General features: G+C 39.3%; 1 protein-coding gene across 2 annotated transcripts; it reads left to right on the top strand.

Annotated features, from left to right (window-relative positions):
• Nucleotides 1–25,053: 25,053 nt before the first annotated feature.
• Nucleotides 25,054–104,091, top strand: LOC127423941 (chemokine-like protein TAFA-5). 2 transcript variants are annotated; one of them, XM_051668653.1, is made up of 5 exons: nucleotides 25,054–25,867; nucleotides 46,569–46,718; nucleotides 57,815–57,942; nucleotides 93,474–93,521; nucleotides 102,146–104,090. In XM_051668653.1, the coding sequence occupies exons 1-4, from the start codon at nucleotides 25,771–25,773 to the stop codon at nucleotides 93,495–93,497; spliced, it is 399 nt and encodes a 132-aa protein (XP_051524613.1). In that variant the 5' UTR covers nucleotides 25,054–25,770; the 3' UTR covers nucleotides 93,498–93,521; nucleotides 102,146–104,090. The 2 variants fall into 2 exon arrangements, with proteins under 2 accessions (XP_051524613.1, XP_051524614.1); XM_051668654.1 differs by lacking the exons at nucleotides 25,054–25,867; nucleotides 46,569–46,718; nucleotides 57,815–57,942 and adding an exon at nucleotides 88,289–88,417 and having other exon boundaries at nucleotides 102,146–104,091.
• Nucleotides 104,092–144,179: the final 40,088 nt, after the last annotated feature.

Raw genomic sequence — 144,179 nt, 5'->3', positions numbered from 1 at the left:
TGTATTAAGCTGATCTATCTGTTCTCCGAGCCTGACCAGTGGATAAGTGCCCCTAACCCTTCTAAAACCAGCAAACAGCAGTGGAGGCCTGATCACCAGATACTTGCACAAACCCATCTAAAAGCAGGAGACAAACCAGCCTGACCACGCTTAGAGACCAACTGAGACCAGCAACAAGGCTAGTTTTAAATCTATGTTTGTTTGTTTTTTGGCAAGGAAACACTGAACAGTGCCCAAAATCCACCTAAACCCAGCAAACAGACCAGGTTACAGGACTGGGAGGACTAGGACTAGGCTGGGAGATTAACTAAGACCAGAAAACCAACCAAAGGTTACCGAAATACTCTAGGAGACCAGCTAAGTCCAGCAAACCAGCTTTTTTTTTTTTTTTTTTAAAGTTGTGGAGGCCTGATCACCAGACATGTGCACAAACGCCTCTAAAAGCAGCAAACAGACCAATCTGACCAGGCTGGAAGATCAGCTAAGACCAGCAAACCAGGATGGTCTAACACGTCGGCAGTGTTTTTTTATTTGTTTTTTTTCCATCAGGGAAACACTGAGCAGCTGACATGTGTTAAAAACCTCTCTAAAACCAGCAAACAGACCATGTTGACCAGGCTAGCAGACAAACTAAGACCAGCAAACAAGCCAAAGGATACTTGAGCAGGCTAGGAGACCAGCCAAAACCTGCAAACCAGCCAGAGGTTACTTGAGCAGTCTAGGAGACCAGGAAAGACCAGCAAACCTTTTTTTTTTTTTTTTTTTTTTTTTGCAGTTGAGGCTTGATCACCTGACAAGTGCACAACCCCCTTTAAAAGCAGCAGACAGACCAGTCTGACAAGACTCGGAAACCAGCTAAAACCAAATGCTTTTTCTTTTTTTTCAGGGAAAGGCTTAATAGCTGAAGAGGGCCCAAAGCCCAAAACAAGCAAACAAGACAACTTGATTAGGCTGAGAGATTAGTTAAGCCAAGCAAATCAGCTTAGGCTGGTTTAAGTAGGGTTTTTTTTTTTTTTTTTTTTTTTTTTCAGCAGGGAAAACTTGACCAGAAACCCCTCTAAAACCAACAAAAAGACCAGCATGACCACACTGTGAAATCAGCAACCAGTTTAGGCTGGTTTAAGCCATTGCTTTCAACAGATAAAGCCTTTTACTAAGTGAAACATCGAATGGCAGTCACTAATCACTCAATGCTTGGGTCTGTTACAATCAAGAATGCCGCAATGCCATCACTCACACTTGTGTTGCACAACCCAATATGAATGGAAGAATTTTCCAGAATAAAGGAAGCACAAGCCCAGAGCAGAAATAAAAGAGAAGAGTGTCTCGAACGCAGGCACATTGTAAAGGCAAGAGTGTCTCAAACACTATTATCAAGACTAAATCTTTGCAGGTTACACTGCTCAAAAACAGAAGACACACTCTGCCTCCCCCTGATTAGGCTGTGGTCCTCAGGGATTCACAAATGAGCAGCATGCAAGTTAAATGAGTGAGCGAGGGAAAAAACTTGGAGAACCCACAGATTGGAAGGAGAGAGAGAGCACGACAGAGATGGTTAAATAGTTCTCCAAAGCTATAGCATGGCCACCAGGGAGATAACCTGCTTTATACCATGCTGGAATGTACAATATTTGATGGGGGTTTTGATGTGTGTGGTTTGGGCTTTGGGTTGTGCACACTTGGATTGTAAGTTTGGAGGACCATGTGTGCAGAAGGTTTAGTGTACGTGTGTGCACAGAGCAGGATAGTGCTGAATCTGATGGCATGTGTTAGGGGGTGTTTCCTCAAAGGAATCAAGAGAGGCAGTAGCTGCGTCCACTGGTGTACTGGCAGACTATGTACAGCATTTGATAGAGAATCTAATTCTCACCAGTTAATAAAGTACGTACTTTAGGTATGCAAGTGAGTAGTATGAATGCATTCCCAGACATACTTCATACGGGAACATAGGTCCTGTCCAGTGACCCTAATATACACTACCGTTCAAAAGTTTGGGGTCACTTGCCTGAAATGTTTCTCATGATCTTAAAAACATTTTGATCTGAAGGCATATGCTTAAATGTTTGAAATTAGTTTTGTAGACAAAAATATAATTGTGCCAACATATTAATTTATTTAATTACAAAACTAAAATTGTATTAAAAAAAAATAATAATACTTTTTTGAAATGGATGACTTGGACTGAATAATTAAGAAAAGCAGCCACTAAGTGCCCAGCAAATAGATGTGAATTCCTTCAATACCGTTTAAAAAAGCATCCCAGGGTGATACCTCAAGAAGTTGGTTGAGAAAATGCCAAGAGTACATTTCTGCTAAATCTAGGCAAAGTGTGGCCACTCTGAAGATGCTAAAATATAACATAGTTTTGATTTATTTTTGATTTTTTTTTAGTCACAACATAATTCCCATATTTCCATTTCTATTGTTCCATAGTAGTGATGACTTTACTATTATTCTAAAATGTGAAAAAATAAATAAACAAATAAATAAAGAATGAGTAAGTGACCCTAAACTTTTGAATGGTAGTGTATGATGTAGTAACTAGGAATGTGCACGGTAACCATATTTGGATAACCGTGAGGGTTCATGAACGGTTATTAGATTATTCGTCGATACTCGGGATTAAAGTTTATTGCAATAGATATGTATCAAACACTAATCAAAATAGCAGGGGAATAAAGTCTACAGTTAGCTATGAGCTAAACAGCACAATACATAGATCTTCAAATGGTAAAATCACTCACATTAAAGTCAAATGAAAATGATTAAATTATCTGCAGCATCTTAACCAATGGATAATACTTCATTTAAGTCACAAACCTGATTTGTGCTCGGCCTGGGCAGGTTCACATTTGCATGAGGGACAGAACACTTGTGTTGTCATGTGCATGCAGTAATACTGCTGCGGTTTATTAACCTCTTTGTGATGCTTTGATTTTTAATGGCTTAGCATTTAACTTGTGAAATTATTGTCTGCACACCAGAGCAAAAAGGGGGGAAAAAAACATTGGCTTACTGTTTATCAAGCACTGAAACTTTGCCTGGGGAAAAACAGGATTCATGGAGTCTGGAATCATATGTAACAGTCAAATGAAGTCCTCTTTGCAACCAGAACTTCCTTAGAATGTCTTTGTGACACCTGCGCTAACCCTGTAGTTTGTTGGGTCCTGTAGACCTCTACTGTGCACGTGTAGAATGACCGAATAGTCATTTCTGTATTTGAATACAGGCGCGTCAAACATTCAACTGAATAATAGTCTGTACACATCCCTAGTAGTAACAATGACTGCAGAAATACTTTACTCTGGTTCGGTTAAACAAGTACAATTTAGCCAAATTGTAATTTCTTGGTATAGTACTTACCATTAAAAAGAGCCACCCGACTCACGGTTCTCCAGTATTCGTGTGGGTTTTGAATAAGTCTCCTCTGCTCCTTTAAATTTATGGAATATTAAAGTGTCCACTGGATGCGCCCTTCAGAATCTTAGCAGAGGCAGTAGGTCATCCGATTGTTTCTTACATTAAGTTTTATGAATACTGAGGATTCAGACATACTAATCCATTGACATTCTGCTTTTGGCAAACTACGTAAGTACGTAGTGCATATTCAGATGCAGGGAGGGCCTCTTCAAAACAATTTAGATGAGAAAATAATTGATGGCACAAAAATAAAATGAGAAATATAAAATCAAATGTAAAATCTAATAGTGTGCAAAGTGCTAATTTCTCTTAAGAAAGGGTTTCTAACCTTTTTTGAAAGCCAAATCCCTATGACAGGGCTATTCAACTCTGGTCCTGGAGGGCCAATGTCCTGCAGAGTTTAGATCCAACCCTGATCAAACATGCCTGCCTATAATTTTCAAGTAAATCTAAAGACTTTTACTGTTTCTCAATGTACGTACTTATGCGCTCTTATATTCTTGTGGACTTGTCCGACGTCATCATCCACATTTGGAGAAAAAGAAAATAGATATGAGGTTGTTGAATCAACATATTGTTGACTACTTAGCCACAAACAGACCACTTGTATTAAAATCAGTTGGAGAAATTGAACCACCCATGGCAGATGTTGAAAAGTATGTCTCAAAAGTTTAGAGACGTACGGTTTTTCACCGTACAGGCTCTCAGTCAAAAGAGTATACTGGTACTCTGACAAGCTAGAATACTTGACTGTGCACAAGACTTAATGGTACGTGAAAAATTAAGTATATACTAGCAGGGACTGAGAACATTCCAAAGAACGAAAATTAAAACCAAAAATGATCATTTTTGCAGAATGTATCCAAAAATAGGAACAAAGTCTCTTTCAATAGTTTCGGAGTGAAAACATTAGATATAAATGTTGGTAATTGGGTTATAACCAGTTAATTTCATTCCAATATATATACGTATATATATATATATATATATATATATATATATATATATATATATATATATATATATATATATATATATATATATATATACATATATATATATATATATATATATATATATATATATATATATATATATATATATATATATATACGTATATATATACGTATATATATACGTATATATATATATATATATATATATATATATATATAAACAAAGCATATGCTTTGATTCTAAAGGAAACTGCTGCATCACACATTTCTTTGCCTTAATGTATGTTGTGGATGTAGCCTTCTGTGACATGCTGAAGACCTTTTAGACAACTATACATATGACTATGTATACGTGCATGGTTATCCAGATAAAAGGAGAAATGTCAAGTTAAAAATGACATTTCTCAGTTGTTTCCAAGTCTTCACTGAATTTTTGTTAGAAATGATGCATTAATACAAATTTGATGCTGCCGGGAAGCAGATCTGTAATCTAAACAAATGATTATAGTAGATGAATTAAATAATTATTAAATGTTTAAAATAAAAATAAATCAACTGGCAATAGGTGAAGTTTAGTCTAAACACGCCCAGTGTGTGCATGCATGCAGGAGAGAGAGGTTTTTGCTGTTGATTTTAGATTGACAAATGCATTTTTTATATATTTAAAACATATATAATAATTAATTTTAAGAATACATATAGTGAAAAGACGTTATTTTATATAGGCTAATGCATGCTTTGCTTGTTAGGATTTCTATGTTGATAATTCCCCACATGGAAATAAATGTAATTGCTTATTTTCACTTTTGGGTTTGGCAGGTCCCTTATTTTGAGCATGTTTTCCCAGACCTGGTCCCTTTGTTTCTTGAGAGATCTGGAAACACTGCAACTGGTATATCACCCACCCTAGCACAGAGTACTGTAATTTATTTATTTAAAAAAGAGCATTAATAACAGTTCTTTAAATTCATTCTAACCGGTAATAAATTGGAAGGGAGGCAGCGGAAACCCGGAACCGGAACAATGGAATACTGTAAAATGAAAAATGAAAAACATTTAGTTTTTAGACCCTGTACCCTAACCTTAAGTCATTTTACCTAATAGATTTTAAGAACATGTCTTCACTTGTTTTTATTTGAAAATAGTTAAAACAACTTATTTATCATTTTTGATAAGATCATGTTAATGTGTTTTTATAGTTTTAATTTTATACATTTATGTTTTAAAAATTATATATTTTACACTTACAGAAAAGCAATGGAACCAATAGTGGATTGGCCTTTGGGGTTGGCTGACAAATTGATGTCATGAATTAACATCTCCATTGGAACACATATTTACAAGTACATTTGACTGAAAAAAAAACAAGTCCATTGATGAAGACCACCACACACAACTGTGCTCATGTGCATGTGTGTGTGTCTGTGTAGGATTCATCAGTTACAGAGAGCTGCATGATAGCCATCTCTTATCAGGGTCATTCTAACAGAGCCAAAGCTTTACTTAAAACAGTATCTAAATGACGGCTGTTGGAAAGGAGCAATGTATCACACTACAGGAGCCTCCCAGGAGTGGTTGTTCGTGAGCGGCGAGCTTGCGACATCTCTAACATTCACCATAAGTGTGTCACAGTGTACAGGTCCCAGGCAAACAGCTTGTAGCAACTTTAACCTATGTTTTAAATATGAGACATGTTGCATTTGAATCCTAGACTGTGAAAGTTCTTCTGTGTGCAGATACAGTGTTTGAAAATTGCTTTGAGACCGGACTTTGTGCCTCTGGACTTTTATCATGCTTTTATCTACCCTCAGAACTGCCGTCAATAAAAAAAGAAGAAAAAAAAGAATCAATTTGCACTCAAATAGCATTCTGTTTTCCCAAGCCACTCGCAGAATGCACGATTTCCCAAAGGCGACGTTGGTAGGAGCGTGTTTTTAAATACAGTATTTCGGGCTCACAGGGAAAACCCAATGAAAAATGTGCAAACTGGGCTTCGGATTGGCTGAAAGCCTGGGAATGTTCCTGCTTCTGTCAGGGTGAAGCTGCATTAGTGAAAACAGCAGAGACAGCCGAGCAGATCTTCTCTCATTCGCCCCAACGCCTGACAGTCTGACAATTCTACACAAGCTTTTCATATGGGACAACCTTGTTTTGTGTGTGTGTGTGTGTGTGTGTGTGTGTGTGTTGTTGTCATCGTTGTTGTTGTTGTTGTTTTGCGATGGTACGGATGCACAGACAGGCCACAGTTTGAGAGGGAAGATACTTCAGTTCTAGTGGCACAGCTTGAATGATAATCCATGTAGGAAAGATGGACGTTTGTAAATTCATTTATATCATGCGCTGATACACATTGAGCCATTCAAATTCTCATTTAATGGAGTGTTTAACGTAAACAAAAACAAATATGAATGCATGGGATTATTGGACTGCGTTATGCAAGATGCTTTTTCTATCAGCCTGGTCTCATGAAATTTACGTGAACATGACAACATTTTTGCAATTCCAAATGTACATGCTATATAGCACATTTGGCTGCAGGTTTCCAGTGAAATGTCCAGCTGGGGGCACCAAAAGTGAGTAAAATGGTGTCATATTCAGAACCGGTTTTAAGGTGAATTTTAGAATTTTTTTTAATTTGTTTTTATTTTTTTAAACATACCTCATTAGCCTAAAACTTTTGCCTGAACCTAACCAATAGTGTTTTAAAATATGTATGAGACATTTAAAAAAGACATCCTCACCAAATCAATGCCTAAACCTAACCATTAGTGTTTTAAAATATGAATGAGACATTAAAAAAGACATCCTCACCTAATCAACACCTAAACCTAACCTAAGTGTTTTAAAATGCAGAAGTAAAATGAAAAAGCACATTTTCTGAAACAACCGCATCATTTCATGCCACTTCTATTACTCTCATGTCAGCTTGAGTTCATGGCAGACTTGAACCACAGTCCTCTGACTCTAAGTCGGACACCTTATCAGGTGAGCTACCGCACAATATATTCATGTTTGAATAAGTGTATATATGTACTGTAGGTGGGTCTGTAATACAAGCATTAAAATGTATTGTTTTTCAAAAGAAGCGTTTGAGTAAAAGTGTGTCGATATCATAAAATAGCAGGGTCTGAGTAATAGAGAGAAAAAATATTTATGAAGTCATAATCAGCCATTTACACTCCATACCCCATAATGACAAAGCAAAAACCAGATTTGTTTTAACTTCCAAATTTATTAGAAAGAAAAAAACTGAAATATCACATTGACATAAATATTCAGACCCTTAACTTAGTACTTAGTTGAAGCACCTTTGGCAGCGATAACAGCCTCAAGTCTTTTTGGGTATTATGCGACAAGCTTTGCACACATGGATTTGGGGATTTTCTGCCATTCTTCTCTGCAGATCCCCTCAAGCTCTATCAGGTTGGATGGGGACCATTGGTGGACAGCCATTTTCAGGCCTCTCCAGAGATGTTCCATTAGGTTCAAGTCATCCCTAAGCCACTCTTGCATTGTCTTGGCTGTGTGCTTAGGGTCATTGTCCTGTTGGAAGGTGAACCTTCGGCCCAGTCTGTGGTCCTGAGTGCTCTGGACCAGGTTTTCATTAAGGAAATCTCTGTATTTTGCTGCATTCAGATTTCCTTCAACCCTGACCAGTACCCCAGTCCCTGTCGCTGAAAAACACCCCCACAGCATGATGCTTCCAACACCATGCTTCACTGTTGGGATGGTATTGCGCAGGTGATGAGTGGTGAATGGTTTCCTCCAGACATGATGCTTGGAAATTAGGCCAAACAGTTTAATCTTCATTTCATCAGACCCGAGAGTCTTATTTCTCACAGTCTGAGAGACCTTTAGGTGCTTTTTTGCAAATTCCAAGCAGGCTTTCATGTGTCTTGCACTGAGCAGAGGCATCTGTCTGGCCACTCTGCCATAAAGCCCAGATGGGTGGAGTTTTGCAGTGATGGTTGTCCTTCTGCAAGTTTCTCCCATCTCCACACATGATCTCTGGAGCTCAACCAGAGCGACCATCGGGTTTTTGGCCATCTCTCTTACCAAGGCCCTTCTCCCTTGATCGAAAAAAAAGGGCAGGACTCAAGAATACAGGGAATGGGTTTATTAAAGAGATAAATAAACAAAACAAACAGAATAAAACAAAACAGGAATCCAAACTGGAAACTGACTGGAACATACTAGATAGAGCAAGACAAACAGGAACCGACTGGATAATACAAGATGAACTCGCACAAGACAGCACACGAGGAGACTAAATAGGGAGAGAAATCAACAGGTTAACAAACACGGCAGGTGAAACAAATGAACTAATAATTGGCAGACAAGGCAGCGGGGTATGATGCAAGACTGAGAGACGTGTCAAAACGGAAACAAAACAAAGCCACAGCAAATACCATGTGATGCACCCAACAGGCGACAAAACGAGACGGTACATCTGTGCAAGAGTTCAGCCTCAAATAAACAGGCACCTAAGACAGAAGCGGCTGAACCCCAGCACAACATGAAGACAGATCACGACCCGGACACGCAGCGCAAAGCACGCCCGAGGTTGCAATAGACAGACACACGCAATTGAGTGCATGCCGCCAAGATGACATAAGATCAATGCACTCACGTCAGAGTTCAGCCATGAAGACAGTAAAAACACAACCAACAGAAGTGGCTGAACGCTGACATCCATCAACACCCATGTTATATTTTTAAACTCAGTGAACCCATTTTTATTCAAGAGTACAGCATTTTCATTCATTTTTAATTAACTCTTAAGACTAGTGCTTTTGCGATGAATCAGAATCAGCTTTATTGCCAAGTATGCTTACACATACAAAGAATTTGTCTTGGTGACAGGAGCTTCCAGTGTACAACAATACAAAATCAATACAAAAACAGCAGCAAGGCATAGATAATAATAATAAAATAAAAATAAAACTAATTATACACATACGTACAAACACACACATACATACATACACACACATACATATGGGTAGTGCAAATCTAATAAAATCTGTTATCTACAGTGCAAATACAAATCTGTTATGTACAGTGCAAATGTTGTTGTTTTTTTTTTTTGTTTTTTGTTTTTTAGGGGAATGAAATGGCAGAAGCGGTTGGATAAATATAAAAAAGACTAAACTGTGTATTGCACATAGTTATTGCTCAATGGGGCAATTTAACTGTTCATGAGATGGATAGCCTGAGGGAAAAAACTGTTCCTGTGCCTGACAGTTCTGGTGCTCAGAGCTCTGAAGCGGCGGTCAGAAGGCAACAGTTCAAAAAGGTAGTGGGCAGGGTGAGTGGGGTCCAGAGTGATTTTTCCAGCCTTTTTTCTTACTCTGGAAGTGTATAGTTCTTGATGGGGGGGCAGGGGGCAACCAATAATCCTCTCAGCAGTCCGAATTGTCCTTTGTAGTTTTCTGATGTCTGATTTCGTAGCTGAACCAAACCAGACAGTTATTGAAGTGCAGAGGACAGACTCAATGACTGCTGAGTAATACTGTATCAGCAGCGCCTGTGGCAGGTTGAATTTCCTCAGCTGGCGAAGGAAGTACAACCTCTGCTGGGCCTTTTGGGTCCTTGGCGATGCATTCATTGGTGTAGAGGGAGAAGAGTAGTGGGGAGAGCACACATCCCTGGGGGGCACCAGTGCTGATTGCACAGGTGCTAGAAGTGAGTTTCCCCTGTCTCACAAGCTGCCTGTCTGTCAGAAAGCTGGTAATCCACTGACAGATAGACATGGGAACAGAGAGTTGGTGTAGTTTATTCTGGATTATAGCTGGGATGATGGTGTTGAAAGCTGAACTGAAGTCCACAAAAAGGATCCTTGCATATGTCCCTGGTCTGTCCAGATGTTGCAGGATATGATGCAATCCTATGTTGACTGCATCATCCACAGACCTGTTAGCTTGACAAGCAAATTGAAGGGGATCTAGAAAGGGTCCAGTGATGTTCTTCAGGTGGGCCAACACCAGTCTCTCAAATGATTTCATGACCACAGACGTCAGGGCGACAGGTCTGTAGTCATTAAGTCCTGTGATTTTTGGTTTCTTTGGGACAGGAATAATGACTGAGCTTTTGAAGCAGCATGGGACTAATCCAACACAACAATCAAACTCTTAACTAAGTTACTGAATATACTTGGCCATCGCTCGTGGACAGATTAAAATGGGTTTTAACTTTCAACTTTCTGTGAACCCAACTTAACAGACGGTGGATGCTGGCAAATGAAAGACGGAATAAAAAATAAGGGGAAGCTAAAAAGCTAAACTGCTGTAGAGAAACTCCAAGGCAATTCCTGCTCAAAGATACTCAATGCAACAATGGCTAATGATTAATAACTTTTAAAATAATACAGCAGCACAAACTGACAACCAAGCTCACTTACAGCCTAGTTAACTACCTTCATTTTATTACATCTTTACATATTTCCAAAAACGTAAGGATACTCGTCTTTGCAAGCGTACTGTTTAAATTATTATGGGGAGGGGAGATTGTGTCGTGATAAAAGGTAAACCATGTCAAATCAAGGTTTATTGTGTCAGAACTCCTATAGAAAATGAAAAGAAAATGCTGTTCAAATTAAACATGACAAACAGATGAAACTGATTTTAAATATGTGGTGAGCAGCTGAAACAGGAATAGAGAAAATGCAATTTGAGTTACTTTGAGCATCATAACATCTCACGTGTGGTTTTAGTACTGATCCCACAAGACACAAACATTCTGTTTTTCTCTCTCTTAAGCATGCACACACATACGCACTTGTTCCACACAACCTGGTCTCTGTGGATTCCCCCAAAGTAAACGGTTTGGTCTCAGTCTCTAACACGCACAGACAGCCTTAAAATTGTTTAGTGCTGCTCACAGAAACAGTTCAAGCGTGCACTTATGTGCAGAGGAAAGCACATATACTGTCCTCAGTTCACCTGCAGATCAGGATGCATGATGCTGACAGTGAGGAACAGAGGAGCTCTGTAGAGGTTTTGCTTTCAAATTCCCATGTAACAATGTAATAAGAGAGACAAATCTCAAAACCTCATAAATTATGAAAGACATTTAGCTAACCATGTATATCAACATCTGAATCAGTGAGCATTGCTTGTGTTAGAAACACTATAGATGTTACAGCAGGGTTGCGCTTGGTCAGGTTACGGACAGGGCACTACATGTTAAATGATTTCATTCAATAAGTTCCACTTCTTAAGGAGCAACATGAATACACATGGTCAGGGATTTACTACCAAAAAAAAAAAAAAAAAAAAATTTTCTTAAGGCACGTACATTTCTCTTAGTGTAAATAAATACCAATAGCATCTTCTTTGCACTAAGTGCAAATAATGTTAGATGCTATTTGCACTCTGGTGCAAATAGTGGCAGATACTATTTGCATCTCTATTTAAATACTAACATACAGTAACAGATTGTTAGCAGCATTAGCATTTCAGGTCTACATTGCATATTTTCAGCTGCATACAGTATGTTCTTCTTTCAAGGTGAAATATGGAGATGAAATGTGGGTTTTGATCTTCATCTAGAGGAAGTAAGCTCTTGTTCCACTGCAAAGACCCTGTATGCTATTTTAGTGGACATATTGGAATATAAATACCACATAGAATCACACAAAACATTTGAGAACGTCTGATGTTGCATGCCCCATGTTGTGCAGGAGTATGAATCTGGAACAGCTTGTTTTGTTATGTCAAAAATATAAAGATGTAAGGAAATAGAGACCGGTATAGGGGAAATTCTTTTACAGAAGAGACATTAGCATAAATGTGTATGCTTTTATTGTTTTTAATAAGGGGGCACCAATCGCAATCCCGTTTCAGTTCTTTCCCTAGGTGAGTTAAGACATGGCAAAAGAAACAAGATGCTCTTTAACAACTTAGTATTTCATTATGAGTGAGAGATGTTAGTTTATGTCATTAGATATGGTGCAGTGTTTGTTTAGTATGTAATGGGGCCGGGGTTTATATCGCTAACTAATATAAAATATAGTTGTTGTTTCCATGGTGATAAATGACTGCCATGTTCAAATGCTATACGTATATATATATATATATATATATATATATATATATATATATATATATATATATATATATATATAGACCCAACCAGGGCCATTGATAACAATGATTCAATTTAAAACCTGGTTTAGTTCTCGAGGTGGCTGTGAAATCGGCAGATGTATTTACCAGACACACACTGTGAATTATTGGCTGCTGAGAGCATGAAATTCAAGTTATTAATTTAGCAAATGGCTTGGGATATGCAGTTCATGGAAATATTAATACATATTATAGTTTGATTTGATTTGAAATTATTCTACTTTTGTATGCTTGATGATTTTGGTTGTGTTGGCTCGCCACTTGATACTGAAGAAACACAATATGATCCTATTTGTAGCTATTCATAATGTATGGTTCTAGCACATGTACATTTGCTTAACTTATTGTAGCATCTAAAATGTACATTTCACATATGAACATCTTTAGAAATTGCTTGCAAATCCTTATTGAATTCATAAATACTGAAGTAAAACCTTAAATGTACTGAAAAAAATAAATAAAAATAAAATAACAAACAAAACGAGAACTAAACCAAATTGGAGTTAATTTTTTTTTAAATGAAATAGAAATAAAAACAAAAACATTTTTTTTAAAATGATATAACTTTGTGGAGTGGTGGTGGCGTTGTGGGCTAAAGCACATAAATGGTAATCAGAAGGTTGCTGGTTCAATTCCCACAGCCATCACCATTGTGTCCTTGAGCAAGGCACTTAACTCCAAGTTGCTCCAGGGGGATTTTCCCTGTAATAAGTGCACTGTAAGTCACTTTGGATAAAAGCGCCTGCCAAATGCATAAAAATGTAAAATGTAAACTTTGTTTAAGAGTTATAAGTCATATTTGAAAATGTAAGGAATATTTTAAAAGTACATTATTTCTCAAATTTCAAAACAATGTTGGTTTCTGCCATGTGTTCACTACCAAATTATTTTACTAATGTTTTGCTTAAAATGTACAGTATATTGTATGTTAAATATCTTCTCAAAATTAATTTTACTTAGAACTATTTCAATTATAGACATTTCTCACACTTTCTTTTTTTAGTCAACATGACCTCAAGAGTAGTTGTAGGTATTATTACGTAAAGTGTAGTTCTAGTACACGTAAATTTACTTACATACGAATGGCTATGAACAATAATGAGATCCGGCTGAATAAATTTATAATGTAAAGCTTTCGTAAATATTTTTACGTTTCTAAAGCTGTAAATGCGCAACAACATTTACATCTTAGATGCTGTCAATATGTTTCAGCATCTGTCCAAACATACAAAAATGTATGTGTAAATGTTATGAACAAATACCTACAAATAATAACGAGATCAGGTTGTTTTAGTAAAAGTACTGGATAGTCTCTGAGTCTCTACACTGACCCCTAGTTTTCAGTCTAAATTACATTTTTTACACAGCCCTGAGCTCTCCTTTTGTATTAGACTGTATACAGTATTTCTCCATGTATGGACACATTATTCATACAATATCTGCTCTTTGGAACTTGACGATAGCGTGAAATAAATATGAGCCCTGTTCGCTGAAGTGTGACACAAATAATGGCCCTCTGATCATTTCATTACCAACACAGAAACAAGATTTTTTTCAGTGGTCACCTATAGACACGATTAAACTGCATTTTGACTCCGAAAGCACCAGTGCGACCTTGAAAGCAGATTATGCTGTTCTTTTATCACCTGTGATTTTGAAAAACTATTGGAGTGAGATTTGTCCATGTATTAGTTATAACCGAAGACTGAATCATTACATTTAATGAGCAAATCTCTCAGTTCAGAGCACATTTAGGAACGTCTGATGAGTATATTGTTGAGTGTTTCTTTTCGTCTGCGAAGAACTATTTACAACTATTAATTCAGCTGTAATTATTCACACCTAGATTATTCACTTCCAATACATTTCCACAATAACAAGCATGAGAAGATTAATGATTGGATGGCCATTGTCCACAAAGTATGTACACTAATCATTGAACGTGTGAGAAAAAGCTATTAAACAATGCAAATCAAACCACATTCCTCAAACAAGCTCGGTTCCACTGTTGAGGCTGATAGAGAATTTGCAGATAACTACATTAGGGGGAAGAATTGAAAATACGATAAAGCAGAGAGGCTGATGTATGATGCTTCCTCTGGCTGCAGGTTCCGATAAAGAGCTCATTTCCAATGAAAGAAGCACTTGACAGAGGCAATTTAGCTGTTTTAACGAACACTGTCGTTAACAGGCGCGAGATAAGAAGCAGAAGTGATTACCCATAATGCCGTCCTCAAAACATGTGCTATTACACTCTGTCATTAACTAATAATTTGTTATGCTCCTGCTATGCTACATTACGTTTGGTTTTTAGAATGGATGCTAGCAATCTTTTTTTATTGTTTGTTTGTTTATTCTGTATTTATGTCGCTTTATTTCTTCATTTTTTTGTAAGTTTCACTAAAAGATAGATTTCTGTTTGTATTTGTATTCTCTTAGCAATATTTGTGGTGAAGACAGGGGGCATTCTGAAAAGCTATGTGTGCAAACTTACTACAGTACAGTATGTACAAAGTTTGTGTTAAGTCATCAATAATACTGCTAATAACTATTTTATACCACAGTAAAATGACTAATTACAGTTGTTTGCAGAAAACTGCATAATGACTTACTGTATATTTATACTGTACTGTAAATTAGTAGTTGTTTTGATCTTGTGTATTACATTACAGTATTTGTACAGTACTGTTGAACTAACACCAGTAAACATTTTTACAGTATAACTAAATACTGTACAATTTGACACAGGTTACAATTTGTATATTGAGGCATTTATCTATTGGAATTCATTCAATATTACTGCATTTACTAAAATGGTAAAATACTGATTACTGTAATGTTTTTCACTCTATAATATTTTTCAAGTGTAGCCGGTGAGTTGAAAAGAAACAATACAGGATACAAAAAATATCTTTGGGGTTTTTTATTCTGATGCCTTTTTATAAAAAAATAAAAATAAGAAACAGTGGTCGATGGGGCCGTATTGTATATAAAAAGAAAAATAAAGAAAATTCTGAAACTGAAATACGGAAATGAAATATGGTACAATGAAATACATTAGGCTAATGTAAAATGAAAAAACAAACAGGGCATTAGCCTACCCACATGCCTCAACACATACATGCATATATCACTCACAGCATCTTATGCATTTAAATACTTACTCAAACCACTCAAAGCATCTTATGCATTTAACACATGCTTAAATCACTCACAGTATTTTACTTATTTTTAAACAGGCTTTAAGGACATGTATTGCAGTTTAAAACAATAGAATTATCATTACACATGTTCACTTAATTGGAAAAAAATAATTTGGGCAATAAATCATTAAATAAGATATGATTAATACTTAATTTACACACATGAAATCCATATGCATCCTTCAAAAATGATCCATAACAAACACTCAATTTTAACATACGACTCTTCTGAACACATATAATGCAATTTATAAGCGTTTGTGTGAAATTTTATATTTACCCAAGTAATTCTCAAACGATGAACAAAACCGGGAGCTCTCTTGCACAACGTATCCTCTCATGTTTCTAACACGAGAAAGCAGGTGTCGCAAAACTCTGGTGTAGCAAAACTCCAAAAATTTTAAAATTTATTACTAGCGTTAACATTAAATCTCTCCACTTGACTAGACAAAGAACACAACTGGCAGCAACAACCATTGAAAATACAGCAAAAACCATCAAAATCCTTTACAGTGTAATAAATGAGAAAATAACTGTGGTTAAACCTGTGTGTTGACAAATAGGTTGGTGTTACTTAATAAAAGATATCATTGATGACTTTATTATAGCATCCCATCATTTGAGCTATATTTTACCATATTGATTTGACCTTGGAAGCTTTATTCTGTGGTTTGTCAGCGCTGACAGTCAGGATGCTTTCTAATTACAGATGGGATGCTGTTGCCATGTTATTATCCCCCTAATGAAAGTCATAATTCTCTTCAAGTCACAGACCTTTCATATAAAGCAATATAAATGCATTATAAAGTCCAAATGTTCATTCTTATAATTGCTAACACAGATGGCCAATGTAGAACCCTCTTAATCACAACCAAATTACATCTAATGCTTTATTGTGTGCTATTGTAGGGCTTTATTAGGTGTTTTGATCAGTGATACTATCAGAAATAATTGATAATTATTTCTTTAGTTATTAATTAATATTTAAATTAATTAATTGAATCTAACTCATTAAAACCTCATATGGGGCTCCAGTAAATGTAGTGCGCTACGTTTAGGAGCGGGTTTGGTTATTAGCAATAATTAATAATTATCAAAGATATTAATTAAAATCAATAGAACGTTGATGAGAATCAATGTTAGCTTTTTTAATCCTTTAAATCAACAATTATCAAAGATAATCACTAATCATTAACATCGATGAAACATTAATTAAAATTAACACTAGCTTATTGATCATTCAAATTCAGTCATCAAAGATAAATATCAATTGTCAAAAATCAATAGAACATTAACAAGGATATTCTAATAACCAGATAGTATAGTCTCAATATTAGATTGTTTTCTTAGGAAAATCGACATCCGAAGAATATCGATTTTCAGAGACAAAAAAACAATGAATGAAGGCTTGAATCCGAGCACTGACATCCCGTCAGCATGACACAGGCGTATGCAAAACAAACCAAAACACTTCTCTTTGAAGTATAACAAAGTTTATTTATGCAGTAATATCAATTAATAATTAATACAATGCAGTCAATAAACTTCCGACTTACAACTACAAACTAAACAGTGATATGATTAGATATGGAAATAAAATAATCCTATAACACATGAGGGTGTGTGTGTATGAGAGTGTGTGTGTGTAAGGAGGGACGCGCACAAAATGGCGGACGTGACTCTCGTAGAGAGTATGTCACACGAGACTTCCGGCCAGAGAATATGGCCGCGAATGTGGGCGGAGAGAAACCAGTCAATGGTAGCTTAGAGACAAAGCTGAGCTTTATCATGAAGCTATGTACTAGCCAAAAATGTGTGCGAGAATGTTTATGAGGGGTCGTGCGCGCGCGTGCGCGTGTGTGTGTGTGTGTTAGTACGAGAGAGAGAGAATTAAGTGACGGCCCCAAAGCCGATTTCGCGATCGTGGGAGAGAAAGCAGCTGTTAGTTTATCACTCAGAGACGCGGTGGACGGCTCGTAAACCGTCCCGCGGTCTTTGATTCTTTAATGGATAAACTCAGTGTGCCGGTCTCACCCGCGATGGCGGAAATGCACAACAGTCCAATGTGGTTGGACTACAATACAACAAATATCATTCATGATAATTAATACCCTGAGCGTTAATCGCAATGTGCGGACTCGGTGGCCGTAAACTGTACAAGCAATATCCTTGAAACACAAGAATAACACACTATAATATTCTATCTCTGCCCAGACGTAAACCTCTTACTTGAATCGCATGAGGATGCAGAATGTGTGTTCATCCGTCCTTTAACTCCGACTCGGATCCTCGAGGCTCGGGTGATGACGGGAGGCCGTTTCCTCGCTCTGTCAGCGGGTGGTACGGCTGCTGATTCTTGGCGGGCTGGCGGAGAAATCAGCAACGTCGACTTGATTGAAGATGGAAGAGAAATCTTTTCTCTCTTCACTTCTGCAGGCAAACGGATGAAGATGCGGATTGCTCAGCGGTCTCCTTCAGATCCGTTAGAGTGTTCGGTGGAACACAGAGTAATCTCAACTCGTCCAGCGAGATGAAGATTGTATGGCCACAGTTTCACGTCAGATGTTACTTCCTTGTGCCACGAGGCTACACCTGAGAGCAGCGATGAGCTGCGTCTACACACGGCGAGCAAAGTTGCTGGAAGCAAATCCCGGAAGCATTTCAGAGGTATTTCTACTCCTGATGATGTCATGGTTGATGTGTGTTCTGTCGTGTGCCTCATCCAATAGGAGTTGAGAGTTTGATCCTTTAGTGAGCAAGGCTTCATGTGATTTGTAGTCTGTTTTGGACTCCCTTTGTTTGATTTTGGAGTGGTTTTTATCAGTAAGATTTATGACTTGTTATGTGGGGGCCTGAGTTAGGTTTTACGACTGTGTTAGGCCTTTGTCTTCTATCTGAATACATGAGGCCCAACACTATGTTGATGACGCGAGTTTCATGCATATTTGACCTTAGTTTGTTTCTCATATCTAAATGGGATGTACGTTTAACATAAACAAAATGTGTAAACCATTTTCAGAAATGTTCTATTTTTAAGGGGCAATTAATTTTGGCCCTTTTGGTAATTTTTTTGTTTTGTTTTTTGTTTTTTGCCTTGAACCCTGGTTAATTTCTGATCCTCATTCTACATTCACTTTAATTTCATCTTTTTGCCATATAATGGAAATGAATGGGGACTGAGGCTGTCTGAATCCTTCTCCTTTTGTGTTCCTCAGTAGAAAGAAATTTGGGTTTGGAAATAATGACAGAAATTTCACTTGGGTAAAATAACACTTTAATAATCCTGTAACTGATAGCAACATGTTCTATATTCATAAAGACACAGTAGAAAAGACTAATGGCTTCCATTATGTGTTTCTGTATAATTGTTTATATAGTAATAGGAGTGTATTTATTTCCAGTTGGTACAAATTGGCAGAAAATATCAGCCTACAGATTATGTGTTGTGGAAGCACAGCAAGACGAAGAAAAATGGAAGAAAAACAATGCCATAACTCTTATGTGGAACAATACGGATAAAGAGTGACAAAATAGATGCAAAGGCACGACCAAAGATATAAATATTGATTGCTCTACAGCAAGGTCTGTTGTTATTGCACAATTGCAAGAATAATGATGTTCCGTAGAAGACCATATTCTGATATTTCTCTCAAAACGCAAGGCAGAGGAGGCTAATAAGCAGAAGCAAAGTAAACCACACGAACGCCAAACATATGCTTCCTCTGCATGGTTGAAATCCTGTGATTCAAAGCAGGCTGGGTCTCCAGACATCTGCTGAAGAGACACTGAATCCGTTCAACTCTCTCCGAGCGACAGGCCAGTGACAGAGCTAAAGAATGCACTTCAGCTCTTGAACCATTAAAATGAAGGATGAACAGCCCAGAGGGCAATGACTGGCTTTTTTTTAATAGACTTTGGAGGCAAAGGTCTTCCACTACTGTCATGCTCTCTCACCCTGAAGTATAACCTGTGTCACCTTTCTCAAATCACTGGTAAAACTTGTTTAGTGATCATCAGCATCAGATAATTACGTTTATGCTCACCAGTATCCCTTTCCGTGGGACCCTGATGGCCTGAGACTACAGAGAGCATCCCTCCCACTGCAAATTAAGGTGGATGGTTCTAGGGTCTGGCTCTGAATTATTGATATGGTTCTGTATGAGTGGGAAGTTTTTATCGATGGTCATTTAGAAGATGGAGAGGCATCAGCAGGGTGCTAAATCAGACAGCATGCTCCACAAACAGTGACTTTATTGGTCGCACAGATGGCCCATGTGTACTGACTTAAGAGCTTCAGTTCATCACACATATACATACACACACAGGTTTGAGATCAGCGGATCAGACCACCAGGCTTTGAAGCAATACAGTATATGAAGATGTAGGCTAGATTTAATTAGGATTTATTTGCAAAATATGCCTTCTGCAAAGTTTGAAAAGACCATCAAAGAGTTTTTTATCTGAGTTGCCTTCTCTGAGACAAAGCTGTTTGGTTCTGAGATGATTGCATTCTTAAGGCTGCAACTCACGTTCCAAGACTCAGATGCTCTCTGAAGTATAGCTTGCATGTCATCTGTTGTTTACTGTTCTGGAGCCGGAAGTTTGAACTAAAAGCAGATTGTAATGAAGATGGCAAAACGATGTAGAAAATTTGTCAACATGGTATTTAAAAAAGGCTTAATGTTTTTGAGGGTCTCTTGAATAAGGTCAGATTGCCCCGCACAGGTCTCAATATTCTGTATTCCATGATAGAACATCGAAAATGCCTGATGAGTAACACTTTTGGATTAATAGATCACCCAAAAATGTAAATTCTTTCATCACTTATGCCATTCTAAACCTGTATGACTTTCTTTTTCCATGGAACACAAATGTAAAAGTTAAGCAGAATGTCTGAGCTGCACTTTTGCATGAAAAAAAAAAATTAAGGTGCAATGGCCCTCTGGAACTGGGGTGGTTCCCTTGTTTTGGGTCTATGTTCGTACCCTTAAAGGAATATTACAGGTTCTATATAAGTTAAGCTCAATCGACAGCATTTGTGGCATAATGTTGATTACCACAAAACTTAATTTTCTACTTGTCCCGCCTTTTCTTAAAAAACAAAACAAATGTGAGGCACTTACAATGGAAGCGAATGGGGCCAATCAGTAAACATTAAAATACTCTCTGTTTCAAAAGTATATCGACAAGACATTAACAGTATTCATTTTAACATGATTTTAGTGTGATAAAATTGCTTAACTTTTCTGTGTGAATTTATATCCAATTTTACAATTTTGTTGCCATGACGTCGTAAAACCCTAAAATGACTGTAAATACAATGATTTAAACAAATTTACAGCACAAATAATACAAACATTTTTACAGAAGAATTCATATACATGCTTTTATAAAAATTAAAATAGCTTCACATTTCTGCTTTTATGCCCTCCAAAAATTGGCTCCATTCACTTCCATTGTGCCTTACTGTAACCTCAATATTTGCTGCTTCTTTTTTTAAAAAAAAGGATGGATGAGTTGAAATAATTTTTTTGTGGAAATCATCATAATGCCATAAATGCTGCTGATTAAACTTCACTTGTACTGAACCCCAAATATTCCTTTAAAGAGACTAAAAATATTGTTGTTGTTGTTGTTGTTGTTGTTGCTGTTGTTCCCAGAAGAACAAAACATATAAATGTACCTATAAAGGTATTCAATATGTCCTTAAGGTACACATATAAGCTGTTTATTATTATTATTATTATTTATTTATTTTTTTTGTATTTTTTATTTTTTTATTTTTTAAGTGAATGTGAATGAAAGCTAGGCACCCTATATGGCTCTCAAATCTCATTCATGCATGTGTGTTTTTAAACTTGCCGCATGAAGATACAGTTGTGCTCAAATGTTTGCATTCCCTTGGAGAATTGGTAATATATGTACCATTTTTAAAGAAAACATGAGTGTGCAGGCAAAACATATTTCTTTTATTTCTTATGGGATTCATATTCAACTGTAGGTTATAACAGAATGGCACAATAATAAAACAAAACATGGCAACAAAGAAAAAAATGAAATGACCCCTGTTCAAAAGTCTGCATACCCTTAGTTCTTAATACTGTGTATTGCCCCCTTTAGCATCAGTGACAGCATGCAGTCTTTTGTAATAGTTGTCTATGAGGCCCTAAATTCTTGCAGGTGGTTTAGCTGCCCATTCGTCTTGGCAAAATGCCTCCAGGTCATGCAGAGTCTTTGGTCATCTTGCATGAACCGCTCCTTTGAGATCTCCCCAGAGTGGCTCCATGATATTAAGGTCAGGAGACTGTGATGGCCACTCCAGAACATTCACCTTTTTCTGCTGTAACCACTGGAGGGTCAACTTGACCTTGTGCTTAGGGTCATTGTCGTACTGGAAAGTCCAAGGGCGTCCCATGTGCAGCTTTCGTGCAGAAGAATGCAAATTGTCTGCCAGTATTTTTTGATAACATGCTGCATTCATCTTGTCATCAATTTTCACAAGATTCCCTGTGCCTTTAGAGCTCACACACCCCCAAAACATCAGTGAGCCACCACCATGCTTCACAGTGGGGATGGTATTCTTTTCACTATAGGCCTTGTTGACCCCTCTCCAAACAAAGCTCTATTTTGGTCTCATCACTCCAAATTACAGTGTGCCAGAAGTTGTGAGGCATGTCAAGGTGTTGTTGGGCATATTGTAACCAGGCTTTTTTGTGGCATTGGCGCAGTAAAGGCTTCTTTCTGGCAACTCGACCATGCAGCTTATTTTTGTTCAAGTATCGTCATATTGTGCTCCTTGAAACAACCACACTGTCTTTTTCCAGAGCAGCCTGTATTTTTCCTGAGGTTACCTGTGGGTTTTTCTTTGTATCCCGAACAATTCTTCTGGCAGTTGTGGCTGAAGTCTTTCTTGGTCTACCTGACCTTGGTTTGGTATCAAGAGATCCCTGAATTTTCCACTTCTTAATAAGTGATTGAACAGTACTGACTGGCATTTTCAAGGCTTTGGATATCTTTTTATATCCTTTTCCATCTTTATAGAGTTCCATTACCTTGTTACGCAGGTCTTTTGACAGTTATTTTCTGCTCCCCATGGCTCAGTATCTAGCCTGCTCAGTGCATCCATGTGAGAGCTAACAAACTCATTGATTATTCATACACAGACACTAATTGCAATTTAAAAAGCCACAGGTGTGGGAAATTAACCTTTAATTGCCATTAAAACCTGTGTGTGTCACCTTGTGTGTCTGTAACAAGGCCAAACATTCAAGGGTATGTAAACTTTTGATCAGGGCCATTTGGGTGATTTCTGTTATCGTTATGATTTAAAAAGGAGCCAAACAAGTATGTGATAATAAATGGCTTCATATGATCACTATCCTTAAATAAAAGTCCGTTTTTTTGCATGATCAGTCATATTTTCAAAATCAATGCCAAAATTTCACACTTTCTGCCAGGGTATGCAAACTTTTGAGCACAACTGTATATCATTCCAACCAATTTCAAAGATCAGTTTGAATGAGATTTGAAAACTATGGCAGAGAACAACTTAAATATCAGCATGTTCCTCACACAAAGCTATTGTCTGTCTTCAGAAGATTTGGAAAGCAGTACACAAGTTGTATGGACTACTTTCATAAAACTTTTCTGATGCCTTTTTGGAACTTCACAGTCCGTCGTATCTACATTTATTCTCTGAATAGAAATGAGCAGAGTGAACATTGTTCAAGGTACCTCCTTATGTATTTTGAAACAACATGATGGTCAGTAAAAGATGATAAAATTATGGGAATGATCTATTCCTTTTATTTTGTATGGTGGAAAAAAGTGTTAGTTCATTCAATAGATAAAACATCAGATTTTTCATTCGGACATTGCTGACTAAGGGTACATTTTGGAAACATTTTGTTACCATTAGCAGAAAGGAGAGAAATACAATGTATATCTTATGGTGGTGGTGTGCCATGAATGTTGAAAGATGCTAATGGATTGATCATCAGCGCAGTGCAGCGCAGAATACCAAAATATGGAGAGGGAGAACTGTATCCTACCTGGTGTTATCCTCCAGAGAATGACGTGTACATTTTCGGGGGAGAGAGAGGCGCCTACCATATCGATAGAGCACAGAAGAATGTGCGAAGGTTAATGTTATGGAAAGAACTTGACTGCATTTGACATTTTTCAAGCACTTGAACATGTAGAACGCGCCGCGCATCACCTAACGTATGTGTCTGTTCATTTCCCTTTATGACGTATGCGTTTCTACTTGTAACACTTAATTATGACATCTAATGGAATGTAACATCTTCTTTCAGCCCTTATTGCGCATTCGTTATTCGGATACAATGTTCCTGTTGCGTTCTGTTAAGTTTGAAAGATCGCATCCCTGTTTAATTTTGTCTCTGTAAAGCGGATTTCCCTGGTTAAATGTGCATTTTTGGTCAACGTGAACTAAATAAAAGAAATACGACGCTGCCTAGACACTGTAACATTTTGTATAATCGATTTTGGATCTTGCAGCAGGCAACTTGGCAGGTGCTCTGGATTTAAAGCCCACACACACACAATGTGGAACATGTAGTCTGTCTCTCCAGTGCAATATGTTGTCCTTTTAATGCACAGTGGATGATGCTTTTGGCTAATATTTGATTCTTATTCACTTATTATCAAAGAATTCGTAATAATAAAAAATAATAATGAAAAAAAATAGGACCTCATTTTAATTAGGTCTACTCATATTTGTGACTCTCCTTATATTTGTAAATAAAAACAAAAACAAATATCAGCCTTTTGACACTTAGGTTACTAAGTTATGAGCGTGACTGATGATATTTTGACAGCTGTCAATCATGTAGCCTATTCATGTTAGACTAATTTAACTGCAATAACAGTCACAACCCTATAATTTATGTTGCATTTCAAATTATGCAATGCTTACCACATTTACGCATTATAATAAAATATAGATTTTGATCTTAATTATCTCTCTTAATAAATTGGTAATTGCTCTCTTGTTTCCTATTTCTTTGCATCTCTATTTGTGTGTGTGTGTGTGTGTGTGTGTGTGGGCGGGTTTGTGTGGTTTACGAGGACATTTTTTTTTTTTAGGTTATAACTGGTAATTACAAGGGCATTATGCTATAAATGTGGTTTATGAGGACATTTCTAGTGTCCCCATGATTCAAATCGCTAAAAAAAAAATCATACTAAACGATGTTTTTTATTTTTATTTTTATTTATTTATTTATTTTTTTTGAAAATGTAAAAATGCAGAAAGTTTTTTGTGAGGGTTAGGTTTAGGGGTAGGGTTAGGAATCTATAGTTCGTACAGTATAAAAATCATTATGTCTATAGAGAGTCCTCATAAGGATAGCCGCACCAGTGTGTGTGTGTGTGTGTGTGTGTGTGTGTGTTCTGGAGGAGAGAGCGCGCGCTGAATGCAGCCACGCATCACGGTGAATGTTCGTGAAATGCTTCTCTCACTTTTCTGTGTAACTCCATAGGGCAGTTTCTATACGAAATGATGCCGGTGGCTTTAGAAACGTCGGAGTGACATTGAAGAACACGCATGTCTGGAGATCCCTAACCGAACCTTCCTCTCCAGCCAGTACTAGCTCATCTACAGTCAACATCCGTACATTGAGGACCTGTTACCATTGGACTGGCACCAGTGACCATTTCACCCCGGTGTGGATACTTGTACTGACCGCAGTGGATTTGCGTGATTTCCAATCGACCCACATCGTTTTACTTTACTTGGATGAGTTTTCGATGTATTTTGTTTTTCTTTGCTTTTTAATCATAGTAACGCAGTGTCATTAGCACTTAAATTCAGCAAAAACGGATAAATAATGACTATTTAATGTCAATCCGTACTTAAAAAAATAATATATTTTTATTGTGTTTATGAGATGCGTAAAAAGGAAAAACACTGCACGTCCTAAAATTCACGTAGGATTGTCGAGTCCCGGTCACATTCCCGTAAACATCTATGGAGTAATGCAGCTTGCTTTGAACTTGCGTTGAGGAGGGTGCCTGGATTATTATCTGAGGGACGGAGTGAGGATGCAGTCGGGGATGCGGGCGCTCTGTGCCGGCGGAGTCGCGTCTCTCTGCTGCCTGCTGATGCTGTGGATGATCTACACCCACCTCCTTAAAGAAGGCAAGTGTTCAGCAGCACTTCATGAATTTCACTATTGTAACAAAGTACAAATGAACACCATCCGTGTTATGCTTACTGTAGGGCTTACCTCAGATTTTGTTCTTATTATAAAGTTTTTCAAAATACAGCTGTCAGATTTGCCTTGAATTTCTTGTCTTGACTGCCAGGGGACAAAACCTATAGTGTGTAGACTCGATAGAACGCCTTTGAGAGACCCTGCATGGCGTGCTTGTGATATATTATTATGGAAATTCAGATCATAAAAAGGAGGGCAGGCTTCACAATAGCTTTAAGGAGTCCATTGTGCCATGTCCGATTGGTTGTAGTGTGTAACTCAGCAGTCCCCAAAGTTTTTGGTTTTTGGTAATCCTAATTTTGTGAATAATGGGTTTAGGGACCAGATCTTATATGCATGTGTGTATTTGTATATCAATGCCTACTAAAATGTATTACACACTAGGTTTTTTCATTTGTGCAAGTGTGCACATGTGTATTAATATCATAATTCATGTTTATTAGCCAATTTGCACCTATGAAAAATTTGACTTGTTTGTTTTCTCCAAAGGACACAGTAAACATGCCATATAAAATATTCAGTATTCATACACTCTATAATAAATATGCAATATAAATACACGATTTACTTACAGTACAATACAATACATTTTCATGTACAGAATCCACACAGTGTAATAATTGTTGTACAATATACCTGTAGAAGTGTGGTATGGTGAAACTGTATAGTGAAACCACTGTGTAGTGAGTGGAATAAATTTAGTTATCTAGCAGTATGTGCATGTATTTGAAATTTCTGTGTGTTCTAGAGGTAATGAAGAGAATGGTGATGCTTTGAGTCGGGAGGGGTTAAAATCTGACTCATATTTGATCAGCTAAATGCCCTAAAAAGGCACTGGGAGGCATGTCAGCCATGGCACAGCATTTGTGTGCTGATGTGGAAGTTTTGCAGATGGCTGTCAGTGGGGGGTGAGGGGTGGGATGGGGTTTTGGGAGGGGAAGGCAGTTAAAAGAGAGTACAATTAGAGATATTTTGCATATTAACACTTAATCTCGCTGTGGTTTCTTAGCACGGTAATATTGCAGATTTATGGGCATCCTGCTGCTCAAATCCCCCACGATAACAGAGACATTCAGCACACTAAATGTTAGTAGGCGTGAACTGGTGTCTTGTAGTTATAGGGATCAAACAGCCTTTCTAGACCATCTCGGTGGATAGCATAGCTTTACGTTGTCAATTTTTAGAGTTTGTGGCCTAGAGCTCAGATTAAGAAGGGAAACCTACTAAGATACACTGTTTCTTCAAATCACAATAATAGAATGAATTGTCAGAATGTAGTATATGAAAAATTCAATGCAAACGCTGATAAATCAGTGGCCAAATATCACAGAATTATCGAAAGTATGGTTAGTTGATATATACAGTAACATATCCATTTTTTTGATCAACATCAAGATTTTTAGTTAAGATCTATCACGGTTTCTTTTAAGTTTTTCATGATTTTTAATCACTGCTTTTTGCCTTTACTTGTTTATGTTAAAGGTGCACTCAGTATTTGTAATTCAATACACTTTTTGTCAAATCTCCTCACAGTCTGCTAGCTGTCTGTTCTGTGGGTGGGCTGAAAACCATCTAGTATTTGTACACAGCCCTGGGTCTGTAAATGGGACAAAAACAAAGTGGATCAGACCGATCCACACAACAGTACTCCAGCCAATCAGCAACAGGGGGTGGTTCTTGCATGTGCACAGGATGGGGGGTGGGGGCAGAGCGAGAGGGAAATTCATTAGAAAAGCGATGGCAAATCTGGCTGATGCGAACTTTCTAAACTCCAAGGAGGACAAATGGCTGAGAAACAGACCAAGAGAAAAAGGTCAGATGAATATAAACTAAAAAAAGAAGGATTATAATAAATCGAGGGCTAGGAGCCGCGTCAACATCGGCGAGGCTTTTCAGCGGTGGAGAGACCACTGAGAGGTAAAAGGAGTGAATTTGCATGTATGAATTTGGGGGGCGGAGCTTCCAAAAGAGCACTGAAGTGAGGGGTGTGTTTGTTTTGGCAGTTGAGTTTGAATATCAACAGTGTTTCTCAGGAATCGCTGAGTGCACCTTTAAGTGATCCTGCAGTGACAAATGCATTTTTAAAGTACAAATATTCCTTGTAGTTTCTCAGTTATTATGAGGTCATGAAAAGCTGCATGCATAATAATTATTAAAACATTTGCAAAATGCTGTTTACAATAGTTTAAGATGGAGTGTAGCATTTCACACTGCTTTCCAAAAGTATTTGATGTCAGCTACCATTTTATGTTGTCTTTTCTTGGCAAGCTTGGGTTATTAGCTCCATGTCTTTGTAATGTTGTTTGGGAATCTTTAGTGGTTGTTTGCCTGGAATATGCTTCTGTTTGAGATAATTGTTTACTAAAATGTGCTTTACGGAATAGGTTTGTGGAACTTGCTTGGTCTTCCTCTGTACGATAGAAACTTGATTTTAGTCTTTAGTCGGATGAAGTGGCAGCCTCTGATTGCTGTGATGTTATAGCATGGTGGCCTTTCATTTCGATAATGATATCCATGATCCTACCATTGAAGATGTGGATGAGCAATTGATTGATCAATGTGTGTGACCTTCAGTCTTTGTGGCTATTCAGCTCAGAGTCATTTACAGATGAAAGCATGTGGATTCAAACAAGGCCTTGACTCTTGAAGCACCACTTGCATGTGATGAAAAACACTCATCACTCTTTTCTTTTTTAATAGCCTTTTAAAAGATCCAGCGTACACATCTTGTACAAATGCTCATCGTGATACTTTGTTAATTGAGGGAAGATGTAAGTGATATGGAAGTGTGTTTGTGTGTGTGTGTGTCTTCGTAAGCCAACAGTGTGTGTTTTAGTTGTGATTCAATTATGCTATCCTCCCAGGCCAGGGCTGTCATCCAGAATCACAACAGAGCCATTGTGATGTCATCAGCAATAATCAATGGAATGTTTTCATCACTGATGTCCGGTGTAACGAGAGGGACAGCGACAAGATGAGAGATTTACAATATTAAAATCAATTGTCTAGAGTCCAATTAAAAAAAAAAATCCCTTTCCTTCCATAGTTGAATTTCCCGAAAAGCTTAGAGCAAAGATTAATCATTTGTTAAATATTGTAAAAAGATTTCCATTTTGCTGCCTCACACTCACATGTTGGCTGCCTGAGCAAATTTGATTCAGCCGCTTCACGATATGAGATGCAAACAAGCTTCTTTGCATGTGCAAATCTGCAGCCTGTTAGATCAATGGGCCGTTTCATTGACCAATGTTTGTCTTTATCCATTAAATGGTGCAAACGACCGCCAAATGCTGCACTGTACATCAAAGATTCTGCTTTGTTTGGTTAAAGGCAACCTAGTCTCATAGAATGCATGTTACTATAACTACAATTTTGCAAACTGACTTTTACATGCCACGTTCTACATTTCGCCACATTTTCCTAGTTGAATAAACAGTAGAGGCGCTACAACAACTGTGCGTTTTATTCACTTTCATACAAATCATGGGTACAACGGCTGATTTTGTCTTTATAAACACTTATTTTTGGCACTGTAACTCACCCACGGCGCTGTTATTTATATCAAAACACTTTTACTATAATGCGTCATTTAAATAACGGCAGACTTTAACGCTTGTTTTACAAACCCACCTACATACAGAACATAAAGTATCAAAGGACTCTTTTAAAAAAAAAAAACAATAGCCTTTAGTTTCACAACCATGAACCATGTTTTCCTACTTGCTATTGCTAGTCAGTGGCAGGTGGTATTGGAGGCGGATCATTCTCATTCTAGAGAGCATTTCATTGGACAAAACATTTTTATACACCTCTCACGCAAGATGAGTCATCAGTATTTTTGGTCTGTTTTACCAGAAGAGAGAGACTGTAAATTTTGTATCTATTTATATCCCTCAGAGACCCAAGAGCTGCCACAACAACCCCCCAAAAAGGCCTCCTTAAAAGGGATTTTAGGTAGCTACTGGTTATAAAAAAAAATGGTGTAACAAAAATAAAGTTCTCAATTCACACACAATTGAAATCACAAAAAGTATATGAAAATATTTTATTACAAGCAGTAAAGGTAAATTCATGAAAATAATAAAGACTATTGATATTGATGATATATTTGCTGGTAGAAGAAAACACTGAAAACAGCTCATTTGGAATAGTGTATCTATGATTTACTGAAAAGGCTTCATTGTGTGAATATAAAAAAAAGTTTGACCACTAATGGCCATATTTTCATTGCATTTTTGCTATGCTCAGAAACATTGTCTCAAATTTATAAAAGTTAACATTTTCATGGAATGTAAACATCAGAACACCAGTAAACATATTGGGATTTAAGAATAAAAATATGACAGGTCAAATATTTGAAAAATGTCTACATTTCTTCCAAAATGTAAGCAATTTGTGTGACTTTAGCAAGTTCTGACAGTTAATATGTGAATTCCTTCCTGCTTTTGTGATATAGTTCAGAGTGTCAGCTATTGTTGTGTGTAGTTTTTACCCATATTTAGATTTATTTTATATTGTTTAATTGCTTTATGCAAACACTGCGATTCTGCTGTGCTGGGTCTCTAAAGAATATACTTAAAGTTAATTTAAAACAATCAGACATGGACTAAATGACACAAAACTCCCGTTGTAATTCTGTTTTTTTCTGGAAGTTCACTCAAGGAGGGTAATTTATCTGTTGTTTCAAGACAGAACTTTCTCTCCGTTTTTTCCCTTTTGACAACCACCAACACTGATTTAAGACGGTTTGATTTGTAGTAGATCTACAAACTACTATAAACTACTGTTCTCTGAATGTTATCCAAAAACCCCTCTATGGGAAGGAATAATTTATATCAGTAAACTTGTCTATAGTGAAGAGACAGATGGAGTGTGTTTGGCTCAGGGATGTGGATTTACCGTATTGATGTGTGTGTCTAAGAGAGTAGTGTAATAAAACAGCCACTGTGTGTTGTGTTTTTTTTTTTTTTTTAAATAGGCCCATTACCTACAACATATGCTTTGGTCTGGCAGGGCCTTTTGGGGGTTCGCTAACAAAGAAATGTGTGGGTCACTCTGAGTGGCTTTGAATTCTGCCCTGACAGCTCCCCCCATAAAGCGCCGCCATTCGTCATGGCAACGACAGGAAATCAAAGTGCGCTTGGCTGTGGGTGTGCACTCTAGGCCACAAAACAGACAGATGGATGAACTGTCACCACCATCAGTGCTGCCACTTTATTTAACAATACATTTGGAAATGTCAGAGTTCCCTCTATGGAGTTTTCGGCATGCCACCTCCAACACCTTTTCACAGCATTTTAATAAGAAGTTCCCAATGCTAATGAGTTCTCTAATATCTAAATAATTTCTCCTAGACAGCAATGAGATTAAGTGAAGAGCAAATGGAGACGTTTGCTAAAGGAATAATTCTCTATTAAAAATTTAATTTCTGAAATGTTTACTTCCCGTCATGTTAAACGTAAAAGGAAGAAATTTAAAGAATGTACTAGTCTTTAACAACACCGCTGCCTCTCTACCGGATGAGCTAAATACTTTTTATGCTCGTTTCGAGGGAAATAACACCGCCCTCGCAGAGAGAGCTCTCGCGGCTGAAGCTACAGAGGTTAGTTCACTCTCCGTCTCTGTAGCGGATGTAACCTGATCCTTCCGACGGGTGAATATCTGCAAAGCCGCGGGCCCAGACGGCATTCCGGGCCGCGTCATCAGAGCGTGCGCGAACCAGCTGGCTGGTGTTTTTACGGACATTTTCAACCTTTCCCTCTCTTTGTCTGTAGTCCCCACATGCTTTAAAACATCCACCATTGTGCCTGTTCCAAAACAATCAAAAATAACTTGTTTAAATGACTGGCGTCCTGTTGCTCTGACCCCCATCATCAGCAAATTGAGCTTTGAGAGACTAATCAGAGATTACATCTGCTCTGTATTGCCACTCTCTCTTGACCCGCTGCAGTTTGCTTACCGCAACAACCGCTCCACTGATGATGCCATTGCATCTACAATACACACTGCTCTCTCCCACCTGGAAAAAAAGAACACTTATGTGAGAATGCTGTTTGTAGACTACAGCTCAGCATTCAACACCATAGTGCCCTCCAAGCTAGATGAGAAATTCCGGGCTCTGGGCTTAAACAGCTCGCTGTGCAGCTGGATCCTGGAATTCCTGTCAAGCAGACGCCAGGTGGTTAGAATAGGCAGCAACATCTCCTCATCACTAACCCTCAACACTGGAGCCCCACAGGGCTGTGTTCTCAGCCCACTACTGTATTCCTTGTACACACATGACTGTGTGGCAACACATAGCTCCAATGCCATCATTAAGTTTGCTGATGACACGATGGTGGTAGGTCTGATCACTGACAATGATGAAACAGCCTACAGAGAGGAGGTACACACTCTGACACACTGGTGTCAGGAGCACAACCTCTCCCTCAACGTCAGTAAGACAAAGGAGCTTGTGGTGGACTTCAGAAGAAAAGACAGAGAACACAGTCCCATCACCATCAATGGAGCACCAGTGGAGAGAGTCAGCAGCTTCAAGTTCCTGGGTGGCCACATCATTGAGGAACTCACATGGTCCATCCACACTGAAGTCGTTGTGAAGAAGGCTCATCAGCGCCTCTTCTTCCTGAGACGGCTGAGGAAGTTTGGAATGAACCGCCACATCCTCACACGGTTCTACACCTGCACTGTGGAGAGCATCCTGACTGGCTGTATCTCCGCCTGGTACGGCAATAGCACCACCCACAACCGCAAAGCACTGCAAAGGGTGGTGCGAACTGCCAGACACATCATCGGAGGTGAGCTTCCCTCCCTCCAGGAAATATATACAAGGCGGTGTGTGAAAAAAGCTCGGAGGATCATCAGAGACTCCAGCCACCCGAGCCATGATAGCTTCTTCCCCCAAGCAATCAGACTTTTGAACTCTTGATCTCCCACGATCAAAATACATCAGCACTGCACTTTATTACCCTTACTCTTATATCTCACACCGGACTGTCATAAATTATATTATTATTATTATATTATGTTCTCTCTTAACAACTGACTATCAACCGACAGCCTGAATGTCAATACAGTACAATACTGTACATTCTATATATACTATATATACTTTTTTATATATTTTTATTTTTTATTTTTATTGAATAATGTGTATCTATATTGTGCGTATTGTATACTGTACAGTGTATGTTATTATTTGTATATTGTTGTGTGTAATTATGTGTATATCAGATGTTTAAATTGTGTTGTGTTAATTTGATGTTATTGTAAATTGGTATATGTCTCATCACTGTCACGACTGCTATGTTGATCGGAACTGCACCCAAGAATTTCACACACCATTGCACTTGTGTATATGGCTGTGTGACAATAAAGTGATTTGATTTTGATTTTGATTTTGATTAACAGTTTTTAAGCTTTATAAGGGTTGCAGAAGCACCATGAAAGTATCACTAAAGGGGGTCATATGGGTCATGGGCAAATAAGGTTTACTGAGATGAAAAAAGAAGAGAAATATTTTGAAAAAACTAGTTTAAAACATATAAACTTATGAAAAATGTTTGTATCATAAAAAAAAGAAGAAAAAAAAAGATTTAATGACTTAAAAAATGTCAAGTGGTGGTATAAAGTACATAAAGTACAGGGTATTCAAATGTTTTCATTGCACCTTGAAACTTAATCATTCATTTAAAAGTTTTTTTTTTTTTTCTGAACAAAATGTGCATTTTCTTAAAAATTGTCAATGAAAAAAGTGGGGTATTTTTATTTATTTTTTAAATTGTTTAAATTTTTTTGCTTACCTGCATGTTGGTTGCACCACATTAATTTGGTGGACAAATATATATATATTTTTTCTTCAAATAAATAATGAAAAATGGTAATTTCAAACTACTTGTACCAACCTTTATTTTTTCAACAATTTCAGTGTTTTATGAGACTTATTTATTTATTTATTTATTTTTATATCTGGACTGTTACACCACTTTTTTCACTTTAACCCTCCCAAAAAATATATCAAAGTGACTTTGAAATTGAAAACATGTTCATCAAAGTAGATGTGGAGGTGTTTTCAAGTAATTGTCTGATTTTTTTCTTTTTCTTTTTTTTTCTTACCAATTTTAATGTATTTTTGATAGATCCGGCTTTAAAAAAAAATGTCACGTCATGTCATTGACTGATATTCTAGGTCATGCAATAACTTTGAGCAAGAAACAGATGGCAGTTGAAGTCGTTATTGCATATTATTGTAATTGCATAGATAAGAGCAACCAGTATCCTTTGAAATTTCTCCTTTAGTGTTCCACGAAAGAAAGAAAGTCATACAAGTTTGACATGAGGGTGAGCAAATGATGACAGAATTATCATTTTTGGTTGGACTATCCCTTTACAGCACACCTCCTCAAGACCTCTATAATCTCATATGCAGCTCCACTAGAGTTTCAGAAGAGATCTCAACAATGTCTCAGAATGTGGTCAGATTTGGCAAGACTCCAAAGTCTACAAACAAAAGTCATATTTTAATTAGAACTCAAGCATTTTTCATCAAATTATATACAGCAAATTAAATATTACTACTGCTATATATTATACATGCAGTAAGATTAAATTACTGAATGTCAACAATCGACTTATTTTTATTCCTCTTATTTGAGATAAAGTTGACACTTAAATGAAACATAGCATAGAACTCCATTAAATCCCCAGAGCTATGATGATCAACCTCTAAGCAATAAATGTATCCACTGGGATTACTTGACTAAAGCACAAGGTATGAATCCATGGTTATTTTTGCACTCTTCTTAAATGCCATTGTCATAATGTTGTGTAGGTGGGCAGGACAGATGTCATTTCCAGAAGCACAATTTGCAAAATGCAATTTCTTCCTCAACAAAGAGCACTAGCTTCCAGCATGGCAGATGTTAATGATTGCCCGTGTCATAAATTTAGTGGCGAGAAACCACTTGTGATTCTGTAGGTAATGAAGTCGCAGAAGTGAACGAATGTTTATGGAAAACTGAACAGCTTTTTAAGGTGAAATCAATTGTGCCGCACCAAAAACCCATTTTTCTTTTCTTTTTTTTTTCACTGCTTGGCGAATATGAATTTAATTCATGTCAAACTGCAGCCTGCTTTAGCTCAGATTGCGTTGTTCTGTTCGTTGCGTTCCTCTGTTAGCTCTCTCTCTTAGCTGAGAGAAATTCTGGAGTGCCTGATATAAGAAGATGAATGGTGTGGTATTCCGTAGTATTTTAGCTCCAGTGTTTTCTCTCCAGCAAGAAATGCTCTCTCAGATAACTATTGTCAGATTTCATGTGAAGAGTGCACACTTTGTTCGCAGACTTATTGCTAACTTGTGTTGGTTTTTGTTACAGTTGTCGTCATTCCACTTGAGGTTGGCACTTAATGAGAGAAATATTTAAAAAGAGTTCTTAGAGGGTTAGCGTGAGTTAATTAACTCCTCAGTACACAATGCAAAAAGTTGCGACTGTCTCTATTGCTGAACATAACTGATAAAAGCTAAGACAGAGCATAGAAAGCCGGTTCCTCATCTGTGCACTACAAGCCTACACTCTTTTCAGACTTATTTTTTACAATGCGAAAGGATGCAGCATGATCTGAAGTATTAGCTGTACTGTCTATTGACCAAATGGATATAATTGGGTGAATCTCACAAAACCTGTCTAGAAATTGTCTGGGTCATATTACCAGGGGTGTAGGAATGATCTGAAAACTGGGGGTGGGGGGGGGCACACATTCTAACACCCTGTCTACACCGGACGCGAGCGTCGCGTCAAAAGTAATAGAACTCATTATAATCAACGATGCTGTCAAAACCGGAAGAGTCTGTTGAGGCGTGTTGCCTGGTGCCTACTGTAAATGGGTGTCCCGTTCCATTTTTGCACTGCATGCACTGGCGCTACTACTGCCAACAACACAAATAAATGGTTTAGAATGTTCGTGTCGACTGACATGTTCTTGATAAGTTCGTCAGAAGACCTGAATATTTTGTATCTTTCTACTTCTGCGTGATGCACCAAGTTGACACCAATGTAGAGCGTTCCAAATTAATGACTTATGAGGTTACATTTACAGTTGGTCAGGATGCTGCCTTGGACAGCCGTTGCCTATGTAGGCAGTAGTCAGCAAGGGAGCTCACAAGGTTTTTGAACAGAACCCTAAACCTAACCACATTAAAGTACCGAAGATAGGAGCTGTACTTGTATGCATATGGACCCTTTTCACAAACTATAGTGGGGTACACCTCTTAAGCTGTGAATACCAAAACAAAAATAATTTTTGCATTCCAATTTGCTCCAACAGCAATGAAATCCATTATTACATTTCCACGACTTTCCAAAAGTAGGAAAAAAAATAAAGAGATGGATATGACGCTGTTGCTTCCTCAGCTGCTGCATTTGAAACCCTGTTGCAGAAGTTTTTTTGTTTTTTTTTTTGTATTAAGTATGATGTTATAAATTTACATTTAATAATAAAATAATCTAAATAAAAAAAAGTTTGCTAGATTTTCGATGTTAAATTAAGGTGGAAATGTGTCATCACAGTCAGGAAAACAGCTGCCTGGGGGCCTTACCAAGATAGCCGCCAAGTGGATTAAATGTGTATTGCCTTAACCCTTTCAGCTGAGTTTAGTGACTGGATGTGATCTAGCAGCATGTATCTGTGCATGCTGGGTGCTGCTCTTTGCCCAGGTATATGTAGATCCCTATCATTTGATTTTGTCTCCCTGTCTGGAATAAACAGGCAGAAAAATCTCCTGTCATATCAATTAACTTAACCTGTGATGGAATGGCTGTCAAGCTGTTGGCACATCAAACTGTCTGTCGCTATCTCTTTCTCCCTCTCATTCTATCCTGTTTTCCAAGGCTTATCTCAGGCCATCCCCATTCATCCCCTGGCTGTTGAAACAAGTGAAAAAACTGATAGGGGAGACCAGGGTAAATTGTAATTTTTTAAAAACATTTTCCATACCTTACTGGCAAATAGAGACATACAGTACCTGTAATCTTTTGGTCTAAGAAACATTAATATGTGCAAAAAAAAAAAAAAAAAAAAAAAACTCTACTATTAATAGATATGTAATAAGAAAGACTATGAGCATATGATCAAATTTAATACAAGACTAGGGGGGTGTTGCAACACTTGAAAATAAATAATATTTACACACTTGTGGTCGAGCGTTAGTGTGTGAATGGAGAGCGAGATTGGGAGATGAGAATGGTAAGGATTGTCACCTGTTTATAATGAGTCTAGCACCTGTTTCTTGTTCTAGTGAGGGTGTGGGAGAGTTTAAAAGGAAGCCAGACTCCAGAGAAGGGAGAGACTGACACACCTGTCCTTTACACGTGCGTGCGTGTGTGTGTGTGTGTGTGTGTGTGTGTGTGTGTGTGTCGGTGCATCTGAGCGTTACGCTAAAATCAAGTTAGGGTGCGTGTGGCAGAAAGCACGATTTAAGTTGCCACTGGAAGGCTGTTTTTCTGTCTGAGAGTGTAAATAAACACGATACGTGGACTGATCACCCACCCCTGCATTCTCCTTTTATGAACATTGTTACAACACTCCATTCCAAATAATATAAATATTACTGAATTTTTTTCACCTATATGCTACTTTAAAGCAAAAGTCTAAGTAGGACCTACATAATAATTGTCTAAAGTCTAGTCTTCAACTATGTACATTGTAGATTACATTTTTCAATTCAGATTCACAATTTTAATGTCATAGTTAGTGCTACAACAGAGCACAAAAGTCTGGTTCCAGAAGTAAAAATCACATTCTTTTTTTCCAAAGGGAAACTGATTATTAAAGGTGCACTCAGTAAGTTTTTGTTCATGTTGTCTTGGACTTACACTGACACCTATTGGCCTGTATGCAGCATCATTCAAACACAATTGTTTTGTAGTTACCGAGGCCATTGCAAAATTAACTATTCACAGTACAATAACTAATATTCAATAACAAGGCGGTTACTGAGATTAAGCAAGTAGTATTTGGCTGGTCATGTGATCCCAACAGGGCAGCCCCCATGAGAATTGCGGCAAAAGAGCCCAGCAGTGAACGCCCACTCCTGTGACACACTGACTAACGCAATCGAATCAGACTCCCTTTACACTCTCAAAACCACTTAAAAATTATATATATTCATATATATATATATATATATATATATATATATATATATATATATATATATATATATATATATATGAATATTTTACAATATACTTTAAATATATCGATTCTATACTTATAACCAATTTTAAACTAATAGTTTTACATTTTTCCATCATTTTTAATTTGATTACATCATTCACAATGCTTCATTAGATTATAGTTCATTATCTCATTGAAAATGTTAAGTACATAGTCTTGTGCCTTTGTTTTTTGTCTGATTTTCAAATCAAAGTTTATAATGTTGAGATTCACCTTGGAGCTGGTTGGTTTGGTTCATGACTTAGAACTTTTTAATGAAGTACTTTATGACAAATCAATGGAAAAATGAATGGAAAAAAATACTTCTGGAACAAGACAGCTCAAAAAGTGGGCTGGCACTGTTGCACTCTATTACCTCCAACCCAAAATCTTGTATAGTTCTACCAGTGACAGTATAAGAATGTCATTCATGTTAAATTTTAAACAACCTAGTAAATAAATAGATATTATTTTTGAATTCAAAAGCATTTAAAGGTGCACTCAGTAATTTCTTCCCCATTAAACATTTTTACACCCAAAGAAATGAATTTTGAAACATATGTATAAAATCATGACCATTCACATGAGATGAGGACTCTAGCCATATCAGTAACCTTATAAAACCTCTTTTATTCTGTATGGGGCAGGAGCGCCCCTAATGAGGGCTGCCATTTTTTAATTACATGACCAACTGAATACTACTTGCTTAATCTCAGTAACCATCTTGTTATTGGACACTTTCACACTTGGATTAAATTAATCATGGCTGATTGTGATTAGTGAATTTTTATAACGGCATCTGTAACTGAAAATGATTGATTTTGAAATATGCTGCATCCACACCACTAGGTGTCACTGTAAGTCCAAGATGACACAAACAAAAAGTTACTGAGTGCACCTTTAACTTTAGACAGCAGAAGAAATATTTTTAATATCTCAGAATCAGTTTTTTAGTTTAACGATTGTATTTAGTTTTCTAAGACAGAGAGAGAATATGTTAAATAATTGTTGTCACTTTGACTTATTTGGGTTTGAAGAAATTTTGTGTGCTCCAATTGCCCCCAGTTTCTTCTGCTTGATGCTACCGATGTCCCTGTCTGCTGCCATGTGAATGGTTCAGTGAGTGTGTGTCATTTGTATGAAAAAGTATAAAACAGGGAAAACATAGAGGCATCAGAGGAGCCTGAAGGACGGGTTAATTCTCTTATCTAAATTCTGAGCTGTAGAGGATTAATATGGGCTGTTATGGAAAGAGGTTGTTGCCTCTATTTTGGAGAAGGACTGATCAGAGAGACAGAGAGCAAGTGAGACTGAGAGAGGTGACCTTCAGCGTTCTCCATAGTCTTTACAATAATGATGTCTGCTGGGATTCCTCATCTCCACTCAACAAGATGCCCCCACCGCTGTTAAGGTTAAAACAATTTCAATAGACTTTGCATCTTACACGTGCATCCTGAAATTGCCTCTAAGTTTAGCTCTTGGCATGCGTTTCATAATATATTTGTTCTAATATGTTGAATGAGGATACTTTTTTGTCAAGTGGTAATGCACTGAAAATTTGTTGATAATGCAGTTTTCATTTAGCAAAACTAAATGAACAAACCCCTAACTCAAACTTTTACTCCACTAATGGTTTAGGGTTGGGATTTGTTACAGGGGGCAGAGTAAATAAAATATGCATTCCCGTAGACCCTATAACATCATTTACAACACATTCTGTGGACATTCCACCTGAAAACTGTGCCCATACATTCAACAGCACTTGCAACTTCAGCCACTGGGAGCAGTGATTCGAATTTTGGTAACTGTCACTGAATTCACAGTGCGATCAGACTGGAGTTTTTGGGAAACCTGTTTGAAAACAGTATTTATTTTTGCAATTCCATTTGATTCTGCTAATGATGCAGAAATGACACAATTCAGCTTTAATACTGTAATCATAGAGCAAAAATGCATCCTTCAAATAACGCTTGCCATTATTTATGTGAACACAATTACTTCTTTGTTTCTATGGGTCCAAAACCTGTGTCTCAAATGTTGCTCATTCAATGTGCTGTCAGCACTAGGGATGTGCACGGATAGTTGACATTCGTTTAATCGCTCAACGTGCCACTATTCAACTACCAAAATCACTATTCAGTTATTCTACACATGCAATAGAAGTCTTCAACCCAACCTGAACTCGACGAGTTCTGAAAAATCGTCGGTTTTGGGTCAGTTTTTCGAGTATAGGGCGAGTAAGGGGCTGTTCAAACATGCGCATCTGCATTGTTTTTCTATGTACTGTTAACACGCGTGTGACGGGCATTGACTGTTGCGCTGAATCTCACTGTTTTCTCTTTCAGCATCTCACACAGGGTTGCCACATTTTTAGACACCAAGTAAAGTTAAAGTCATCCACACACTCGTAGTCTTCACGTCTACTTGCACCCTAGTGGCCAAACGCCGGAAATACGTAAGACAAGTTGGTAAGTAGGCAAGACCAAAACCGCTAGTGAGTTCGAATCCAGGGTGTGCTGAGTGACTTCAACCAGGTCTCCTAAGCAACCAAATTGGCCCGGTTGCTAGGGAGGGTAGAGTCACATGGGGTAACCTCCTCGTGGTCGCGATTAGTGGTTCTCGCTCTCGATGGGGCATGTGGTAAGTTGTGCATGGATCGCGGAGAGCAGCATGAGCCTCCACACGCGGAGTCTCCGCGGTGTCATGCACAACGAGCCACGTGATAAGATGCGCGGATTGACAGTCTCAGAAGCAGAGGCAACTGAGACTTATCCTCCGCCACCCGGATTGAGGTGAGTAACTGTGCCATCACGAGGACCTACTAAGTAGTGGGAATTGGGCATTCCAAATTGGGAGAAAAGGGGATAACAAAAAAATTAATAAATAAATAAAACAAACAGTAACCATGCACATCCCTAATCAGTACCACCACATAAAAAGGTAATCACGCATTTGAATTTATGCTAAATTGTCTGATAGGGGTTGGCACTTGTCAGTAATTTGGCAGAATGGGGTTGATTTCAGAGTAGGCCTACATGACCATTTAGAAAATGCTTGGTAATACCATGGCAACCCCATTCAGCATCCTTGCTCAGGCAAGCACCACATACATTTTCTTTTGAGAACCTATTTAAATTAACAATTTCCAGTCTTTTAAAATATCAAGCATTTTCATTGTCGAAATTGGACCGGCTGCCAGTCTATTGCATGTTGTATTCAATTCTTTTGTTTTCTTCCTGAAAGGCAGGTCTGACTGTGCCACAGCTCACCTGACCTAACCCTATTGTTTTGAAACAGTAATTGTTCAGGCTGCTGGACTGTGAAACTGTTTAGTCGTCCTGTAGGGAGACCCTGCGCATGAGAGCTGTGTTAGATGGCACGTCTGTCTTAATAAGCCTGTTCAGTGCTGACTGTTGACCAAGCAGCTCTGGTCATCATCTCCACACTGCTGTCTTTGCATTTCAATGGGTCAAGTGATATTGCAATGGGAGGTGGGTTGCTCTGTTGTGTGTGTGTTGGGGTAAAATATGATGAATGCTATTGAATAAGCTATTAAGCACTGCAATCAGCAACTGTTTAAAGCTAGAATAATTTGGCAGATAATATTGTGCAAGAATAGAGAGTGATTTGTACTTTATAGATTCCTGATTTCTTTTCGGTTCTACACCGGACTGTTTTTTCATCTCGCATTATAGTTGTTCTGATACAGTGCCACTGCGTTTTGGAGACAATTGTAGTTTAGCTTTTTTTGCATGTTTATTTATTTATTTATTTGCTGAATTGAAGCTTAAATAAGCCTTCGTTGGTTTGGTAGTCTTAGCTGGTCTCCCAGACTGGTCAGGCTGGTCTGTAGATTGGTTTTAGAGGGGTTTGGGGTGCTTTTCAGATGGTCAGGTTTAGAGATCGGTTGATATTTATTTTTTATTTTTTTCATCAAAATACACAGCTACTTTTAAATGGCCCTCAATGGAGAAAGATGCTTTTTTTCCCCCGCAGAATGGTATAGTTACTACAACTGGTTAAAAATATCAATTTTCAGATCAGTCCGATTGTTGATACTTAAAATCTCAAGATCATTCTTTTACTTTAAAGTTTACTGCAGTTTTTGGTTGTGTTAATTATTATATCCCTTAAATAATAGCAGTAAACTGCATATTGTGGGCCCTGCTGTTAATTTGTTTAATTAATTTTTTCAAAATTGACCAAGAACAATGAACCAAGAACACTGCGGATGTCAAGATTTATAGTAAATAAGGACTTAAATTTTAGTCTGTTTCTCACCCAAAACCGCTCGTATCTCTACAGAAGACATGGATTTGACCACTTCAATCATATTTATTACTTTTATGCTGCCTTTATGTCCTTTTTGGAGCTTCAACGTTTTGGAGCCAATTTACTTTTACGGACAAAAACACATCATACATTCTTCAAAATATGTTAATGTGCGTTCTGCACAAGAAAAAAGAAAAGAAAAAAGTCATACGAGTTTGAGATGACGTGAGGTTGAGTAAATGATCATTTTTGGATGAACAATCTCTTTAAGCAACATACAGAAAATAGTGGAAATTTCTGTGGACTGTGGGTGTGCTCTCTGAGGCTGGCCCCAAACCTTGACCCCTTGGGTTCTACGCTAGCCCGTTTTTCATCTTGCATTGCTTAAAGTTGTTCCGATGCAGTGTCATCACATTTTGGAGATAATAGTTAGTAGTTTTGTTCCCCCCCCTTTTCGTGTCAGTGAGATCTGATTGGCTCTCTTTTCATTCTGATCAGAGTGAATTATGGCGCCCTTGAGATGAGCTTCCTCTGAAAGGAAATCTTAAAGCAGGAGTCGTGGTGATTCATCACTGTTCCAGAGTTCTATTACAGATATAAAAATCCTCTTTCATCACATCTCTGTTGGCCCTTCAACGGTATAACACAAGATTAATTAATATTGTAAATCTGCCTTTATTGCCATTTTAAACAGCCAGCTTCATTGAGTTGTACCCAATCACTTTTTTGATCAAACACAATGAAGGTGCAAAGACAGAAAGTTGAGAAAAGATGAAGACTTTCCTCTTTGACTTGAATTATGATAATGTACGAGTCAGCTTATGTCTAGCCCAACACTTTCTCTCGATTCGCATTCCATTCTTTTTCTACAAAGCTTGTTGGTTATTGTGGTCACTTGAACAGAAGTTGTACGCTTTGCCAGCACACTAAAAGTGTCACTAAATGCCAAGCATTTATGCCTGTCAGTGAAAGCAGTCTTTGAAGGGAAGTGGTCTCGGTGGAAGAAAGAGAGAGATTGTGCTTATATGGAAGGCTAGAACAAAAATAAACACCTCCGGAGAAAAGCAAAAAGCTACCATTTATAAAAAGTGACACCTTAAAAAGGCGAAATTTCTGCTTTCATCCATCTATTTTTTTGTATTTTTATGGCATCTCCCCCAAAATGAGAAAATTAGCTTTACCTCAGGCTGATGTAAGCTTGCTAAACGTGGATGCACTGCCTTTTCTGGTTCATTTCAGATGGTTCAATGTAAGATTGGTTATTTGGACATGTTTCAGGAGATCCAGTATTAATTTTGCACAATTTTCAGAGTAGACAGTGAGACGATAAGATTTTGATCTAATATCGAGAGCTATTGGACTGGATGTTCTTCTTAGAGGAACAGTTTTTCAATAGTTTTCCTATTTAGACATGTGCTAGACAGACGTCTTTGACCATTGCATCTCACTGCTTTTCCACTGTCTGGGGCAGGATCGCAGCATTTTTTTAGACACCCATCAAGTTAGAAAGAACAGTAACACTTTACAATAAGGTTCCTTTTGTTAACAGTAAACAACATTAGCTAACATGAACTAACAATGAACAATATTTTTACAAGTGTTAATTTCAACATATACTAATACATTTTTAAAATCAAAAGTTGTAACAATGAACAATTGTATTTATATTAACTGACATTAACAAAGATTGATACATTTTTTTAAATATATTTTTCATTGTTTGTTCATGATACCTAATGCATTAACTAATATTAATGAATGGAACTTTATTGTAAAGTGTTACCGAAAGAACTTCAACTTTAAATAACTTGTCTCACTTTTATTTTTAGCGCCATGACACGTTCGGTGTGAATGACCTCTTACCATCATATCATTCTAAACTAGTATATTATTTTTTCTGTGGAACACAAAAGGATCATTTTCAAAGAATTTTATACAGCTCTTTTCTGTACAACAACAATTCAGTTATCAAATCTATCAAACTCCAAAAAGTGTATATATACAGGTGCATCTCAATAAATTAGAATGTCGTGGAAAAGTTCATTTATTTCAGTAATTCAACTCAAATTGTGAAACTCGTGTATTAAATAAATTCAATGCACACAGACTGAAGTAGTTTAAGTCTTTGGTTCTTTTAATTGTGATGATTTTGGCTCACATTTAACAAAAACCCACCAATTCACTATCTCAAAAAATTAGAATATGGTGACATGCCAATCAGCTAATCAACTCAAAACACCTGCAAAGGTTTCCTGAGCCTTCAAAATGGTCTCTCAGTTTGGTTCACTAGGCTACACAATCATGGGGAAGACTGCTGATCTGACAGTTGTCCAGAAGACAATCATTGACACCCTTCACAAGGAGGGTAAGCCACAAACATTCATTGCCAAAGAAGCTGGCTGTTCACAGAGTGCTGTATCCAAGCGTGTTAACAGAAAGTTGAGTGGAAGGAAAAAGTGTGGAAGAAAAAGATGCACAACCAACCGAGAGAACCGCAGCCTTACGATTGTCAAGCAAAATCGATTCAAGAATTTGGGTGAACTTCACAAGGAATGGACTGAGGCTGGGGTCAAGGCATCAAGAGCCACCACACACAGACACTACAGTTGTCGTATTCCTCTTGTTAAGCCACTCCTGAACCACAGACAACGTCAGAGGCGTCTTACCTGGGCTAAGGAGAAGAAGAACTGGACTGTTGCCCAGTGTTCCAAAGTCCTCTTTTCAGATGAGAGCAAGTTTTGTATTTCATTTGGAAACCAAGGTCCTAGAGTCTGGAGGAAGGGTGGAGAAGCTCATAGCCCAAGTTGCTTGAAGTCCAGTGTTAAGTTTCCACAGTCTGTGATGATTTGAGGTACAATGTCATCTGCTGGTGTTGGTCCATTGTGTTTTTTGAAAACCAAAGTCACTGCACCCATTTACCAAGAAATTTTGGAGCACTTCATGCTTCCTTCTGCTGACCAGCTTTTTAAAGATGCTGATTTCATTTTCCAGCAGGATTTGGCACCTGCCCACACTGCCAAAAGCACCAAAAGTTGGTTAAATGACCATGGTGTTGGTGTGCTTGACTGGCCAGCAAACTCACCAAACCTGAACCCCATAGAGAATCTATGGGGTATTGTCAAGAGGAAAATGAGAAACAAGAGACCAAAAAATGCAGATGAGCTGAAGGCCACTGTCAAAGAAACCTGGGCTTCCATACCACCTCAGCAGTGCCACAAACTGATCACCTCCATGCCACGCCGAATTGAGGCAGTAATTAAAGCAAAAAGGAGCCCCTACCAAGTATTGAGTACATATACAGTAAATGAACATACTTTCCAGAAGGCCAACAATTCACTAAAAATGTTTTTTTTATTGGTCTTATGATGTATTCTAATTTTTTGAGATGGTGAATTGGTGGGTTTTTGTTAAATGTGAGCCAAAATCATCACAATTAAAAGAACCAAAGACTTAAACTACTTCAGTCTGTGTGCATTGAATTTATTTAATACACGAGTTTCACAATTTGAGTTGAATTACTGAAATAAATGAACTTTTCCACGACATTCTAATTTATTGAGATGCACCTGTGTATATATATATATAACACCAGTAATGCACTATAAATTAAAGTAGTCCCTACGAATCATTCATATTCCAAGTTATTATCAGAAGCCACTCAATAGGTTTGAGTGACGAATTGATCGAAATGTAAATTGTTAAAATCTTCCCCTCCGCCAAAGTTTTTAAATGAAATATGGCAGCGTCAATCATGTTGCATAAGACTTGACATCATTATGACATTTGGTCATGGTGCTTTTTTACCTTTTTGGAGCTTGACAGACATTGTCACTATGAACTGTGGTTGTATGGAAAAGAGCTATGAAGAGATTCTTAAAAAATTCCCCTTTTGTGTGTTCCATGAAAAAACAAAAACACCACACAGGTTTGGAACGACACAGGGGTAAATAAATAATGACAATGAACTGTTCCATATGTTTATGTTTCGCTCCAATATTGTATTGTCTGTGACTCTTGATCTGATACTTGACAATGCACTCAAAGACAGACTCATTATTAAAACTTTATATGATTTAATAACAAGATTCGACTACTAAAATCAGGACTTGCCTCTAATGTGTGTGTGTGTGTCCTCCACAGGTCAGTTGGCAGTCGGCACATGTGAGATTGTGATGTTGAATAGAGACAGCAGTCAACCCAAGCGTACTATCGCCAGGCAGACAGCCCGCTGTGCCTGCCGGAGAGGACAGATCGCTGGCACCACGCGGGCCCGACCAGCGTGTGTGGACGGTAAGAGATACAGCCCACACAAACACATACTCACATTGTGTACATGCACACACATACTGTATATGGCAGACTGGAGCTAGTTGTCACACAGGGAAGATGTCACAAGGACTATATCACAGTAAATAGAAGGTTTTGAGGCAAAAGTCCTTCCCTTTGCAGTGTTTTTTTTTTTGTTTGTTTGTTTTTTTTTGTGTTTTTTTTTTAATGTTGGTCTCAAACACCTAATTTAAAATCCTCTTAAATTGGAATACTTTTTGTGAATTATGTCCTTCAGATTTAAACTTCCAATAGCATCATGTTTTTTAAGTTAGCAGTTGGGTAGACAAGTAAACATGATAAAACCACACTAGCATACATTAAGGCAAGGGTCACCAATATAATGAAGGTAGATTTTAACTGAAATGTTATACTGTGTTCTCAGGTCAAGGGTATGTTTTTATATACATCAGGTTGAGGCAAGTTGTCACATGTTTTAAATGTTTATATATTTTCATTAGATTAATTACAGAAATATTCCAGATTCAATACAAGTTAAGGTCAATCGACAGCATTTGTGGCATAATATTAATTACCACACAAATTAATTTGGACTTGTCCCTCCTTTTCTTTAAAAAAATAAGCAGAAATGAGACAAAGCCTGGCATGAAGGGTCTAGGCATGAAATAAACCTACACTGAGAAATATTCACTAAAGTAAAAAGTGTGACAACTATCCCCGGTTTCCCTGTTTCTTTCACAGCAAAAACAAAGTCACATCATGTAGCTTGACTTCATTGCTGAATTTGCATCGCATTGTTTTTTTTTTTCTACTGTCAAAATCTTGTATAACACACTCTAACACAATAGTCAGACTTGCTACATGTAAAGAAATGTTCCTGTCTGCAGTGTGTGGTGTGACAAGTCGAGGAAAGCTGAGGCCTCGTGAAAAGGCGAAAGAAAGAAATGTAATTCTATATTATGACTGTCACTGTGCTTTAAAAGGAATATTTCTGCTTGTCTGTTTTGCCGAGCTCTGGATATAATGGAGTATTTCACAAGGTTGGAAGCTTTCATTCCTTTCTTCAGATACAAATCTGAATATGATTGTAGTGGTTGTTTTGCTAGGAAATAAACACTGTTCTCCTGATAGCTGGGGTCAGGATGTTAGTTTCTTTAGTTTGATGGGGTTTTGGGGGGTTATGCTAGATATTATGATCTTCAACAACACATTAGCAGCACTTTGTAATGGCAAGACCAGAGTAATTAACCAAGAGAGTACCATAATTACAGCTGTGGGAAATTGATTTTTATTGGCTCTCTCGGCTGTCTTCATGCTCCATTAGTAGTGGATCCATTAAAGAAGGACCTGTTGCCAGCACACACACTTTACTACACTTACATGCGCTCATTCAAATTCACTTTAGATTTACGGACTACCCAATGACCAGAGACAATTATAGTTTCAAAGAATGTAGAAATTATTTTAAAGATCCAACCATCCATCTTTGTCTAATCTATAGCTCAACAATAGGGTTTCTTGGAAGTAAAAACGGCATTCAACATGTTTGCAGAGAAATGGTTTTTCAGCGATAACGTGTTCAAGACAGACCTATCATGAACTCCAATGTAGTTTAAAGGTGATGTGTAATTTCTGGGATGTTAACACTCTCTCTTATTATCAATTATAAGTAAGCTTTCATAGGTTAGTTCCCCCGGAAAGTATAGACACTGGTTTTGTGGCGCTAACATTGCGCTGTTTGTTTGAGCATCCTAACCAGCCCGACACAGCATTATTAACTTAACTAATGGCATGAGTTTAGGGCGGGACTATCTGTTTGTTCGACCAATCACAGAGGGGGTAGTGTTTAGGAAAGCTGTTGGAAAACAATCATTAGTTTATTAATTCCGGTTGGTAACGTTAGTGGCGCATAGACACATTTTACTTGTAATGATAATATGCCCCAGTAGAAGTCACAATTCAGTTTGATTTCAATGTTTAATTGGTGCATTTCTGTTGAAATAGTACACTATCCATAATAGTGTAGTACTTCGCAATACTATTATGTGTCGAAGCAAGATCCACCAGTCAGAGAAGTTGGCTTCAGAAAACATGGAAATATCAGGGAATTTTTAAACTGTGCTTTCCAGGCCTGGAAAAATGGTGGAAATTTGTAAAATCTTACAAGCTACAAAAAGGGAATATTTTTCTTTTGGGTCAGTTTATTTTAAAGAATCAGACGAACCAGTTAACAAATCAGTCTGAATGATTCATTAGCAGATCAGTGTGAATTTGGATGATTTTTAGAAATCCTTACCCAGTAATTTCAAACAACTGGAAAGGTCATGGAAAAGTAATGGAAATTAATTGGTCAAAAAGTGTGGGAACCCTGTGGCTTGACCCTTACAAAAATATAGTGTTGCAGCAAACTTCTGGCAAACATTGCCACCACTTTGCCATAAACCAACTGTAATTTTGCTACAGAAATAGATAAAATGGGATGCTGTATCATTAGAGACAATGCTTCATGTATTCCGTTGTCAGTACAAAAATCTTGTACCTTTTTCTGTTTTTCAAATACGTTTTGCTTCAAATCACATTGTAGTGTTGTGATTCATTTCGTAGCTGGTTGGTGTGGCTCAAGGCTTAAAATTCTTCATTGAAGAATTTTCTGGAATGCCACTGTTGAGCTCTGTTCCATTAAATGCCCTAAGACTGTAGGTGAGTCTGTGATGCCGAAGGTTCCAGGGGGCAGATCGTGGTGGGCCTCGAGAGGAGAGTGAGGGCAGGCGGGGGCTAGGTCCCTGGAGGAGTTTATGATGTAGGTGTGCTGTGCTGGACAGAGCTGGCTCAGGTGTTGCATGCACACACAGAGACGAATTGAGTCATGATGCAGAACAGAGGTACCATGGGAGACAGTGTGTGGGGAGTGTGATTAATCCTTTTTGAAGCTGGACTCGTTTTCTCTGCAGAAATGTACTGGTCAGTGGGTGGTAACTATTTTTTTCAAATCCATGGGAAACAAGAAATAGGAAATGATGCTGAGCTGCTTCATGTTTATTTTGATGTTATATTCATGTATGAGAACTAGTTCTATGTCAGCACTAGAACTACAATGAGTACAAATTCATTATAAGTGCTAGTATGAGTACTAATTGAAATGCAGGACTACTTTAAAGTAGGGTTGTCACAATACCATAATAATATCTTACGAGACTATACCAGGCAGCTAAAGTATCACGATACCAAGTAGTATCACGATTCCAAACAATTGTGTGTTAATTCTTAACACAGATTGTCATAGTAAAGGTGGTTTTCTTGTTGCTTCGGAAGTGGTGAAAATAACTGATTGATGAACTGGAAGAAGGCTCAATTTAACTAACTTGTTACCCAATACATTCTTAGTTTGATGTAAAAAAAAAAAAAAAAAAACATTTGCTGCATCAAAACAGCCAGTTCAAATGGCAATGGCTTTAAACTTTTGTTCCATTATTTCTGTGATTATTTGAATGTTGGTAACATAAAAATAAAGATATTGTGACATTGAAAAGACTGTTTTGAGCAGCTGTTTCATTATTACAACCGCTTCAGCCCCTCTCTCCTGGTAAACAGCAGTGCAAATGCAGATTACACACACGCATGCCTCAGGGACGTGATCAGACCGATCTGATCATAAGTGCAAAGTTACCGCCACCATGCATTTGCAATTGGAAAAAAATTAAACGAGTGCAACGTTCGATTTTTCAGAGAAACTGTAAATCTGTAAATGTTGAGATAAAGCATTTAGGTTAAATGAAGTGGCACTAACCCATGTGTTTTCTGCAGAAGCAGTGGGATGTGTCCGAAGCTGTTTAATAAGGTTGCTGGTGTTTCCCCCTTTGGCTTGAAATCTCTGTAGACATTCACGGCAGATGGGTTTTCCCCGTCTCATCAGGCAAAACCCAATAATTTCCAAATCTCGCTATGTGAATTGTGTTTTTTAAAAAGCTTCTCACTCTCCAAAGTTGTATTTAAATTCATATTATCCATTAGGAGACACGACCGCCAAATGAACATGCTGGGATTCAGAACCATGGGAAAACCACACATTAAAAACAAACAGTACCATATAAGGTACTGTTCTAAACAGTAAACTGCAAATTCTGAACAGCATTTTGCTCTCTTAAAGGGCACTCCGTGAAGGGGATGCCACCCAAAAAGACTACATTTTTAATGCTGTTGCAGACATTGGTCTGATTCAAATGAAGGTTTTAGTGAAAATAATATTTACCTCTACACATACAACATTCTGTAACTTACGGTACTACCGTACTGACAGTACTACTGTTTAAAAAATACTGTGGCACCACCAGTATTTTGAAGCTTTAGTATCGCGATTCTACCATAACACCGGTATACCGTGCAACCCTACTTCAAAGTTCCAAGTCAGTTCTATTGCTATCATAGGTGCTATTCATAGGTGCTAGTTCAAATTCGATTGTACTGGTATTATCAGTACTAGTTCAAAGTGAGATCTAGTGCGAGAATGAGCTCTAGTTCGGTCACCACTAGAATGAGTACTTATTCAAAGTCAGTATTATTACTAGTGTGAGTACTAGTTCAATGACATTTCTATTGTTATCATGAGTACAAGTTCAATGTCTGCACAACTGATAGTGTGAGTACTTGTTCAAAGTCACCACTAATATGATTATTAGTTCAAAGTCAGTATTAGAACTAGTGTGAGTACTAATTCAAAATCAAAGCAAGTATGAGTACTAGTTCAAAGTCAGTTCTATAGAGCACAACAGTGTGGTTCTGGAAGTAAAAATCACATTGATTGTTTCCATAGACAAATTAATTTTATAAGATAACTATACACCTTTAAAGACAGACCTACCATGAGCTTCAAGGTTGCTTATCGAGGTTATATGCTTCCGCTGTACACATCTGTCTGCGTTATTTCAACTTCATTGTTTAAAAATCTGTTTAATAATGTTTAATAGCACAATTCTGGGTAAATAAAAACATTACCCATGGTCCAGCAGAGAAAGCTTCACCAATCAGAGAACCGCGACCAACAAAGCCCACAAAACAGGCCTTGAAGCGACTGCCCACTCCCATGATGCCCTGTGAATGACGTAATAAATTTGGTCTCCCTTTACCGTCAAACTACTTATATATTTGTACATATCGGAATATTTAGCAATAACATAGTGTAACATAAAATATACTGTTTCTACACTTATAATCAACAAATTAAAGTCAGTAGTTTCATATACTGTATTTCCATAGTTTTTTATTCAGTTACATTATTCGCAGTGCTTCATGGGATTGTAGTTTGTGCCCTTGTGAAAGACTGTTAAGAACACAGTCTTTTACCATTGTCTTTTTGTCAGATTTTCACCTACTTTTTTGCCTCAAAATAAAGTTTGTCAGGTTGTGATTCACCTTGGAGCTGGTTGGTATGGTTCATGGCTTACAACTCTTTTATAGAGGATTTTATTCTATGCAAAAATTGAATGGGCAAAATACTTCCAGAACCCAGACGACTGAAAAAGTTGGCATGCATTGTTGCTCCCTATTGCTATTTTGAGTACTAGTTCAGTTTGTACTAGTGCTAGTGTGGGTACAAGTCTGTTCTATTGTTGTTTTGACTAGTTCAAAATCCGTACTAGTGTTAGTGTGAGTAGTACTGGTTCAGAGCCACTACTAACATAAGTACTAGTTCAAAGTCTATATTAGTGCTAGTGAGCGAACCAGTTCTAAGTCACTTCTATTGTTATTGTGAGTACTACAGTAGTTCAAGTCTGTACTAGTTCAAAGTCAGTGTTTTGTTTTTTTCTAATATGGGTACTAGTTCTGTATTAGGTAAAGTCAGATCTGATTCATCCTATGGACTCATTTTCCCTGCAGTTCTGTACTGGTCAGTGGGTGGTAATCATAATATCCATCGGAAATAGAAAATTATCTTGAGTTTGTGTGCTGCATTGTGTTTATATTGATGATTTTATCTGCTGTAACAATCATGTGTTTTGTGTATGTGTGTTTTATTTAGGATACACTTGCCCCATATATAGTGACCCTGAAAGAGAAAGTATTCTTGTTCTCTCTATTTGCAAGCAGTTAATGATCAGTGAGTCTGTAGCGGAGGCACACGGTTCCCCAGGAGGCCACGTGTTCACTGGCTGCCTCTACAGCAGAGAGCCGAGCTCAGGAGCCTCATCTGGCTTCACATGAAACAAATAGGGTACGAAAATATCTGCTAAACTCTGCGTGTGTTGTAATCTGCCATACTTTGCTCCCTGTGTGGCCTAGAGAGCACTTCACCATGCTGAACGAACAGTGTGTATATTTGCATCCCACACACATTGATGATAATTAAGGGTATATTATTCTTTTTACATTAAAGGCTTGCTTTAAATTTAAGTTAAGGACCAGTACCTTTTCAGTTTTGTTTATACTCACTATTTCCATTTTGGGACAAGATGAAATGGAAGCAGTCTTTCCGGAAATTAATGAGAAAATCTGGTTCAAATGCCAGTGATTCTGTACGTGAGTTATCAGCACTAGTTCAAAGTCAGTACTAGTGCTAGTTTGAGAAGTCATTTTAGTCAGAGCTAGTGCTCATTTGAATACTAGTTCAGTCAGTTCAAATATGAGTTAGTTCAAAGTCAGATTTAGTGCTAGAATGAGTACTAATTTAAAGTCAGCACTATTATGAGTACTAGTTAAAAGTCTGTATTAGTACCAGTATGTGTACTAATTCGAAAAGAGTGTTGCTACCTAAGTAAGATTTAGTGCTAGTATGAGTATTAGGTTAAGGTCAGCATTAGTATGAGTACTAGTTATAAGTCTGTATTAGTACCAGTTGGTGTACTAATTCAAAGCCAATGTTAGTGCTAGAATGAGTACTAAAGTCAGTATCAATATTAGTATTAGTACTAGTTAAAAGTCTATTTTAGTACAATACCAGTATGTGTACTAATTCAAAGTCAGTGCTATAGTAAAAGACAGTACTAAAACAAATATGAGTAGTTCAAAGTCAGTTCGATTACTATTGTGAGTACTACTTCCAAGTCAGCAGTAGTACGAGTCAATGCTAGTTTTAGTGTGAGTTGTAGTTCAGTCAGTAGAGTATTAGAATGAGTTCTAGTTCAAGCCAGTTATTTCTGATGTGACAACTAGTTCCAAGTCAGTTCTAGTGCTAATACGAGTTCTTGTTCTAAGTCAGTATTAGAATGAGTACAGATTCAAACCTGTTAAATTTTTAATATGAGTATTGGTTCGAAGATTTAATTCAAGTCATTACTTATACTAGTATGAGTACTAGTTCAAAGTTTTATTCGTCACATGCATGGTACAATCACTGCATTTTGTTTTCTGTGAAACACAATAGACAGAATTAAAAGACTGATCTTACAGTAAAATCGGAAACAGTTGGATGACTTTTCTTTAGCTAAAATCGGTCTTTACTTACTGAAATGTGAAACACTGCCCCCAGTGGCCAAAGCGCTAAGTGCTGGTGGGTGTGTGAGCATGTGTAAGCTCCATTTTCTGGGTAAAATTTCCACAGCGGGGCGCTAAAAGCAAGTTGTGAAGCAAGTTGTTTTCAGCAGTTCATGATGTAATACAGTGAAGAGGAATGCTTATTTTATAAACTGAACCCCCAAACCCCAAACTTAAACCTTACCATCAGTGGAGTAAAAATGTAATGTTAGAGGGAAAAATACAACCTCTGAATTGCGCTCGTCACTGATTATGCGGACATGATTACTTCTTGGTTTCAACCTGGGATTTGAACCCAGGTGTCCTGTGCTGCTAACGCAACACATGACAGGTGAGGCCTCAAGGGAAGGTATACACACCAGAGCCGATGCAAACATTTCTGATAGGAGATGCTGCTTGTCAGGTAGTTGGCAGAATTTGTCAGATCTTAGGGTACTGGAACTCTCGGAAACAACATTCCGACTGCCCATGGCATGTGATCATGTTGGAATGACAGCCTCAGTCACCATTCGCTTTCATTGAATGGAAAAAAGCATAGAAAATGCAATGAAAGTGAATGGTGACTTTGTTCTCATTTTGTGTCCCACATGGGAGTTGAGCATTCTACCCTTATTCTTCTGGTGTTCATTATTGTATTGAACACAGTTTATCATGTAGCCATTGAATCTGTTTCTAAGAGTAAAAGCCCAGCTAAAGGAGAGAGGTCACTGCTAGAGTTTCTCACAGAACTTATGAGCTCTGAGTTCATAATGCTGGTCCACACACACCTTATACCACATAGAACCTTACACTCCAACTTAAGTGTGTAATCACAACCGTTACCTCAATAAAACTCTAGTTCAGCATGAGGTATCGGAGTTAAGGCACCCTGATCAACTGTGCGCTAAATACCCCTCTGAAGCATTCTAGCTTCATTTAAACCCATTGATTTTCTTTAGCTCTCTTTGTTTTCTTTCTTCATGGCCCAGTTGTATTTGTGCTTTTGAATACTGTCCCTCGGAGGGAGGCTTGTTTATGTGATGTGGGCTGCATCTGATTGTTTTCAGCCCCCTGGGGACAGGACGACTTGGAGGAGATCTGTAGTGCTCAAATCCTTCATTTGAGCAGCGCAACTTTGGTAAATTCAGCGGATGGAGCTTTGATAATGTTTTCACACTTGATATTCAAAAGAACTGCCGTGCATAAAAAGACCTGCTGTGTTTCAGATCAAGAAAATTGTTGTAAACATATCTTAAATGTTTTGTGATGGAAAATTCAAAAAAGATGTTTTTGTGTGTAGAAAATTGTGTTGTCTTGTAAGTCATCAAGGAAATAATTGAAAACTGTAGGAGTCTAGATAATATAGGTCTATACTTTAAAGGAATAGTTAACCCAAAAATGAAAATTCTCTCATCACTTATTCACCCTCATGCCATCCCAGATGTGTGACTTTCTCTCCTCTGTTGAACACAAATGAAGATTTTTAGAAGAATTTCTCAGCTCTTTTGGTCTATACAATGCATGTGAATGGGTGCCAAAATTTTGAAGCTCCAAAAATCACATAAGTCAGCATAAAAGTAATCCATAAGACTGCAGTGGTTAAATCCATATCTTCAGAAGCTATATGATAGGTGTGGGTGAGAAACAGATCACTTTCACATTCTTCTTGTGTTTTTGGTGATTCACATTCTTCATGCATACCACCCCCTTCTGGGCAGGGAGAAGAATTTCAAGCAAAAAAGTACTTAAATATTGATCTGTTTCTTACCCACACCAATCATATCAATTCTGAAAATATGGATTAAAACACTGGAGTTGTATGGATTACTTTTATGATGCCTCTATTTGCTTTTTGGAGCGTCAACATTTTGGCACCCATTCACTTGCATTGTATGGACCTACAGAGCTGAAATATTCTTCTAAAAATCATAATTTGTGTTCTGCAGCAGAAAGAAGGTCATACACATCTGGGATGGCATGAGGGTGAGTAAATGATGAGAGAATTTTCATTTTTGGGTGAACTATCCCTTTAATATGAATAGAAGAGCTCAGATAATTTTGTTTTGGAAAAATCTGATGAGCTATGTTTGTTCATATTGAAATCTCTGACTTATGTTGGCAGTCTTTGCTGTCTTGGCAAATCTGAGCACAACGTAATTGAGATCTCTTCTGGAACTCATGAGATTGCTTGGTTCTCTTTATCAGGAGGAAAATCTGAGAAAAAGGAGACTTTAGCAAAAGTCTCTCCATTTAAACAATGCTGTCTAGAAAAAATCAATTGAGATTAAAGGGATAGTTCACCCCCCCAAAAAAATAAATAAAAAAAAAAATAAATAACATTATCTGCCATTATTTACCTGACTTAATCACCATAATTTATTTGGGCGCAGCAAACTGGAGTTTAGCATGAATATCAACTTACATTTCTGCCTGTTTATCACACAAAGTTCTAGAATGGCTTCAGAATACTTGGAATATTCAGGTAGTGCATGAGTCATATTGATTACTTTTAATGTAGTTTTATGTTGGCTTTATTTTCTTTCTTTTTTTTTGTTGTCCTTTTTAAAGTTTAACAGCCCAGAGTCACTATTCATTTTCAGTATATGGCAAAAAGCCATGTGAATATTCTACAAATCTTTCCTTTTATGTTCCACAGAAGAAAGTCATAGGTGTTTGGAACAACATAAAGATGAGCAAATAATGACAGAATTTTCTTTTTTGGGTGAACTATTCTTTTTAAGAGTTCTCTTTTGTTAGTCGTTCTTCCCAATGAGAGGAAGACACAAAGATCTTGTGCAACTCTTCTGATTGTTTGATGCTGTGCATCCTCCTCTAACCTGTTTTATTCTCACCACCTTCTGAATGCTGGTTGATCTACGTCTGAAGCTCCTGATCAGCAGGGGTTTATGGAACTTAGCATGGATCTACAGAGCAAACAAGAGAACTGAAAGCCAGAGCCGTAGTGCATACACATGCCTGATGTAGCTCTCTTCGAGTTGTTTGATGGTTTCAGTTCCACAACTTGAAGATAATGAAAGTGTGCACTGAATCTAGGCCTGCAGGCTGCTTACTGAAACATGCATGATTTTACCATAATCTCGAATGCAGTCTTATACACACATCCATATTTTCTTTTGAATTTAAAGGTTGGTTTGTTTCCTTTTATGCTTGTTGGATTTCAAAGGTTTGTATAAATCAAAATCTAAGATGAAAATCCAGTGAAAGAGTTCAATATAGGGATTTTTAGCACAGTGGTTCTCAACTGGTGGGTCATGAACAGCAGAGAAAAATATTGCTTAATGTAAATAATATATTGCAGCTAACCATATAAATCATTCCATCACTTCCATTGTAAGCCTCACCATAACCTACTGCAGATTTCTGCTTTTTTTAAAAAAAAGGAAAGACAAGTCGAAATTCAATTTTGTGGAGAACATTCTGCCACAAATGCTGTCAATTGAGCTTAACTTGTATTGAGTCCAGAATAAGGATGTAGTTGTTTAATTTTGTGCTGTGTTGTGTTACCACTGTAAAATGTGAGTCCTGAAGCGAAACCAGTTGAGAACCACTGATTTAGCGGACTTCATACATGCATTGTCCTTTTACTAAATTTAAGTCAGTGCATAAAAAACTGTGTGTGTGTTTGTTCATAGCACGTATAGTGAAAAGCAAGCAGTGGTGTGAGATGACTCCATGTTCAGAGGGCGAGATTTGCGGCCTGCTCTTCAATCGCTCTGGATGGACCTGCACCAAAGGCGGCGGGCGCATTAAAACCGTCACGGTAAGACTATGTTGTAAATATCTGTAACATTTCATTCATTCACAAGGTTGTACCTGCCACATAACCTTAAATGGTTCACCCCACATGTGTCTCAACTCTTTACGTAATTGGGTAACACTTAATCATGACTTTCCTTACAAAATACATTGTGTCTTTATGTAATACTTAACAGATCATTAGTTAATGTGCATTCAAATATCTAGAAACACCATCAAATGTCTTAAATTTTCATAAACTGTATATAGTCACTGTAACAGAGTAAAGGTTGGGCAAGGAGGAGGCGGGAACCGGCTGAACAGTCAACATAAAGTTTAATGGTCAACGTAAACTTAACCAACATAAAACATAAGGACACACACACAATGCGGCCGCGTATGTCTCTCTCTCTCTCTCTCTCTCTCTCTCTCTCGAACAGGCGTCATGTTCCCGGCCACGCCCTCCTCCTCGTCACACTCCTCTCCTGCCCGAATCAGGCTGGGGCACCACCAGTCTGACTAAATCCCCCCCCATCTCTGGAGGGGAGACGCTGCCCTTCCGGCCATTCTGTCAGCCGGTGGTCCACCCCGCCTCCTGTGAACCTGGGGGAGAGACAAGGGAAGGCGTGGGGAGAGGGAAAGGGTGAGCGGAGACACAGAGAGAGGAGAGAGAGAGAAGAACTTGCTCGCAGGCTCCTGGTCTCCCGGTCCTCAACCGCTCCTCCGCCCGCTGCCGGATGCCAGCTCGCTCCTCCCCCGGCAGATGGCAGCGAGTCCTCCGGCCCCTGGCGGACGGAACCACTCATCCCCTTCTTGGCAGATGGCCATGGCTGCTCCCCTGGCGGATGGCAGCGACAGCACATCCCTCCTCCCTCCCGGGTTTCGGCACCATTGTAACAGAGTAAAGGTTGGGCAAGGAGGAGGTGTGAACCGGCTGAAGAGTCAACATAAAGTTTAATGGTCAACATAAACTTAACCAACATAAAACATTAGGACACACACACAACGCGGCCGCGTGCGTCTCTCTTACTCTCGAACCGGTGTCTCCGGCTGCCCCTTATCTCGCTCTCCCGCTGATCAACTGATTCAGCGCCGGCCATGCTCCATCATGGCCCAGCCACGACCTCCTCCTCGTCACAGTCACATTTGAATGTACATCAGCTATGGATCTGTTAAGCATTATATTATGTTTGTCCATTACTTTTTAATTAAAATTATTATGTCAGGGATTATGTACAGTTGGCTGATCATTATCGAGAAATAAACCCTGACAGTGTGATCAGGATCACAATGCAAAATGGGGTGTCTTGTATAACCCTGAAGGAGCTTACTTTGCGATAATGACAAGCTGACTGTACATTAGCCTGCTTATTACATGGCTACTTACTAAATAAATAAACCTGTGAAATTGCAGAGTGATTAAAGAGACATGAAACTCACTCATTTATGTAGGAAATTGGTTGCCTGGGACAAAAATGAATTATGCATTTTAGCATTATACACAAATATTTGACCACTGAATGCTGTAATTGACCAATCAGAATGAAGTAAAATAAAAATCAGGTTCATAACATAGTATTATGACATGCATCGCGACAGTTTTGAGGTGAAATGTCCGCTGTGTAGCGTTAAAGCAAGTGAAATGTTTCCCAAACTGATTAGGATTTTAAGGTTAATGCTCTATCGAGTTTTAAATCAACAAAACCGTCCACAGTAGGGAAACTAAACTTTAAACCTAAAGCTAACCGATAGTGTCATAAATAGCAAATGTGAGATGAAAAACGCAATTGCTTAAAGGGATAGTTCACCCAAAAATGAAAATTCTCTCATTATTTACTCACCCTCATGTCATCCCAGATGTGTATGGCTTTCTTTCTTCTGCAGAACACAAATTAAGATTTTTAGAAGAATATTTCAGCTCTGTTGGTCCATACAATGCAAGTGAATGGGTGCCAAAAGTTTGACACTCCAAAAAGCACATAAAGGCAGCATAAAAGTAATCCATACAGTTTTAATCCATATCTTCAGAAATGATATGATAGGTGTTTTTTGCTATATATTCTTCTCCCTGCCCAGTAGGGGATGATATGCATGAAGAATGTGCATCACTAAAAACACAAGAAGAAGAATGTGAAAGTTAAATTGGAGATTGACTGAGTAGGGGGAGAATTTATAGGAAAAAGGGACTTAAATATCGATCTGTTTCTCACCAACACCTATCATATCGCTTCTGAAGACATTGATTTAACCACTGGATTACTTTTATGCTGACTTATGTGATTTTTGGAGCTTCAAAATTTTGCACCCATTCACTTGCATTTTATGGACCAAAAGAGCTTAGATATCCTTCTAAAAATCACCATTTAAGTTCAGCAGATGAAAGAAAGTCATACACATTTGGGATGGCATAAGGGTGAGTAAATGATGAGAGAATTTTCATTTTTGGGTGAACTAATCCTTTAAGTATCCACGTAATTTTGTGTTGATTTTATGACACTTTTGGCTTATGTGTCGACTCGTGTTCTTTTCAGGACTTGACCCCGGTCCTTTGCATCGCAAGTGCAACACTCCATCAGTTAAGCTACTGAAATTAATTTTGCATTCTATGAGAACAGATTGTCCCGTTCTTGTGTGAATAGCCGTACAGGAGATGGATTCGGCTCTGTGATGTGATTCGTCCTCTCTAATGTGTTGCGTTCATCAGGCATAAGTGCTGAGCTCAGGCTGTGTTTGGGCTGTGCTGATCCTGCAGGCTTCCGCCTCATAATGCCTTGAGTCATTCTGTTTTTTTGAGTTGCTTTGCACAAAATGACAACGAGCAATTATGCTGAATTAGAGGGTGTCTTTGGGACAAAAAGGCACATAGCGGAGCTGCATATTAAACGAGTGCAGTCCTGCTTTCGTTTGAGTGGATTGTGCCGTTCAGTAGCTGAATTCATTCATGTGTTTCTGAGGGTGTGGAAGAATTTATTTGCAAGGTTTGCATGCATGTCACTGTATGTGTTTGTAGATGACCCTTTAAAGGGATAGTTCACCCAAAATTGAAAAATGTTCTCATCATTTACTAACCCTCACATCATTCCAATCCATATGCTGTTATTTTTTAGAACACAAAAGTAGAATTTTTAAAGAATCTTTGCACAGCGTTTTGCCATAAAATGACAGTGTAAAGTGACCATATCTGTCAAGTTCCAAAAAGGCCTAATAAACTATCAAATATAGAACACGTGTTATATATGGACTACTTTTTGTTGTTTTTTTTGTCCTTTTTGGAGTTTGGCGTTCATGACAACTATGAAGTCTCTCTCTCTCTCTCTCTCTCTCTCTCTCTCTCTCTCTCTCTCTCTCTCTCTCTCTCTCTTCCTCACCATCACTCTTGTGTGCCTGTCTGCTTGCTAGTGCTTGTGCATTGGTTTTTGTGTCTATGTGATTGTGTAGGCATGTGTGTGTGTGTGTGTGTGTGTGTGTGTGTGTGTGTCTAATCTGTGTCTGTGAGCCTGCAGCCGTGTGTCTCGCAGCCTGGGGCAGCTGGAGCAGCTGGAGCAGATTTCATGCCCTGTTTCCAGCACCATATTATACAGTCTGACAGTAGAGAGGAGTTTGTATGTTAGTTGTTTACTTGTATGAGTGTGTATTAGCTTTGAGAGAGAGAGAGAGAGAGTGTACAGATGTGTACAATGTACATTTGAATGTGCAGATATGTTTGTGTTTTTGATTATCTGCACATATTTGTGTTTACTCTGTGCGTACAGCAAAAAACGTTTAGTTTCAGTATTTTGTCATTTTCTAGTTAAAATATCTAAAAATCATTTAAGCAAAATTGTGCAAGATATTAATGAATGTTTTCAGAGAATATATCTCAAGTTTATTTTCTTAGAATAGAAGAGTCTTAAGTCTAAACTTAAACTGAGAAAGTGTGTCTGAGTCCTTAACAGTGTTAGGAAGACTATTCCATAGTTTAGGAACCAAATAGGAAAATAATGTACCTCCTTTTGTAGATTTTGATATTCTAGGTATTATTAACAAGCTATAATTTTGCGATCGTAGTGAACGTGATGGAATATAGCATAATAGAATGACACTTAAGTACTGTAGAGCTAGACCATTCAAAGCTTTGTAAGTAATTAACAGAATTTAAAAATTAATACAAAACTTAACAGGTAGCCAATGGAATGACGATAAAATAGGGCTGACATGATCATATTTCATGCTTCTGATCAGCACTCTAGCTGCTGCATTTTGAACCAATTGAAGTTATTTATTGAACCTGCAGGACATCCTTCCAGTAATGCATTACAAGAATCTAGTCTTGAGGTCATGACACATGCTCTCTGTTTCTGATGCCGAAAAACGAATTCATGCATATGAATTAGTTTTTCGGCATCAGAAACAGAGAGCATGTGTCGTAACTTAGCAATATTTCTTAAGTGGAAAAATACTGTCCTACAAACATTGGAAATTTGATTTTCAAAGGACAGATTGCTGTCAAATATAACACCTAAGTTCTTCGCTGTACAATGTAACAGTACATCCATCGAGAGCCAAATGATGTTTTAGCGGCTTATTTGTAGAGGTCTTTGGTCTAATTATTAGTACCTCTTTTTTGTCAGCATTGATTTAGAAGGAAATTTCTAGCCATCCAATCTTTGAAATCATTGATACACTCTAGAATTGCAATTGGAGAATTGTGAAGTTTCATCCAGTTTCGAAGAAATATAAAGTTGGGTATCATCGGCATAACATATTCAAAACTAATTACACGATTCCTGATAATGTCTCTCAGGGGAAGGGGAATATATAAGGAGAAAAATGGAGGCCCTAAAACTGATCTCTATGGCACTCCATACTTAATTTTAGTTTGATCTGACAATTCCTTGTTTACACACACAAAATGGTAGCGGTCTGATAGATAGGACCTAAACCATGCTAATGCCTGTCCACAAATGCCCACATAATTGTCAAGCCTATCCAAGAGATTTTTGTGATCTGTGGTGTCAAAGGCAGCACTAAGATCTAAAAGCACTAGAAGAGAAATGCAGCCGCGATCAGATGATAAGAGCAAGTCATTTGCAACTCTGATAAGTGCAGTCTCTGTACAATAATGGGGCCTAAATCCTGACTGAAATTCTTCTTATATACCATTTCTTTGTAAAATGAACATAGTTGGGAGGACACTACCTTTTCTAGTATTTTTCACATAAACGGGTGATTTGAGATCGGTCTACATTTAGCCAACTCTCCAGGATCAAGCTGTGGTTTCTTGATAAGCGGTTTGATAACTGCCAGTTTAAAGTTTCTTGGGACATGCCCTGAGGATAATGAGGAGTTAATAATATTTAGAAGAAATTCTGAGATTACAGGAAACACATCTTTTAAGAGCTCAGTCGGATTTGGATCTAACGAACGTGTTGTTACTTTTTATATTTCGATACATTGTTAGCTCTTCCTGACCTATGACAGCGAAGGATTGAAGTTGCTCGTATGGAATAATATGAGACACTGTTTTCTGAGGTGCTATAGAAGATGGTTGCATAACTCCCAGTTTTATTTCTGATTATTTCAATCTTATCAGTAAAGAAATTCATAAAGTCCTTACTATTGTGCTGTGATGGAATATCTGGTTCAGTCGATGATTTATTCCTAATCAATTTAGCACAGTACTGAATAAACACCCGGGATTGTTGTGGTTATTTTCTATGAATTTGCTAACATATGTTGACCTGGTAGCTTTTAGGAGCTGTCTGTAGCTACAGACACTATCATTCCATGCACTGCGAAATATTAAAAATGTTGTACTCTTCCACTTGCGCTTCATTTTCCAAGCTGCTCTCTTGAGAACATGGGTGTGATCATTGTACCACGGTGTGGGGCTTTTCTCATTCATTTTCTTTAATCGAAGGGGGGGTGGGGAATCACACTATCAAGAGTGCTAGAGAAGACCGTATTTATATTTTCTGTGACTACATCAAGTTCCTCTGAACTTTTTGGCTTACTGAGTATTTGAGACAAATCTGGAAGATTATTTGTGAAGCTATCTGTAACACAGCTCACAAACAGAAGGGAAGGAGAACACAGGGAAGCAGGTTTTCCAGGCTCAAGTAGGACTTTTAATCGGCCACTTCAATGCTTTACAACTTCACAAACTCGTCAGCTTCACAGGCATGTACACTTAAATTTATTAGCTTCACAGGCACATAGTAACCTAAACACATCAGCTTCACAAACATAACAGATTAAACATAGCAGCTTCAGGAGTACTGTGGCCTTCCTTGTGCCAGACTCTCTCTCTCCCTCTCTGCTGGTGGCGTGGCTGCTTATATGCCGCTCTCCCCATGCTCACTGGAATTAGAGACAGGTGTTACAAATAATCTAGCACCCTTACCACTTTCTCTCTCTCCAGACGGACGCTTGACCACGCCCCCGCTGCCACATATCCCCACCACCCGACTCAGGCCGGGGAGATATCCGGCCTGTCTACCACCCCACCCCACCCCCATTTCTGGAAAGGAAGTCGGTGACAGCCATCTGCGCTCCCGGTTTGTGGACCACCTTGAAGTTAAATGGCTGAAGAGCCATATACCAATGGGTGATCTGCGCGTTGGTATCCTTCATGCGGTGGAGCCATTGGAGTGGGGCGTGATCCGAGCAGAGGGTGAAGGCCCGCCCCAACAGGTAGTACCGGAGAGTGAGGACCACCACTTGATAGTGAGACACTCCTTCTCTACGGTGCTGAGAGCTTGCGGCTAATGCACAGCACCGAGCGCTCCTCCCCTTCCACCACCTGCAAATGTATGGCCCCCAGCCCTCTGTCTGAAACGTCTGTCTGCAAGACAAAAGGGAGAGAGAAATCGGGTGAATGTAAAAGCGGCTTCCCGCAAAGTGCGGCTTTAACATGCATGAACGCCTGTTGACACTGCTCCATCCACTGGACTGGGTCTGGAGCTCTCTTTTTAGTGATATCAGTCAGCGAGCTGGTGACATCTGAATAATTAGGCACGAATCTCCTATAATAGCCAGGCAGCCCCAGGAACTGCCTCACACCCTTTTTGGTCTTGGGCCTCGGGCAGGTCGCAGTCACCGTAGTCTTGTCAATTTGGGGACACACATGCCCGTGGCCCAAGTGGAACCCCAGATACCATACCTCCACCCGCCCAATCGCGCACTTCTTGGGGTTTGCTGTGAGTCCCGCACGTCTCAGCAATCTCAGAACCACCCTCAAATGCTGCATGTGCCGCTGCCAATCATTGCTATAAATTATGATGTCATCTAAGTAGGCAACGGCATAAGCCGAATGCGGTCTGAGGATTCGGTCCATGAGATGCTGAAACGTAGCCGGGGCTCCAAACAAACTGAACGGAAGCGTCACAAATTGGTGTAATCCAAACGGCATGGAGAAGGCTGTTTTCTCATGGGAAATTGGTGTCAAGGGGATCTGCCAATAACCCTTTGTCAAATCCAGTGTCGAATAAAATCAAGCAGTGCCCAACCGATCGAGCAACTCATCAACGCGAGGCATTGGGTATGCGTCAAATTTAGACACTGCGTTGACTTTTCTATAATCCACTCAGAACCGTACAGACCCATCGCTCTTAGGAACTAGAACAACTGGGCTGGACAAATCGCTGTGGGATTACTTTATTACCCCCATATCGAGCATTGCATTCAATTCTTCCCAGATAATTATTTTTTGTGCTCGGGCAATCGGTAGGGATGGCTCCATAACACCACCCCTGGCTCGGTCTCGATGTGATGCTGTATGAGGTTCGTACGACCTGGTAGAGGGGAAAACACGTCTGGCAACCTCTGTGAGTTGACACGGTGAGAGGTGGTCTCTGCAAGTGACCAGGGTGAAATGATTGTGTTTTGTATTCACCTCTGGCCCGAGCTCTGCCCTCTCTGGGACTACCGTAGCCAGTGTCACAGGGACCGCCTCCCTCCACAATTTCAGGAGGTTGAGGTGATATATTTGACGTGCGCCCCCTCTATCGGTTCGCTTTACCTCATAATCGAAATCCCCCACTTGTCGTGTGACCTCAAAGGGTCCTTGCCACTTGGCGAGTAATTTGGAGTTCGATGTGGGAATACGAGTACCTTATCTCCCGGTGCAAATTCCCACAGTTCCTGTCATACAGTCGGTGCTGTCGTTCTTGAGCTTGAAGCAAATTCTCCTGTGTTAGTTGCCCCAAATTGTGGAGTTTTGCTCGAAGATCAAGAACGTATTGAATTTCATTCTTACTGTTTGAAGGTCCCTCCTCCCAAGCTTCGTGTATAACATCAAGCATGCTGCGCAGGCGCCGCCCATACAGCAGCTTGTATGAGGAAAACCCAGTGGAGGCTTCTGGGACCTCTCGTACTGCGAATAACAGGGGATCGAGCCATTTGTCCAAATTTCTAGCATCCTCGTGCACGAACTTACGAATCATGTTTTTAAGGGTTTCGTTAAATCGCTCCACCAGGCCATCTGTTTGTGGATGGTAAACGTTGGTGCGGATTGATATAATGCCCAATAATTCGTAAAGCTCACGTAGTGTCCGTGACATAAAAGTTGTGCCCTGATTGGTGAGGATTTCTTTTGGAATCCCCATCTGGGAGATTATTTTGAAGAGTGCCTTCTGCAACACTGCATGCTGAGATGTTGTGCAGAGGCACTGCTTCCGGATATCGCGTTGCATAGTCCACTAGGACCAATACAAAGCGGTTTCCGCGTGCTGACCGCTCTAATGGCCCGACGAGGTCCATTCCAATTCTCTCGAAGGGGACCTCAATCAGCGGAAGAGGGCGCAATGGCACTTTTAGGGTGGCCGGTGGAGTCACCAGCTGGAATTTGCGGCATGCCGCGCACCACATGCGGACATCGCCGCCAATGCCCGGTCGATAAAAACAGGCTATTAGGCGGTTCAGTGTTTTTCTTTTCCCTAGATGACCTGCCATGGGATTATAATGAGCCGCCTGGAACACCATTTCCCGACGGATCCACGGTATTAAGAGCTGTGTTGTATCTTCCTTTGTCTGAGTGTCCTGCATACCTCTGTACAACCGCTCATTTTTAATTGTGAAATAAGGAAATGAAAGGGCCACATTTGGCTGGAGTTGTTGACCATCGATCACTCTCACATGGTCAAAGACGTGCTGGAGGGTTTCGTCTTGTGACTGCTCCAAAGGGAAATCCCCTTCGGGAAATCCCCTGAGGACGGGAGGGGCTACAGTCTCTCTCCCCCTCACGTCATCCTGACATGGAGCAGACGAAGATGGCCCTGGCTCCGCCTCCCCTGCCAGAGCATCGCACATTTCACATCTCTTTGCTTTAGTGCAGGACCAATCTGCACATATTCCCTTTAATACATTTCTAAATTCAGGCCAATTAGTCCCCAAAATCAGCAGATGGGTGAGGCGGGAACTTACCGCGGCCTCCACTCTATGTTTTGTTCCCCGAAATTTAATTACAAGGGTCACCACAGGGTAGTTGTGAATATCCCAATGCACACACTTCACCCTCACTGTTTTAGCTGTTCCCAAAGACTCATGTTGAACCAAGCGTTGGTGGATAGTGGTTTGATTACAACCCGTATCCACCATTGCTTGGTGAATACCCCCCTAGACACTTACCGGTATCCGGTACGCTCCGTCCCGATCGGGGGCAGCCTGTGGAGTGTCGGGGATCTGGACCACCATTCCCAGCTCCATCACAGGGCATTGATCCCGGAAGTGTCCCGGATCCCTGCAACTCCAGCAGACCGGCCCAGGTGCCACACCCGTACCTGCGTCGGCAGACACTTCCACCTGAGGGGGAAAGCGGCAGGGCACTGTCGCTGCTGTGGGCGATGCAACACCCCGGGCACGGGGAACTGGCTCCAGTGGCGGGATTCCCGGGCAGGAACGGGCTCTGGGGAAAGAGCAGAGTGAGAGAAAAGAGGGGAGGGGGAAGAGAACGGGGAAAACACAGGGGGAGGGGAGAGAGAGTGGGAGGGCTCTTCCACCCTCTGGTACGCCGCCATATGGTCCTCCGCCAATCAAACAGCCTCCTCCAGCAACGCCGGGTGGTGGCACTGGACCCATTCCGCCATTCCTCGCGGTAGCCGATGGACAAGCTGCTCCAATACCACCTGATTGATTATTCCCTCGACGTCATGATCCCCCACCAGCAGCCATGTCCGGCAGGCATCTCGGAGCCGTTGGGTGAAGGCAAACGGGCGGACGGTCGTCTCCAACTTCACTGACCAGAAGAGCTGGCGATGCTGCTCCGGACTGCAGCCAACCCCCTGCAGGATGGTCTTCTTCAGGTCCTCATAGGCCAGGAGGTTCGCTGCCAGCAGTTGTTGTGCTGTGAGCTGGGCTTCCCCGGACAGCAACGGGAGGAGCCTGGCCACCCACTTATCACACGGCCAGCTCCATATCTTAGCGGTCCGCTCAAACAAGTTGGGTCGTCGGGTCATCCTCGGCCCCCATCTTCAGAAGGATGGGCAGGGGCATGGGGCTGTGGTTGTCCAGGGAGGCGGCCGGGGCTCTCTCCTGGCTGAGAAGGCTCCGGATCGCATGCCGGTCCTCTGCTTGAGCCCGAAGGATCTCAAAGAACCGCCGATCTTGATCTTGCCAGAGCTCAAGCAGGGATTGTTGGTGAGACTGGTGTAAGCCAGCGAGGGATTTGAGGATATCTGCCAACTGGGAGGACTCCATGGGGTGTACCTCAAGATCCCGGGTTTCGGCAACAGTGTAACACAGCTCACAAACGGAAGGGAAGGAGAACACAGGGAAGCAGGTTTTTCAGGCTCAGGTAGGACTTTTAATCGGCCACGTAAATGCTTTACAACTTCACAAACTCATCAGCTTCACAGGCACCTAGACTTAAATTTATTAGCTTCACAGGCACATAGTAACTTAAACACATCAGCTTCACAAACATAACAGATTAAACGTAGCAGCTTCAGGAGTACCGTGGCCTTCCTTACACCAGACTCTCTCTCTCCCTCTCTGCTGGTGGCGTGGCTGCTTATATGCTGCTTTCCCCATGCTCACTGGAATTAGAGACAGGTTTTACACATAATCTAGCTCAGGTGCAAGCGCCCTTACCGCTTTCTCTCTCTCCGGACGGACGCTGACCATGCCCCCGCTGCCACACTATCTTTAGTGGTAGAAAGAATAGTTCTACCCAATCGATAACATGGCATAGATTGAGTGATTTTTGCTATGTGCAGAATTAGGGCTGGACGGTTTTTCCGATTTTTCTGATTAATTCGAATTTGCGTTTTGAGACAAAAAAATTTTTTTAAAATCGAGAAATCAAGATTTTGCTCAAAAATATTGCAAATGCTATAGTTAGATATGTTGTAAATCCACCAAAGTCTGAATAAGGAAGAGAAAAAGAATTCATAGTGCTTGTCTTAATGCTGCTCCCGATCTGATCAGCTGCACATGTGTGGCGCGCTCCAAATGAACATGACAGGTTAACAACTGATATAAATGACAGTGGTAATATTCCCAGTACGATTGTACACAGTGTGTTTGTAGCTCAGCTTCGTCCATCATGCAGGTATACACCGGCTTAAGACCATAACTGGCCACGGCATGCGCATATTGATGAACAGTCTTTTCACCCATAAAAAAGCGTTATTTGCGTGACAGTTATGGGCGCTTCATGCAGAGTACAAGAGACGAGGTAATGATCTGGGATATCATCGCTCTGCAGCAGAATTACCATATTATCAACATCAATTCCATATGACAAAATTAAATCTAACGTAGATTATGGCGAAGAGTTGGTCCAATCACAGTACAGTAAGTTTTAAACAGTTCAGTTTTGTAAATGGTAAAGCAATAACATTTGAGTTGGCATTGAATTAATTTATTTTATGCTAGTTAAGCATATTTAAATAAATGTAATTTAAAACATTTGTTTAAATCTTACTTTCTTCTAGTTTGTGTTAATGTCAGAGTATATTACAGAGCATTAGTGCAAGTGTTGCAGTTTGCAGCAATATTGCATTGCATGCGTGTTGGATTTCAATTACGTAAAGATGGCTGAATAGCAGATGCATCATAGGGTGGCGAAACCACGGCAACAGATGGCCCGAAAGCACAGACTGCAGCGTGTTGTAGGCTTGAATCCAGAAAGTATGTGCAAGTGAACAGTGTTTTTTACTTTACATGTGTGCAGTCTTTCTGCTGTTGCATGTACACACACACATTCGCATGCCTCTGCACTTGCAACTTTTCTATATACAGCCCCCCCCCAGGGTGCAAAGGGATACAGGCAGAGCCAGGTTCTGACCCGTTAATGGAGTTAGCATATGCAGCATGCTGAATCCCTGCCAGGCATTAATACAGATCACTCACGAGGGCCCCCAAACACGCTGGCCATTTGTCTTCACTAGTGAACTGCTGAAAGGTTCAAATTTGCCATCGTCTCGAGAGCCCGCTGCTTTGGCACTTCAGGCACTGTAGAGATATTCACAGAGACTGATATGACTGGCAAACAAAGGCGACAATGGTGCGGACTGCACCTGTTTTTTTTAATTGGGGGGAGGGGTTGAGAGTGGGTGAGAGGCACGTGAATTCCCTCCGAGACAATTGCTAAGTGTACGGTCCAGCTCCAAACCATTGAATCATGCTGTTGTGTCCTTTATGGTCCCTGTAAGAAAAATCATGAGCAATTTCATGATTCTGGTTCCGATTTGGATTCCACTTAAGAATTACCTTAACTATTCATTTAGTACTTTATACAGACAGAGAGTGCTGCAGGAAAGATTTTCAAGAACATCCGCATCAAGCTCACCATTGTTGATTATTGATGTGAATTACTTTCTGGTTCCCACAGGACCAGAACCTGTTAATCATGCAACTTGCTGTCAGTAGCACTAGAGGGAAATGTGTTCATGCATGAATTGATACAAAAATGTCTGATGGTGGAAGCCGTTTGTCAGTAATTCGGCTGAATTAGGTTGATTTCAGGGTACATGGACTTTCGGAAGCAACATGTCGATTTCCCATGTGCTCATGGCATAAGAACTGTTTTTCAATTCCCAACCCTATTGTAAACATCATGATGTGCCCATGGAACACTCACAAGATGTTCTTAACAAATATTTTTAATGACTCAAATCAAATGTTCCTTTTTTTAATATCTCTTTCAATTTTCCATATGTGCTGATACCATTTCTCTATTATTCACATTCTCTTTCTGCACTGTTTCCTTTATGTTCTATTTCATTTTGCTTCTCATCATTTTGCCTGTGCTCGCCCCCTCTCTTCTTTATTCTCTATTTTTTGACAGTGTCTTTCTTGATCACTTCCTCCCAAATGTTTCTTGGTAATGGCATTGCTCTGTCAGTGCACAGTCATCATTAACAAGAGTAAGGAAGAAAGGATAAAGAAAGGATACGTATGTAGAGGTGAAAGAGCGATGGAGCAGTGTGGAGGAATGAGCTGATTGTTTTCAGCCAGCCGTTTTATTTAAAGAAGCAGGCTCAGCCCTGATCAGACAGGGTCAGAGCAAGCACAGCAGATCATAATGATTTTGGCTTGACCATAATGAATGTGGGTTAGGTTTATATATATATATATATATATACAGTTGTGCTCAAAAGTTTGCATACCCTGGCAGAAATTGTAAAATTTTGGCATTGATTTTGAAAATATGACTGACTCATGCAAAAAAACTGTCTTTTATTTAAGGATAGTGATCATATGAAGCTATTTATTATCACATAGTTGTTTGGCTTCTTTTTAAATCATAATGATAACAGAAATCAACCAAATGGCCCTGATCAAAAGTTTACATTCCCTTGAATGTTTGGCCTTGTTACAGACACACAAGGTGACACACACAGGTTTAAATGACAATTAAAGGTTAATTTCCCACACCTGTGGCTTTTTAATTTGCAATTAGTGTCTGTGTATAAATAGTTAATCGAGCCACTCTGGGGAGATCTCAAACGTGTGGTTCATGCAAGGTGGTATAGCTGCCCATTCGTCTTGGCAAAATGCTTCCAGGTCATGCAAAGTCTTTGGTCATCTTGCATGAACCGCATGTCTGAGATCTCCCCAGAGTGGCTCGATGATATTAAGGTCAGGAGACTGTGATGGCCACTCCAGAACCTTCACCTTTTTCTGCTGTAACCACTGGAGGGTCAACTTTGCCTTGTGCTTAGGGTCATTGTCGTGCTGAAAAGTCCAAGAGGGTCCCATGCACAGCTTTCATGCAGAAGAATGCAAATTGTCTGCCAGTATTTTCTGATAACATGCTGCATTCATCTTGCCATCAATTTTCACAAGATTCCTCATGCCTTTAGAGCTCACACACCCCCAAAACATCAGTGAGCCACCACCATGCTTCACAGTGGGAATGTTATCCTTATCACTATAGGCCTTGTTGATCCCTCTCCAAACATAGCGCTAATGTTACAAGTTACAGTGTGCCAGAAGCTGTGAGGCATGTCAAGGTGTTTTTTTGTGGCATTGGCGCAGTAAAGGCTTCTTTCTGCCAGCTCGACCATGCAGCTCATTTTTGTTCAAGTATCGTCATATTGTGCTCCTTGAAACAACCACACCGTCTTTTTCCAAAGCAGCCTGTATTTCTCCTGAGGTTACCTGTGGGTTTTTCTTTGTATCCCGAACAATTCTTCTGGCAGTTGTGGCTCAAATCTTTTTTGGTCTGCCTGACCTTGGCTTGGTATCAAGTGATCCCCGAATTTTCCACTTCTTAATAAGTGATTGAACAGTACTGACTTGCATTTTCAAGGCTTTGGATATCTTTTTATATCCTTTCCCATCTTTATAAAATTCCATTACCTTGTTACGCATGTCTTTTGACAGTTCTTTTCTGCTCTCCATGGCTCAGTATCTAGCCTGCTCAGTGCATCCACATGAGAGCTAACAAACTCATTGACTATTTATTATAAAATTTATATAATTGCAATTTTAAAAGCCACAGGTGTGGGAAATTAACCTTTAATTGCCATTAAAACCTGTGTGTGTCACCTTGTGTGTCTGTAACAAGGCCAAACATTCAAGGGTATGTAAACTTTTGATCAGGGCCATTTGGGTGATTTCTGTTATCATTATGATTTAAAAAGGAGCCAAACAACTATGTGATAATAAATGGCTTCATATGATCACTATCCTTAAATAAAAGACAGTTTTTTGCATAATCAGTCATATTTTCAAAATCAATGCCACGATTTCACAATTTCTGCCAGGGTATGCAAACTTTTGAGCACAACTGTGTGTGTGTGTGTGTATATATATATATATATATATATATACACACACACACACACACACACTGGTGGTCAAAAGTTTGGAATAATGTACAGATTTTGCCCTTATGGAAAGAAATTGGTACTTTTATTCACCAAAGTGGCATTCAACTGATCACAATGTATAGTCAGGACATTAATAACGTGAAAAATTACTATTACAATTTGAAAAAAAAAATTCTTAACTTCTTAAACTACTTCAAAGAGTTCTCATCAAAAAATCCTCCACGTGCAGCAATGACAGATTTGCAGATCCTTGCCATTCTAGTTGTCAGTTTGTCCAGATACTCCAGATACACACTTCCTGTAGCACTTGCCATAGATGTGGCTATCTTGTCAGGCACTTCTCACACACCTTACAGTCTAGCTGATCCCACAAAAGCTCAACGGGGTTAAGATCCATAATACTCTTTTCCAATTATCTGTTGTCCAATGTCTCTGTTTCTTTGCCCACTCTAACCTTTTCTTTTTGTTTTTCTGTTTCAAAAGTGGCTCTTTCTTTGCAATTCTTCCCATAAGGCCTGCACCCCTGAGTCTTCTCTTTACTGTTGTACATGAAACTGGTGTTGAGCAGGTAGAATTCAATGAAGCTCTCAGCTGAGGACATGTGAGGCATCTATTTCTCAAACTAGAGACTCTGATGTACTTATCCTCTTGTTTATTTGTACATCTGGGCCTGCCACATCTCTTTCTGTCCTTGTTAGAGCCAATTGTCCTTTGTCTTTGAAGACTGTAGTGTACACCTTTGTATGAAATCTTCAGTTTTTTTGGCAATATTCAAGCATTGTATAGCCTTCAGACCTCAAAACAATGATTGACTGATGAGTTTCTAGAGAAAGCTGTTTCTTTTTTGCCATTTTTGACCTAATGTTGACCTTAAGACATGCCAGTCTATTGCATACTGTGGCAACTCAAAAACAAACACAAAGACAATGTTAAGCTTCATTTAATGAACCAAATAGTGTTCAGCTGTGTTTAATATAATGGCAAGTGATTTTCTAGTACCAAATTAGCAATTTAGCATGATTACTCAAGGATAAGGTGTTGGAGTGATGGCTGCTGGAAATGGGGCCTGTCTAGATTTGATCAAAAATTACTTTTTCAAATAGTGATGGTGCTGTTTTTTACATCAGTAATGTCCTGACCTGACAATAACTCCTCCAAGAGAACATTCAAGCAACATCCACCAAACTCAGCACAGACCTTCAGACTGTTCTGACTCAAATTGCTGTATCTTTTCTAAATGATTTACAGTGTTGGGGAGTAGTTAACCAGAAGTCATTTAACAATAGCTTAGCCTTTTCAGTAACTAGCTACATTTTACATTGTAGCATTACAGTGCATTACTGCACATTGTATTGCAAACGCAGCAAAGGAGCCAAGGAAGTAATTAAACGCACTCACCTAAACCGTCCTCTTTCTTTCTTATTGTGCTGGGAAAACCAAATAATTTAAGTGAATCCATTATTTCGGACAGTTCATGTACTGTAAATGAACCAGTTAAAGTAAAAAAATTTCTTATACACCGATCAGTCACAACATTAAAACCACCTGCCTAATATTATGTAGGTCCCCCTCGCGCCGCCAAAACCACATCTCAGAATAGCATTCTGAGAGACTATTCTTCTCACCACAATTGTACAGAGCGGTTATCTATGTTACCGTAGACTTTGTCAGTTCGAACCAGTCTGGCTATTCTCTGTTGACCTCTCTCATCAACAAATATCATCCGTCCACAGAAATGCCGCTCACTGGATGTTTTTTGTTTTTGGCACCATTCAGAGTAAATCCTAGAGACTGTTGTGCCATCTGGCACTAACCCTCAGGTGGGTCTGCCAGATAATAGGTTAACCTGCAGGCTGGGCTTATGCACAAGCAGCAATATTTGACGCCTTAGAAACGAGGTTGCATTTTAGTAACCATGACTGTAGTAACCATGTTTTACCATAGTTTTGATACAATTAACAGTTATTTTACTACAGGATTATTGAAGTATCCATTTAGTAACCATGGATTTACTATAGTAATATTGGCTGCGTCTGAATCCCAAGATAGCTACCTTGTTGTTTCGCTGACCTATCAGTCAACGACTTAATAGAAAGCGTCTGTGTATGAAGGTATCTCCTGAAACTGGTTTTGGACAGGCTTCCCAGGCAGCACTATGTCACATAGTTGCTTGGATACCAGCATTCATTCAGTCCAACCAAACCACAATGGACTATTAATCTACAGTACAACAAAATCAAGAGAGTTTTGATGATAACCAAGTATTTATTTAATAACTACAATAGTACTTTCTCACTAGAAATGGAATCCAAAGTGGGGGAAAAATGGAAGAAAATGTACATTTATGCACAAACTGGCTATCAACTGTTTCTTTGGCCATAATTTTCTTTCTTCAGTTCAACCGCTGTGGATCTGCACGCACAGGATTGTGGGATTTCATAGGCAGGGAAGTATACATCTATGCTGCCTTAAATTGATCAGATGAAGGTATCTCAGTAGAGAGGATGTGACGTGAACATTGGTTTCGGACATTCCTTCATCTCTTCCGACCTCCGTAGACAGCCTCCGAAGGCAGCATTTTCCTGGTTTCAGACGAAGCCATAGTTGACACCATGACTGTAGTAACAATGGTTAATTTTGTGGTTACTATGGTTATACTACAAATACTATGGTTAAACTAGGGTTACTGTAGTAAAAGCATGGTTTATTTTCATAAAGGAATGTTACCCTAATTAAATTAATATCGGATGGATGGATGGACGTATAGATTTTATTTTAGATATAAACTCAGCAAAAAAAGAAATGTCCTCTCACTTTCAACTGCTTTTATTTTCAGCAAACATAACATGTGTAAATATTTGTATGAACATAAAAAGATTCAACAACTAAGACATAAACTTAACAAGTTTCACAGACATGTGACTAACAGAAATGGAATAATGTGTCCCTGAACTAAGGGGGGTGGGGGCTCAAAATCAAAAGTAACAGTCAGTATCTGGTGTGGCCACCAGCTGCATTAAGTACTGCAGTGCATCTCCTCCTCATGGACTGCACCAGATTTGCCAGTTCTTGCTGTGAGATGTTACCCCACTCTTCCACCAAGGCACTTGCAAGTTCCCGGACATTTCTGGGGGGAATGGCCCTAGCTCTCACCCTCCAATCCAACAGGTCCCAGACGTGCTCAATGGGATTGAGATCCGGGCTCTTCGCTGGCCATGGCAGAACACTGACATTCCTGTCTTGCAAGAAATCACACACAGAACGAGCAGTATGGCTGGTGGCATTGTCATGCTGGAGGGTCATTGTCAGGATGAGCCTGCAGGAAGGATACCACATGAGGGAGGAGGATGTCTTCCCTGTAACACACAGCGTTGGGATTGCCTACAACGACAACAAGCTCAGTCCGATGATGCTGTGACACACTGCCCCAGACAATGACGGACCCTCCACCTCCAAATTGATCCCGCTCCAGAGAACAGGCCTCGGTGTAACGCTCATTCCTACGACGATAAACGCGAGTCCGACCATCACCCCTGGTGAGACAAAACTGCGACTCGTCTGTGAAGAGCACTTTTTGCCAGTCCTGTCTGTTCCAGCGAAGGTGGGTTAGTGCCCATAGGCAACATTGTTGCCGGTGATGTCTGGTAAGGACCTGCCTTACAACAGGCCAACAAACCCTCAGTCCAGCCTCTCTCAGCCTATTGCGGACAGTCTGAGCACTGATGGAGGGATTGTGCATTCCTGGTGTAACTCAGGCAGTTGTTGTTGCCATCCTGTACCTGTCCCGCAGGTGTGATATTCGGATGGACCGATCCTGTGCAGGTGTTGTTACACGTGGTCTGCCACTGCAAGGATGATCAGCTGTCCATCCTGTCTCCCATTAGTGCTGTCTTAGGTGTCTCACAGTACGGACATTGCAATTTATTGCCTTGGACACATTTGCAGTCCTCATGTCTCCATGCAGCATGCCTAAGGCACGTTCACACAGATGAGCAAGGACCCTGGGCATCTTTCTTTTGGTGTTTTTCAGAGTCAGTAGAAAGGTCTCTTTAGTGTCCTAAGTTTTTATAACTGTGACCTTAATTCCCTACTGTCTGTTAGCTGTTAGTGTCTTAATGACTCTTCCACAGGTGCATGTTCATTAATTGTTTATGGTTCATTGAACAAGCATGGAAAACATTGTTTAAACCCTTTAAAATAAAGATCTGTAAAGTTATTTGGATTTTTACAAAATTATCTTTAAAATACAGTGTCCTGAAAAAGGGACGTTTCTTTTTTTGCTGAGTTTATAACTGTCAGGTGGTATTGTTGTAATTCTTCAATCAGAACTGATTCCAGTATTAAATAGCATCATCTGATTGTTATATGTCTACAAAGATTTTTTTAGACATTAATCTATCTATCTGTCCATCCATCCATCCCTCATGTAAAGGGAAGGCCTAGCGAGCACTCCTGCGACAGAGCCCCCAATCAGACAGGGTCAGAGCAAACACAGCATCTCATCCTCGCGTCGCTCGCTTTCCGCTCACGTCTGCCTCCGTTTGCTCACACCTGCATTGTTAGAGGCCACTAAATATCTGACACACTGGAGAATTGGCAATCCTTTGAGAGTCTGTATCCTTCTCAACCTCTCTCCTCTTCTTTTTATTGAATACATTTATGGAGCCGAGCATGTGTCACAGCGGGTCGCCTCATTTGATTCTGTTTTTCTTTGTCCGTGGGGAGGGGAGGGTATCCAAATTCAGCTCCCTGGGTTGTCAAAGAGGCCTGTGTGACACCGCAGTGCATGTCTTTATTCATAATTGAGAGAAAAAGCATTAGTCGAGTGTCAGCATGGGGTGTTTTTTGTAATTGAAGTGGCAAGGTGTTAGTAAAAAAGAAAACACTGTTATTCTCAGTGGAGTGATGGCAGGAAATCTGTCTGATCTGTTATCTGTAGTTGAATAAGCTGTAGTTTAATAAAGCCAGGGATCTATCCATCTGCCTGTCTATCCATCAGTATTCAAAACTTTTAGGCAAGGCTTTATCAAGCAAAGAAAATAAAGTTTGCTTGTTATTTTAATTATATTAATAAAATCTAGTTACGGCATTAGTGGATATTGTTAGCATTATTTTTATGCTTTCTGCCATTGCAACAAATGGCTAATTTCATTGTTGTTTTTTTGTGCCTACTCAGGTGTGCATAATCACTAAACAATTAACTGAAAGCCCACATGCATAATGCTTTATAAACTAACAAATCTAAAAATGGCTATATCTGAAAACTGTACACCAACAAAGAGTTTTAAAAACCAAATTGCAGAGAGACTAGTGGATCTTTTTCTGTGAAGCAGCTGTCATTATCTGGAATCACCATTTTTATTTGTTTCTAGCTTGTAATGCTGCATTATTTACTTAAGGTGATGTAACTATGTAATTGCAGTTGAAACCCGTTTCGTTAACTCTCACATACTATATCTTGCTTTGTAAGGTTTGCAGCCCGAGTTTGTAAACAATAATTTATGTTCTTGTTAAATTACTTAAATCAGTATTTTAGGACAACAACCTTACACCATCGATGTGAAACACAAGTTTGACTGAAAAGCTCAGAGCACATCCATGTAAGTTTCATTATGTATTTGGTGCTCAAGAGATTGTTACAAGTAATTGCCTTATCAAAGCTGGCTGTAATCAATATCAAATTGTTTCCGTTTATTTCCGAGCCCAGAGAATGAGCTCAGCACAATTCTAGCAATTACATCTAAATGTGCCATTTCTGTTAGTTTAGCAGGTCAACAGCTACAGATTGCCTTGTTAAAGTATGAGCGAAATAAACTCGCTGTTTTCCTCTTTTAATTTTTCTGTACCATGTAAAAAAGCCTTCATATGGCTAGCGCCTGTTTACTTGTCTTCCGCAAATAAGTTAGAACAACTGGGTGAACAATAAGTCAGCAGCTTCAAGTTCCTCGGTGTCCATATCACTGAGGAACTCACATGGTCCATCCGCACAGAGGCCGATGTGAAGAAGGCTCACCAGCACCTCTTCTTCATGAGACGGTAGAGGAAGTTTGGAATGAACTACTGCATCCTCACACTGTTCTACACCAGCACTGTAGAGAGCATCCTGACAGGCTGCATCACTGCCTGGTATGGCAACAGCACTGCCCTCAAAGGGTGGTGCGAACAGCCAGACACATCATCGGAGGTGAGTTTCCCTCCCTCCAGGATATCTACACCAGGCAATGTGTGAGAAAATCTCGGAGAATCATCAGAGACTCCAGCCACCCTAGCCATGGGCTGCTCTCACTGCTACCATCAGGCAGACAGTATCGCAGCATCAGGACCCGCACCAGCCAACTTCATGAGTTGGGGGGGGGCATGACTGCTATTTTGCTTGGAACTGCACCCAAGACTTTCACCCACTGTTGCACTTGTGTATATGGTTGAGTGACAATAAAGGGATTTGATTTGATTTGATAAGTCATCTCATTAATATTCATGAGCCATAATGAAAAGGTTTAAATATGACCTTCCACTTTTCAGACCGCTCCAACATTACTGCTTTCTTCTTATTTTAACATTCTCCTCCTCTCCCATATCTCCCTATTAAAACATTTCCTTTATGTTTTTGGCCCCCTCTCTTTCCCGTTAGAAGCCTGTATCAGTGAGCCGCCCCGTCACTGAGACCACGTTTAGGCCATTTTCCATCTGAAGGATTGGAATCGCGTCTTTGAACTACCATTTTTGCATCCCACATACAGGGCTTTGCATGTCCCAGAGGAAAATTTCTGAGATGTTTGTTGCGGGTCTATCAGACCATGATCAGAGGATGTCTTATATTGTTCCTCTTCTTTGAGGCCCTCTGCTTCCATTTTGGATCTTTTTGAAGACTATTTAGCATACTGAGACTATAGCGTGTACACACTTCTACAGATTAACCAATGGAATGAAAAATTAATTTGAAACATCTTCCAAAGAAGATCTGTCAGAAAGTACTGTCAATAATGGATTTGCAGGGATTGAAACAGATATTTCAAAGAAATTCTAATACCAAGAGATGAGCATATGCTGCTGGAATAAAGATAAAATGACTAAATGGCCCTTAATAGCAGTGCATATATAATTACGCTATTCATTTATTAATTAATTTATTCACCTTCACTTTGTTAAAGTCTCTTTTTCAAGGGAGCCCTGCTTCATGCATAGAGTAGAGAACAAAAGCACTGAATAAAAAAAAATACATGAAAGGCATGAGAAATACTGACTTTCTCCATTGTGACCTGGTCTCCCTGTGCTACCTTGAAAAGAGCAAATCGCAGTAGGAAATCTACCTTCTTTTTGAAATTCATTTTATTGAGATGAGTTGATAAAGCCTGAAAAATGTCTCTTAGGCTTTGTTCACACTGCACACAAATCCATATTTGTTTTTCAAATCAGATCTTTAGGACTAAATATCTGCAAAGCCATTTTGCAAGTGATAAAAACGGGTCCGTTTGTTCAGACAGTGTAGTCAATATAAAATATATCTAAACTGGTTGCTATAGTAACGATGCCTTTCTCTTACAGCTCAGTGTGAAAAGAGAGGATGGAAAACTGGAAATTTTGCTTATGTGCTCATGTTTATCAAGCATGTCGCTGCAGACGCAGGATAGAACAAAAGCAACAGAGGCATTTTGCTTATTCACGCATGTGTCCAAAACTGTTGACTCATTCATTCACCATTCATTAAAGAGTGAACGTCACATAGTTCACTATATGAGGAAGGAGTGCATTTTAATCTGATTTTAAACCACATATGGGAGTGGTTTGGATCTGGTATGTCAACACTGGATTTCATATGCTTTTTTCATATGCTTTTTCAGATTATAAGCAATTAAATGGATTTAAAGAAATAGTTTGCCCAAAAATAAATATTCTGTCATTTTTATTCACACTCATGTCGTTCTAAAGCCGTATGACTTTCGTTCTTACATGGACGGCAAAATAAAAAAAAACTTGTAATATTTTGTGATGATCAGACCGAAATATGATCAATGAATTGATTTGAGTGTGAATAATGACTTTCAGTCTGTTTGTACATGGCAAATGTGTGATTATTTACAAAATAATAATAATAATTAGTGTGAGACATTTTAAGGTTACCCATTCCACCAAAATACCCCAACAAAATTGGATGTTTGCTGACTGACTGAACTAGTCACAGACTGTTCGAGTTTAGCCATCATTTTCAAAGGTTACTCTATCAATAAGCGCTAAATTGCCCATCAGATTCATCCCTGCAGTTTGCCAGTGATTTATAATTTTCTTAATTGCTCCTCTCACAGTCAATGGTGGTGATTAAGCAATCCTTAAATTTAAAATCCAGCCGAGGTCAGTTTGAGGAACAGCCCTCGCCGCCTTTCACACAGGGCACGTAGAATCGCTTTTAAGTCATAGCCGTGCCTGCTGTTTACGTGAAAATAGAGACTAATGCGAGTGTGTTAATGCATGTCTCCAGCGGTTACAAGTTCTCTAATCTCTGACTAAACGGCATGAGGTTGAAAGGGCACTCTTCCTAATGCCTCCATCAATGTTTCTTTGGAGTTATTTTCTGGCTAGTGTGTATAGTAAATTCAGGAATTAACCAGGGCAAAAATGACAATAAAAGTGACAAAAATGCCCCATATTTTTAAAACCTTTAATACCTTATCTCAAATAAATGTATCTTGTTTTAAGTATGTTTAGACATTTTTTACTGGAAAACAAGACAAAATACTGAGGGGAAAAATTTTTTGTTTTTGGTAACACTTTACAGTACGGTTCAATTCGTTAAAATTTTGTATTGCATTAGATATCATGAACTAATAATGCATTTATTAATCTTTGTTAATGTTAGTTAATAAAAATACAGTTGTTCAATATTAGTTCATAGTGCATTGTTGTTAACTAATGTTAGCAAATGTAACCTTATTGTGAAGTGTTACCATATTTATTTTCAGTGTAGGCCAATATATTTTATAGCGCTTTTACAACACGCATAGTTTCAAAGCAGCTATACAGAAAATTATGCTGCAATGTCTTAAAGTCCTCATTGTGCAGTTTAAATGAATAACGCGATTGAAGCTCATGCCTTAAAAATTATTGTCTTTAGGCCCCCAGTGAGCAAACCAAAGACAACTGTGACAAGGAACACAAAACTACATAAGATGTTAGTTAATGGAGAAAAATAACCTTGGGGGAAACCAGGCTAAGTTGGGGGAGCCAGTTCCCCTCTGGCTATATAGCATGAATATAATGCCAATATCAGTTACCTACAGGTATATGTGGTAAAACTCTTGTTTTATTTGATTAAACTGAGTAGATGTTGGTGGGCAATGTTTAAAACTAATGGATTTTGTATGAACTGCAAGATTAATCATTAAGTGTCTTGAAGTCCATCCCGAATTGACTGCAGAAGTGCACGTAGATTAAGAGTCCTTTTTTATTTGGTTGATGAAGGCTCTAGTTGGCATTAATTTATTGTCTATGTATTCCATTTTAAGAGAGTATAATCCATCCTATGACCAAGATGATGCTGGCAGAGGTCAGTGTGGTGTGCCCCATAGTCCGGCTGGAAACTTGTGGCAGTTCATTTCCGGCAAAGTCTATCCTAATTTCGAGGGCAGGCAGTGGAAAATGAAGTGTCCCTAGTTGTACAGTTGTACCCCAATTCCCAAAACTTGAGAGAGTATGCAAAATGACAATAAAAACAAAAAAGGAGTGATTCGAAAATATACTTTGACTTGTATTCAAACAAAATAGTATAAAGAAAAGGTACTTCATGTTTTGCCTAATCAACAGCATTGCTTCTTGCTGTGATATGTGTTTTTTGCTCTAATTGATGCCTGTAACACATTCCAAAAAAGTTGAGTCAGGTGCAGTTTAGGACTAATAACAAAGAACAGTGGTTGAAAAAAACAAGGTGATGTGAAAGTGGAGATGTTAAACAGGTGAGGCAATAGTATTATAGTACATAAGGAGCCTCCAAAAAAAGCCTAGTCCTTCATAAGCAAAAATTGGTTGAGGCTCTTTGAAAGCGTTTTGAAAACAATGTTCCCCAATGACAATTGGAAGAATTTGGGGCATTTCACCATCTACAGTGCACAATATAGTTAAGAGATTCAAGAAATCCAGTCAAATCTTGGTGAGTAAAGTGCAAGGCCGAAAACCACTTCTAAATGCATGTAATCTCCGATTCCTCAGATGACACTGTCTTAAAACCGTCATTCTTCTGTAATGCATGTCATAACACGGGCTCGTAAAATACTTCGGTAAACCTTTGTCAGTCAATACCATTCGCTGCTGCATCCACAGATGCAAGTTAAGGCTTTACTATGCAAAGCAGAAGCCATACATCAACACTGTCCAGAAGCGCCGCCAACTTCTCTTCAAAAGGGGGGGGTGGGGGGTGTCAGTGCCCATGGGTAACTTGCACATCTGTGAGAGCACCGTTAAAGAAATAACACATTTAGCATTTAACATAGTTAATACTAATACAGTGACTGATAGATAAATATTGGAAGCTATATTTGTGCAGAGTTCCACACAAACAGGTTTTCTCTCTGAGAAGTTTCATCTCTTTAATTCATTATGTTTAGTCCTTGAATGTATCGCTGCTACAGCCATCAAAGTGCCGCTGGTTCACTGTCAGATATCAAATCCTCTGGTGTAAAGTTCCTGTTACTATGCATAATCCACAGGCTTATTTGTGATGTGTTGTGGAGAGAATTTGTCAGGAGTCATTCTGCAGATTCTGTCTGACACTACTTTAATAAATAGTTTAGCAGTAAAAAAGGCTCATCAAACAGTTGGATGCCATAAACTACGTGTTGTGCCCCCACAATATTTATAACCTGACAGCTGTTGTACTTCTGAATGCACAGCGAGGATCACCATTGTCATGAGCTCCGGTTACATTGAAGCACATCATCCTGTGTCTGGGATGCGCATACCAAGTGTTTTGTGCCGCTCTGTATTTGAGCTTTTTGTTTGTTACTTCTCTTACTTTAATAGTTTTGCGGGATAAGAGGTTATAGTTATTCAGCATACTTTTTTATTGAATAGCCATTAGATACCCTGTTAAATGCCTGTGCTTAGTGTCCATATATCCCAAAGAAACAGGTGTGATTGGGTAACATGGACATAATGCAGCCTAATTATACATGGTTTCCTTAACACTGACTATTCGACTAATAGCTCAAACAATGCACCCACTGGTGGATTGGTAGTTTTGCACATCCCTACCTTTTACCTGCAAACTCTGTATTACAGAGTGAAACAATTGTCATTTCAGACACAACTGTTCTTTAATATACAAATCTTTCTAAGAAAAAGGAGTTAACACAGCTTAATACATCAAAACATCAAATCGTAATACTTACAGAATCATAATATTTTAAAATCACTATACATATCAAATTGGCAAGTATATATATCATTGTAATATTGAATCGGGAGGTCTATGGCTTGATTGGCTTGCCTGCAGTCCTGACCTGTCTCCAATTAAAAATGTGTGGCGTATTATGAAGCGCTAAATACAGTAACGAAGGCCCCATACAATTACGCAGCTGCAGACCTGAAGACCTGCATAATGGATGAATGGGAGGAACTTCTGCTTGCTAAACTTTATAAACTTGAGATTTCAATGCCCAAACATATAAGAAGTGTTATTAGAAGAAATGGTGGTTACACAGTGGTAAACACTCAACTGTCCCAACTTTTCTGGAACGTGTTGCATCTGATTTGAAATGAGTGTTGTAGCAGCATGGGCGTGGTCGAGCATCCATCTGGAGAGAGAGAAAGCAGTAAGGGTGCATACACCTGAGCCAGATAATAACTAACACCTGTTTCCAATTGCAATAAGCTTGGGGAGAGCGCTATAAAAGGAACCAAGCGACAGAAGGGGGGAGAGAGTTACCAGACTGCAAGTCTGAAAAGTGCTGTGTCATAAGTGTTATGCTGAAAAGCCATTTTTGAGTTTATTGAATTAAAAAGTCTTACCTTGATTTACAACCCCACATTTCCCATTTACTCCTGTTCCCTATCAACGAACTGCTTCACACTGGTGCTGAAACCCGGGAAAATTGGAGGAAATACGCCATCATGGAGTCCTCGCCATTGGCCGAAGTCCTCAAGTCCCTCGCCGGCCTACACCACACCCACCATCAGGCCCTGCTTAAGCTTCACCAAGGTCAAGATCGTCGCTTCCATGAGATCCTTCGAGCTCAAGCAGAGGACTGGCATGCGATCTGGAGCCTCCTGAGCCAGGAGAAAGCCCCGGCCGTGACCCCGGACACACTCATGAAGATGGGGCCGGAAGATGATCCAGTAGCCGAGATCTGGGGTTGGCCGCGTGCCCTTTGGGCGGTGCTCATTCCCTTGTTGTCCGGGGAAGCCCAAGTTGCAGCTCAACAACTGCCGGCGGCTAGTCTCCTGGTTTACAATGACCAGAAGAAGACCATCCTGCAGCGGGTTGGCCGCAGTCCAGAGCAATACCATCAGCTCTTCTGTACGATGAAGTTGGAGGGGACCAGCCACACATTTGCCTTCACCCAACGGCTCCGAGACACCTGCCGGAAGTGGCTCCAGGCGGAGGACCACGACATCGAGGGAGTTGTCGACCAGGTGGTGCTGGAGCAGCTGATCTGTCGGCTACCGAAAGGAACAGTGGAGTGGGTCCAGTGCCACCTCCCAGCATCGCTGGAGGAAGCTGTCCAACTGACAGAGGACCATCTGATGGTGTACCAGAGGGCGGAAGAGCCCTCCTACTCTCTCTCCCCTCCCCCTGTGTTTTGCCCGATCTCTTCTCCCTTCCCCTCTCCTCTCACTCTGCTCTCTACCCACAGCCCATCCCAGTACCATGGAGGCATGGAATCCCGCCGTCATAGCGGCGAATTCATTGCCTCAGCGCTGTCCCCCTCAGGTGGATGTGCCTGCCGACACAGGTGCGGGCGTAGCGCCTGGGCCAGCCTTCTGGAGTTGCGGGGATCTGGGGCACTTCCGGGATCAATGCCCTGTGATGGAGCTGGGAACTGTGGTCCGGATCCCTGACATTTCATCGGGCCGGAGCGTACAGAATATCGGTAAGTGTCAAGGGGAGTGCTCATCAAGCCTTGGTGGATACGGGCTGCAACCAGACCACTATCCACCAGTGTTTGGTTCAACACGAGGCTTTGGGCACAAACAAAAGGATGCGGGTGAAGTGTGTGCATGGGGATATTCACAACTACCCTGTAGTGACCCTCGTTATCAAATTTCGGGGAAAAAAGCATAGAGTGGAGGTGGCAATTAGTTCCCGCCTCACCCATCCACTAATTCTGGGAACTAATTGGCCAGAGTTTGAAAATGTGTTAAAAGGAATATGTGCGGATGGGTACTGCAAGAAAGCGGCCAGATGTGAAATGTGCGATGCTTTGGCAGGGGAGGCAGAGCCGGGGCCATCTTCATCAGCTGCACGTCAGGATGACATGGGGGAGGGGGAGGCTTCAGCCCCTCCCGCCATTTGGGGGTTTCCTGAAAGGGATTTCCCTCTAGAGCAGTCAAGAGATGAAACTCTCAGGCATGTCCTTGACCAAGTGAAAGTCATTAATGGTCAGCATCTCCAGCCAAACGTCACAATTTCATATCCCTATTTTGCCATAATAAAAGAGCGGTTGCATCGAGTGACACAGAACGCTCAAACAAAAGAGGATACAGCCCAACTGTTAATACCACAGAGCCACCTGGAAATGTTATTCCAGGCGGCTCACTATAATCTGATGGCGGGTCACTTAGGGGAGAGGAAAACACTGAACTGACTAATGTCCCATTTTTATTTTGAAACGAAATGAACCAACAGAGTGGGCACATGTCAAATATACCACCTCAACCTCCTGAAATTATGGAGGGAGGCGGTCTCTGTGACGTTGGCTATGGTAGTTCCGGAGAGGGCGGAGCTCGGGCCGGAGGTGATCACAAAACCCAATCATATCACCCCAGGTCACTCGAAATGGGAGTAATAGAGGAATCCCACAGCGATTGGTCCAGTCTGGTTGTTCTGGTTCCTAAGAGCAACGGGTCTGTACGGTTCTGTGTGGATTATAGAAAAGTCAATGCGGTGTCTAAATTTGACGCATACCCAATACCTCGTATTGATGAGTTGCTCGATCGGTTGGGCACCACTCAATTTTATTCTACACTGGATTTGACAAAGGATTATTAGCAGATCCCCTTGACACCAATATCCCGTGAAAAAACAGCCTTTTCCACACCTTTTGGATTACACCAATTTGTGACGCTTCCGTTCGGTTTGTATGGGGCCCCTGCTACGTTTCAGTGCCTCATGGACCGAATCCTCAGACCACATTCAGCTTACACCACTGCCTATCTAGATGACATCATCATTTACAGTAATGATTGGCAGCTGCATATGCAGCATCTGAGGGCGGTTCTGAGATCGCTGCGACGGGTGGGACTCACAGCAAACCCCAAGAAGTGTGCAATTGGATGGGTGGAGGTACGGTATCTGGGGTTCCACTTGGGTCATGGGCAGGTGCATCCGCAAACTGACAAAAATGCGGCGACCTACCCGAGACCCAAGACCAAAAAGGGTGTGAGACAGTTCCTGGAGCTGGCTGGCTATTATAGGAGGTTTGTGCCTAATTATTTGGATGTCACCAGCCCGCTGACTGATCTCACCAAAAAGGGGGCTCCAGACCTGGTCCAGTGGACAGAGCAGTGTCAACAGGCATTTACGCAAGTTAAATCCGCACTTTGTGGGGGGCCGCTTTACACTCACCCGATTTCTCTCTCCCTTTTGTGTTACAGACGAACGCTTCAGACAGGGGGCTGGGGGCGGTGCTCTCGCAGGTGGTGGAGGGGGAGGAGTGCCCAGTGCTGTACATTAGTCGCGGAGACTAAGTACAGCACCGTTGAGAAGGACTGTCTTGCCATCAAGTTGTTGGTCCTCACTCTCCGGTACTACCTGTTGGGGCGGGCAATCACTCTCTTCTCAGATCACGCCCCACTCCAATGGCTCCACCGCATGAAAGATACCAACGCGTGGATCACCCGTTGGTATCTGGCTCTTCAGCCGTTTAAGTTCAAGGTGGTCCACAGACCAGGAGCGCAGATGGCGGTCGCCGACTTCCTTTCCAGAAAAGTGGGGGAGTGGTAGACAGGCCAGATGTCTCCCCGGCCTGAGTTGGGCAGTGGGGATATGTGGCAGTGGGGGCATGGTCAAGCATCCGTCCGGAGAGAGAGAAAGCGGTAAGGGTGCATACACCTGAGCCAGATAATAACACCTGTTTCCAATTGCAGTAAGCTTGGGGATAGCGCTATAAAAGGAACCACACCAGCGACAGAAGAGGGGAGAGAGTTACCAGACTGACAGACTGAAAAGTGCTGTGTCATGTGTGTAATGCTGAAAAGCCATTTTTGAGTTTATTGAATTAAAAAGTCTTACCTTGAGTTACAACCCCACATTTCCCGTTTCCTCCTGTTCCCTATCAACGAACTGCTTCACAAGTGTATATTTAAAAAAATATTAATAATAATTCACAAAGTAAAACATGAAATGATGTGTTATTGTAGTGCTTTCAATATAGCACAGGGTGAATAGAATTTGCAAAGACCGACAATTATTAGAATTTTTTGCATTTATTTTGTCCTGATATCTTGTGCATTATGTCAAAGTTTATTTGATGTTGATTTGATTTTGTAGGTAACAATAATAATTGTTCAGATTGAGAATTTATTTTAATTAAATTCAATGGAAGTATTTGACATAGATGAATGAAATGCTTTTTTTATGGTTAATGGATGTGTTTTTATATGATTTTATGAAGAAAATAAGCCTTCATTAAGGTAAAAAATGCCCTTGAAAATCAGTGCCAGGGGCAAAGATTTCCCCCTAAATAAAAAAATTAAAGCTGAAGTATGTAATTTTGTTGATGTTAAAATACTCTTTTATTCCAAAGTAATATGCAGGGACCAATGGCAATTTTTTTGCTATTCTGTTTGATTATGCTAGAGCCACAGAAATTAAACACTTTAGTTTTAATTTCTGTCAGTAGTGCTTATATGGTTGTTTTGTTAGTATTTTGAGGGAATTGTGAGGTGGGCTGCGGCAGTTTGTAAAAGATATAACAGAGCTATATTTACTCTTTCAGGGTATAAATATTTTTGTTGTAAATAATATTGTCTCCATTAAGCACTTTTTACCTCCTGCGACGCTAACACCTGGAGCAGTAGCATCATTTGCGCTAATGGTCGCTAATTTGCTCAATTAGCAAAGCACACATTTGTAATCTGGATATCTCTTCCCCTCGCAGACTATGCCCTACTCACACTACAGTCGCAGAACACAAACTTCTGTGGTAACAGATGAACAGAGGAGCTGTTTCAGCTGATTGTTTGCAGATCCAAGCAATGCCTTTTTCTTTCGACACATCTCTGTCACTCTCTCACTCTCTCTCATTCCATTTTTCGGTCTTCTGCATCCCTTTCCCTCCTTCCCTTACACTGTAGAGCAAATTCACCCATTTTAGTCCATTAATTAGCATGAACAGTTAATAGTGCTTCATGCAAACGCTGCCTCAGCAGTTTTTCCTCAGAGTTGGTGTCACCAAATCAATATCGAGTCGGACATAAAGCACTTGTGAAATTTTGTAGGAAGAAGATGGCCTGTGTGGCTGCCTCTTTCATGAAAAGATTTTTCTTCCATTGGAAGTAAGCCGTTGCTGTGCCAATAATTGGGCTACTTTCCATTTGCTTTAATTTTGTTTTTTATATTGGGGGGGTAGCAGGGCAGTGTTCCCCTCAGACTGAACAGTATGAATAATGCCAATATTAGTTATCTATGTGTAGTACAATTCATGGTTTAAATTAGTAAACTAACCTTTTCTGTGTAAAGTTAAGTCCAATTTTATAAATATGGGCTATATGGTAATGAGAATGTATTAATGAGAACATTACTACACTCATATTAGCTATAAAATGCTAGACAGTTTATCATGAATTAAGTTATTTATTAGTTTATTAATTAGAATATTATTAAAGTGTTACATATATTACTAGGAACAAAAAGAAAATGTAATCAAACGTACAATCTTAAGTAGATATTTAACATCATGTCTTACCCAGACATACATTTTGTAAATTTACACCGGATTATGATTACAACAGACCTAAAAAAATGTTTTTAAAGAATATTTTTTTGTACACATTTGATAATTGTGATATCAAATTATCAAATGTGATAATTGGCTGACTGTATATTATCCCTTACTTAATTACTTATACATTTTTCCAATTCAAAGTTAAATATGTTAACATTAGTTAATGCTTTATGAACTAACATGATCTAATAATGAATTTGTTTATTATATAAATTAATATGAACAAAGATAAAAAAATTGCTGTAAAATATTGTTCATTGTTAGTTTGTGATAACTCATGCATTTACTAATGTTGACAAATAGAATCTTGTTGTGTAGTGTTGCCGAAATTTTCCCCAAATTTGTCTCAGACGAGTCACAAAATGGAGGCAAAAATCATACAGTGTGCACTCGACTTAAGAGATAACACTGTCAAAATTCTCCTCACATCTCAAAGAGAAAGAAGAATTTTTCTCAGAGCTTGAAGAAGAAACATAAAAAAAAATCTAATCAAAAAGCCTTCACCTGGCTGCAGGATTCAGTTGTTTGCGTTGGCCTTTTTTTTTTTTTTTTTTTTTTTTTTTTTTGTAGTTTCGTTTAACAATGCAGCATTGGTGCTTAGCATTTAGATGGCATGTTTGAGGGGAGGTGCGACAGATCAGATGTGCTGCGTGAAATGTTTCACAGAAAACGGCAGGTTTCCAGGGCAGAGTGGCATACAGTCTGGCGGGTATTGGAATACCAGCGCTACCCATAGAATCTTTGGGCACTGTCAAAAGCATTGTGAATGACACTGTGATGAGCCAATCAGCATGGGTGCCAACAAGTAGCTTAGAGTGCCTTCTGCATGCCAATGACTAAAGCGAGTCCAAGTACCACAAGCTTGCCAACAATGGACTCAAAGACTTAAGGGGTTTTTATAAACATCGAATGAGCAAGTGGAAAGTTGGAAGTTTCTTCAACTTAATCTGAGAGTGAAGACTTCAGAAAAGCCCTGCGAAGTGCTGAATGCTGAGACGGTACATTTGTCACAATTTGAGAGCATAAACCAGACAGGAAAGAGCTTGTTTTAGCACATTTAGTGTGGCAGCATTAGGAAGGTGCTAACTAAAAGTAGCAATGGTTCTAACTTACAGTAACCAAGACTATTTAGCCCAAGACAGACCACTGGTATAAAAAGAATGCGAGAAATTGGAATACCCAACAGATGTAGAAAAGGAAGTCCCCCCCCCCCACCCCCCGCAACAGGTAAAAGAGCCAATCATATTTTAGATACAGACATTGCCTGTCAGTCAACTCGAGCATGTGAATGCACATTAGCTGAACCAGCCTGAAAACTAATTGAAGTTTATTTATTGAACTTGCAGGACATCCTCCCAGTAATGCATCACAATAATCTAGTCTTGAGGTCATGAATGCATGAATTCGTTTTTTGGCATCAGCAACAGAGAGCATGTGTCGTAACTTGGCAATATTTCTGAGGTGGAAGAATGCTGTTTTAAAAACACTGATTTTCAAAGGACAGATTGGTATCAAATATAACACCTAAGTGCTTCGCTGTAGAAGACGATGTAACAGTACATCCATCGAGAGACAAATGATACTTTAGCGACTTATTTTTTAGAGGTTTTTGGTCCAATAATTTGTACCTCTGTTTAGTCGGAATTGAGTAGAAGGAAATATCCTTGTCTGTCTCTTTCTTCTGCGCTAGCTCCTGTTCTGCTCTAGCCATTCTGGGAACTTAGCAGTGTGATACTGCAGATATTGTTGACTTTTGTAGGACATATTGCTTGTTATGTTCCTCATTTTTTAGGTCGCTTTGGATAAAAGCATCTGCTAAATGACTAAATGTAAATGTAATGTAAATGACCATGTTTCATGCATTACAGGAAGTCATTTGGTACCTGTACATGTTACAGTTCACTACCATATGTATATCATTAAATGATATAACAATATACCAACCTACTGAAACTACAAAAATCTGCTTTGTAAATGTATTATTAATCACTAAAGTAACAACAGAAGGCCAAATAATGACTTAAAGTTTATCAAGACACCCTTTTTAGAACCAATGGCCAATTCACAGTGGCCAATAGACAGTGCACAGATTCAATCAGGCAAACCGTGAATGCTATCACGGTAACACACGTGACAGTAAAATAATGCAATAAACATTAACTAAACAACATACAATGTAACATAACCCATCCCAATGTACATAACTGATATAATCAGTTAAAATGAAATAACTATGACATGAAAAAACAACCCTGAAATAAAAATGAGATAACTATTTCCATGAAATATAATACAAAGCGATGAGTCAAGCTGGGTCTACTGGGAATGCCCAGTTATTGTTTTTCACTGTATTTTTAACAATAGTTTACCTTAAAAGCACATGTATTCTGTTGTTAAACATACATTTTTACAGTTAATTATAAGGTAAAATAATACTTTTTACATCTAAAACATAATTTAAAAACAAAAATATAAAATTACATGTTTTTCTTGTTAAATATATGATTTTTCATCGTATATGGTAACAGTTAACCAATTACCGTTTTTTTACTGTATTATTTAAAAAAAAAAAATCTGTGTAGATTTGTTTAATCTGAGTCATTACTTAGTAGAATTTTCAAAAGACCTTGCGTCCTTTTCATTTTACTAGTACTATTTTGTAGTAAATAAATGTTTAGTGAAATGTTTAGCTGTTTATTACAATGTTTACATTCTGTGTGTATATATATATATATATATGTATTCTGATGATTATATAAAAATGTACCCCTTACATAGCTTCTATGTAGTTTCTCTACTCTTAACTAGCTGTTTAGCTAGCTACTTTTGATGAAGTGTACCTTGACTACCTTGACTGTAGATTAACTATTTTAAATTATTACTAGTTTGTGATTAAGGAGCTTCCCCAACACAGCAGTGACGTATGGTGCTCAAATGGTAGCACATGGCGCTATGTACTAGCAACACCAAGGTCACAGGTTTGAATTCACTACTGTCCGAATGTATTCCTTGAATTCTTAAAGTCAATATGGATGCGTACTAACGTAATGGGGTGTTGTAAAATGTTTGACATTGATGCATCAGTACATATACTGTACAGTATCTATTGAAATTACTTACAAATATTTCCTTTCTCTTTGTTGTAGCCTCTGCCCAAAGAGCCATCTTAAAGGACTTCAGACTGCCATGAGGAGGTAAGTGGTGCTCCAATAGAATTATCTCTATCTTGTTCTGGTTTTTTTTTTTTTGTTGTTGTTGTTGTTGTTTTTTTTCTTTTCTTTATTAAATCATCATCATAGCTTCTCTAAATCAAATTTGCAATGACATCGACTAGCCGGCTTGCATATCCACAGAAGAGCAGCGACATGACCGCTCTGCTATCACAGCGTATGCTCTAAGGCAACCTGACAGATAGTAGCCATAGAGGTGGAATAAGAGAGAGCAGAAATCCAGAGGAAATCTTATCATTTATCCAGCCAATTGTGCCCCGGCGGCGTTGATGAAGTTGTGTTAAGAGTGACGCACCTGATCAGCGGAAGGGCTAAAGCAGGATTAGAGGGCAGCCGGGGGCAGCAGGTTTGCAGGGGATCGGTAGATGAAGGGAGATGATGATGGTTTGGGACGTGAGCAGAATCCCAAAAGCCTGTGCACTCTGCAAGTCAGCTCTGCCTCAATTGAGAGCAACAGTAGGGTTCTGGGAATAAAAATCTGCATTAATTTTCTCGATTTTTATTAATAACATATAAACCTTTCAAGACAAAGTACCATAAGCTTTAGGATTGTTAAGTGATGGTGTATGCTTCAGTAGAAGCCACAAGTCAGTGTGATTTCTACTTAACTCAGCTGGTAGAGCATGACGCTAGCAATGGCAAAATCATGGGTTTGATTCCCAGGAAACACACAAACACTATACCTTGAAAACAAGTCACTTTGGATAAGAGCATCTGCCAAATGCATAAAATGTCAATGTAAAAAAATTTTTTAAATCCCCAGTGAAGAACTACACTACACATAATCCTGTACAAAGTCCCACCAATCAGATAAGATGCTGTTAGCATGGAAACGGAATTCGTGGCAAAAGCACTCAACAGCGACCGCCACATACAGGCTGTCTTGTTTCGAAGGCTGTGTGCTACAGAGGTCGCATTTGTCAGCCGCATACGTCACAGAAGCTCTCAGAAAGCAAGTAGGACACTCCAAATGCAGCCTTTGAATGCAACCTTCTTTCACAGGAATTTGGAGGATGCAAGAGGTGTATGCTTTGTTGGAATTCACAACCCACAATTCTTTGCTTCAGCGGAAACGTACATCATATATCTGAAAAAATAATGCAGATTTACCCGAAAATATGACGTTCAAATGAAGTAATGTTAATTCCCAAGTTGAAGTGCCTCAGTTGACGGGAGTGAAATATATAATATGTAAAATTATAATAATAATATGTTATGTAAAATAAAGTATTACAAAGTAAACATAAAAGTTCAGCAGAAAAATCCATTTTCTTTTCTCTCTACATCGTTAGAACTGTCCTGAGAGTGATGTGTGCTGCCACAGCAACCATGATACATTCTGTTTCCATTTGTCCTATGAAGGCCGTCTCTTTTAAATTAAGCGAATTCAAAGTTAAGGACGCTCTGTACATTGCTGCCTACAAAGGACACGTCCTGCCTAGCACCAGCCTTCGAAACGAGACGCAGCTACACACTAGTACTTTTTTGTTTGTATACGCATTGATTTGGCTAGTTTATGCCTCTCATCTGGAATTGCATTTTCCTCCACCATAAACAAAGATTTTCAAAAGTGCTCTATAGCACCACATTCACTGGAAAACGATGATGTTAGAATACTTAAAACAAGTTTTTAAATGAAAACAGATTTGTGTAGACATCGCCTCAAACTACCTTAAGGGCATGTCCACTAATAAATCTAAAATCTATATTTTTTTATGCTTATTGACTAGAAGTTGGTAGATTTATACTGTCATTTTTGCACCATAAAATGAGTAGTTAATTGCCTCTCAAGAATTTAAAGATACAGTTTTGAACCTTGTTTTTTTTTCATTCTTGTATTGCTTCAAATCATTTTTTTGCTTCAAACAAAGTTTGTATTGTTGTGGTTCATCTTAGTACTGGTTGGTTTGGATTATGGCATAATATTCTATATTGAAGAATTTTTTTGGAATCCCTTTGGGGAAAATGAATGGGAGAAATACTTCGGGAACTACGGCCGCTGAAAAAGTGGCGATCACTATTGCGCTCTGTAGTCGCTTGGTTCGTTGCAGAGATACGGTTATATTAAACAAGATATATTGACATGCCAGCTGCTGTTTGTCTTTTCTCTTGCTTCGAGCGGTTCCTGTTGAGTGTACGCGGCTTGGAAAAGAATGTAGTTTCGCAGTGCAGGAGGGATAATGCGAGGACAGTAATTAGCTTAAATTTATGTTAATCCTTGAGGCAATTAGCACCTGTCAGTTATGGGTTTTTAGAGCAATAGCTTTAGAATCTTTTCATTACATGTCAGAGTAAAATGCTGAGTATTGTTATTGTAATGACAGCATTTTCTGTTTTTCTTTATTAAAAAGTGTCTATTGGGAAACAATTATTTTCTATGCCTCTAAAGTGTTATTCAAACTGTCAAAGCTAAATTTGAGTTAAACGCACCTTTATTTTCACACAGGGTAAGGCACTTTATTGAAAAGCTAGTCATAAGGGAAGAATTTTTATAGAAAGGCAGCATTATAGAAAGGGCCAGAGTGTGCACTTAAGGAACATTTTAGAAGGGAGGTTGATGTGTAAGAATTCTTGGGTGAATTTTAGGGCTTTGAAACCTCCACAGTGGTACATGGATTTCTAGCATGTTACGTCAACCACTCTCAAGAGAAAGACGTATGAATCACAGGCAATTACAGATAGATGCCAAAACAGGAAAGTGGTAACAACCTAAATATTTAATCATGAAATTGTGTTCTGATTTTGGTAATTACATTGACATCCATTAAAGATTGATTTGGGATGCATAGGGAAGTAGGATTTACAAATCCCAATTATGGTTATAAGTTATTTATGAGTTTTGGTTTGAAAATATATTAATATTTTTTTATGCTCTAACACCAGGGTTTTCAATCAGGAGTCTGTGAAAGTACAGTACTTAAGTGCTCAACAAAGGAAATATACTGCATAGGTTTCTTTAACTTCAGGTTCTTTAAGCACTGTGAAATGTCATTAAAAAAATTTCAGACTCTCACTAGTTTATTTAATTTAATTTACTTACAATATCCAACAGTGTATGTTCATGCATCACAGGAGATATTTCCTTTGAGGAGCACTTAAGTACTGTACTTTCACATTATGCCAATCAATCATTAAAAAAAAAAAAAAATTATTATTATTATTTTTTTTTAAATCACAGTTTAATTTCCAGCACATCTCAAATTCTGTATTGTGTATAATAGAATACTGTGGTGAAATGACCCCTCCAGTCTAGGGTTGGGGAGGAGTAACAAAAAGGTTGGAGTTCCCTTCTCCCTACAACTTCCATATAATTTTACTATTTACAGTATATACAAAAAGTCACAAATTGAGTTTAAATGAAATGAGATCCCCCTCAGTTATCAAGAGAAACAAGTTTCCAACAACACAGTAACTTGCAGCTACTACTGTTAACTGCTACAACAGTTTGCAGCAACACATGCACACCAACAACCGTTTGGAACGAGGGAAGGGAAGCTCCTTGCGGTAGAAATCTGCCTGGGCTTTATCCTGCTTCCCTCTACCCATCAACTAATCCCGACATAGGAGTAATTGGCAATCATTATTGCAGACACCTGGATGTTGAGCAGCCTGAAAGGGAGAGAGAGAAAGAGAGGGAAAGGGAGAGACAACAAAAGAAAAACAGCACAGAGGCAAAATCTCAGTTGCAATAAGGAAAAGCCATACATCCGCAGATGTAATTAAACAAACAAATGATCACAAATAAAAATACACTTAAAATATGTCGTATTAAAATATGGATGTAACATGGTGATGACATTTTTAATGCTTTTGAAATAAAATGTCCAACTCCTTAGATAAGGCTCATAGCTATAATTTATCCTTAATACACACAATTAAATAATATATATATATATATATATATATATATATATATATATATATATATATATATATATATAATGTATATATATATATATAATGTATATATACAGTGCTGTGGAAAAGTATTTGCCCCCATCCTGATTTCTTCTGTTTTTGTGTATATCTCATACTAAATTGTTTAAAAAATTCAAACAAAATCAAAGGCGATCTGAGTAAATACAAAATACAGTTTTTAAATGATGACTTTTTTGCTTAAATAAATAACATTATCCAATACCAACTGGGCCTGTGTGAAAAAATATTTGCCCCCTTAGTTATTAAATTCCCAAATCTATGAAACTGCATTCATAATGGGGTTCAGCTGAACTAGACATACAAGGCCTGATTACTGCCAGCCCTGTTCAATCAAATCAGCAACTTAAATAGAACTTTTTCAGCAGCATGAAGTTGGCTAAAAGGTCTCACCCAGTAGCACACTATGCCAAGGTCGAAAAAAATCCCAGAAATTATGAGGAAAAAGGTGATTGAAATACATCAGTCTTGGAAGGGTTACAGAACCATTTCAAAGGCTCTGGGACTCCAAAGAACCACAGTGAGAGCCATTTTCTCAAAATGGTGAAAATTAGGCACAGTAGTGAATCTTCCCAGAAGTGGCCAACCTTCCAAAATTCCTCCAAAAGCATAGCGATGACTCACCCAGGAAGTCACAAAAAAAGCCAAGGACAACATCCAAGGAACTGCGGGTGTCTCTCGCATCAATAAAGGTCACTGTTCATGACTAGACTATCAGATACACACTGGCTAAATATGGCATCCATGGAAGAGTGGTGAGGCGAAAATCACTGCTAACCCAGAAGAACATTAAGGCTCATCTGAATTTTGCAAAAAACACACCTTGTTGATCCTCAAACCTTTTGGGAGAATGTTCTGTGGATGGAGTCGAAAGTGGAACTGTTTGGAAGACGGGTCCCGTTACATCTGGCGTAAATCAAACACAGAATTACACAAAAAGAACATCATACCTATGATCAAGCATGGTGGTGGTAGTGTGATGGTGTGGGGATGCTTTGCTGCTTCAGGGCCAGGGCAACTTGCAATAATTGAGGGAAACATGAATTCTGCTCTCTACAAGAAAATCCTAAAGGAGAATGTCCGGTCATCAGTCCGTGAGTTGAAGATCAATTGCAACTGGATTATGCAGAAAGACAATGATCCAAAGCATAGTGAGAGTAAGTCCACCTCTGAATGGCTCAAAATAAGCAAAATTGAAGTTTAAGAGTGACCTAGTCAAAGTCCTGACTTGAACCCTATTGTGATGATGTGGCAGGACCTTAAACGGGCAGTTCATTCTCGAAAACCCTCCAATGTGGCTGAAGAGTGGGACAAAATTCCACCACAGCATTGTGAAAGACTTATCTCCAGTTATCAGAAGCGTCTGGTTGCAGATGTTGCTGCTAAAGGTGGCACAACCAGCTATTAAGTTTAAGGGGGCAGTTGTTTTTCACATGGGTGATACACAGCTCTGGAAAAAATTAAGAGACCACTGCAAAATTATCAGTTTCTCTGGATTTACTATTTATAGGTATGTGTTTGAGTAAAATTAACATTTTTATTTTATTCTATAAAGTACTGTCAACATTTCTCCCAAATTCCAGATAAAAATATTGTCATTTACAACATGTATTTGCAGAAAATGACAACTGGTCAAAATAACAAAAAAGATGCAGTGTTTTCAGACCTCGAATAATGCAAAGAAAACAAGTTCATATTCATTTTTAATCAACACAATACTAATGTTTTAACTTAGGAAGTGTTCAGAAATCAATATTTGGTGGAATAACCCTGATTTTCAATCACAGCTTTCATGTGTCTTGGCATGCTCTCTACCAGTCTTTCACGTTGCTGTTGGGTGATTTATGTCACTCCTGGTGCAAAAATTCAAGCAGCTCGGCTTTGTTTGATGGCTTGTGGCCATCCATCTTCCTCTTGATCACATTCCAGAGGTTTTCAATGGGGTTCAGGTCTGGAGATTGGGCTGGCCATGACAGGGTCTTGATCAGGTGGTCCTCCATCCACACCTTGATTGACCAGGCTGTGTGGCATGGAGCATTGTCCTGCTGGAAAAAAACAATCCTCAGAGTTGGGGAACATTGTCAGAGCAGAAGGAAGCAAGTTTTCTTCCAGGGTAACCTTGTACGTGGCTTGATTCATGCGTCCTTGCTGAAGCACCCCCAGATCAATTAAATTAACTAATACTGTCCACTATTAGACAGATTGTATGGTTACGTATGAAATGAAATGTCGTATGAAATGTTTTCAGTACTTTATAGAATAAAACAAAAATGTTCATTTTACTCAGACACATACCTATAAATAGTAAATCCATAGAAAGTGTGTTGGATAACTTTTTTGTTTCAGTTAAAAAAAAAAAAAAACTGTATTTTGTGTTTACTCAGGTTGCCTTTGTTTTATGTTATATCTCATTTGAAGATCTAAATCAATTTATTATGAAAAATACACAAAAACAGAAGAAATAAGGATGGGGGCAAATACTTATCCACAGCACTGTATATACTGCATATTTATAATAAAGCAGGGGTCTTCAACCATTTTCAGGCCAAGGACCCCTTTGGTTGCAGATGTCTGCACCCCCTCCAAAAAAAAAAACAAAAAAAAACCAGACAGACAGACAGATAGACCCTGTCCATGTAGAATAAAAAAACTTTTATAATGTTACTGATAGGCCTATACCTGGAGTCTTCATCTCATGTTAGTGATAGATTTTATACATATGTTTCGAAATTACTGTTAATTTCTGTAGGAGTAAAACTTTGTAATTAGGAAAAAAATGACTGTATGCACCTTTAATTGTGTTGATTTGACAGTCACCGACAGTGTAGCCTATGGCAGCTAGATAATCTCAGCGGTAACTATATACTTAGACATATACAATATATTACATATACATACATATTAAGTAAGTATAGGCTATTGTTCTGAAAGCAAAAAGCAACTAATAATATAAGAAACTGTAGGCTGACACCCGCATACCGTAAAAAAACGCAAAGCAGACACGTTTACTTACGCAGCTCTCTACTGCAGGGCTGCTTAACCTGATATGCCTTGTGTTATGAGCGGCTTGTAATGAGCATAGGCGATGGGCTAATTTTGTCAAACTTGTTCACCGTTCTATTTAGTTCATAACTAAATAAATCAGGATGCACGAATATGAGGATGGATTACTGCAAGAGGAAGATTTGGCATGCAGTTTCGAGGGGCATCAGAATGTGGATGGATTAAAATATTCTCGCCAGGGGCGTGCGAGCACAAGAAGAAAGTGTGAGTGTGAGGTGATCGTCTGTGTTTCGCAACTGCTACCGGGTCCTTGAATAACGTATGTTATTAATGTGCGAGTAAGGGCAGCCGGTGAAGTTTCTGGTTTCTCCCTAGGGTAAGATGGTGCACCCCTACGGAGTTGGTGCCCTACGCAGACTGCGTAATATGCGTATAGGGAGTGGCTGAACTGTCTTTCGCTCTCGTGCAAGTGATTATTACGAGTGCCGGTGTCATGATAAATTGAGTCTGCCCGGTAAATCAAGTCCCCATATGACATCACAGTGATTCTATTGGCTCAAAGAGCTAGTAATGGGTACTCTATTGAGTGCCTGATTAAAAATTGTACAAATTCACTTTATGGTATATGCAGTTTTAACTATGTAAATACGACATTTAATGTCTTTTAAATCATATGTTACACATAATAATATATAACTGAAGTTATAGATTGTGAAATTAAAGTTGTGTTGTTGTTTGTGTTTTTCAGTTAGCCTAGACTTCAATGACATGCTATCACGATAACATGATAGGTTTTTGCTCAGGTATTACAAACGGTTACCCCCATGGGGACTCGATTTACCAGGTGGACTCAATTTATCATTACACCGGTGCCCCTAGGGGTCACAGACCGCCTGTTGAAGACCCTTGTAATAATGTGTTACCAAAAGCTGCCGTGTTTAGATGCTGTTTTTAATATTATTATCATCATCATCATTATTATCATCATCATCATCATTATCATGGAAAAGTCATACAAGTTTTTAGTTAAAAAGTATGGGAACCCTGAATGTGAGATTTTCTATGAGATTTTAAATCTAAAGTATTACACCAATAAAGCACATTGAAATGAATTAATAAAGCACTTCAGTTAGAAATAGAGTACTTCTGGGAAACTGCACCAAGGCATAATTTATCTTTAAACAATAAACTTCAATGTCTTAGCACGAAACAATTCTGATTAGTCCACAGTTTACATGTACTTTTAAAATTACATATTCAACTCAAACAGTGTGAATTAACGCTCAAAAGAACAACGGGGTGGCATAATTTCTCTTTTATAATCATTACACAGTGCCATAAGATGTACATGTTGACATAAAAAGGCCTGTATGCAACAAAATAATCATTTCACTAAGAAAAAAACAGTTCAGCCTCTGCCATTAACCTTTTTCAAAAGCATGTCTTTCAAAGCACTAGCTCTTCAGAGTGCTGTCATATAAAAATCATCATTCACTAAATAAACACAAACAAAAGACGCACAAGATCAACAAACATGAAGAGACGAAGCAGGAAAGGGTAATGCATTGTGTTTTCTCCTTTGATCATGGCAGAAAATGTATTTCGATAATGTCTTTTCTTTGTGTGTGTGTGTGTGTGTGTGTGTGCAGGTTTGCTGACATTCACAGGAACAACGATGCCAAACAGGAATTATACATCAGTCCCACACATTTGTGTCCATCCTCTCATCTCGGAGCTAAAGATATCAGCCTCCCCACTCATCGCCCTCAAAACAGGAAATGGAAACCGTGTGCTATGGTTACAGTCACTCAAGCATCCATACAGTTACATACAGGTCATTGAGTCCCAGTGGCAGCCATCAGTTCTCGTTAACACAGCAGGAGACGTCTTGTGAACATTTCTTTGCAAAACCTTGACATCGTTCAACTCCGCTGTTTAGGTTTTCAGATCTTTATAAAGCTTACCGTAGCCAGGAGAACATTTTTGCTTGCTTTCCAGTTAAGCCAACGGAGAAGACTGATCATGTACCTTTTAAACAAAGATTCTACATTATCTACAAAGAGCAGTCTGTAAAAACTATCTAGATGGACCCGTATGGGTGTAATTCACAACCGCCACCTGTCTCTTCAGAGCAAAGATGTGTCAGTGACAGGCCAAGGATGTTAAATGTACAGAAAAGATGAACTTTTGGGTCTCTCTGTATAGATACAGTTGAATTGCGGACAAATTCATCCGATACATTGAGAAAATGGGACAAAGCAGCAGATGACTAATATTTACTGTAGATTTGACCTCTTGTGTCATGTGCTTTGGCCATATGAATTCTGTGCTGTGAGCTCTGTCTGAGAATGGCAATGCATTGATAGTGTCAACTCTTATCATGGGTGATTTAAAGGTGAAAAATGTTTGGATGTCATTTGTTCCTTCCTTTCTGGGACCTCTGTCTTACACTCTGCTTTAAATGTCTGTCTCAAATGGATATATATCATTTCTATCAATACCTTATTTTGACTGTAAACTGACACTTGCAATGCAGTATTGACCTAGATAGGAAATAAAGGGTGTGTCCATGTAAATCGTGCATAACGCTTTGGGACGTTTCTCCATGGGTCATGCTGATATGCAAGACAACATGAAGTCAGTTCACATTATTCTAAAGAAATTTTTTTTGTATAATCTTTATTCAAAATGTAATAACTTTCTCCACCTCTAAAATGACTTGCTTTTTTGCTGATGTAATCAAGATCGAAGGGGCGGGGGAAACTAATACATTCAATAGCCAATAATATCATTGCATAACTTTTCATGATCCAATCTTACATTATTTCCCACTGAATATTTGGTTTTACTCGGAAATATGTTACATTACGGAAGATAAATGTGTTGTAAATTATGCTTCATGTTGTCTTTAAAAGGAACATGACATTGAAATTGACCTTAATTTACTTTCATATCAAATGTCCCTAGTCTTATTGTGCACAAGTCATCAGAGCACATTATTACAAGAAATAAAAATGTTACTTGGTAAGCTGGTCGCCTACTTCATGATCCAATCAATTCCCGATGGATAAAATCAAGCCCCACCCTACATTATTTCTCTCTAAATTTTTTGTTCAATTCAGAAACACGTCACATTATGGAACTTAAATGCGAGTAAATTGCGAATGCATTTTCGTGTTGTTTTTAAACGTGATAACTTAAAAAGAAAGCTGTTCTTTTATTTTGCTCTTTCTTTCCTCTAGTATTAAAGACAACTTCCCCTCAAAAAGTACATAGATTCCATTTTTAATGATGTGTTATTTCTGTTCCACTAGCCATCTCCAAACTGATTTGCAAAAGTAATTAGATAGTCAAGACACACTTTGATGTTGGCTTGACAAAGCCTGGCTTGAATGTTTAAAAATGTTTTGAACTTTAAGGTCTTTAACTTTGAAAGTTCACCAGACATTCAGCCAGATAGATAGCTAGCTAGAAAGAAAGAAAGAAAGAAAGGCCTTGTGAATGTTTGTTAAATTTTGACAGTTTACAGAATAAAGCACAACAGTTCTGGAAGTAAAAAAGCCATTCATTTTTTCCATTGAATAATTGATTTTAACCAGAGACTATTTAGCATAGACGGGTCACTTCTGTTAAACTGAATGGGAGAAACTGGAACACCCAACGGTCACCAACGGTCAACGGATGTAGAAAGGAAGTCCCGCCTTCAGGTAAAAGAGCCAATCACTGTTTAGATACCGACATCGCCTGTCAATCAACTCGAGAATGTGCATGCGCATTAGCTATACAAGCCAGGAAAATTTAGTTTTTTGGTATCAGTGCAGTGAGATTTTACTGCTGATTTGTAATACATATGTTCTTTGATCATAATCTTGACTAACCATATTGGAGATATCGGTCTTTCCCCATTCAAGTAGATAGGAGCTGCACTGGCATGCCGCTTGTTTACATAGAAAAATAGCTCCCCATGAGCATTCCAAAGATGACCACCGAGTAAACTGACTTGCTAAAAAGACTTTGTTTTAACCAAAATCTTTTTAGGCAAGTCAGGTCACTTCGCTGCCATCTTTTGAATGCTCCCGGGCAGCTATTTCCAGTCATAAAAGTGCAGCTCCTATCTACTTGAATGAGGGAACACCGAAATCTCCAAAACGGCTGGTCGTGAATGTGATCAAAGAGCACATTTCAAATCAGTAGTAAAATTTGACAACAGTGGTATCATAAATTGTGCTTCTTTACGTCAGATTACACTAAAGAACAAAATTTTCCATGCTTGTTGGGATAATGCACATGCGCATTCTCGAGTTGACTGATAGGCGATGTCTGTATCTAAAAGGTGATTGGCTCTTTTACCTGTAAGGCAGGATTTCCTTTCTACATCCGTTGACCATTGGGTGTTCCTATTTCCCTAATTCATTTTAATAGAAGTGGCCTGTTTCTGATAAATAGTCACTGTTTTAACTGATAACTTACAAACTATTAAAGACAGATATACCGTGAGCTCTGAGGTTGTTCATCGACGATATATGCTTCTGTTGAAGCCATCAGTCTGCGTTATTTCAACTTCACTGTTTAAAAATCGTGTTTATAGCAAAGTTTCTGGTGAACTACTTTACTACTCATGGTCCAGCAGAGAAAGATTCACCAATCAGAGAACTGCGGCCAAGAAAGCCCGCCAAACAAGCCCAGAAGCGACCGCCCACTCCCATGACAAACAATTTGGACTCCCTTCACCCTCAGACTACTTATGTATTTGTATATATTGGAATATTTCGCAATAAACGTAAACTATATCGTTTCTATTCTCATAATCAACAACCTAAAATAAATATATTTTTCCACCGTTTTATATTCAATTACGTCATTCGCAATGCTTCACAGGATTGTAGTTCATGCCCTTGTGAAAGATGGTAAGTACACAGTCTTGTACCTTTTTCTTTTTGTCTGATTTTCAAATACTTTTTTCTTTCAAAACAATGTTTGTAGTGTTGTGGTTCACCTTGGAGCTGGTTGGTTTGGTTCATGGCTTAGAACTCTTATCTGAAGGATTTTTATGAAAAGTCTATGGAAGAAATGAACTTCTATCAGAATGACTCGCAGGCTTGGTAAAGTTGACATGAAATTTATTTGATGAAATGATATTGAACCACAGAATATATTTTCTCTTTTGGCATAAGCCCCGTCTGGCAGTCCGATGAGATTGCTACTCAAACCGTCAGATCCTGCCGGAAATAAGAGGCAGGGGGTGATAGCCTACTCCCGTGCAGCACGGGTCTTGACTGGTGGCGGTGGGGAGGTGGAGGATGCCGTGTTGACACACTGAAACGCAAAAAAGTAGATTGAAAGCAGGCTTTTAAAGCAATGGCTGATGAATGATTGGCTAGGAGCTAACTAGATAATGACTTGATGATGTACAGCTGTGAGTCTTCCGCTATAACTACGCTTACATTTCCAGAACCAAGACAGCTAAAAAAGTGGACGTACACTGTTGCAGTCTATTGAGAGTTGGTGTTTGAATTTTGGCCCATTTGAGCAGTCCATCAATGTAAGCAAATTGGATTTTTGATAGCCCGCTACAGGAAAACTGTAAGTAAGATCAACCTATGAATGGCTTACTTATAGTTGACTCTGCATATAAGATTGGATAGTATACTGTACGTCTATTAACAGCAAAAAAAATAAAAAATGATACCCTTCACCTTTAATACAGCTCTCCTTGTAGCTAACACAGTCCTGTCACTCTGTCAGTCTGAGTTTTTGTCTGACAGGACCGTGGCATCATCGTACCATGTCTGTCTTGTGTTTCGTTGTCTGTCTATGTGTGATCGCATGGTTTCAGTTGTATTACCTACCGTGCGCTCTTCAGTCTGTCTTGTTTTATGTTGGGAGCATGGTGTCTGGATCCTGACTTCCTGTCTGGTTCGGTTTCGGTCTGTGTCAGGGTCCGGACACTCATGATCCATGTCTGTCTTTTATTGACATGGGTGCATCGTGCTTATGTCATCTTGGCAGCATGCACACGCGGCAATAGTTTGTCTGTCTCTCGCAAACATGGTTGCACCTCACTTCGCGCTCACGTTGTGTTGCACACCCGGGTCGTGAGCTGTCTTCATGTTGTGCTGAGGTTCAGTCACTTGCTAAGGTGTCGGGTGTGTGTGTGGCCGAACTCTCACACAGGTGTCCTGTCTTGCTTCTGTCGCCTGTTGCTTGCATGTACGCTCAGGTTTCATTTAGTGTGAGAATGCATGGCATTGCTTTGTTTGGTGTTGCTATGCATTCTCTTGTCTTGTTTGTCAGTTGACATGGGCGTATATTGCCTTATTGTCTTGGCGATATGTGCTCATGCCATTTGGGTGTTTTGTTGTCTTGTGAGAGCTCGTGGCTTTGTTTTGTTTCTGTATCGCCGCGTGTCTCTCTGTCTTACGTCATCCCTCCCTCCATGTTTGCCGATTATTAGTTTATTAGTCACACCTGCCCTGTCTTGTTAACCTGTTGATTTCTCTCCCTATTTCAGTCTCCTCGTGTTTGCTGTCCAGTAAAAGTTCATCTTGTTTCCAGTTTTGTGTGTTCAGTCTTCCCTGTCGGTCTTGTTTCCCCCACCTGGTTCCTGTTTCGGTCCGGTCGGTCCTGTTTCCCTCTGCCCCAGCCTGTATTACCCTTTTTCCCCTTCGGGGTAGTTTATGTTTGTTTTTCCCCCTTGTGGGAGTTTTGGTTTGTGTTTTTGCCCTTGTTGTTATTAAATAAATTCCCTTTTATTTTTCAACTCTGCATTTGGGTCCTGCCTCTGCATTTGCTGACAGTAACCAGTGCAGATCAAACCATAAAGAGTTAAACAATGGCCGTAACTTTATGTAGCAGAAATAAAGATAACCACAGAACAGGAAGATGAAAGAGTGGTAGAATATGGTCACTTTCAGTGAACAGTAGTAATTCATCAGTCTCAAGGTCTGTGCCCGCTCCCTGAGTTGTGAATTTTAATGGTGTTTTTATGGTTCCTAATAAAGTCTGTTATGCTTCTGGCAAATATGCAGAGCACGACATCCCTCGCTTCCAATTACTGTGAAACTCAAGGAGATTCAGTGTTCATTCATTATGGCGTACAGTTACTCAGAAATAACAGGACCATCTCTCTCTCGTTCTCCCTTGCTCTCTACGCTTTTATCTGTAATGTGCTCTTGTTAAAGGCTGATGTCGTTTTGACAGCATTATTCTTTAAATTTCAGATAACATCACAATGTGATACTACAAGACCCAACAGATTCTGCTCACAGCCTTTACTGTATCTATGATTTATTATTTATTAATCGAAGCAACCACATTAATGGGCTGAAAGACTGTAATCTTTATTTTACTTTGACATCAGCATCTATTCCTGTGATTCCTAGGTGACATTTATGTTCATATTTATTTGTCATAAGCAGCGCTTGCGGTTATGAGATCAATAACACCATTGCATGAAATCATGAGTGCAGAACGGTCCTATGAGGTTGTGTTATTACAGCAATATCTCTTACTTTGGCCCCCACTCAATCAAGCTCCAGTACACCCGTGTGATCTATCCATCAATGCTAACCATGGAGGAAAATGTATATTTTACATGTATATTTTACAAGGACTCGTGCTTTTCTGCAAGATGCTGATGTTGGGAATTTCATTGCATTGGGGTCGAATTGTGTCTGCCAGTATGTTATTAATGTGAATGCTTAGCAGTAAACACAGAGATAATCATAGCAATTTAACTGTATAAACAATCAGAAATTAAAGCTGAAGTGTGTCATTTCTGTGCCACCAAACGGAATTGCAAAAAGAATGATTTTTTTCCCCAATACTCGCTCCATCTTCCATTGGTTGAACTATCAGATAGTCCCGCCCCAAATTCAAGGCAATGTTTTGATAGCACCACATATTAGGGGGGAAATCAACCTATAAATGGCTTTATAGTTGTCTTTGTATATTAAGCTGGCATATGAGAAAGTATTTCAACATCGAAAATTTTTGAATGTTAGCTAATGAAGAGGTTTTTATAAAAATATTTTATTTCTCTTTTTTTAATTCAATGAAACAGAATGGCACCCCCCAAAATAATTGTATGTTTTTGTTTTTATGGGGGGGTCCTTTCAATCTTATAGGGGGTCCGGGACCCGCCAAGCCCCTCTCATTTTCAAACACAAGATAGAAGGAGTTGAGATGCGGAGTTGCTTAGTCACGCAATTCTTGGGCCCCTCTGTTAGTTATCCACCCAAAGGCATGTGTCATTAAGTCTATATAATACAAGCATAATTGGGGTTTATGCCCAGATTAAGAGATCGTTACACTTAATTACAACAAATCATGGTGCTTTAAGATGTCTGGGCCAGCGGATATAAAACAGCTGATAATGTTAGTCTGAGTGGAGCATGCAGGGGCATAATTATCACGTTTTATCATCTTTATAATCCAGATACCAAAATTACATGGAATTTCTTTTGTTGATGCAAACATACATTTTCTGAGCATTCAAATGTGTTGCAATCGTGCATCATGTCATAGCCAGGTTCGAAATTTACAGTCACAAGAAATGTGTCTGTGCAACATAAAACAATCACAGCATCAGAACATATAAGATGTTTAATATACAGTAATTAGGAGCAGGATTTTGGACCAATGACATTTCATGGTGGGTGGGTCTGTGCAGTGCAATGCTGCAGAAATAGAAACCAAGCAACCAACTTTTGTTGATTTGCTGTGACTGCTACTGCAGTTGTTCTGATACCTTAATTACATATTAAGTTATGATACCAGCAAAAACATCACAATATTAAGTAGTATTCTACACTATAGAAGAGTGTTCCCAACCTTTTTTGCTGCGAGTACCCCCACAGCACAATCAGTAAGGCTAAAGTACCCCTTCATCATCACAAAGTCACAAGAAGTGCAAAGCCTAATAATCATTTAACTATATCATTAATGTTGTAATATCCCTGATGTACAAAATGAAAAGTTGATGTTGCCATATGAGCCATGAAACTCCCAATTAGAACAGACTAATGCTGTTAATTATACAGGGGACCTTCTAACATGGTTAATTTCAAAATATTAATCTTACATACATTATACATAGACTGTATGTTATATTGTTAGACCTGCATGTTTATTGAATACATGCATCGTTTTAACTTTTTTACAAGAATTTACATTGTCATGTAGACAGAGTGCTAAAAGAGTACTGTCTCTTTAAGAATTCAGCATTTTTTTATTGGTTGAGTGCATAATAATATGGAGTCACAAATTTTCAAAAAAAAATTTTTTTAGTACCCCCAGTTGGGAATCACTGTTACAGACAATATATTATTTGTTGCTAGTATATTAAATATTAGATTATATGATACTCAATACAATTATGCTAATAATACAAAACATAATTATAAATTAGTGAGAGTGAAGTAAAATGTATTATTATTGTTTAACAAATGATTGTATAATTTGTTGTAATTTCTTCAGTTTCAAGCAGCATTGCAAAAGCCATTTTAGCAAAAAACTGACAAAAGACTTTTGTCTCTGTGTGTAGTTCTTTTTTTTTTCATACACTCCTCTTTCAAAATCTAGAGACGCTTTGTACAATGGTACTATTACAGTAGTTCCGATACTACTATTTTTAGAATACTGAATCACCACCTGCACTTTGCACTCTACTCTGGGGTCCGAAAAACATCCAACTTAGCCTTCATAACATGGTGTTTTAATAGTAATGCATTAATATCATTGCAAAGATGCCCTTGACTGTGAATGCCATTACTGACCACCGGCTGTGCTGCATGCATTTGCACCTGTGGTGCTCTGCTTCACATTGCTCTCGACTGTGCAGACATAATGGTAGCTCGAGATGTTGATTGGAATCTGACTAAGAGCAGAATGTGGTGCCTTTAAACAAAAATGACCTGGGTTATCATAATGCGGAAAATGATATAAGTACATGACTCCTGAATGCATTTGTTGATAGGATCTGCAAGAATGACCACCAGAATGAAATAAGTCTCAGCCTCGATCTGGCAAGCTCTAATCTGACTGGCTGACTTTACACAACTTTTGCGAATAAGGGTACACAGGGTTTTTTATCATCCCGTCCAGACTGCAGTCTATTATTATGGTATATTTGGTATATACACTTTCAGATAAACCCTGCCCCTAAACAACACATAAAAACAAAACAAACATGTTTTTTTAATTTTGTGTCACACTGTCTCTTCCTGTCTAATTGGCTGGTTTTAGGCTAGAATAAGGAAGGAAAAATGTACAGTCAGCCATTTGTTATCGCAAAATAAACTTAGACAGGGTGATCTAAAGGGGTTTATATGTTACAACAACCAGCTGACTGTACATTATTCTGCTTATTACATGGCTGCTAACCACATACATACAAAAAATAGACATAAAAGATTGATTTGTGTTGAATATATGTAATTTATGTGAGAAGTAATAAATTGCTGAACAGCTGAAATCCACCTCTGGTTTGCGTTTATTTTACATTTTTTTGTAAATAATGACAGTCCGACTGCTCATTATGCAACTTAAGACTACATGCCAAATAAATAAATGAGCATGAAACATCGATGAGTTAAAATTAATTTTATTAGCTTACTTGTAGAGATCGAACCAAGATCAGAGAAGCAGGAAAGATGACACCCAATACCCGGATGACCGGTATGATACGTCTCAATTGCCGAATGTGCGGTTGTTACTCAGACATATCAGACTGCTAGATGGCACCATTGATCAATCAGAACTATTCCAGTTTTCGACTATTCCAGAGCACCGTGTAATAAGCTGTAACGTTCACCAGACTTAATGCCGTTAGTCAAATAATACAAAGTTTTGCAGAACAAAAGTTTTCAACCCTTAGAGAGGCCTGCACCTCTTGACCGGGCCTCTGGTGATGGGTTTGCTCATTTTGGATAGACAGAGATTAAGGAAAACCCTTAAAGTGTTTACCCTAAAGGAAATATTTGACTGCTGAAAGAACTTGCAGGCCCACTGGTAGTGTGAGTGTAAGAAATCTGTTGCTCACACACCTCACCTTGAGCGTTCACTTGGAAAACATGCTCTCACAGATGCGCTCATATATGCAGCTATGCTGGTGCAGAGAATGAAACCCGACATCTGCCTGCAGCTACAGGCACTCGGTACACATACTACATAAGTAATTTTCCCATGCCTCACTCTCCCTTAAAGGTGCACTCAGCGATTCCTGAGAAACACTGTTGATATTCAAACTCAACTGCCAAAACAAACACATCCCTCCCTTCAATGCTTCTTTGGAAGCTCTGCCCTCAACTTATCATAATCCTTCTTTTTTAGTTTATATTCGTCTGACCTTTTTCTCTTGGTCTGTTTCTCAGCCATTTGTCCTCCTTGGAGTTTAGAACATTCGCATCAGCCAGATTTGCTGTCGCTCTTCTAATGAATTCCCCCACCCCCCATCCTGTGCACATGCAAGTACCACCCCTTGTTGTTGATTGGCTGGAGTAGTGTTGTGTTGGGTATTAACCACCCATTTTACTTTCAGAATATGATGTATTTTTGAGTGCAGCACGATTTTCAATGAGACAATAATGTGGGGCAACCGTGCAGGACTTTTTAGCCTTTAGGAATTAAATGGATCATGAAAAGTGGTCATTGCATTCCAGAATAGCATCAGATTTGAACGGGAGTTTGCAGTCGAATGTGGAAGGCTACTCCCCTCCTGAAACACTGCCGGTACCCACTGTTGAGGAGGCTTTATGACTGGAACGTGGAGTCTGAATGTCAGGCTCACCTTTAAGAATATCACAATGGTAACACTTCTTTTTCAAATATATCTATATTTTCTATTATTGTCATAACTTTTATTACATTAATGCTAAATGCCATTAAGTTATTAAGTTCACCATCAGCAAGTTTTTAGGAAGGCTGCATTATCTACAACAGAAGCCTAAAAAAAAGTGCCTAAAAAAAAGGAATATTCCGGGTTCAGTGCAAGGTAAGCTCAATCGACAGCATTTGTGGCATAATGTTGATTACCACAAAAATTTATTTAAAAAAAAAGAAGCAAAAATCGAGGTTAAAGTGAGGCACTTACAATGGAAGTGAATGGGGCCCATTTTTGGAGGGTTTAAAGGCAGAAATGTGAAGCTTATAATGTTATAAAAGCACTTACATTAATTCTTCTGTTAAAACTTGTTTGAGCTGAAAAGTTGTTTAAATCATTGTTTTTGCAGTCGTTTCAGGGTTTATGGTGTTACGGCGTCATGGCAAAGAAGTTGTAAAATAACTTCACACAGAAAATGTTAGTAAGTGATTTTATCACTCTAAAATCATGCCAACATGCATATTTTTATGTCTTCTGTGTATACTTTTTAAACAGCGAGCATTTAAACGTTTATGGATTGGCCCCATTCACTTTCATTGCAAGTGTTGCACAGCAACCCAGATTTTTTCTTATTTATGTATTTATTAATTTTTTTTTTTTTTTTTTCCAAAAAGTCAAGTCAAAATTTGTTTTTGTGGCAGTCAACATTATGCCCCAAATGCTGTCGATTGTGCTTAACTTGTAATGACTTTTAATAGATGGAGCAAATTATTTATTAATTATTTGGAATAACATGCACTTATGAATCTTGCACAATAAGACCAGTAATGTTTATTTTAAATAGGTTCAATTTTGAACTCATGTTGACTTTATACACCCCTCTCACCAACCTCATCAAATGGAGGCAGTGATATAAAAATAAGCGAATGAGAAGTAAGGGTTCTTTTCCAGCCTTATTTTACCCTTGCAAAACAGTCAACACACCTCTTGGCATCCTAACTTCACTTTAGTGCAATAACAGGGTTGCATAGCCTCGGAACATTTCTCAAAATGCATTTTCCTGGAAATATTGATGCTGTGTTTAATATTATTTGTCTTCTCCGGGGCACTTTGCCATCTTTGTGCTGGTATGCCAAATTGGATTGTACGCCGTGGCTCAACTATTTTTCTCTTTTTTTTACCCTGTTTTGATGTCAGTCCTAAAGCAGCCACAGAGACAGAGATGAAACGGAACTTCTCTTCTGAAGATTTGTCACAAAAGATAAAAAAATTTGTTTTGAACACAGTTTTTGCCTTTGTCAGGGTAGCTTAAGTAAGTGTAAAAGATTAAGCTGGCAATGGGTTTTTATAGGGTTTTTTAAAGTATATTTACAGTGTGTGTGTGTGTGTGTGTGTGTGTGTATATATATATATATATATATATGGCAGAGGTTATTTGCACTAAATGCAAATAGCGATAGATGCTATTTGCACTCTTTGTTTAATATTATCTACTATTAACAACATTTTACTGTAGTAACATCATGGTTAGTGCATCAGAACTATATAATTTCCACCAAACTCATGGTTACTACAATTACCAATTCTCCAAAGGTATACAAACTTTTGAGCACAACTGTATATACAGTTGTGCTCAAAAGTTTGCATACCCTGGCAGAAATTGTGAAATTTTGGCATTGATTTTGAAAATATGACTGATCATGCAAAAAACTGTCTTTTATTTAAGGATTGTGATCATATGAAGCCATTTATCATCACATAGTTGTTTAATTTTTAAATCATAATGATAACAGAAATCACCCAAATGGCCCTGATCAAAAGTTTACATACCCTTGTATGTTTGGCATTTTTACAGACACAAGGTGACACACACAGATTTAAATGGCAATTAAAGGTTAATTTCCCACATCTATGGCTTTTTAAATTGCAATTAATGTCTGTGTATAAATAGTCAATGAGTTTGTTAGCTCTCACGTGGATGCACTGAGCAGGCTAGATACTGAGCCATGGGGAGCAGAAAAGAACTGTCAAAAGACCTGCGTAACAAGGTAATGGAACTTTATAAAGATGGAAAAGGATATAAAAAGATATCCAAAGCCTTGAAAATGCCTTCAATCACTTATTAAGAAGTGGAAAATTTGGGGATCTCTTGATACCAAGCCAAGGTCAGGTAGACCAAGAAAGATTTCAGCCACAACTGCCAGAAGATTGTATGGGATACAAAGAAAAACCCACAGGTAACCTCAGGAGAAATACAGGCTGCTCTGGAAAAAGACGGTGTGGTTGTTTCAAGGAGCACAATACGACGATACTTGAACAAAAATGAGCTGCATGGTCGAGTTGCCAGAAAGAAACCTTTACTGTGCCAATGCCACAAATGACAACACCTTAACATGCCTCACAGCTTCTGGCACACTGTAATTTGGAGTGACAAGACTAAAATAGAGCTTTATGGTCACAACCATAAGCGCTATGTTTGGAGAGGGGTCAACAAGGCCTATAGTGAAAAGAATACCATCCCCACTGTGAAGCATGGTGGTAGCTCACTGATGTTTTGGGGGTGTGTGAGCTCTAAAGGCACGGGGAATCTTGTGAAAATTGATGGCAAGATAAATGCAGCATTTTATCAGAAAATACTGGCAGACAATTTGCATTCTTCTGCACGAAAGCTGCGCATGGGACGCTCTTGAACTTTCCAGCACGACAATGACCCTAAGCACAAGGCCAAGTTGACCCTCCAGTGGTTACAGCAGAAAAAGGTGAAGGTTCTGGAGTGGCCATCACAGTCTCCTGACCTTAATATCATCAAGCCACTCTGGGGAGATCTCAAACGTGTGGTTCATGCAAGGTGGTATAGCTGCCCATTCGTCTTGGCAAAATGCTTCCAGGTCATGCAAAGTCTTTGGTCGTCTTGCATGAACCGCATGTTTGAGATCTCCCCAGATTGGCTCGATGATATTAAGGTCAGGAGACTGTGATGGCCACTCCAGAACCTTGTACAGTTGTGCTCAAAAGTTTGCATTCCCTTGGAGAACTGGTAATATATGTACCATTTTTAAAGAAAACATGAGTGAGCAGGCAAAACACATTTCTTTGATTTCTTATGGGATTCATATTCAACTGTAGGTTATAACAGAATGGCGCAATCATAAAACAAAACATGGCAAGAAAGAAAAAAATGAAATGACCCATGTTCAAAAGTCTGCATACCATTAGTTCTTAATACTGTGTATTGCCCCTTTTAGCATCAATGACAGTGTGCAGTCTTTTGTATTAGTTTTCTATGAGGCCCCAAATTCTTGCAGGTGGTATAGCTTCCCATTCATCTTGGCAAAATGCCTCCAGGTCATGCAAAGACTTTGATCTCCCCAGAGTGGCTCGATGATATTAAGGTCAGGAGACTGTGATGGCCACTCCAGAAACTTTTTCTGCTGTAACCACTGGAGGGTCAACTTGGCCTTGTGCTTAGGGTCATTGTCGTGCTGGAAAGTCCAAGAGCGTCCCATGCGCAGCTTTCGTGCAGAAGAATGCAAATTGTCTGCCAGTATTTTCTGATAACATGCTGCATTCATCTTGCCATCAATTGTCACAAGATTCCCTGTGTCTTTAGAGCTCACACACCCCAAAACATCAGTGAGCCACTACCATGCTTCACAGTGGGGATGGAATTATTTTCACTATAGGCCTTGTTGACCCCTCTCCAAACAAAGCTCTATTTTGGTCTCATCACTCCAAATTACAGTGTGCCAGAAGCTGTGAGGCATGTCAAGGTGTTGTCGGGCATATTGTAACCGGGCTTTTTTGTGGCATTGGCTTCTTTCTGGCAACTCGACCATGCAGCTCATTTTTGTTCAAATATCATCGTATTGTGCTCCTTGAAACAACCACATTGTCTTTTTCCAGAGAAGCCTGTATTTCTCTTGAGGTTACCTGTGGGTTTTTCTTTGTATCCCGAACAATTCTTCTGGCAGTTGTGGCTGAAATCTTTCTTGGTCTACCTGACCTTGGCTTGGTATCAAGAGATCCCCGAATTTTCCACTTCTTAATAAGTGATTGAACAGTACTGACTGGCATTTTCAAGGCTTTGGATATCTTTTTATATCCTTTTCCATCTATATAAAGTTCCATTACCTTGTTACGCAGGTCTTTTGACAGTTCTTTTCTGCTCCCCATTGCCCAGTATCTAGCCTGCTCAGTGCATCCACGTGAGAGCTAACAAACTCATTGACTATTTAAACACAGACACTCATTGCAATTTAAAAAGCCACAGGTGTGGGAAATTAACCTTTAATTGCCATTTAAACCTGTGTGTGTCACCTTGTGTGTCTGTAACCAGGCCAAACATTCAAGGGTATGTAAACTTTTGATCAGGGCCATTTGGGTGATTTCTGTTATCATTATGATTTAAAAAGGAGCCAAACAACTATGTGATGATAAATGGCTTCATATGATCACTATCCTTAAATAAAAGACCTAAAATGATCAGTCATATTTTCAAAATCAATGCCAAAATTTCACAATTTCTGCCAGGGTATGCAAACTTTTGAGCACAACTGTATATACTGTATATACAGTATGTGTATATATATATATATATATATATATATATATATATATATATATATATATATATATATTACACCCCACAAACATCACCGAAAATAAATCTTTAATTCATAAATACAAACGTCTTCATTGGTATTCCAGACAGACCATCAGTTTGGATAGGATCAAAGTATAAAAAAATACATCGCAAAAGAGCTTCCAATGAGAGTGGATATGGAACAAGACGTGTGATTAAAATCAGGGAGGGATAAACAAGACAGCAAAGCAAAAAAGCAGCCCTTGCAGAAAAGCTGGTAAGTTGCATCGATTCATTATGGTGCGCTGTGTGAAATATCTGTGCGTTTGTACGCAGTGGTTCGGGCAGCTGGCTGGAGGGCACATACACGCACACGCATATACACGCATACATAATTTACATCCATCATCATCTTGAATCTAACACTTCACCTCCCACTGCAGCACTCAGAGCCAAATAAACGGACATCAAGTAAGTTATGGACCAAATAAGTAATAGTTTATGTACTTGTGCATTTTATGCAGCTTGTTTCATAAGGTCATGGTCACCTGATTAGATTCTATAAGTAAACTGAAATATCGTTCTGCTCCAGGGCCCGTGTGGACATTTTTGCCATGAAAACAAAGCAGGTAATAAAAAATACACACAGCCAAGAGAATGCACAGAATTTGCAAGAATAAACAACAACAGCAACCGCCAGAACAACATGTTTGCTCCATAGTTCAAAGCATAGGTGGTTCTTGGCCCTGTCTTTAATCCCAGGCCCATTAAAAATCTGTGATTATATCTCTTTCCAAGTTAAATGAAAACTAAAGAGGCTAATTGACTGCAGCAAGCCATCTGAGGTAATTTTTTCAACCTTACCAGTCGTTATAAAACTTTGTTTTCACAAATCAGGTAATGGTCCAAACTCTGCCAAAATATCTGTTCTACAGTTCTGCAGTGAGGAGCTGACTATGGAAGTTAATGGGGCCAATCTGTAAAGATAATATACTCACTGTTTCAAAAGTATAGCCACAAGACTTAAACAATGCATGCTAACATGATTTTAGTATAATAAAAATCACTTAATAACCTTTTCTGTGTAAAGTTATCCAGTTTTACAACTTCATTGCCATGACGTCTCATCTCCCTAAAACAACAGTAAAAACGGCGATTTAAACAACTTTACTGCTCAAATAATGGTTTTAACAGACAAATTAATGTAAGTGCTTAAAATAATAAGCTTCACATTTCTGCCTTTAAACCCTAAATACAATTGGCCTCATTCACTTCTATTGTAAGTGTCTCACTGTAAACTTCTTGTTAATTTTTACTAATTATTTTTCATGGTAATCAACATTATGCCACAAATACTGTCGATTGAGCATAAACTGTATTGAACTTAAAATAGTCCTTTAAATAGCCAAAAGCTTTTAGTTTACATTCCAGTAAAGATTCATGATTTGCAACTTGTTATTCAGGTTGTAGGTGGTTTTAAGGGCAGGGACATTCTCATTCTAGAGAGAATTTGATTGGACGAAAGTCTGCACAGTGCAAGATGAGTCATCAATATTTGATGTCTGTTTTCCCAGACGATAAAAACTGTCATTTTAAATGCGTATATATCTCTTAAGATTACTTAAGTGAACTTCCAGGAGTACACAAGGATATAGATAACCTTAAAGCTAACACACATAGATCAAAAACCACAAAACTCCAATTTTGATTTCATGGGGTCTTTGAATCAAATAACAAAACAGCTAAGCCTGAAATCTTAAAATCGGCCGCATGCAATTGTAATTGCTGTTTTCTTCCCAAATTTTAACCTCCTTGGTTCGTTAGCTTTTACCATGGAGTAAACAAAAAAAGAATCTAAATTCTCGGAGTCAGATAGAAGGCGTTCTGGATCACTAGTTGTTAATCAAACTGAAACAGCAGATGCGGTTCAATGGTGCACAGCAAATTCCTCCCTCAACCATAATGCTGCTCCCAGTACTGTGCTTATTTATTCAAGACAGGCACAGGTGGGCACACATTAGCAGTTATAATTGCCTTAAAAACCTGCAACTGGCAAAAATTTCGAAGGCAATTGTCTGTGAAAAAACAGCCTAACCCTCTTTTTTAGCAGCAAGCTGTTAATGTAAAAGTGCAAAAGATTTTGTGTGTGGATAGACTGTCGTGATTGCTGACAGTAACACAGGCTATTAGCAGTTTGAGGCTAGTCTATATTGTTTAAACCTCTTAGCCTTAGAGATCAATATGGTATAATTGACTGTGTGTATGTCTATCTAGTTGATATCTCACCGTTGCACTGCCACAGTGAGGGGAATTGCCACAGTCATGTTTTGCAGGGTGGGGATTTTGACTTTGGGCCAGTTGAGGCAGCAAAATGTCAGAAACTCATTTAGAAAGTGGTGTTGCTACAGAGATAAATCTCATCTTAATTATGCAAGGGAATAGAGAAATCCTTTTGTTTGAGGACAGTGATAAAGATGGAAAGGTTCTGGGTAATTCATGAGTTGATGGCACACCTGTGTAACTCTTAAAGGAGTCAAATCATAAAATTTTTGTTTGTTTTTTTCCCACTGATGTCTAATTATAATGTTAGTCAAAGCATTTTTGTTCCAAAAGAAAAATGAAAAAGAAAAAGAAAAAAGTTTTTCATGACCATTTTTCACTCTATATTTGACCCTTAGAATTTAACGTGACTTTTGGATGACTGAACTCCCTTGTTGCATGTGAAATGAGTATTAGTACTTATGGGTTGTGGGTTTGCTGTTGGGTCAAGTATAGTTTTTAACTGCCCCATCCTACAACAACAGCTTCTTTGCAAAGTCTGCATTAAGGCATGGTCACATTTACTTTTGCGTGACGAAAATCCACAAGCAAAGAAGGCATGGGCAGATGTGAAGCACGTGTAAAACCAGCAAAAAACGAATTGCCAGGCTGCCTCTTTTTAATGCTGCACTTTATACTTTTAAGTAAATTTAGAAACAAACTTGTCCCTAAAATTATGTCCTTGGCCATTGTGAATATTCAGTGTAGCTGTGACAAATGACCGCCCACACAAAAGTCACTGCCAAACCAAAAAAACGTCCTATTGGTTAACATGGCAAATTCGCAGGTCAAAGTTCAGGAAACTTGAACTCTATGCGAAATACGCATCCATCATTCCATCGTGCGAAATGCTCGATCGCACAGATTCCCATTGAGATTACTGTATTTTGCCCGTGGAATTTCGCCGTAAGAAGGAACATTTGACCATTACATTAGGACAGATTCACATAACAATCCACACTGAAATGTGTTCAACTAACATTTAAGATCAGACTGAAACGATCAGGGATCTTGTTAAAAATAAACTTCAATGTTATTTGCTAATGTTGGGATTCTACAGAAGAATATGCAGAGCAGTAGATGCCACACACAGCCATGAATAACTCAATTTTTGGCAAATATTTTAATGTTATCATTAGTTCTTAGTCTGTTTAGGAATAATCTATCTATCCTACTTATTTAATACCTTACTGTGACTTTTTAACAATTTTGAACACCGAATAGTCATTGTCGACATTCATGAATGGTCATGTGTTGATGAATTAATCTTATGTCAGAAATTTTGGAAGTTCAAAATAAGTTGTGTTTGATCTTTTTGGACTGGGGAGGATGTTTCGAGTATGTTTTCATAATACATCAAACACTTTTATTTCAAAAGATCAAAATAAATTCGATTTCACATAATATGATCCCTTTAAACTCTTAAAAATATACCAGAGATAAGCATGACTCATGCATCTAACACTGCAGAAACGGCACCTCCATGGCAACAGCACTTCAGAGATCTACCACCAAGCAGCTGTGCTCTGCCTGTTCCATCAAGATCATCATATAACACTTTGTTTATCTCTGAATGAGCTTTTTTCCAGCTCATTTCTTTCATTTGTTTAATGGTTCAGATCAAAGTCACGCATATGCTCAGATTTTATTTGAACAAAGAGCAATTATTATAAGCAGGACTCAAATATAAGGATGGCCCAATGGCTGGAGGCCAGTGTGAGAGGATTTCGGGTCAGCTGATGGAAATGTCACTTGACCTTTCGTGCCAATAATGTTGCGTTGTCAAGACACCTTATGTTTGTTGATCATGCTCATGTGTTTCTATGGCACGCAAACTTAAACATTTGATTTTCTGTGATTTTCTATGTATTGAAAATTGTTGTTGCGAATTCCGCTATACATACTGTAAGTCTCTATGGTAATGTCATCTAGCTGGCCTAATGATGAGGTTTTGTTGAAGCTGAATCAATTATTTGATAGTCTTGGACAGTGATGGGAGTAATCTGATTAAAAAGTAATAAGTTACTGCAATCTAATTACTTGTAGTGTGACATGTCACATTTTAAATTTTTGTAATCAGATTACAGCTATTGACTCTCAGTTAAGGTAATTACTTTTAAGTATATTATTTGGGTTACACATATTTCTAAAATTATGTTTCAGTAGTTCACACGTTAATGTAATCCTGCTTAGAGGATAGTGTAAATGTGTGGCTTGCTGTCCTGGGCGAAGGGCTCAAGGCTTGGCCTGAGCTCGCTTGCTTATCTTGTGTGAGGTGGGCAGATGTGCCAAAGAAGATTGACTCGAGCGGGGCCGCTAGCTGAGGCAGCCTCGCGCTAGGGTCCGCGTCGGGGGATAGGAAATTGGGAGGTATAGGATTGGAGGAGATTGGAGAGTGAATTCAGGTTGAAGCATTGAAGGGACATTGATGGTATCGGCTGCAGGGAAATGTGCTGGAGGGATCGTGTCCCCTGCGGTAGGGCATGGTCGCCCCGGACGGAGGCGCGAATTCTAACTGCCTAGGTTGACCATAAGTTTCCCTCCAGGCTGTTCGATGTGTGAGCTCGTGCGGCAAATGGTGCGAGCCCCTTAGGGAAAGACTCGGCAGCCGCTCGAGCAGGCAAGCCCAGCTGTGGCCAAACGGGAAGGGCCTTTACTGGATTCAACAGGGGGGTCATCCCGAGCCCCGAACAAGGGAGCCCACAATTCAAATGAACATGAATGGCTCACGCTGCGTTCAGACAGGGAATCACTTACTTTGATTGAAAGGGTTGGATGGGAGTGGGCAGGTTGAAAATTAAAACTGGATGCCCTCTTTTGGTCTGGTCTGTTTACTCTGATTGATAAGATATCTGATTGTCTCGTGGTCTATGATATGGAGGTCTGAAATGGTGGGATGGATTCTTGGGCAAATTTGTTGAGGTAGTGAGTTCTGAACGTCAGAGGAAACCAAAGAAGGTGAGGATGAACATTGCGTCTAGTGTTTTTTGAGGTGTTTGAGATATGTAGCCCTGGCAGAGGGTATTTAGACATCGGATGAGCAGGTCGATTTTGAGGGATAGCCTAGTATTGGTTCTGGTGGTCAGCATAAGGAATGGATTATGTTGGAAAAAACAGAGGCATTTGGAATAGTTGTCAATGTAGAACAAGGGAAACGGCACGTGTAAATGATGGAAATTGTGATTAGAGAAATGAGGCCCAGACAGAGAGTGTTTAGGCAACGAGTTAGTAGAATGAAGTTCGCTTGCGGAGGCAGCCTCGCGCAGCGAACGGTTCCGGATTAGGAGAGATTAAAATGGTAGAAAGGATGGGGATAAACTGAACAGGGGAATGGGTCTGGAGCAGGGTTCTCCAGCGGAGGCAGCCTCATGTGGGAATCCACTGTAGTGGCCCATGAATGGGAAGGAGTAGAGGGATGGATATTGGCAGAAAAAATAGGTTGCGTTGAAACACTAAGGCGTCTGGAACATATGTGAGATAATGTCAGGATATATGCTTGCATGTGCATTTGTGATATGAACGGGCTGAATCCTCAGGGAGAAATGGGAGAGCATACGATTCATGTGAGAATGTTTATGCTGAATTTTACTGAGCTCGCTCGAAGCTGCGAGCAGCTGGATCCGCAGGCATGGGCCTGCACTGCATTCTGTGGTAGGATGAACGGGATGAATCTTCGAGCGTGGACTCACGTGGCATTTAACAGGAAGGGCCCATGTTTTCATGTGAAAAGTTTACGCTGCAAATAAGCAAGAACTCACTCTGCATTTCGAATAGGTTGAGCACGGCATTCGACATGAGGGCGTATGGTAGGCTATGTTCGAATGAAACTGATTGATGCGGAAATGCAGGCTTATGTTGGACTGTTTAGGGAAGACCTGAAACAACCCCATTGTTGTCAGTTACTAGGTGTGTGACGGTTCATTTGGTATGGGTGGCATAATATGGGTTACAGAGCCATGGAGACTGAGATGCATGGTCTGAAAGACGTGCCACGGTTTTGGCACATTTACAGTTGCGGCTCTTGGATGGCTCAAATGCACTGTTTGCCATGTAGTGGTAGTTTGTCGTATGGCCCCTAAACATAATAGTTTGCTAGGTTAAATGTTGGGAACATATGTGAAACAATGTCAGGAAACATGCTTGTGTGTGCATATGAACGACGTCATTTAAAGTTGGTTTGTCATGAAATTAGAAAGCACCTGAAACTGAGTGCCCAGATGAATACCATAAACTGATGTTTATCAACTTAAGCATATGGTTTGGAGCTTTGTAGATTGTTTTCCAATGTAATGCGAGTCATTTCATAACTTTATATTATTGGCATGGGGTGACTCGTCTTGTTTTGTCGAGGATGTATGAAATCGTAGGATTTTGTACTTGGGAGTTGGATTTAATAGGTACTATAAGAGCACTGTTTGCAGTAGTGTGGTGAATAAAACAACTTGTTTGTACTGATGACTTGTAATAAATTCTACAGAAAAATTTAAATATTGGAGTATAAAGCAAGGTACCAAGCTGAATCATTTGGCGTTGATTTAAACCTTACTTTAAACTAGGGTGGAACGTAAAATTTTGACAGATTGTTGCATGCTTTTTAAGATCATGCAGCGATTTAAGTTGTATGGTCAAGCTTGTAAATATGAATCCAATGATTCGGGCAAAAGTAGAGAAGACTGTCTGTAAAATAAAATAATAGATTGAAATAGTGGTTGGATTGAATAGTTAATTTTTGTTTCTCTCACTTTCGAATAAAAAATGGAACTGTAATGGAACTCGAATGGCATGAAGCCAGAACGCCACCCGTTCAAGGAGGCAGCTCGCGTGATGGACCGCTCCAGGAGGAAAGTTTATATAAGAGAACATATGAGCAGTTGTAGAGAGCTGTTTCACATGTATACAGCGTCAGAGCAGCCAGATTGATGAATCAACTTCACGCGGCTGGCCGCTCTGGGTAGGACAATTAGATAGGAGAACTTATGACCAGTCGTAGAGAGCTGTTTCACATGTATACAGCGCCAAAGCAGCCAGTTTGCATAAGCAACTTCACGCTATAAACTACTTTGGCGAATGGAGCATAGAAAGAAAGACAGAGTAAAAATATAACACTTAACGTGGTAGCCGTCAGTGTTGCAAAAACAAATGGGCTGCTGTGGCAGCTTCTGTTGAATAACAAGATTGTTTGGATGGAAGAGCTGTTCTGATGAAGGTGAATGCTTTGCAGCGAAGTTGCATCCGATGATCCGACTGTCTGGGTCTGTTCGTGGGCAACGGGCAGGGCCGAATGCCAGAAGACTCGATGCCATGTAGAGGTAAGTGGCTGTTTGTACACGCTTACTCTGGTGATGTGATTCGTCGGATTATATGACCTTGCTCCTACTGAACCTAGTTTATAAAACTCCATACAATACATTTAAAATGTGAATTTATATGTTTATATGCACGTCTTTTGGCATTTCTGTGACAGCTGAAGAGTGTGCGACAATGAACGAGGAGGTAATAAAGACATTATTTTGACTAACTTAACATAAAAGTGAATTAGTTACATGACTACTTTTCCAATGATGTGATCAGTAAATTAATCTGATTACAATTTTAGAGAAGTTATTAGTAATTTGTAATAGATTACTTATTCACTAACTTACCCAACACTGGTCTTGAAAGCATCAATTTGACTGGGTTGAAAATCATAAACAAATCACTATATGCCATCATTGTCCAGCAGGTGGATTTATGAAATTAAAGCTGTCTTGGAGTGTCTTTACAGCTGTAGTTCCCTATCTGTCACTCACTCGACGTTGTGTCGATGTAGTGACACTAGGGGTCACTCTTGGGAGCCCCAAACACCTCTGCTTTTTTGAAAAAAGGCCAATGAGAATTGGCGAGTGGAATTTGCATGCCACTCCCCCGGACATACAGGTATAAAAGGAGCTGGTGTGCAGCCACTCATTCAGATTTTCACTTCGGAGACGAGCGGTTCTATTCATTGAAGCTGAATTCATCCGCGAAGTTCATTCACCTCATCTGCTGGATTCTACGGCGCATTTCAGCGGCTTCTCCCCCTCTGCACCCGTGGAGTGCAGAGAACGCCCCTGGGTGATTCGGCAGAAACAACTAAAAGAGTATATTCTAAAAAGAGTATATTTTCTTTCTAAAAGAGTGGCACACACGGAACATCTTTTTAAAGATGCCTTTCTGTCTGTGTGTTATTCCTGGCTGCGGTCGATATCTCTCTGCTTCTGATGGCCATGATCGCTGTCTTATGTGTCTGGGCGCTGCCCACACGGAGACATCGTTCGTGGATGGGTCTTTTCCTCATTGCGAGAACACGACCATGGCAATGTTGCGGTCGCAGCTTGCATTCGTAAGAAAGCAAGCCACCCCAGTGGCTCCCCGCCTCAGTCCTTCTACCTACGGGTATGAGGCCGTGCCGGTTAGCACTGGGGGTGATTTGGGGACCTCAATGGGACCACTTCTGCCGGGTATACCCCCATGGACCTCCCATTCCCCAGCATGCGCGCTTGCCCCGGTCGGGTACTCGGATGAGATCGCTGGCTCGTCTCAGGGCGAGTTCGACATCTCGTTCGGAGCCCGGGAAGAAGACGAGTTATCGAGCGCAGCATCGGAGAGCAGGCTCGTCCAGTCGGACACAGAGGCTTTGACTGGGCTTCCTCCTTCGGGAATGGTCGCCCAGTCCCAGGCCGACGCGGAAATGACAGACATGCTTTCCCGGGCGGCTGCAAGCGAGGGCTAGAGTGGAACCCTCCGCTCTCCCCTGAACCCTCGCGGCTCGACGATTGGTTCCTGGGCTCGGGGCACCGCCCACAGCCATGCCCCACCCCCGTTCCTTTCTTCCTGGAAGTGCATGAGGAGCTGACAAGATAATGGGAGGCACCTTTTTCTGCCCGGTCCCGGTCTTTCAGCTCCCCCGCTCTCACTACCCTCGATGGCGGAGCGGCCAGGGGGTATCGGTGATACCCCAGGTGGATAAGGCGCTTGTGTCCGCAGAGTGCCCCCCACCATGCGTGGGTGCCCGAAACTCCCGTCCAGGGCCTGTAGGTTTACGTCGTCCCTGACGGCTAGAGCCTACGGTGCCGCTGGACAAGCCACCTCCGCCCTGCACACCATGGCTCTCCTGCAAGTACACCAAGCCAAGGCGCTAAAAGAACTGCACGAGGGTAGTTCTGACCCGGGATTGATGCAGGAACTGCGCTCGGTGACCGACCTCGCTCTCTGGGCGACGAAGGTCACGGCGCGGTCTCTCGGGCAGGCGATGTCCACCCTGTTGGTCCAGGAGCGCCACCTTTGGCTAAACTTGGTTGAGATGCACGAGGCTGACAAGGCACAGTTCCTTGACGCCCCATCTCCCAGGTTGGCCTATTCGGTGACACCGTTGGGGACTTTGCCCAGCAGTTCTCAGCGATGAAGCAGCAGAGGCCATACAACATATCCTGCCCCGGCGTGGCTCAAGACCTCGTACCCCGTCTGCTCGTTGCCAAGGGCGTCCTCCTGCAATCACAACACCGGTTCCACCACAGCCCGCCCCCATGTCCCGGCACCGGCGTGGAGCCCAGCGCAGGAAGCAGATGCCACCCGTCTCACGGCCGGCCACCAAGAACCCGAGGAAGGCTTCGAAGCGCCCCTGAGACAGGCGACCCAGGGGCAAGGAGACCCGCTTCTCCAGATCTGGTGAGCAGACCACTCCATCCCCCAGTGGAGGGCTGGGAGGAGAATCTTTTGTTTCATTTTCATTTAATTTCGCCGCATGTCCAAGAGGCTGTGGTACCCAAAAATACAACAAAAGAGCGGTTTTCTTGTTCCATGGGTCACATGTTTGGTGCGCATGGCCATCGACACGACCACCATCCACCGTCCCATCTTTGCAGGTATGGTGCTCCAGTGGCGGTCCCCCCACCCCGTGAGCCCAGCTGTGGCACAAACATGCCCACACGGTATTGGGTCTGGTGGACTACGGGGACAAGACTCCTCCCCCCCTCAGCCAATCTTACGGTGGGCGGCAGGAGCCAGGTAAGTGCTTCGATGTCCCTGGACTCAGCACGACCATGGGCTCGAATCCCCTTGACACGGCACCTCGAGCTCCGCCCCGCCACGAGGCCCCACCCGCCGGTACATCCGACGTGATCAATCCCTTGGTCCCCCTCGCCCGGAGTTTGGAAGCATGGCTCGCGCTTTCCAACCCGTTGCGGTGGCTGACCCAGACCATCCAACTCGGCTACATGATTCAGTTCTCCAGGCACCTGCCCAGGTTCAGCGGCGTCCGCTTCACCTTGGTGAAGGGCGAGAACGCCACTACCTTGCGTGCGGAGATCGCTACCCTTCTGCAATTGAGCCTGTCCCTCCAGCCGAGATGAAGAAAGGGTTCTACAGCCCTTACTTCATCGTACCGAAGAAAGGCGGTGGGTTGCGACCAATCCTGGACCTGCGAGTACTGAACCGGGCTTTGCATAGACTACCGTTCAAGATCACAGAGGCTGCCCTTGCCCCGCTAAGGGAAGTGGGTGTCCGCATCCTCAACTATCTCGACGACTGGCTAATCCTAGCTCACTCTCAAGAGTTGCTGTGCACACACAGGGACCTCTTGCTCCGGCACCTCAGCCGACTGGGGCTTCGGGTCAACTGGGAAAAGAGCAAGCTCTCCCCAGTCGACTTGTTCCTGATGGACCGTTCGACACCCATAAGTGCGTTGGGGGAGGTTATGTGACAGCCTTGTGCGCTGGCTACGAGGCACACAGCAGTCTGCCCGTCACACACCGCCAGTTCATGTAGCACAGTTCAGCTAGTTGTGGCGTTTTGTATAGGGACCGCTAGTGTCACTACATCGACACAACGTCAAGTGAGTGACAGATAGGGAACATCCTGGTTACTTTTGTAACCTCCGTTCCCTGATGGAAGGAACGAGACGTTGTGTCCCTCTTGCCACAACGCTGAACTACCCGCTGAAATGGCCGGGACCTGGTCTCGGCTCCTCAGCACAAAACCTGAATGAGTGGTTGCATACCAGCTCCTTTTATACCCGTATGTCCGGGGGAGTGGCATGCAAATTCCACTCGCCAATTCTCATTGGCCTTTTTTCAAAAAAGCAGAGGTGTTTGGGGCTCCCAAGAGTGACCCCTAGTGTCATTACATCGACACAATGTCTCGTTCCCTCCAACAGGGAACAGCGGTTACAAAAGTAACCAGGACGTTTCTAGCTATTATTGCCTACTTAAAGGTGCTGTAAGCGATTTTAGCATTTCTGAAGCTTTCGTGTGACTGAGTAGCCACGCCCCCTCATTCCAAAACCCACCCTCCAAAGATAATTTTGAGACCAAAACTGCACAAAAGAGCAGCATTGTTTGTTCCTGTGGCTGTCAGATTCAACAGTAACACAATAGCGCCCTCAACCGACAAACATTATGAATCATAGCCTAATTGATCTGCTTCAAATGAGAACGAGCAAAATGATTGACAGGTGAAAAGCGTCAATCTGCGGACACATATTTGTTTGCTGTTTACAAAGTCTACAGCTGTCACAGAGACCAGTGAGATATCTCAGGACACTTATTTCATTAATATCTTTAAGGGAGTAGGAATTTTTTGCATACTTTTCCATGAAAAAAATCGCTGACAGCACCTTTAATAAATTAACCACAACTCATTTTTTTATGTTGTTCCAAGGCTAATTAATATTCTTTCTTACATGAGCACAAAAAAGAGAAGTTTAGCAGAATGTTCACACTGCTTTTTTCCATGCAGTGAAAGTGAATCTGTGGTCGAATGAAACCGTAAGGAACATCTAGATGCATCAAAAGAGAGTTCAGAAGGCTTTTTTCACAAAAAAACATTAGGCTACTTGTATTCAACCCTGCGAGCCATCCACTTGTTCACTCTTACACACACAAACATACATTCTCTTTTCCACACGCTAACAGGTACCGGACCTTTAGGACTCCTATATCCACAATGTGTAATATCTGCTTAATATCGAGGCCTTCACAGCTAACTGCAATGAGAAGATAAATGCGCAATTTCCATCTCGCTTCCCTCAAACAAACCCTCTGCATGCGGCACACTCATCCAAGAGATTCAGCCACTAGTCTGCATTTAATTAGCTGCAAACAGATGTGCCTTTATTACTCTGGAGAAAAGAGCATTTTTGAGATGGCTTGCTGCAGGCACAGGGTTTCCATAGGAAATCGTCTGTTTGTGCTGTTATTTACCCTTCATCTGTTGTGTGCTGCGCTTTTGTTTGCACACAGCAAGAGCAACCAAATGTCACGGAGCATTTAGAAACAGGTCATTGTGTATGAAAGGGAACAGATCTCAAGACAAAGAGATATCTGATCACTAGATGCATTATCAGTGGTGGATCCCCGCATCAAGCCTGGTTTGTACTTGTTCGTGAGGGTTAGCGCAGAAAGTTCATCTGGGCTGACGCCTAGCCTTCACGATGCTCCATTTTGCGTGGTTGTGCACATGACATTTTTTTTTACTTTTTGCGCAGTGAAATAATTGTTTAAGCGTATTCAGCTAGAAGCCAGTACAGTTAGTCAAATCACAACATAAAATGTGACCTGTGTTGTTTCATGGTTGCTGGGTCGAAGGGAAGGGAACGGAAAGGAGGGGGGGGGGGGGGTTGCAGGTTGCATAGCCCCCCTAGATTTTTCTTGTGCCCCCCAGAAACATCTGACACCCCTCCCAGTCCGGTGAAGAGACAACCACTTGCCCACCCTAAAGATCAAAATGCCCACCGAAAGAACGCATCTTAGTACTGACCCTGGTTGTTCGAATGGTTCATGTAAATAAACTGGTTAAAACAAACGATTCACCAATTCACTTATATGTAGCATTGGGAAGTCCAAATCATTTTAGTGAATCAGTTTGTTCGGACGGTTGTAATGAACCAGTTCAAATAAATGATTCACGATTCACTTACTTTGCATAGAGACTTTGGTTAAAGTTTATTGTGTCTTCTTTTTTACTTACAGTTGTTTTAGACCATATTTAGTATGAATTGATTCATGTTCAGTGTTCAGTTTGGTATATGTTTTTATTTAATAGCCTATGAATTTATTTTCATATTTAATGTTGTCACCCTGTTTGTTTAATGTCACAGTAACTGAAATCATCATTGTTTTTGTGCCAGATAAATGTTGTAGAATTTATAGTAAATTTATAACAGACCAAAAAAAAAAAAAAAAATCTTTTGATTTGAGTTATATTATTACAAACATTATCTTCCTTTAATAGGAGTCCAATTAATGTAGCCTTTAGGTCTGCTAGGAGCTAGTACACTTAGTCAAATCACAAAATAAAATGTGATCTGTGTTGATAAAATATTTAACACAACAGTAATTATTGGCATAAAATACACATCATTTTATGTTATCTATTTATTTATATATTTGTGGGGGTGGGAGTGGTCTGATCTCGCCTAGGGTACCATGTGAGTCAGTACCACCATTATACATTATAAAATTATTTTCAATAATTTTGATTTGTGTGTGTGTGTGTGTGTGTGTGTGTGTGTGTGTGTGTGTGTGTGTCAAAATCGGCCATAATTGAATTTTTCATGACAATTTTTTGCCATCTCTCTGGCTCTGACTCCAATTTGTTTCTCGGCTCAGATCCCTACATACTGTAGATTAAGTCTATGGGATTTTTCTGATTGCTCAGAAAAGCAGTAGCACACCCCTCATAATTTGAGGTAGTTTTATCTTATAAATAGCTCACTTATGGAGGCAACTCTCTGATTTATATTTCCTACAGGGAAAGGAGAAAGTATTTTAACTTTGAAAAAATTACACGCATCATCTTTAAAGTTGTGTTATTATCAAGAGCTTAATTTTCAGATAATGAAATATGCAGTAAATTTTGTGCAGATATTATGATGATGTATAATCTATTTTTTATGATAAGTCTCTCGGATAATCAAGAATGCCATTTATAAAATGTCTCCAGAGAGTAAATTGTTTGCAGATATTGTGGCTAAACAGCTGAGCTCTTTTCGAGTATATCATTTAAAACCAATATAATCCCTGAGAGGGAAGAGCCCCCAACAACATACAATGATGGCACTTGGAATCCAAGATCACCTAATCATGCATGCATGTAGGAAGTATGGATCCTACTTGGGCATGCTCCCATCTTCTCATTAATCCCCATACAATCCACATGTGCCAATGCCTAATCAATGTCCGTTGGGTTCGAAGAGGGCTCATATTTGAGATGTTGGGAGATGCAACCCAACAGCTTGCATGAATTATAAGCAGTGAGCTTGGTCGCAGCGCTGCTGTTATCCGGGTCTCTTGGCAAATGTTGTGAAATGTGCCTTGAAGAGAGAGCCAGACCCAATATGGTGCCCCTGTCCCCAGAGGCAGGCCATGTCCAGATGGCTCTCTCTCCCTCTCTCTCCCTCTCTCTATTTCTGCTCTGTCCCTCTCTCTTTCTCAAATGTGCTCACCTTTCCCCCCCCCCCCTCTCTCTCTCTAAAGTTGCAAAAAAGCCAAGCAGCAGAGCCATATGTGCACAAACAGAACCTACCCCTACTCCCTTCATTATACCTCTTGAGGAAGTTAATAAGCAGAAATTTAATGTAATCTACAAACAATTCACTTTGTGTTTGTCAGCAATAGATGCAAAGGACTTCATGGTGTGGAAAGCCATTTGTTGTTGTAGCCGTTTTATGAAATTAATATATATGAGAATTTTTGTTAATAATGTAAAAACGTAACTTGTATTATTATATTCACATTTATGTGTATTATGTTTGGTGATTCACAGTATATTATGTTCTTAAAAAATCATTTATACAGTATCAACCAACATGCAATTAGAATGAAGCACATTTGGAACTTCAAGTCAACAGGAATGCATATTTTATCCAAATACCATAACCCAAACACCAACCCTAAACCTAACTGTCAGTGGAGTAAAGATATCATTTTAGAGTGAAAATGCAACCTCCGCATTGCGCTCACCATCGCTTATATGAATGCTTATGTGAAATTAATTACTTCCTGGTTCCCATGGGACCAGAACCTGTGTCTCTGTGGTTGATCGCACAATGAGCTATCGCTAGAGAGAAATGCGATCATGCTTGAACTGATGCAAAAATGTCTGATGGAGGATGGTGCATGACAGTGATTCAGATGAATGGAATTGATTTCCAGGGTACATGAACTTATGGAAACAACTTGTCGATTTCCTATGTAATCATGTTGCAAAAAAACAGCAAAAAAGCACATTAATTAAAATAGGATATAAAATACAACTCATGTGGTCACTATGAATTGTTGTTATATGGAAAGAGCTGTGTAAATATTTTTCTAAAATTTCTCTATTTGTGTTCCACTGAAGAAAAAAAATAGGTTTGGTGCTGCAACAGCGTGATAAAATAATGACAGAATTTCCATTTTGGGGTGAACTATTACTTACATTTAAATTGACAAATGTTTAATGTGTATGTTTTGCTCAGATTAATACACTTTTTCTTTTTTGTACATAAAATGGTGGAACTGCAAAATAGCCACTGAACCTGCATTTCACAGGCTTCCTTTAGATAGATAGATAGATAGATTGATTGATTGATTGATTCCAGAATGCCTCTCCTAATTGAGATTAAATCAAATGTGACAAATGAGATGAAGAGCAAAGCAGAACTCAAAGCAATTAGCACCTGTCTTTCACTCTCATCAGGCGAGAATCATTCTGATGTCTGCTACCATAACATCAATCCAAACTTGTATGGAGGATTTAATGAGCTGAATCATATCTTCAACATATGATGAACTTGTGTCTGATGAAGGTGGCCAGACTCTAAAAGAATCTGCTTCCTGTGCTAAATTCCCCTGCACCTCTAAGGGTTTCAGATAAATTTGTCTGACATCAGGCCTCAAGAAGACCTATGAGAGCTTGGTCCTTTAAAAACCCAGGCTCTGCTACAAGATGGTGACGTCTGGAACCACAGGACTGTTCTTTGATTTCTGTAGTGCCTTTAACACCTTACAGCATCTCCGACTTGAGAACAAGTTCACGGCTATGAAAGTAGATATCATCATAATCTCTGGCAATGGTTTGCAAAGATCCAGATTTGTGTGTTGGAGATGATGGTTGGAGATGATGGTGCGTTTACTGTACCCATCCCAGGAACGGATTATGGTCCTGCTAGGCCCTGGGGCACCAGCTTCATGGAGGCCCCCTCCCTCCATTGCCTCAACATTTGCACCATGCATGGGGTGGAATCTTAAGCGGATCTAGATATTCCATGAACGCTGCATTTTTTAGTTGCATTTACCAGTGTTATTGCATTATGTGACACTCCAAATGAATGCAGACCATCTCACTGAGCAATTAATTGCTTCTCAGGCACTCTCATGTGCATGCCACCTGTGGAGGTTCGCGGCAAACTCTCGCACAAATTTAAGCAAGGATTTTGATAGTGAGCGCAAAGCACTCCGGTTTCAATTGAACAATTGACCGTTTTTGTGATGGCAAATGTTCTTGGTTGTTGCAGGTTCATGCACAAACCATTTTACATACACTACCTTTTAGAAATTTGAAATCACCATGATCATTTTATTTACCAAGAATGCTTTAAATTGATCAAGAATTATAAAGTTAAGATATTTATAATGTTACAAATGATTTTTTCAATTGAATTAGTGCTGCGTTCTTCAAACTTTCTGTTCATCCATGAATCCTCCATTTGCAGCAATGACGCCTTAGTCATTCTAGCTGTCAGTTTATTAAGATATTAAGATTAAGTTTTATCCAATGCTTTCTGTAGCACTTCCAAAAGATGTAATTGATTTGTTGGACATGTTTCACAGACCTTATGATCAGACTCTTCTAACAGCAGCTCAAATTCTGCCTGTTCTACCTCTTTCTGCTTATTTGCCAGTGTCAGATGTAGCTTTTTCTCTAAGCTCTTTCTAAATAGGCCATTATCTCTGAGTTTTCTTTTTACTGTTGCAGATGAAACTGGTGTTTGGTACGTACTAGTCATTGAAGCTGTCAGTTTAAGACCCGTGAGGAGTCTGTTTCTCAAACAAGAGACTCTGATGTACTTGTCCCCTTGTTGTCATTGCTTCTGGGTGGCCCACTTCTCATTCTGTCCTGGTCAGATCCAGTTTCCTTTTTTCTTTCAAGTCAGTAGTACATCGAATAGCCTTCCTCTCTTAAAAGAACGACAGACTGATGATTTTTAGAGAAATTGGTTTCTTTTTGGCCAGTTTTTCAAAACAAAATTTGACTTAGAAGTGCAAAGTGATTTGTTTGAAATGCTAGTGTGATTGATACTTCAGCAACTGAAAAAAGACACTGTGTTGCAATGTTCAAACATCAATGCTTTTCAACTGTTATGACAAAAAATGCAAGTTTCTTGACTACCAGATTAGCACATTAGAATGATTTCTTAAGGTTTAGGTAATACAGTATTTTCTTAGTAGACTGGAGTAATGACTGCTGAAAATGGGGCTTTGTCATCAAGGGAAAAATAATATTTAAATTATAATTTACAAATTTAAACAGCTATTTTAATCAGTAATAATAATTTTCAACATTGCTAATGTTTTTTGCAGCATTTTTAATCAACTTAATGCATCCTTGGTGAACAGAAGCATACATTTCTTTCAAGAACAGAAATATTTTAGTGATTTCAAACTTTTGAACGGTAGTGTATGTAGAACTTTAGACACAGAGTGGTCGGAACTGAAATTGCCAGAACCTTTGTGAGGGTACCACCTCAAGACCAAGTTAAACACTCAAAATCCTATAGCAGGTCTCTCATTTAAAAGTAAATATTGGACAATTTTGTAAACGTTTTTTTTAAATGACTTTGTTTTTTATTATTTATTACAAATTAAATGTAATAGGACTTACATCCAAAAAAATAATTTGCATCTTTGTGTGGCTAAATGTATCATTTAAGCTCAACAAGTATGAATTATAGGTGAAAAACCATTGATTTTCACAATGTAACATAAACATGTGTTTGCTCATTTAATGATTAGTCCATGTGTTTGCTGTCACAAATGTTCCAACCAGTCTTTACACTGAACAGAATTAAACTGTTATAATGTTAAATGAGGTACATGTGTTAAAATAAAACAGTATGGTGCTTAATATATTTAATTAATTTCATTTATTATAAATAATGTGTGAATCATCCCCTGAATTCAATATTCAATTAACCTCAAAGGATTTGTACATCTCTTGTTGTACATGCATAAAAAGAGTTTGTTACATTTTATATGTTATCTATCTATCTGTCTATCTACAGTATTTATCTACAGTATCTGTCTGTCTGTCTGCCCATTCATTCATCGTTCATCCAGCTATTGCCTGTCTATCTGTCTGTCTGTCTATCTACCGTCTGTCTGCCCGTCAGTCCTTCAATCCATCCATCATCTGTCTGTCTGTCTGTTTGTCTGCCTATTCATCCATCTGTCTATCCATCCATCCATCATCGTATGTCTGCCTGTCTGTCTATCTGTCCTTCCATCTGTCCATCTTGACAGTTAAAGGCAGTGTCTTCTATTCGACACTTACAAGGCCATTCCAACTGATGCATAGTAAGAAAGCAAACTAATCTTATTTGATCTTGCACACAGTATTGTGTTTTTCATGCTTTAACATTTCCTGTGGCAGGTCAGTCAGTCTTTGAAAGAACATATGGTGTCACAAATGTCAAGAATTCTCTCCATCCATTAGAGAAAAGCAGTGTGAGTAATTTGCTTCGAAATATCCAGGTTCTGCTCTGGTTTCTACATCTGATAATGTGATTAATTTGCTTTATCTCCCCTACTGTGGGAATCAAAAAAACATTAGCAGAACAACCGAATCTTTCAGTCTTTAATAAAAGTGGCATTGGTGATTTTAATCCAGCAGCTTAGAGATATTGCTTCCATTCTTTTCCTCACGTATTTCCCTGAAATATGTCCTTAATCGAAAAAATGTGTTGCTCTTTGTTATCTTTTTATCAATCTCCAGCTGAGTCTTGAAAAGCTGGGCCTGCTTTTTGTCCTCGAAATTTTGTCTGCATGAAAATAACAGCTCATAGTCTAGCATGCTGAAAGGAATAATGTACAGTCTCCCGGTTATTATCTCAAAATAAAATCTCCCTGAAACGTTTTTTTTTTTTTATAATGACCATCTGACTGTCCATTTTCTTGCTTATTTTCAGTTTATTTTAAGCCGCGGATGGCCGCCTCAGTGTGTAGCTCTTCAGTTCTTTTGTTGATTTTGTTTATTTGTCCTGTGTTTAGTAATATTTTTCCAGTCAGTTTTACCAGGGACGAACTGCTGTACATTCGGCAGCATTTACCAGACAACCTTTTCCCGGTTTTTGAATGTACGGACGTTTTGCTGGACATTTTAGTCGGAGGCGCGGCTGTGTTGTTTAAACGCACTATGAGACGTAGGCGAGGGAGACGAGCAGGCGCGCTGGTCAGGCTCCATCGGCGTAGCTTTCGAACAGCGCTGCCGAGTATTCATCTAGCGAATCTCCGCTCTCTTCCTAACAAAACAGGCGAACTACATCTCCTCACCCGCACAAACAAGGACTTTTCAAACTCTGCTGCCTTGTGCTTCACAGAGACCTGGCTGAGTGAAGTCATTCCGGACAGTGCGTTACATCTGCCAGGCTTCCAGCTGTTCCGAGCGGAGCGCATCGCGGAGTTAACGGGGAAAACGAGAGGCGGTGGAACATGCTTTTACATCATTGAAAGTTGGTATACAGATGTAACAACGGAAAAGAGGATGTGCTGTCCTAATTTGGAAGTGCTCTTTATTAACTGTAAGCTATTCTACTCGCCACGGGAGTTTTCCTCGTTTATTATTCTTGGGGATTTTAACAAAGCAAATCTCACACGTGAACTGCCCAAATACAAACAGCACATTACATGCCCCACCAGAGACAGGAACATACTGGATCATTGCTACACAACAATAAAGGATGCATATCGCTCTGTCCCTAGAGCAGCTTTTGGACTCTCTGATCACTGTCTGGTTCATCTTTTTCCAACCTACAGGCAGAAATTAAAATCAACCAATCCAGTAGTAAGGACTGTAAAGAGATGTACCAGTGAAGCAGAGCGGGAACTAGAAGTCTGCTTCGATTGCACGAATTGGAGTGTTTTTGAGGCTGCAGACACCAATCTGGATGAGCTCACAGATACTGTTACATCATATATCAGTTTCTGTAAGGATATGTGCATTCTTACTAGGACTTATTTAAAGTTCAACAATGACAAACCGTGGTTTACAGCAGAGCTCAGTTAGCTTCGTCAGGCCAAAGAGGATGATTACAGGGGTGGGGATAAAGTCTTGTACAATCAGGCCAGGAACACACTGAACAAGGAAATCAGAGTGGCTAAAAGAAGATACTCTGAGAAGCTGAAAAACAAGTTTTCAGCTAACGACCCTGCATCAGTGTGGAGTGGCATGAAGCAGCTCACAAATTACAGGACTCCTACCCCCAACCCTGTGGTGGACCAACAACTGGCTGATGACCTGAATGTGTTCTACTGCAGATTTGAAAGGCCCAATCTCACACCCCACACCCACTCTGACCTTCACTTCACACAAACATCAACACCTCCTGCAACCCCCCTCCTCCCCCTTCCTGCTACTCAACCTGCACTTAAGATCTGTGAAGATGATGTGAGCCGGTCTTTCGGAAACAAAAGACGAGGAAAGCTTCAGGCCCAGATAGCGTTTCACCAGCGTGTCTTCGATCCTGTGCTAACCAGCTGGCCCCCATCTTCACATAGATCTTCAATAGATCACTGGAGCAGTGTGAAGTCCCATGCTGCTTCAAATGCTCAATCATTATTCCTGTCCCAAAGAAACAAAAAAATCACAGGACTTAATGACTACAGACCTGTCGCCCTGACATCTGTGGTCATGAAATCATTTGAGAGACTGGAGTTGGCCCACCTGAAGAACATCACTGGACCCTTTCTAGATCCCCTTCAATTTGCTTATCGAGCAAACAGGTCTGTGGATGATGCAGTCAACATGGGATTGCATCATATCCTGCAACATCTGGACAGACCAGGGACATATGCAAGGATCCTTTTTGTGGACATCAGTTCGGCTTTCAACACCATCATCCCAGCTATACTCCAGAATAAATTACACCAACTCTCTGTTCTCATGTCTATCTGTCAGTGGATTACCAGCTTTCTGACAGACAGGCAGCAGCTTGTGAGACAGGGGAAATTCACTTCCAGCACCTGTACAATCAGCACTGGTGCCCCCCAGGGATGTGTGCTCTCCCCACTACTCTTCTCCCTCTACACCAATGACTGCATTGCCAAGGACCCCTCTGTCAAGCACCTGAAGTTTGCAGATGACACCACTGTCATCAGCCTCATCCGAGATGACGATGAGTCTGCATACAGAAGGGAGGTTGAACAGCTGGCTGTCTGGTGCAGTCAAAACAACCTTGAGCTGAACACGCTAAAAATGGTGGAGATGATTGTGGACTTAAGGAGGAACACCCCAACACTGACCCCCCTCACCATTCTAAAAAGCACTGTGGCAGCAGTGGAGTCATTCAGGTTCCTGGGCACTACCATCTCACAGGACCTGAAGTGGGAGACCCACATTGACTCCATTGTGAAAAAGGCCCAGCAGAGGTTGTACTTCCTTCGCCAGCTGAGGAAGTTCAACCTGCCACAGGCGCTGCTGATACAGTTCTACTCAGCAGCCATTGAGTCTGTCCTCTGTACTTCAATAACTGTCTGGTTTGGTTCAGCTACGAAATCAGACATCAGAAGACTACAAAGGACAGTTCGGACTGCTGAGAGGATTATTGGTTGCCCCCTGCTCCCCACTTCAAGAACCATACACTTCCAGAGTGAGGAAAAAGGCTGGAAAATCACTCTGGACCCCACTCACCCTGCCCACTACCTTTTTGAACTGTTGCCTTCTGGCCGATGCTTCAGAGCTCTGAGCACCAGAACTGTCAGGCACAGGAACAGTTTTATCCCTCAGGCTATCCATCTCATGAACAGTTTAATTGCCCCATTGAGCAATAGCTATGTGCAATACACAGTTTAGTCTTTTTTTATATTTATCCAACACATCCAACCTCTTCTGCATTTCATTCCTCTGAAAAAAAAAACAAAAAAACATTTGCAATGTTCATAACAGATTGTATTTGCACTGTACATAACAGATAACAGATTTGTATTAGATTTGCACTACGTATGTGTATGTGTGTATGTGTGTATGTATGTATGTGTATAATTTATTTATTTATTTATTATTATTATCTATGTCTTGCTGCTGTTTTTGTATTGTTTTTGTATTGTTGTACACTGGAAGCTCCTGTCACCAAGACAGATTCCTTGTATGTGTAAGCATACTTGGCAATAAAACTGATTCTTATTCTGTAATCAATCAAATAAATACATGGTGTTAATTGTAAGATAATAAATGTTACTTTACATAATTATTTATTAATTACATTGTTATGCATTTACATTGAGAATTGTCAATGTTTAATGGTGATGAGCGTAATTTTTTATAAGTTAAAATACTTTCTCCTATCCCAGAATAATATGCAGAGACAACTTGTAAACAGTAAGTCACATGTTTTGAAGGGCCAAATTACTCTTAATTGTTTAATCATTAAGTTGATATTCAAAGAAATCTTTAAATATATAATGAAATTGTTAAAACAAATCAATAAATGTCCCTTGATTTATTTGGTGATTTATTGATTAAATTGATGATTTTACTGTTTTTATTTAATGATATCATTATGTATTTAATCATTTATTTAAATATTTATTTCATGATTACATTGTGAGTAGTTTGGCCCTCAATAATTTGTATGTTGATTCCCCCAGAAATTTGAACACTGTGCTCTGTGGCGTTTGAGTGAATGACACAGCAACATTGGCTCAACCAATGGTGTGAGTTTAGGGCAGGACAATCTGTTTGATAGACCTATCACAGGCAAGGGGAGTGTTGAGGAAACCTGTAATTACAGTAATTATTTTTGCAAGTCCGTTTGGTGTCGCTAATGGCGCAGAAATCAAATTACACACTTTTGACCTCATTAATGAAGAACTAGCAAAAATAATTTTGTTATTAAAATCATTCATGTAAATTGTTGCATTGAATTGAATGTGTCAATTTAAATCATGTTTAATGAATGAGGCACATTCATTTAATAGGCTGTACAGGACGAGAAAAAAAACATACTTGAACACTGTTGGACAAACCTTATAGAAATCTTTTATACATTAACTTCATAATAATATACTTCTGAGAAGAGATGAATTTGACCAGGCATACAGAATTAGTCAAGATTCAGCTCCAAAACCGCAGCATGGAAGCCACAACTCAATTTTTGAGGCTGGTGTCACTGCAGCAAGTGGCCAGGGTAATTGGAGCAAAGATGGTGTTTGAACTGATGAGAGGGTGGAAGAGAGATAGACAGAGAGAGAGACAGTGAACAGTGTGGCAGTGAAAGACTAAAGTTGTGAGCTTTCTTTATAATTAAGGCTGCAGGGGACTTTTTCATGTACTGGAGGGAAGTGACAAAGCCAGAAACCATTCAGTTCTCACATCAGTTCCTGTGATGGCTTGTCTGATGATCTAAACCTCACTAAACTGGTCATGCATCCTCGCAAACATTGAGTAAAGCAGATCTCGGCAGTGCGTGGGAGAACATTTTATATGTGTTTGGATGAGGGTTGGGGGTGGGGGTTAGCAACAGCACTATAATATGATTATTTATCTTGTTTATTTTTGGCCGTTATATATTGGGTCATAAACCATGGTTGTAGCATAAGGGAGGAGCAGTGTGAGTGGATTTTTTTTTTTTTTTTTTTTTTTTTTTTGCTCTGGTGTCATAAATGTTAAAGCAATAATTCTGCCAAAAATGAAATTACATCTTATTTAGTGCTGTTATATTTTTCATAAAAGGAGAATGTGTTGAAGTAATAGTCCATTCAACTTGCACTATATTTCAAGTCATTTGAAGCTGTATGAAATTTAAGTAGGCTAATTTCTTTAAAAACACATTTTGTGTTCCCTCATTTCATTGGCATTGAACTGGATAGCAAAAATATGAATTAACATTTTACTTGTATATGTGTAGATGAATTTCTACATATATACTGTACCAACATAAATAAACAAAACTGAAAATCCTGAAAAAATATTACTACAAATTTAAGGCAAATATGTCTTTGACTGTTGAAAACGGAGTGCTTAATGCACTGTAAAATCTAATTAGTTGACCTTACAAATTTTTCAAGGCAATCGGTTTGCATGCTCTTTCTAAGTAACTCAAAATTACCAAGTACAAAATTGCAGCTGTGTGCAATACCCATAAACCCTTGTGCTTGAATAAATTATGTTTGTTTGGTTAAAACAAGGGAACTTATGTAGTAAAATAATAGTTTTTTATGTAAAAGTGTATTTAGTTTTCATTCTTTTGACTTTTGTTGTTGTTTTGTTGTAGCTGGTTGATAATTGAGATTTTTGTATAGTCACCATGAGGGTGATTAGTGTTACCTCTGGTGAACTTGGAGCCTGTTAAGTTTAAGTCATCTTCTTTACTCAATTGTACTTTACAAAAGTGCAGAATTATGTGCACTAAGAAGTACTGAGTAGAGTCCAGCAATATGGCTGACCAAGAGTCTAGTCATAATTTCCCTTATACTGTAAAAGACATATTATAACCCAATTTAAATAATTAAATCAAAACAGCAATACTTTTACCATAGATGAGTTAAGCTTACTTGTAACTAGTTAACGTTACTTATGTTTAGTAGTACTCAAAGCCAAAGTTTAAAGAACTTACATATTTGAGTTATGATTCCAAAATGGGACACTTCAAGTACTGTTTAATTAGGACCACTTAAATGTTTTTATTAATGACAACTTTATGATTTAGAGAGTAACAGCAACTTAATTAAAACTAGGAAGAATTGTAAAAATGTAAGATTAAGTTGAGTAAACTCTTTTTTTATAATTTGAGATTACTATTAGTCTTTACACTGTGTAGTGGTCAGACAAACAAACAAAAACAGGAAGCACACTGAAGTTAATTACAGTGTTTTAATGGGCTTTTATTACAAGTTTTGGGACACCATTAACTTTATGAATTTTTATTGTATTTATTTTTATTGTATTCAAACAGTACCCTCATAGGTACACCCAGTGTACCTTCTTTACACCTTAAGGTACTAATATGTACCAACATGCTTGGTTTGAAGGTTGATTTTCAATGCACAAAAAAAAAAAAAAAAAAAAAAAAGATATATATAAATAAAGGAAACAAGCCCCAAACTCTGATATATGAAACACTTTGTGTTAATTTATTTAAAAAGAACTGTCTCTTTGTGCTTAAGGGTGTCTCCTGTGCGCTGCTTTGTATTAGATTAAAAACTCAGTTTCATTCTCTATGGCTAATAAAAGTAAAAAAAATATATATATTTTCTTTCGGTTACAACTGAAGTCAAGAGTTCATTATACTGTCAGCTTGGTGGTACACTCATTAATTTAGGGCCTTGTCCTTTTCATGCCAGACAGGCTGGCAAAGGAACAAACAGCTTGTTACACAATTTCTTTATTGCAACCATGTGTTGGGATGCTGTTCTATTCTTTTTTTCAGTCTGTCTTCCCTTTTTTCTTTGATCTTCTATTTTTCTCCTTTAAAATGTCCTGAAAATTCCAGTGAACCATTCAGGTCTCACAGTAAGATACATCTTGTAGTCAGCATCAAATAATCTGATACAAGCTCTAAAAATCGATGGAGCACAGTCTGTGTAGCCGGATGATTGCGCTGTATCAGTACCATTGATTGTAAAGATTGTAAAAAGATAGAAAAAATTTATCAAAATGTTTTCAAGAACAATAACTTGGAGTGATATCACATTAGTCCGGATCATTTTTATTTGAAATAAAGGACCGGTGCAATAACCCTCAAATGTATCACTTTGAGACAACTTTGGGTAACACTTTACACTAAGGTTGTACACTGTCAGAAAAAATTTGTAAAAATTGTACCTTTAGGGGTACAACAGCTTGTCACTGGGGTAGTACCCTCAAAGGTACACCCACTGTACCTTTTATATGTTAATCGGAACGTATTTGTACCTAAACTGTCTCAAAAGGGTACATATTAGTACCCTAAGTGTCTTATCTGTCCCCACTTTACAGTTAAAGAGTATGTGGTGCTCTTCTTTCTGTTATATTCAACAAACATTCAAGCCTAATGCCTTGCAGATTTTAAAGCAGGGCTGCTCATGGGAGAATTGCTAAGCACTCTTATTATTAAAGGATAGTCATGATCATTTACTCAACCTCATGTAGTTCAAAACCCATATGACTTTCTCTCTTTTGTGGAACACAAAAGAAGGTTTTAGGCAGAATATCAGGCTTAGTCACCATTTATTTTCATTGTATGGAAAAAGATGTGATTAGTGAAACTGAGGCTCAACATTCAGCCTAACATTTTGTTTTGTGTTCCAAGGAAAGTCACGGGTTTAGAAAGACAATAAGCCACTTTCCACTCAGATTCACCTGCCTTAAACCTCCATTTTGATTTGTGGAGCATTGACAGGCATCAACAATGTCCTGACCATTGAGCATAATATTCTTTGTGTACTAGCAAACTGGCTCTATACATTGCATGAAAAGTCAAATTCCATCAAATTGAACTGTGTAATGTTAACCAAAATAAAATAAATAAAACTTAAACATTTTGGTTTTTTTAAATTTATTATTATTATTATTATTTTATTAAAGATCACTTTTATAAATAAATAATTATCAATTCAATTTGATGGAAATTTGTTATGAAACTGAAATATGGAAATCTTAAAATATTTTTTTCAATTAATTTTTGTTAAATTGTTACTTTCCATAAAAGTATCAATGTAACATGTAAAATAAAAAATTACCAAACTAACAATGTAACATAAATTAGTAATGC

The sequence above is a fragment of the Myxocyprinus asiaticus genome, chromosome 33 (assembly GCF_019703515.2).
Source record: "Myxocyprinus asiaticus isolate MX2 ecotype Aquarium Trade chromosome 33, UBuf_Myxa_2, whole genome shotgun sequence".
Classification (NCBI taxonomy): Eukaryota; Metazoa; Chordata; class Actinopteri; order Cypriniformes; family Catostomidae; genus Myxocyprinus; species Myxocyprinus asiaticus.
This window is presented reverse-complemented; position numbering and strand designations above follow the sequence as displayed.

Excerpts from the sequence above, each read along its gene's own strand:
- LOC127423941 (XM_051668653.1), top strand. The coding sequence starts at position 25,771 with ATGCAGTCGGGGATGCGGGCGCTCTGTGCCGGCGGAGTCGCGTCTCTC. Across the intron at positions 25,868-46,568 it reads CACCCACCTCCTTAAAGAAG|GTCAGTTGGCAGTCGGCACA; the intron begins GCAAGTGTTCAG and ends TGTCCTCCACAG. Across the intron at positions 46,719-57,814 it reads CCGACCAGCGTGTGTGGACG|CACGTATAGTGAAAAGCAAG; the intron begins GTAAGAGATACA and ends GTTTGTTCATAG.